This window comes from Populus alba, chromosome 8, assembly GCF_005239225.2.
Source record: "Populus alba chromosome 8, ASM523922v2, whole genome shotgun sequence".
NCBI lineage: Eukaryota > Viridiplantae > Streptophyta > Magnoliopsida > Malpighiales > Salicaceae > Populus > Populus alba.
In genome coordinates, this window is record NC_133291.1 from 9447296 (window position 1) to 9564944 (window position 117649).

Sequence of the window (117649 nt, forward strand, 5' to 3'; positions counted from 1 at the left end):
AAACTATGACAATAAAGTGACCCTGATCAGTGATCACCATAACAAGATTGGGCAAATGCATTCATTAGTGTAACAATAGATTATTGTGCTGAAGACTTTGAAAAACTATGTTTAACGCTTGAACCAGACTAGTTGAGAAGTTAAAGAATGCTAGATATGATGGTTGGTGTTTGTTGTGTGTCTGCAACCATCACTGGTGTTTGGCTTTTGCGCGGAAATACAGTTTGTGGGAAATTACTGAAACATTTTAATTATCTTCCTTGCCTAGAATTATGCAGTCAATTATTTAGGATTGCCACAATATAAGGAAGGGTGCGTGTAATGTTATTTGCTCAGTTAACCTTAATTTTGAATGTTTGCATTGGATCGGCAATTTGTTTGTCCTACGTAGGTGAGTTCACGTTGCCTAAGGTGTTTGCAAAATGTAAGAAGGATCAGTGCCGTGCCATTGCAGAAATGTTGTCTGAAATGGCTGACATTTGAGAATTTATCTGGTTTACGGTGAAGTATTTATTTGATAAATTGGGAATAGTTGAAGATAATTTTGATGATCCCCTTCCGAAACGAGGATCGTTGATGTTGCCGAAGAAGGGGATGAAGTCGAGAAGGAAGTGGATGGTGGGATCTAGATGCTCAGGTATCCATCTACAATGTTCACTGTTCCCTAGTTAGTTGGCAGTTGCTTGTCCGCACGAGAAGTAGAGCAGGGGGGAGTCTAGTTCACGCAGACAGGTGTTTTTTTTTTTTTTCCATCTGGTTTGAGCTATAGATTATTCCTGCTTTTGTTTTTGGATGCATGGAGCAGTGACTTTAGATTGCTGATTGGATTTGTGGTCGGAGCAACATGCCTCGGCCTTTTTAGAGCAGTTACTATTTGGTGCATTACCTGTCAGGATGTCTTCCTGATTGTGATTCTCTCATTTCAAATATGTTAGATTATTCACTTGTATTTGTTTCCTGATGTTTTTCCACAATCATTGGTTGAGAGTAGGTATTACGCGTTACCCTTTAATCATTGAACGGATTCTGGAGAATAGAGTGCAATTTATGTAATTAGATGGGGCAAGCCAGTTTGTGCCTAGACCAGGAAAACGAAACAGGGATCTTTGAGGTTTACTGCCTAGCTAACTATCCTCAGCCAGTTCTATTTGCCTTTGACGTTGATTGTTTCCTCGGGAACAAATCTCCTTGAATGTTCAAAGCTGGAGTTCTGTGAAAATCCTGGAATCTTAAACGGTTTCATTTTCCTCGACTATTGAGCTGGAATTCTCAAGTTATTGTTTATGATCTGTGGAAACCTTGGCCTGACAGTTACCTTTGTTGGAGATAACATGAGTTCTTGGTATAAATTTACCAGGCAAGAGAAGTTGCGTCAAGGGAATATTTGGCTGATGGTGGCTCTCTCTCTAACATCGGTGCTTAAGAGACCGTTTGAAATTCATGATGGCAAATGTAATAATTCAAAAGACATACAATAAAGAGGGGATGCCATTTTACTCTTATCTGCAATCTAAAAGCAGATTGATGATTATTATTAGAGTACAGAAGAAAGTGTGAGTGATTCATAAATCAGTGGCTTGAGAGATGTAAAGCGTTTTGGAATTGAGTGCCTATCTACTTTCCCACAACACGAAGTTAACGAAAAGGTGCTCAGCGGACAAGCAGACCAGACTAATTGGATGAGCGACATCCAAATTCTTCCCATACAAGTTGTCAGTTTTCCGAAGCTTATTACGAGTTGCCTTGATAATTCCACCACTCGTTTTTGGTCAATCCTTGGATGATCCTCTGCTTCCATGGCAAGGGAAGTAGAAAGCTACTTTTGCATTTCTGAGGCTACTTTTTTCATGGAATATAGTACGTGGGGGACATACAAATTACTCGTAGAAGGCGAAGGCAAATGCCTTTTCCATTTGATTGGCCCAGCTTTTGAAGGTATTCACTGCTTTTGAAGTTTTTCTTTTTTTTCTGTATCTATTTGCAATTGCTTTAATGATGTTCTAACTCTAAGTTGGGAACTCGGGACATGGAAATGCAGCTGGGAATATCATCGAAGGGATCCTCTTGTGCCCATCAAATAAGAGACTTCGGTGTTTCTGCTCCCTCCGCTGGTGGGAAATGCCTTTATTGGGTTTTTCTATCAATATGATATTGCATTTTGTTTCTGTAAAACAAAATCTTATTTAATAACAACCCTTTATTTATTAACGCTGTTAGAAATTAATAGTTGATCAGTGAGATTATGACATGTTACTTCAATTATTTTTTACCAGGATTTCTTTTTTGCAAAATACCAAATGATTTTGAAAAATAAATGTACTGTTCTAAAAAATGAAATGTAAATATATGCATAACTTTAGAGAAATTATTAACGTGGATAACAAATATATTGTAAATAAATAAATATTAGTGGCATTGACATGTGATGAATAGTGATATTTTATTTGTACTCCACGGGTCATATAATTTTTTTATCAAAAATATTATATATGTAGGCTTTTTCAATATATTTCTATACATAAAAAATTAAAAATATAAATAAAAAATTTTATGCATACATGTAATAAAATAAATTAAAAATTATGTTTGTTAACAAATAAAAAAAAATTCATTAACTATAAATGAAGACAAAAAAAGTAAGATATATATATATATGTTTGATCTCGCAGCACAGGTTTTTGATCCAGCCGTGTTTAATGACTTTGTTTATTAAAATTAAATTTTTATTTAATCAAATAATAATAAAAATAGATACACATGAAATTGATTAAATAAATAAAATATTATGTAAGGTTATATATATTAAAAATATTATCAAAAATAAATATTTTATATTCTTATAAAACATAAAAGAAAAAAAAATTATAAATGAATTAGAATAATTTATTCAAAAAATTAAATACATATAAAATAATTAATAAATAACAGTTATACGAAAAGTTCTAAATAAGCAAAATAAAAGAAAGAAAGGTTGTTAATTTAAATCTAAATTAAAATATTATTTAAAAAAAAGAAAAAAAAAGAAAAATGCTAAATGTTATTGGACATAGCAAGTCATGCTAGTGCTGACTCATGTGCTTGGACCCTCATATTTGTTTGTTAGCAGGTGTTGTTTGTCCTATATATTTTTTTTTAAAAAAAAAATTTAGATTACATGTTATTTGTTAGTACCCAAATTCCAGTTGTTATGGTGGTTGAAGTGGTAAAATAATCAACGTTTAAAGTTTTTTTATCTTAAAACTTATTTTTTAACTTATTTTTTTTTATCAAAAAGATCATAAAATTTTTATTAAATCAATCTATGAGCTTAAAAATCCTAAAAAACAGGCCCAAAACCTGAAATAAACCAGAAATAAAAAAATCTTTTTAAGCTCAAATATGTTTTTAGATACTTTCAATGTAAAACAACATCTAAGTGAAATTCTCTTCATTATATGAAATCATTTGATACAAAAATCAATGATTTTGGTTGTCAAAATTAATTTTAACATTTTTTTTTACCATCAAAATCCCATGATTTTCTCTCTCATCTTAAATTAATAACAAAAAAAATAAAATTTTAAATCAAAATTGATTTTTTGATAAACTAAAAAAAATTGAAGAGATTCAATTCTTATAATTAATAAAAAAAAAAGAGAACTAAGATGGATATTTTGCAAAAAAAAAAAAAAAACTTCTAGACACCACCCATCTTCCTGCGTGTTTCGTTTTAGGTTCCTTGTCTCTGAATTTTCTCCATTGATTTTAGCTAAACTAGCCTTCAATCAAACCTTCAAAAGACAAGATTAGAAAAAAACAGAAAAAGGATATATAAAAAGAAAAAAGAAAGAAAACCTCATGGTAACAGTGAATCTACGATTCCTACGAGTCTCATTCCAGCGCGTGGGGTTAGAGTCTTTGTAACTATCCTCGTCAACCCACAAGTCAATTGGAGGAAGATGAACCACAAGCACTTGGAAGCGAGTTACCTGCCAAACAATAAAGAGAGCTCAAGCTCACTGCCAGTTTGCTCCGCTTTCCATTTCATTGGCTTAAAGGACAAAAGGTCAAGGTTAAACTTTGACTCGCGTTAGTCTAATACGATTCCGTAACGTGTCACTCTCATGGGTACTTAGGTAAGAAGTTTGTTGGGGCCCACAGGTCGTGCTTATGTAAGCTTCCGTACACAGCAAAAGTTGATGTTAAAGTCTAGAGATAAATTCGAACAGATCCTCCAACTATAATGTTAATTTCAAGTAAAACCCTTAACACCAATTTAAGCAATATTACCCTAAAAGTGCCCTAAATTTATCCATGTTCTCTCCGCCATTAGTTTCAGCTCAAAACTCCATCGAAGAATATTTTTTTTTATCTTGTACATTGTTTTTTTTTTTTTACTTTGGAGATAAAAAATAATCCACAATCTAGGCTAATTAAATAGGATTGATGGAATAGTTTCAAAGATGTTGTGATAGAAACTAATATGTATATGGTGAATAAGATGGAATTAGGGTTTACTCTTTACTTATAAAGTGAAATCATCATAATTCACGAGTCAAAAAAATGTTTTTTTTAATAAATCTTTCAAACTAAAACTGGTGATGAGTCAACATTGATAGATGCAAGATAGTTTTAGAGTAATATTGTTTGAATTGGTAGTGGAGGGATGTCACTGAAAGTGGCGTCATAAATAGGGGGCTTATTTGAAGTTATCCCTTGAATTGTTTCTATTAAAAACAGTCTCTCCTGTATTTCTTGTAGTAAGCAGCCTTGCACTTTCCTTTGTCTGAACTTCTTCGTTTGTATGTAAAATTCCTTTATATATAGCTCTTGAAGGACTCTACTTCCTTTCATAGTGGAGGGCTAGCTGTTGATTTATCATCGTCATCATCTATACAATCTCTTGGTAAGACTCATCATCTTCTGCATGTATAACAAAAGTCTGTTCATTTCTTTAGCTCTCCCAGGTCAGTCCCTGTTCCACAGACAAACACAAAACATTTCTATCTGGTTTTTAAGGTTGTGCTATGCTTGTGTTGTTTTGCTTTCGAACGTGACAAAAGGTTGCATTATTAATCATTTCTTGGATTTTCTCCTGGGCTCTGGCTAGCTGTGTACTTGTGATATCATGTATTCTTCTCTTGACTAGCATTCTCATTTTGTTCAGGAAATTCAGTGTTTAAGCTGCCTCTACCTAAGGAGCACACCCGCTTACCACCTCTCGCCTAATCCTTCGGGTATGTTATGTACGAGTGTGTTTTCTGCTTTCTTTCTTTCTAACTATAGCTGCCTGCATAATGGGTTGTGACAACTGACAAGCTTGCATTGGAGAATTTTCATAGCATTTTGTTTGATGACTTCATTTGCAAGTGAGTGCCAGAAGCAATATAGCTGCTTCTTGGAATTTTGGGCGTTAACTCCTACCTCTTAGGATTGCTGTTATTTTCGAATTACAAGGCTCATGTAGTCATGCGTTGGTTTTTATGTCTTCGTCACAAATCACATGAAAAATCAGGGATTTTGTCTACTTTTCCGATTCTTTATCATCTTCTTAAATTTGTACTGGTGTTAATATATATTCACTTTGATATATTTCTTCTCCATAATTTGGGCTGCCTGGAGAACCCAACATCTCTATTTTCCTACTAAATTACAAACGTCTGAAAGCCAAGCTGCAGCTAATCAGTTGTATCAAACTTTCGAAAACTAATCAACTGTATTCTTAATCCCTATGAAAATCTCTACTTTCCATGGAAAAATCGAAGATTTCATTATATATCCTGACCGTTTATTGCTTTCAATGGTTTCCCTTTATATTATTTTCCTGAAATATTCTGGAAAGAAAAATGTAAACTTAAATATGTCTCGGAAAGTGAATATATTTCCTGTAAATGTAACGTGCAGCTTTTATTGCAGTCATTTTCTTTTTCTGTTGCCTCTCGCTATAAAACATCAAGACTCGATTTTGCAGGTTATATTACTGGCTTGTCCCGGGGAAACAATTTATCGTTGCCATTACATGCATCATACTCAAAGTTTCTAGGTTCTTTTCCTAGGTTGCATTAATAAGACACTGCTTCCATGCCAAAAATTTGCTCTGTCTATTGAATCTCCATTGTCCATACCGTGAGTTAGATGGATCTTCTCTTGTTTGATGACCAGTCCAATAACCTCAAATTTGAAGCACTTTCTAGTCTGAATACTCATTTCAGGAGGCCCATTCATCATTGCCTCACATCCAATGAGAGTCTTGATGGTTGCATGCATGAAATTCTTTAATTAATTGAGACATATTGCATACTCTGTATTTATTCTGTTGCCTCTCATGTCATTTCCTTAAGTATTCACTCCTTTAGCTTGCGAGGAAGTGATTTTTTATCAACCTCGAGGCATGTTTGGAAATTTTCCTTGAATGAAAATCCTCTGAAACTGAGTGTGTTCCAATCAAAATTTTAAATCTACTTCTTTTAAATCTGAGCGTGTTCCAATCAAAATGTGCTGTACGATCATGTGTTACTAATTCTATACTCTATGAAACTGCAGTTAAAGTTGACTGGAAAATAGGAAAGACGATTAGTTTGTATCGTTTTCGTACTGTTGAGCTTTCAGAAGATATACAGGAATTTCTGGAGGAGTACTCTGGCGACGGAAGAGTTGTATCTGTTGATGTTGATCAAACAATAAGTGAGGGGTCCAGAACCAAGGCTAAAGTTCAATTCACAACCAGTGAAGCAGCTAAAAAGGTCAAGCTCAGGTCTTATCTGAAAGTACGGGATATGGATTATGATATTGTTCCAACGCGAATGGCCGCTGAGTGTACCATAGATAACATAACACTGCACTTTGGATGTCAAGTGTCGAAGGATAAATTTTATGCTCTCTGGCATAAGGAAAATGTTTCCGTAAATTTTGGTTTTGTAAACAGGAAAATCTACCTCTTCCTGACGTACCTTTCTACAAAATACAAGCTCGAGCTATCTTACGAAAATATTTGGCAGATTGAGCTGCATCGACCTCGGGGACAAACTAAGAAATTTCTCAATGTCCAGGTTTGATAGTTTAAATTTCTCTCTAGATTCTTTATTGGAAGTTATCAAATGTTGTGTACTTTGAATGGTAGACTGGCAATCACCATGAGAGCCATGATCCACAATACTGCATATTAGGAAGAATTTTGTAACCATCTCACGCATGAATACCTATGCTAGGCATAAGATACATCGAGCTGATGTTTTTCTGAAATATTTGAGTTTTGTTGAATCAATACTGGTTTTTGGCCCAACAAATCTAACTAATCATAACCAGAAATTCTTCTCCATGACAAACGAAAAAGGAAGTGAGCTAATACTAGCTTAGCCAAAAAATGAGGAAAAAACTCTATTATTGAAATTAGAGACTAGCTTTTAACATAAATCTAGTGTTGGTCTCTGGCTATGAAACGACTCCTCCATGGAAGTGTTTGTTCTTCTGTAGCTCAAATTTTGTAAGAGATTCATGTCCTGATTTTGATACTGTGAATCTCGTGACAATTTTGCGAGTTTGTAAATTCCATTTTATGCTGGATAACTGATGAAAGTTCATAGTTCGCAAAATTCTGTTGAATGAATTATGCTATATGCCGATAGTTTCCTGCGTCGTATGAGATATGAAAGTAAACTGTAGAAAGTCCATGCCTTCATTTCTTGAAATAAAACGCTTATTATGTTTAATCTGTGTCATAGTTGAGTAACACCTTCTTCTTTCAATTGATAGATGCTCGGGGGCCCCAAGATTCTTAAGAAAGATACTGATAATCAATGGGTCCGAGATGTTGATTTTTCTCCATCTCACTGCATTGGCCAATCTTCTGCTTTGTGTTTGGAGCTTCCACGCAGCGGCCAACTTCCGAATTTTCAGGAAAACTTTCCCTGTTATAAAGAAGATGAAGGTCGCTTCTTTCTGGAAGTGGGGTCAGCTTTCTGTCGCGTGTCAGATCTTGTTCCCATTTTGAGGGAAGCTCAAGGAATTGAACTGCCATATGACATCGTGTTTAAAGTCAATTCCTTGGTCCAGCATGGCTATCTTCCTGGACCAGCACTTGATGCAAGTTTCTACCGTTTGATCAATCCATCTAGAGTAAACATTGCACACATACAACATGCCCTGGAGAAACTGCATCATTCGATGGAGTGCTGTTATGATCCTGTAAGGTGGCTGCGGGCGGAATATCAGAAATGCATCTCCACTGGCAGACTTCCTCCACCACCTGCAGTTGCCGTAGATGATGGATTGGTGCATGTACGTCGGGTTCAGATAACCCCTACTAAAGTGTACTTCCGCGGTCCAGAGGTGAATCTCTCCAATCGCGTTTTACGCAAATATCCTGATGATATTGATAACTTTCTCCGGGTTTCTTTTGTTGATGAGGATCTAGATAAACTTTTTGCAACAAATATATCTCCACGGACATTTTCTGCAATCGAGGGGAGGCAAACAAAAATTTATCAAAGGATATTGTCGACCCAAAGAAATGGCATAGTTATTGGGTCTAAGAAGTTTGAGTTTCTAGGTTTCTCATCAAGTCAACTACGAGAAAGTTCTCTTTGGATGTTTGCTTCTAGAACTGGGCTTACAGCAGCGGATATTAGAGAATGGATGGGTGATTTTCGTGAGATAAGGAATGTGGCCAAATATGCTGCAAGGCTTGGTCAGTCTTTTGGCTCATCGAGGGAAAGTTTCAATATTGATGTGGAGGACATAGAATCCATTCCGGATATAGAGGTTAGAAGTGGCGGAGTCGACTATGTATTCTCTGATGGTATTGGAAAGATTTCAGCAGAATTGGCAAACAGCATCGCTCGGAAATTTGGCTTTCTAAGTTTTACTCCTTCCGCCTTTCAGATTAGATACGGCGGGTACAAAGGTGTTGTGGCTGTTGATCCCACTTCCTCAAAGAAATTGTCATTGAGGGAAAGCATGTCCAAATACAAGTCAACTAACACTAGCTTAGATATTTTGGGATGGAGCAAGTATCAGGCTTGCTATCTCAATCGTGAAGTGATCACTCTTCTATCCACCCTTGGAGTTAGGGACCACATTTTTCAAAGGAAGCAAAATGAGGCCATAGCTCAACTAAATACTATTTTAACTGATCCGTCAAGTGCACAGGAGGCACTCCAGTTGATGGGTCCAGGAGAGAGCACAAACGTTCTGAAGGAAATGCTTGCATGCGGTTATAAACCGGATGCAGAGCCATTTCTTGCAATGATGCTGCAAACATTCCGGGCATCAAAGTTGCTTGATTTGCGGACAAAATCGCGCATATTTATTCCAAATGGAAGAGCGATGATGGGATGCCTGGACGAAACCAGGACGTTGGGATACGGTCAAGCATTTGTTCAGTTTTCTCGTGCTAGAGGTGGCGAATCAGTGGGAAATACTCAGATTTTGAAGGGAAAGTTAATTGTCGCAAAAAACCCGTGTCTACACCCAGGAGACGTGCGGGTCTTACAGGCTATGAATGTGCCTGCATTGCATCACATGGTGGATTGCATCGTTTTTCCCCAAAAAGGAAAGAGGTAAATTTCTTATTTTCTGTAGTTTTTGGGTTGAAAAAGACATTTTGAAGAATCGATATTGCAGAAATCCTCTTTTGCACGATGAGGTTGCCATTGTCTATCTATAGTTCTGTGTTAGTCAGACTTAACTACAGGCTACAAGATTTATTTATTGCTTCTTGGGAAGGTTCTAGATTTTCTTAATGAAAAATCATTTTACTGTACTGCTGTATCTTCTGTACGAGGCGTTGCTTTTCCACATGAGCATTAAATTTCTTTATGCAAGCATTGTTTTCTGATACTGGTTAAATTTTGATCAGACCACATTCAAATGAATGCTCGGGAAGTGATCTAGATGGAGATGTTTACTTTGTATGTTGGGACCCTGATCTTATTCCTCCTCAGACATTTCCACCCATGGATTATACGGCAGCACCACCTACGATTTTGGATCATGATGTGACAATAGAGGTACCATTCAGTCACTTGGTAGTGTGCTAACGTTTGTCTGAGGCATCTCATTTTTACTCTTTAACAAGCAATCATATTGAATCCTTTCATTCAGATGTTCTTATCATCATTTCAATTTGTCATTTCTAATTTTCTCATAAACTTGCTCAGGAATCGTCTCCTGAACATAAATGTCATTAATTGTTTTATTCCTTGGCATGTTTCCAAATTCTGGCCTTTATATATTAGAATTTCATTTCAACCATTGAAATTTATGTGTAGCTGAAATATATTTCATATTTATTTGGATAGAAAGATGGTTTCATAAACAGAGATGCAATTATCTACTTGCAAGCAGCCATGGTAATGGCATCCTCATTAGTTTAGAGATTTTTCTGCCAGCAGGTGCAGTTTTCTTGATGAAACATGGAGAATGATGTGCAATCCTGCACTTTTTTTCTCTGATAACTAACGTGGGGGTATCAGTAGGATATTAGAACATGGCACTTCTTTGGATCCTGATAAGAAAAAAGACTAAAAATGTCGCTATTGTTAAAGGCAATTTGCCTGCTACTAAGACTTGCCTGGAGTCTGGACAGTGGAGGCAGGAGAATTTCAGTAGCTAGTTATCAGGAAAGAAACTATTAGATGGAAACGTAATTGTGACTTAGACCAAGATATGACTATGAGGGAAGATGTAGTGGTTGAGCCCTTAAACATGGGAAAATCTAGGACTTCGGTTTATTCTAAAGTTAATTTTAATACATCGTATCCAGTGCCATATACCATTACTTACAAATTTGTGTGTTCCACTAGTGAGAATACATTGAGTGATTAATTGTGAAAGCTATAATGTGCTATTACACAGTTTGTTTGGCTAAAGGGACAGATTTTTGTTTTCTGATATTGATATATTGCCCGGGTAGTCTCGATGGTTTGATGTCCAAAAGTTCCGTTGATTTGAATTCCTGGTAATTAATGAAATGTTACATAGTACGGATGTTACAGGAAGTTCATCATTGCTCGGACCTCATATACAAACACATCTCTGATTCATATACTGATAGACCTTTTCCTTTCGAGTTAACTTGTAATTTACTACGTACAATGTCACAGGAAGTTCAAGAGTATTTCACGGATTACCTTCTCAACGACAGCTTAGGGATCATTTGCAATGCTCACACTGTCTTCGCAGACAGGGACCCTCTCATGGCAAGAAGTAAAGAATGTATTGAGCTTGCTCGGCTGTCCTCAATCGCTGTTGACTTCCCTAAAACGGGTGTGCCAGCTAAAATCCCTCAAGAGCTACGTGTCAAAGACTATCCAGATTTCATGGAAAAGGCGGCAGAACGTACCTATGAATCCAAGCGTGTGCTTGGAAAGCTTTTTCGAGATGTAAGAGACTTTGCACCAGACTCGAGTCCCGTAAGATCCTTCACAAAGGAAATGGCAAGGCGGTCTTATGACCCTGACATGGAAGTGGATGGATTTCGGGACCATATCGAGGAGGCTTTGCACTGTAAAAGTGTGTATGATAACAAGTTGGGGAACATGATGGATTATTATGGCATCAAAACTGAGGCCGAAATAATCAGTGGTTGCATCATGAAAGTGGGGAAATCTTTTGACAAGAAAAGGGACTTCGATTCTATTAATTATTCTATAAGGTCCTTGAGGAAGGAAGCTAGAGCCTGGTTTGCCGAGAGCGACAGTAGCCCTGATGATCTTTACGCAAAAGCATCAGCTTGGTACTACGTCACGTATCATCCTAGCCATTGGGGTCGCTACAACGAGGGAATGAACCGAGTTCATTTCCTCAGTTTTCCCTGGTGTGTCTATGACAAGCTTATTGCCATCAAGAAGGGCAAAGCATTGGGCGGTCGAGGGGCTTCGCGGCTGACATCACTGGTGCACCGGTTCAGTCAAGCTTCCATTTAGAGATTGAGGACTAGAAGGCATCCCTTCTCCTGCCTCTCTGAAAAATTTGAAGCGGATGTTTGCGTGATACTACCATGGTTATCCCTACTTGGCTTTGCTTATCGTTATTACTTATTACGTGGTGTATGGAGTCTTGTTGTGAGTGGTTTTTGTCATTAGTTCGGTGGTTGTTATTTATCAGGATTTCTGTAATAGAATAAATGTTTGATTTGCCTCCTTTTCTCCTGGTAGCTCCTTGCAGATATATATAAGATACGATGCTTGTTTTTCAGTAGATATTTACAAACGACAACCTATCATTCAGGCTAGCTTGTTTTTGGATCACTGATGCCATCTCTGCAGCATTACTGTTGAGAGATGTCACATGCGCCCACGTGAGCTGTAGAAAATATCCCATATTAATTAATCCCCGAGTGACTTTTATATAAGAAAGAACCCATAATCCAACGGTCTGGATTCTTTTATTATAGATATTTTTTTTGTGCTGTGATATGATTGTTTTCCAAAATTTATTTTGTTTAAAAATATATTAAAATAATTTTTATTTTTTTAAAATTTATTTTTGATACTCCACTTTAAAACAATCTAAAACTATATAAAAAAAATTAAAAAAAAAAATATTTCTTTTAAATGGAAAAAAAATACGCATGATGCCTATACATATGTGGTTCTGGCTGATTTAAAGCTAATCTAATCGAATCTTGTTGTCGAGATAAGAAATTATCCGTGTCTATTGATTTAAAGCTAATCTAATGATTGCTATTTTTATATTTTAAAAATATTTTTTAAATAAATTAAATTTTTTATTTATTTAAAATTAATATATTTTTTAATATTTTCAGATTGTTTTATTATTTTGATATTAAAAATAATTTTTAAAAATTATTATTTTAATATATTTTTAAATAAAAATATTTTAAAAATTTACTACTATTAAATTGCTAGATACTTGGCGTGAAAGTGATGATAGAAAAATGATGTGATAGTTTAGGATAGAAAAGTAGCTTCGTCTGCGTTCCTCTCTGGCCAGCAATTTGCTCGTATGAGGTCGTCTAACGTAAAATTGATGGATGATATCACGGAGCTACGATCGATTTTTCTTTGGAAAATATGCTAAACTGCTGGCCAGAGAGTAAATTTTTTACAAATGAATTTTTTCTTACAGCTCCACGAACATGAACAGTTTAGAGGGAGATCACAATGGAGGTGAACGGAGACCAAAACTACTCCTCGACATCTATATATTTCAGAGGTGTAACGGCCATTCTTTTAGACCGGACTTTGTCATCGGCAAGCTTCCATCAAAGGTCCGAATTTTACTTTATTTTCATTAAATAAAGTGTATGGTTCATATACAAAAATTGAAATAATTTTCTAAGTATCAAATAAAGTGTACTTGGATCGCAATTCACGGAGCCAACCTCTGCCTATCTTGCTTTTGTTAGCCTTTAGCTTTTACACGAATTGAAATAATTTTGTTAGCTTTTGTTTTTGCATGTGATTGGGTTTTAAGGTTTCAAGTGACAGTTAAATTTGACTATTGTTGGAGAGAATGATATAGGTTATTTTTTAAAAATATTAAAATAATATTTTATTTAAAAATATATATATATTTTATATAATCACATCAAAATAACCAAAAACATAAAAAATTAATTAAAAAATTCAAATTTTAATCAAAAACAAGTTAAATCCACCAGCCAAACACACCCCTTGGCACCGTATGGAATGTCGAAACGTGGAAGTCTCGCGTGACTTCGCGCTTTTCCTTTTTCTTTTTCGATTCTCTGTTCTTTTCTTTTTTCAAAGGTTCTCTAGTCTGCCTACGTGGAACGATAATCTTACCCAACGTCAGCGTCGACGTCACCATGGGATCATTGCCTTGCTTGCTTGTTAAGCAGGCGTCCATCACCGTGCGATCATTGCCTTGCTTGCTTGTTAAGTAGTCGTGCATGATAATAAATAAATAAATAATGATAAGGGCATAGTTATCCTGCGGTAACATAATGGTTAAAAAAGTATTGGAAAAATAATATAATTTTAACATAACTTCTATTAGAAATGGTGTTGTTTTAAAAGTTATTTTTTTATTCAAATTAATTAAAAGATATAAAAGTAAATTTAAAATTTTATAAAAGATTCAATAATGATGAAAATGAGATTAAGATTTAATAATAGAGAGAAAAAAGATAAGATAAAATAAGATAGCGTCACATATAAGAGAAATAGAAAAAAAAAATAAGAGAGAAAGAAAGGGCCATCGAAAACACACCAGAGCTTTATTTTTTACACATTCAATATCGTTAGAAAAATCTTAATGAAACAATGCTAACGACACCTTGAAAAACCATCTAACGAGTTCATAATTAACCTTAACCAATCATGAACTCATTTGGTGGTTGTTAGAATCATATCATTAAAATCTTTATAATGATAACGAATGTGTTAAAAACAGAGTCTCAGTGTGACCTAAATGACCTATTATTTCTTTCCCTTTTTTTCTTCCACATTTCTTTCTCCTCCCACATCATTTTATCTCTTCTCTCTTTCTTAGCCAATCTTGGATCTTCATGAAAATTAGATTTGACTTTTGTTTAGGTTAATTAATTTGGAAAGAACATACATTTTGAAACATGTATTTTAATGAATAGCGATTGTGTACAAAAATAATATTTAAAAACATGATTATGTTTAAACTACTTTATTTTCTAGATATTTTTCAACCTATGTCATTCTCCTAAAAATTTTACGGAACAGAGTTGTTTTTTAAAAATATCATCAAATTGGACATTTTCATGATTTAGGTCGCGTTTGGAATTGTAGCCCAACCACGCCTTTGAAAAAAATTAAGTTTTTTTTAGCTTTAAATTAATTTTTTTGGTGTTTTTAAATCTTTTTAGTGTGTTACTGTCAAAAATAAATTTTTAAAAATAAAAAAATATTATTTTAATATATTTTCAAGCAAAAATTATTTTTACAAATAACCTTTACCATACTCTTAAACATGTCTTCTTTTTTCTTTTCTTTTTTGTATTGGTACTTTTTTAAAAAAATTGTATAGTATTGGTGTTTCAATGATAATAAATTTAAGGTTAAATATTATCTAATAGAACAAATGGCAAAAATTGAAACACTTAATCACCAGTTTTATTACCATTGTAACAAAAACTAAATGACGTGGGGAAATCACTATAAAAAAGAGATCTTTTATTGTGGATTGTAATCGTAGTTTCACTTTCAATTTCTCATCTTTTCACGAGCGAATAAACGTTTCTTTGACTTTCTTTTTCTTCTCATTAATTGCTTCTTCTCTCTCATTTTCTTTTAAATTCTTACAACTCAAATCATGAAGAAAATGAAAGTGAATCAAACAAGAGAAAAGATACTTGGGTTTGGCAACCATATCAAACCCAAGCGACTTAAGTCTAGAAGCCACGTCAAACCTAAGTAGGTGGATTAGAGATGGGTAACATAAAGTTTGGACACCAAATTAATAGGCAGAATAGGAGAACTTTTAGTATGTTGAGTCAACATTTTATTAGAGGACAATAAGTATATCCTTGTATTGTTAACAAGAGAAGCTTGTAAGAGTAATTTTTCTTTGTTCTTGATCAAAGTTTTTTAAAGTTGCAAGAACGCGAGCATGTATCTAACAATTGATATCAACATAATAGAGTTTAGCATAAATTTTACATCTATTTATTGAAATTCAGTAGGTTGTGTTTAGCAAAGGTATTTGTTGCTTTTTTCTTAATAATACATCAGAAATCCACAACGAATTACTAGTTAGATGTCCTGAGACCATTCAACACATTTGCATGAGTATTTTGGTCCTCAACAAAACCATTACCTTTGCATGGCTCATAAAAATTATACAAATCCTAGGCATCAGACCCAAACTACTTGGGTCTGACAATAATTCCAGGTCTAAATGTCTTGGATCTAGCAACCACGTCAGGCTTAAGTGCCTTGGTTGCCAGGCCCAAGTGCCTTGGATGGCAACCATGGGAGGCCCAAGCTACTTGGGTCTAGCAACCATGTTTGAGCCGATATGGTTGCCAAACCCAACCCCTTGGGGCTTGCATGGTTTGTCGGACCGAAGACGCTTGGGTCTAGTAACTCTATGCAAGTGTATTGTAAACCAAGACATAATATATTATAGACTAGCATCGTAGATTTTCTAAGCTTTGAAGGCTTGGGATGAGGCTAATATTGTCTTTTCACATAAAGTTAAATTATCATTTTGCCATTAGGTTAAAAAAATTGAAGCCCTGGTTGTGAGGGGTACTTCAATATTTTTCATAGGCTCACTGGTCATTAAAATTTTGAGTGGGGGGTATTGTAATCTTTTCATATTTATTTGTATAGTAAAACTACTATTCTGCCCTTAAGATTAACAAAATTAAGACCAGTTACCAGGGTTTTTTTTTTTTTTACCTTTCACAAACTATTAAATAGTTCAAATACATCTTTAGCCTTGAAATAGACAAAAAATAAACTTTGCATATATGAGTATTTTTATTCTTTCACTGATTTTTTGTGTAATTTTCCATAATAATAGGGGCATTTTAGTATTTTGATATTGTTTTATTATTTTTAAATTTGAAAGCGTCGGACCCCCGTTTACTTGGATCTAATAAACATGTCGGACCCAACTTACTTGAGTGTCAGACCCAAGTAACATGGGTCTGACATGTTTGCCAATATGAGTCTAGCATGTTTGTCAGACTCAAGACACTTGAGTCTAGCATGACTGCCAAACCTAAGGTGTTTGGATCTGGCATGATTATTGTACCCACGTTGCTTAGATCTGGCAAAGAGTTAAGTGAAAGTTTAAAAATTAATTTACTTGGTTAGCTTTAAAAATATTATTGAAACATTATCTATACTCTTAATATTTTTATATATATTCTAAAAACAATTAATATTGATCCGCTTTAAAACAAAAACAATATACTGGTGTATATTTAAAATGGTCAAAAAAATATATCAATAATGAAAATAAAGATTACGAGAGGACATGGCAGGATAAATATTACAAATACATAAAATAGAAAAATATTAATGGTTTGTTTGGTTTCCTAGTTCAACTTGTATTTTAAAAATGATTTTTAAATTTCTTATTTTAAAAAAATATAAAATTAATGTTTATTTAATTATTTTTTATGATTTAATGTATTAATATAAAGAAATATAAAAGTATTTTTTATTAAAAAATACTTTCATAAAAACAACAACTATATTTTTAATCAAGGAAGAGACTCAGGGAAATAAAAGTCAATAGTAATTTTCTTAAATCCCTGCCAATCTCCTTCATTGTTCTAAACAACAACTCCATAAAAAAACACATATTTTTAGATTGTTGTCAGTGAAATTTATATTAGCATCAACCCTTCTTTCTCTCCCTTTATTTCTTTAAATAGTTTTAAATTTAATTTATATACTTAATGTCTTTAAGAATCCAAATAATTATAGATTTATATTTGTATGATTTAGATTTTATCGTTTTGTTGAGTTTTTCATCCTTAGTCTTGGAGTCTTTTTTATTTATTTTCTATTCATATAGTCTATGTGTTTATTTAAAGATACACGGACTAGAGAATGGATTTACAATTATGTTTATATTTAAAGATGTAGGGTTATCGAATCTCTTACTAAGAAAGTGTTTGTTGGTAACTTCCACGTTTATATTAAACCATAATTTTAAGGTGTTCGGTTAGCTACAAACCATACTTTTTAATTGCTGGGACCCACAATAACCCGTGTTCCAACCACGGGTTACGCAAAAACAACTCAAACTTGCTTTTAGCTTAACATAAAACTTTGGCAACACCAGTTACATAATTTTTAATTTTTTATTGTAAAAAATAACCCTTTGGTCTTCTCCTCTTATCGTTCTTTTACTGCTCTCTATTGTTCTTCCCTCTCATTCCAATCTCTCACAAACCTCACACACTCTTACCTTTTATAGCCAATTGGAGATCCAAATGTTCAAACCTTTAGGAATGTACCGTTGTCTGTCAACAGATCATTTGGGCTAAAGACTACCCATTTCCAACTCAAATCCCCGTCCTAAACTCAAACCATGCACTAGATCTGCTGACTTCTTCAAGTCTTTTCATAGTGATGGTGCTTCTTCATAACCCAGAAATGGTTGAAGACACATTAAAATTGATAATGATGTTCAAGGTAATTTTCTTGAGAATTTATTAAAAAAAACTTCATGTAACACAATTTTTCAATATTTGCAATAATCATTCTCTTCTTCTTTCTTTTTTTTTTCTATTTTTTTTTCATTTTATTTTGTTTCAAGAACCAAAGATCTAACATCTTTGTCTCTTGAAAAGCACAACAAACTCCCAATCTGTGTTGAGGTACATCCAACACTACATGACACGCTAGAATTGATGATGATGTTAAAGGTAATGTTCTTGAGAATATATTTCAACAACTTCATGTTACTAAAATCCCAAATATCATCAAGAATCATTCTCATCTTCTTTATATTATAATTTTTTAGCGTTCTGTTTTCTATTAGGAACCAAAGAGGGCTTAAAAATTTATCTCCTAGAAAGCACAACAAACACCTGCTCTCTATTTTGGTACATCTTACATTACAGGACTCAGTATCTTTGTTTTTGTTTTTTAAGTTACATGTTTTAATGTTTAGATCTAACCGGGAAAAAATTAAAGCCATGTCCTTGCGTATGCATTACCACTATATATGTCAATATTTGTATTTTCTAAGTTACATGTTTTAAGTTTTATATTTTTTTTGTTTGTAATATTATGAATTGTGTGCTACTTTATGTAGGATCAATCAATATCTTATGATTAACTGAACTTAATTATATGCTTTATAATTTGGTTTTCTTATTATGTAACTCTCTTTTCTAAACTTGCACGGGTTTCTTTTAATTGTTGTTTTTAGAAAACTTGGTTCAGTCCATGTCTGTTTTTTTGTTGTTGCATTGAGTGCTATAATATCATTTTATTTATTATTAATGTTAAATTCATATCATCAACTATATCAAACACCTTATGTTGTCAAATAACCATTAGTCATTGCTATTTTCACAAACCAAAACTGATACTCATTATCATAAAAAACTTTTGTATTGTCATCATCTTTTGTTGCATTGTCTTTAAGAAATTAACCTATTAATTGTATGTTAGAAAAAAAAACATTTTAACTGAGTACATGGAAGATTCTCAATCACAAGATAAGGCTTGTTGGACTAGAGAGATGTTGAACACATTTTGTGACATTTATATCAAAGGAATTGAGAAAGGTATGTGACCGAACACATATTTTAACAAAGCTGGATGGAAATATGATATGAATTGCTTTAAGGAGCAAATTGGCCATACATTAATGAAAGCATAATTAAAAAATAAATGGGATGAAATAAAAGAGGATTGGAGAATATGAAAAAAGTTGATTTCTGAATCGGAGTAGGCTGGAGTACTAAACTTGGAACAATTTCGATAACTGACGAGTGATGAAAATATAAAATCAAGGTTTGTTTTTGTTTTAGTATGTGTACAATTACTATAAATTATTTTATTATTTGTTCTTACAATTATTATGATTCATTTATATCTTTATTTTTTGTATGAGATACGAGGAGCTAGAGAGTTTAGGCATTCTAGTATCGATCCTGTATTGTGTTGTAAATATGATATCATATTTACAAACATTATGGCTACAGGTTTGTATGCTTGGGCTCCATCATAGGGTTTGAATTTTGATGATGATGGTTTAGGTGAAAGGAGAAAAAAATGCTACTAATAAGGATCCATATCTAGACGAAGGTAGTGGTGATTCGGAAGAGGATACTTTATCAAAATTTATAAAGGATGTCAATAATATGGTTGATGGTGTAAACTTTATCAATAGTAATAGCAATCTTAGTAGTGGTAGTGGAAAGAAAAAAGGTGTTTAACAATGTACATAAAAGAGTGAAAAAAAAGGGTTAAGGAATGAGAGCGCGACTGTTTTCGTGTTTAGATCAATTGGTTGATAGTGTATCTACTAGGAGTGAATGCACATCAAGTGGTTGGGATAAAAAAAAAAAAAAGATGTAGCATATAAGAGGTCATAAAGGAGTTTCACTCCATTGAGAAAGTGGTTTTCGGTAGTGAGTTTTATTGTTTTGCAACTTAGTTTTTCATGGTTAGAAGCAGGAGGGAAATGTAGGCAGCAATTAGAGATAAGAAAAGAAAATTTCAATGGCTGAAATTAATGTTCGAGAAGAGATCAAATGTAAAACTTAATGCAAGTGTAAATATGATATAATGTACTTACAGTTATCTCTATGCTATTTCTCAGCAATTGAAGTTGATTGTATTGTCATATATGTTTTGCAGTATTATATGAATTTTATATTTGAAGTTAAGAGTTGTTGGATAGGATATTATATTGATTTGGTCATTGTATTTTAATGCTTCATAAACATAATTTTCTTGTTTGAACTGTCGTGAACATATTTTGGTGGTGTGTGTTTTAACAGTTACAAGAGCAAAACTTTGCTTCGATATGTTGATCTGCATGTCAATGTTGTTGTTGTTGTGTTGTTGTTCATTACTGTTTAAATTTAATGTTTGCAACTGAGTATGAGATTCAATGTGCGGGATTATGATTTATTTTTCAAATAACATGTTATAACGTATAATATGTTGATGTATTGCATTTTATTAGTGACTGTTGGATAATGGTTCCTATTGGAAGGTGGAAAATTAGGTGGGAATGCCTCCTGTTACAAGCAGGAATTATAGGTGTTGAATGTGGTTTGAATGACTATTAACATTTGTTCTCTTTCCTGTTGCAATTTGGAATTATATGTTGGGAAGTTAGTTTGAATCGCTGTTAACATGTGGATTGTTTGCTTTTGGAGTTTGGAATTATAGGTGTAAAGTTGGTTTGAATTGCTGTTAAATTTTAGCATGTTTATGTTGATTTCTTTATGTCATTGGTTGCCTATTTAAAGCACACTACCAATTACAACACATTCATTTCAGCTGCCAACATATAACAAGTTTGCACTTGAATTGCATGATTTTAAAAAGGTTAGTTGTTATTTTTCAAGTTATATATAAAATAACTTTTATGTACAATCATGACCTTATGTTTTTCTTTTTTAAATCCTCATTTCATCTCAATTAATTGACCACATTTTCGTAAACTTAACTTTCATAATTGATCTTATATACCATAAGATATGTTCAATTAAACCCATTTATATAATTAAAAGCTCATATATAAGTACTCTTGTTTTGCACACAATATTGTATTAATTAATTATTACTAAACGATCTACGATAATTTAGGAATGCTTCATAATTTCTGTTTTGGTATAAGTTCAGGTTGGCATGAAATTTTAATATTCAAAACAGATTCCTCCATCTAAATGTATTTGTGGCAATTTCACACATGAAAAAAGTTGTTGTGTTTGTAGATATGGATGCAAATTAGTTTAATAATCTATTTGATGATGAGTATGACAATGTTATGAATAATGTTGTTCAATATGTTTCAAATGGTTTTGGTAGTACAAGTACTGGTAGTGTTTTAGATGCAGTAGTAGTGCTGGTAATGACAACAATACAAATGATGATGACAACAATGAAAATAAACACGATGATAAGAGGAAGGAGATTTGTTTTGGCTTATAGAGTGTGATCATAATAAACTATTGTTATGCACGACTGGAGAACTTGCTTTTTATTATAATAATTATATTTATAAAGAACCATGTATGGTTTCATACAACACAAAAATGAGATGGTTGAATGAAATTTTAAATGGTCATTAGATACGTTGTGTTAACATTTTAGGATAGATGCAAACATATTACATAGTCTGTGTGTTGATTTAGAAATGTTGTATGGGCTAAAGCATTCTAAGAGGATGAATGTTATTAAAAAGGTATGCATGTTTCTCTATACTTTAGCTTTAGGAGCTTGAAACAGAGAAGTTCAGGGGAGATTTCAACATTTAGGTGAAACCATAAGCAGATATTTCAACGAAGTTCTCAAGTCGATGTGCTTGCTAGCTGTTGAATTAATCAAACCAGTAGATCCAAAATTCTCCATAACACCAACAAAAATCGTAATGAATCCAAGATATATGTCACATTTCAAGATGAAAAATAATTTTTCTAAGTTATTAAATAATTGAAAAGGTTACAAAGAAATATTTTAACTACATTTCAATTGATTGGTAAACTTTTTTTTTATTTTTTATGTAGAATTGTATTAGAGTGATTGATGGAACACATTTACGTGCTTATGTATCACAAGAAAATCAAATATCATTTATTAGCAGAAAAGGTGTACCCACTCAAAATATAATGGCAGCATGTAGCTTTGACATGTAATTTATATTTATTTAGGCTGGGTAGGAAGGTAGTGCACACGATACAAGAATATTTCTTGAGGTGATTGACAATCCAAATATAAGATTTCTTAAGCCACCAAAAGGTATTGAGAAATAAAAACATGAGGGTGTTATTAAATTTGAATAATTTTCTTTTCGGTCTGTAATAGGAATTAAGTTTTGAACGAATATTATCTTGATGCGGGGAAGTATTATCTTGTTAATTTGGGATATCCAGATGAGTATGGTTATTTGGAGCCATATAAAGGTGAGATATATTATCTGCCAGAATCTAATCGACAAGGAAAACTGTAAAGTCGGGAAGAAATATTCAATCGTGTCCATTCATTCTTGTGATGTGTAATAAAACATACTTTTGGAGTTTGGAAGAAAATGTGGAGAATCTTGCCAAACATGCTTGTGTTTCCTTATAAAACATAAGTTCAAATTGTTGTCATATCAATGACATTATACAACTACATACGAAGGAAGTCAATCCAATATATTGCATTTAATGAGTTTAATCATCATTCTGATTTTGTTTCTAATTATATTTTAATAACCAATGTGGTTCTACGATCATAAACACGTTAGCACCAGAGGGTTTCATGTATGGATTATATTCGTGATGTCATAGCAACAAGTTTGATGAGGCAATAATGTTTTCTTTTTTAAAAAATGATTAGTTTCTTTTTATGCCGATTAATTTATGTTTTTTTTAGTCATTTTATGTATAACATCAATCCCAACCATAATTTTAACCAAATATATTATGATATGATTTTGGAAAAAAAAAGTCAAACCACACTTTTAATTAAATACACATTTTATATAAACCAACAACAACAAAAGTGATTTTTTTCAAAATTACTTTTATCAAACCACAATCACAATAATTACCACAGAAACAAACACTCTCTAGGTAGTGACTTTGGAATATGACTATAGTCTTAGTTTTTTTTTTTGGTTAACAGGGTCTAGTAATGCAACATGTTCTAAAATTGAGATAAATAAAAAAAAATTAATTGATGACGACATTTTACTTGTAATTTTGACTATCACTTTTTTATTTATTGAGTATATTTTTTATTATATTAGATTTAATTTTTATATTTGTTATTTTTTTTCTGGGTCTTATGAAAATTGCAATGCTCATTAATATAAATAACAATTTAACCCAAATATAATCCCAAACTTAATGGATATTTATATGAAGAGAATATGATTATTTTTAGATAGTTATCATATTTCATAATTAATAATAAATATGACATGAATATTGTCAGATTAATTAAATTTCTCGACTCAACACACACACACATGTGTGTGTGTATATATTATTTTACATTGAATAGCAAACAATATAGTGTTGGATATGCAGGATCCAATAAATAACATATATAATAAATAATAAGTAAACTATAAATACAATAAAAAATAAATTTTTAAAGTTTGTTTGTTTATGTGATTGTGTTTTGTTCCAATCATATATTCAATCCAATTTGTTTAATAAAAAAAGCTTTATAATTTTACATGCTCATACCAGGAAATTTTTTTTAGGCCTTGAAAAGGTACAATATATACATGTAATTCTTTTATTTTACATTGAATAATAAATAATATGTAAATATTTTTATATATAATAAATAAATTATAAGTTTAATAAAAAAAATAAATCTTTAAGGTTTGTTTGTATATATAGTTGTATTTTATTCCAACCACATATTCAATGTAGGCCGATTAATAAAATAACTTTATAATTTTAAATATTTATACCTTAAATATTTTTTTAGACCTTGAAAAATTATATATTTATTTATTTAAAATGCTTAATCATCGTTACGAATGAAAATAATGTTTGAAATTATAATATTAAATGTCTAATAAAATATTTTTGATTAGAAAATAAATAAAAATAATATTTTTATTTATTTTTCTATTTTTAACTATAAAAAAACTAAAAAAAGTCTGACTGCACTCTTAAACAGTGCCGAAATCACATTTTCTTATAAAAAAATGAAGAGAGTGAGAGAAGGAATTGACTTAGCATTGACTGATCAACAGACCTCAGAGAGACCTGATTCTCATCTTTCTCTGTTTTCTTTTCCTTTCTTGAATGCATGCCAGTGAGTGAAGTGAGTGAAGCTATTCCGTGGGATTTTCATTTTGGGTGCTGGGTTGTTTCTACTTTCTCTAGTGAGTCTCTCTTTCTCCCTCATTTGCAGTCTTCCCTTTCCCTTTTCTTTTTGTTTGCTTGATCCTTTGCTTGCTGTTTGGTTGGGTCTTTTTAAGATGTTGTATAGATAAGCGATACCTATCGCGCGATAACTGTTGTAAACCTTCAGATTTGTGCGTCCGAGTTTTGTTTTCTTGCCTCTACATTATTGTCTGTATTTTCCATGCTGATCATCTTCTTTTTCATCTATTTTACTTGGGTGTCGTCGGATTTTTTTCTCTTGTTGTTATGTGATTTTATCTGTAAAATCTTGAGTGTAACTTCTTTGCTCTTTTGGCACTTCTGGCTCTTACCTTATCAACTATAAAGTCACGATTTGTATCGAGAGAGAATGTTTGTGTGGACAGTGATCCAGTACTTGATTAAGATTTTATGTGAATTGTAGAGATGGCATTGCCATAATGGTAAGTGAGTGAGGGTTATCTGACAAGGATGCATGGACAGAATATAATTCTTTAAGATGAAGGAAATTCTAAGAAACTGAAACGTTTAATTTTTCTTACTTAATTCAGTGGATTGTTGTTATATTCCCTCATGGCTCAAGCATTTTTGATGACTTTGGAAAGAAAATCTCAATTTTGCTTCCCTATGTTGCTTCCGTAGGGGGTCTATAGTATCCAAAAATGATTTCACTTTGAGAATGTACTAGTAATTACAGGTCCTTTTTCTGAAGGATGTGGGTCTGCTTGGATTCTTGACATATTTTCCATGGTACATAGGAACATTTCAGATGTCTTGCACTAAATTTTGTTTGTGATTGCATGATAATGCCTGTAACAAAAGGATTTATTGAGCCTTTTTTAGCTTTTGCTGTGAAGAAGAATCTTCCCTTACAAATCTGAAACCAGTATATTTTGTTGTTTAGGTGGACTTCATAGTTACTTGGATGAGTAAGACAGTTCAAGTTTCTGGGTTCCCTTCTTGCACTACGGCAGGAGTAGTGCAGGTGTTTTTGGAATCACATACTGGTGGTGGAACTGTTGAAGCAGTTAAGATCAGGGAAACAAGAACGCGAGGTGCAAGGAAATACGCTATTGTCCAATTCACAACCACAAGAGCTGCTGAACAGATTATCTCCTTAGCTAATCAACGCCTGTGGTATGGTCATTCATATCTTAATGCTCGGCCAATGGATCGTGATATAATACCACAGCCCAGATCCTTTTTGCATACCGTGGAAAGTGTGACACTTCACTTTGGCTATCAGACTTCTAAAGAGAAGTTTTCTGCTCTCTGGAGCGGGAACAATGTTTCTGTGAATTTTGGACTGGGAATGAGGAAGTTACATTTTTTCCTGTCACATAATCTAGCTGAATACAAGCTTAACCTTCTCTTTGAGAACATTTGGCAGATTGAACTGCATCGCCCTCGTGGCCAAACTGTGAAGTATCTTCTAATTCAGGTTGTATTTAAATACCCTTGTTATTGTTGAAAATGCGTTGTTATTTTCTGTTAACGTTTTGCTGCTAGAGAAAATTGGTTTTCCTTTGACATCCATACCTGTTAGACAATGGTTATCGAGGAAGGGTGAAATCCCTATTCTCTCTGGTTCTTGATTTATCTGATTGTTGGAACAGGATGACAAAATTAAACTGTTCAAAAGAGAATCCAGTTTAATCTGTTAGATTTCAGAAAAATATTGTGCATATGTTCTTAAAGAATTTATACTGATTGGCATGTGGGGCAGCACAATTATTCATGGAGTGGAAATTGTAGTTAGAAAGGAATTATTATGAATTTTGTGGGGGGGGGGGGGGGTTTGTTTGGCAGCAGAGTCAGATTATCCCTTCTCCGTTTCCTTTCTAATGGTTTCCACTCCATTTAAGTTGTGATTTTTTTTTAAGTTTGTAGATATTTTTCACCTTTGCATTTAGCTTTTCATGTATTTATCTTTCTTGGTGTTTTGCATTCATCATTTTTGTGTATATGAGCTGCAAATTCTTTGAGGGGATAAAAAAAATTAAATGTTCTTGATATATACACTTGGAATATTTTTTTTTTTCCATGAAATTTTGAAGTGATTTATCTAGGTTACTTCTTCAGCTGAGGTGCTGACCCCAGTTTTTTCTGTTAATGTGATTTTGTTGAGTTGAGTTATGTGTGTTGTTAAAGTTGCTTTGAGAGAAACTGTTAGTCAGGCTAAATGCGATGCATGTGTTAATTGAACAATTTATGCTGTTAGTGCCTGTTGCTTGCAAGAATTTATATGGGAATTATGGTTTCAATGCTATGAAAATTTGAGCTGTTTGCTGATGTGTACAATTACATCTAGTAGATTAGGTCATGTTAGTTGTTGCTTTACAATGCATTTCCTCATTTGGTCCATTCATGAAATTGACAAAGAAATGTTTATATTTTTTTTTTGTTTCTTTTCATCTTATAGTTATATGGCGCACCTCGGATTTATGAGAGAGAGGTACCCTCTTCGTCGAATGTATTTGAGGATCCACTTCTCAATTATTTTAGGGATGTTCCTGATGAACAGTGGGTCAGGACAACTGATTTTACTCCATCATGCTGCATTGGGCATTCATCTTCATTATGTTTGGAACTTCCTAGTCATCTACAACTTCCAAATTTCAACGAGAACTTTTTCTACTATAAAGAAAATGAAGGAACATTTGTTTTGGAGAGTGGTTCGACCTTTTCTCGCAATCTGGATCTAGTCCCCATTGTTGGCCCATCCTCAGGTGTTAATTTGCCTTATAACATCTTATTTAGGGTTAATTTGTTGGTTCAGAATGGGTGCCTTGCAGGGTCAATGCTCGATGATATTTTTTACAGGTTGGTTGATCCAAATAGAATGCCTGTCCGTTGCATAGAGTATGCCCTTGAGAAGCTATATCACCTGAAAGAATGTTGTTATGAACCTTCCAAGTGGTTCAATGAACAGTACAAAAAGTATCTTACCTCAGGAAACCCTCCAAGGTCACCTGTACTATCCTTAGATGCTGGTTTGGTATATGTTTACAAGGTTCAAATAACTCCTTGTAAAGTGTTTTTCTTTGGTCCAGAGGTTAATGTCTCAAATCGTGTACTTCGCGAATATCCAGAAGACATTGATAACTTTCTTCGTGTTTCTTTTGTTGATGAGGAGTTAGAGAAAATTCACTCAACAGATGTATCTCCGCGAACATCTTCTAGAAATGAGCTTAGGAGAACTGCGATATACAACAGGATTCTTTCCACTCTGCAAAATGGTATAGTTATTGGTGATAAGAAGTTTGAGTTCCTTGCCTTTTCATCCAGTCAATTGCGAGAGAATTCATGCTGGATGTTTGCTTCAAGACTCGGGCTCACTGCTGCAGATATAAGGGGATGGATGGGCAGTTTTCATCAGATTAGAAATGTGGCTAGGTATGCTGCCAGACTGGGTCAATCCTTCAGTTCATCCACTGAAACTCTGAGTGTTCGCAGGCATGAAATTAAGATTATTCCGGACATAGAAGTTTCAAGGGAGGGAACTAGATATTTGTTCTCTGATGGTATTGGCAAAATATCTGCTGAATTTGCAAGGAAAGTGGCCATAAAATGTGGCTGCAAAGGTTTCACTCCATCTGCATTTCAGATTCGATATGCTGGCTATAAAGGTGTAGTGGCAGTTGATCCAACTTCAACAAAAAAATTATCATTGAGGAGGAGTATGTTAAAATATGAGTCTGAAAACACAAAACTGGATGTTCTAGCACATAGCAAATATCAGCCTTGTTTTCTGAATCGCCAACTCATTACTCTTCTTTCTACTCTTGGAGTTCCAGATCATCATTTTGAGAGAAAGCAGAGAGAAGCTGTAGATCAACTTGATGCTATCTTGACAGATCCATTAAGGGCACAGGAGGCACTGGAGTTGATGTCTCCAGGAGAGAATACCAACATTCTCAAGGAAATGCTTTTGTGTGGTTATCAGCCTGATGCTGAACCATTCCTTTCGATGATGCTCCAAACATTCCGGGCATCGAAGTTGCTGGAATTACGGACAAAAACAAGGATATTTATTCCAAATGGAAGATCAATGATGGGATGTCTAGATGAAACTATAACCTTGGAATATGGGCAGGTATTTGTACAATTTTCTGGCTCTAGATTTCAGAACTTGTATGATAGTTCTGACATGTTCAGTGAAAGAGGACGAGGACAGTGTTATCTGATTGAGGGAAGTGTAGTGGTGGCCAAAAACCCTTGCTTGCACCCAGGTGATGTGCGCATTTTAAAGGCAGTGGATGTGCCAGCTTTGCACCATATGGTTGATTGTGTTGTTTTTCCGCAGAAAGGTCCAAGGTAAATCCTGCTACTTGTTTCCTTTTGCAACAATACACCCCAGATCACTTTTTGGGAAGATGTCAGTTTAGTTTGAGTTTCAGTTGTGCATGTTGTAGCTTTCACTATTTCTTATGACTCTTGAGACCATAAGTTTTCTGGTAAAGCACCTATCCAAAATTTCTCAGCATCATAACATATTCTGCAGAGAGCCATAAAATAAACACAGGTACTTGTGCGCACACACAAACATGGGAAATTCGGTGGGAAAAGTTTGTGCTTCCTTCCATATTTTATGCGAGTCTTGTGATGGGAGAGTTGGTGATTTCTTCTTTGCTAACTGGCATTAACAGTTCATCACTGCAGTCGTAACTTTTTCTTGTCTATTTCATAGAGCTCTTTTGTCTTTTAAGCTGTAACTGTGTTGCAACTTTTCTTCTAAATTTGCAAGACAGACAACCGAAGGGGTACCCTTTTTAGTATGCTAGTTTTGTGGTAAACTCGCAGAAAAAGTATGCCTACCCTTAGTATATAGACTAATTGTGCTACACTTGATAACTCTTCTATAAAGCTTTTATGTGTAGAAATTTCTATTGACATCAATGTCTATAATCCTAGACCTCACCCAAATGAATGCTCTGGAAGTGATTTGGATGGAGATATATATTTTGTCTGTTGGGATCCGGAGTTGATTCCTAGTCAGCAAATCTCACCAATGGACTATACCCCAGAGCCCACTCTGCAGCTGGATCATGATGTTACTATTGAGGTATTTCTCCATATGTGAGGTGTTTTGAGAAATTATCTGTTATAGAATAGCATATTTCTCAATTTATTTCCTATTAAGATTTCTAAGCATTTCAATTTGTGTGCTACAATCCATCTTTTCAAATTTGGATTATCTTATGTTTGGAAGGGAACATGATTGATCATGTTACAAATCCCACCACTAATTTTGAATTGCATGATCTAGAATAGGTGAGGAAAAAAAAGGAGTTAAAGTTGTTGCCATTTTTAAGTTTTGACAACCACTAAAATCATGTCCATTCATTTTGAATTTAGATTTAAATTCAAGTAACATGACAGAATATAAATATGAGAGGATCCCAATTCCATCTTTCTGCAGTATTTTACACGGACCACACCCCAGAAGCCAGTTTGTGAATTAACTATCACTCTTCAAACTCAGCATGTTCGTTTGCTCAAGATGTGTTCGTAGTTATGTCATGTCCAGCAAAGTCCATGTGAGACCAATGATAACAAGTTACACATTAAACTATTTGTCAAACTATCATCTTCAGATTGGAGAGTTCCATATTGATGTATTCTCACATTAGTCCTATATATACAAAGGGAATTAATTCAACAGAGACATGAAAGTTTATTTTTCTTACATGATGTAGTGGTTTAAACAATTTAGTAGAGAGACAATAGAAAAGTTCAAGGGGAGTTGTTGTTTTAACCGTTTCTTGAATCAGAGGAAAGCCACAGACAGGGTTTTGACATGTGCGATTTGGCATTTGTTATCTAACACTTTTGTCTTAATTTGGTTTGAGATAAACGGGAGCTACACCAAACTTCTAGCTGTTATGTGATAAGAAGAAAAGGAGAACACAGGAGTAACTAAATCCAATAGCTGCAAAGAATAGTGTAAATTTGCTAATAGTTTCACAGCCCGCTCTATATTGCATTTGACCAATAAAAGATATAAGCATATGCCACTCTTGGAAGTCCTTTAGAATGACGAGTTGTTGAGTTGCACAACTGTCGTGCTTTTCAGCTTTCCATTGGAATTTTCTTGTGCTGTTGCTATAAACTTGCGTTTCTCTTTTGCTTAGAGATCTACATTTTGTTGGTTCAGGAAGTCGAGGAGTATTTCACAAACTACATAGTTAATGACAGCTTGGGAATAATTGCAAATGCTCACACTGCCTTTGCTGATAAAGAAGCTCTCAAAGCAATGAGTGAACCATGCGTAGAGCTTGCACGTAAATTTTCAATTGCGGTTGACTTTCCAAAGACTGGAGTACCAGCTGAAATACCTTCTAATCTTCGTCCAAGAGAATATCCTGACTTTATGGAAAAGCCTGACAAACCCTCCTATGAATCACGTAATGTGATTGGAAAGCTTTTCCGAGAAGTGAAAGACATTGCGCCACGTACAAGCTCTATTAGGTCATTTACATCAGATGTGGCGAGGCGGTGTTATGACCCTGATATGGAAGTTGATGGCTTTGAGGATTACATAGATGATGCCTTTTATTACAAAAGCAATTATGATTACAAGCTGGGCAATCTTATGGAGTATTATGGCATCAAAACTGAGGCAGAACTTCTTAGTGGAAGTTTCATGAAAATGTCAAAATCTTTCACGAAGAAAAGGGATGCAGAGGCGATTGGAATGGCAGTAAGGTCTTTGAGAAAAGAGGCTAGGTCCTGGTTCAATGAAAAGGGAAGCGGGTTAGATTCTCAAGCTGATGATGTAGACGCAAAAGCCTCAGCCTGGTACCATGTCACATATCATCATAATTATTGGGGTTGCTACAACGAGGGAATGAATCGAGACCATTTTCTTAGTTTTCCATGGTGTGTCTATGATAAGCTGATCCAGATCAAGAGGAATAGTTCAAGAATTAGAAGATCTCTAAATTTGCCTTCTGTCGAACGTCAATTCAGTCGCGGATTACATTTGAGTTAAGAAGACTGCTTGAAACAGGTGAAATATATGTCCAGCTTGTGTCTTCTAGTTAATGACATACCATGCGTGCGTGCGTGTGTATATATGTGTGTGTGTGTGTTTGTGTGCGCGCATAGGATATCCGAGTGAGAATTTCCACTTTGAGTTTGCTATATTATCTGATGTAAAACTTTGGAAAGTCCATGGTCATGCATGGGATGAATGTTGCTTATCTGTTATTTAATGACCGGGGACGTTATTACAAGTGACAGTTAACCGTTGTTCTGAAACGCCGATGACAGCCAATCCGTACATATGAATGTTGCTTTCTCGAATAGGAACCTCATAATCACCACTGAAAAGCTGCAGCATTTCCTTGAACAAAGGCCATGAGGCAGCAACTTCGAAGTCCCTCTAGCAGCATTAATAAAAAAAACCATGCAATCTAACTCCAATTCAATTTGTTTATACCCATGATGCAAGCTAATCTCAACCCAAGGATAGCAGCCCATAACACGGCCTTCATGAACTAAGAATGGCCCAACTTGTCTAGAAACCAAGATTAAACTAGTTCGAAGATCAAGCCTCTAATGACATGTAATTAATACATGTTACTTTGCACATGATTAAACTAGTTGTGATATTTGACAACTCAGTTTTGGAGATAATTGAAAACTCCTTTGAAAGAAGATCAGATCATGAGCTAGCTTCTATATGATTTATTTCTTTTTAGACTAGAAACTTTAGAAACCATATGTATATAGTGTTCAGAATAATAAAGATGTGTTAGAAAGCTATCCTTTTGTTGCTATGTATAAAGCATGAACCATGCTTCGATTAGAATATTCTTTAATTCTTGATGACTATAATAGTAACTTTACTACCTTCTTAATTCCTTTTCCTTCTATACAGTAAATTATTACCTATTCCAATTTGTATTGACTTCTCTTTAATTATTTTTTTAACTTAATGACTATAACAGTACGTAGTTTTCCGTATATAGATAACTTTTATTAACTTAATTAGTATTTTCCGTATATAGATAATTAATTATTAGCTTTCGCAAAAATAAAAAATAAAAAATTATGTTAGGAAGCTTATTTTATTTATTTGGCAAGATTCTAAGGTAGGTCCAATCATTTTAATCCATGAAAGAACCATAACTTCCTTACAATTGCCACTTAATTTGCTGGGGCTAATTATATATCTAGGAGTCTTGAAAACAGCTTCTAGAAACAAATGTACAAAGAATATTTATGACAAAATAGAAAGAAGCACTGTACTGTTAAAGAAGAGATTTATTTATACAAATCAAGCAGCAGACAATCAAAACAAAATCGAGCATCCTAGAAACTCCTTGCTTGACAAGACATCAGCAACACAAATGGCTTAATTTCCTAACAAATGAATGATTAATTTTCACACAAGATAAAAGACAAGAGAGATCATCAAAGAGCATAATTAAATTCATGCAAGAGTCTCCGAGGCCTTGCATCCTTTTTCAAAAGCCACAGCTTACAGCATTAATTATAAAGAGAATCAGATTTCACTTCTATATACAGAGCAAGCAACGTCCCAGCATAGATCAAATCAAGCTTTCCTGATAGCAAAAAGCTCACCCAGATAGCAATCCATTTCTCTCCTATACATAAGCTGAAAACATACGTGAAATAATGCTTAGATGATTTCTCAAAGCACCCCCAACTCCCAGCAGGACCAGGCTTACCGAACAAAGAGCCATCATATATAGAGAGTTTCACTTGAGCTAGCCATTTAAAAGAGGATGGAGAACAATTATAAACGAGAAAGTATTCGAGGAATGCTTCATTTCCTTCTTTAGATCCTTATTATTCTTGTTAAATGAAGGATACATACGATCGCTCCTTCCCAATTAAACACCCTTAGCTTCTCCATCTTTCTCCCAATTGCTTCTGATAAATACAGTTTTAGTTTCTTTCATTAGGTAATTCGTTTACGTCATACCAGTACTTACTATCAGGAAGGAGGAAATAACAAGATACCAAAAAAAAAAAAAAAAAACAAGATAGTAAAAGCTGAGAGAATTAATAAATACCAATCAATTCAGGAATTAATTAAAAATTATAGTTTAGACCAAACTAAAATTAAAATTACAGAAAGTAGACAACATTGCTGGAAAATTCACTCACAAAACACGATAACTTTGGTTCGATATTTGGTATACTTCTAAAATCTTGTCATATCAAAAATATTAAAAAAAAATTATTTGAAACAAAAAAATTTATTGCAAAAAAAACAAAACAAATAATACCAAAATCTTCATGTTGCACATACCATGTTTTATGTTTTATATAATTAATGTGGTGCATGGAAGTGCTATAACATGACCATTGATCCCCACTCTACTCTATAGCTAGGTAGGTAGGTTCTACATACATAGGCCTATTTATATGTGACGGATTGGGGGGACTGCATGTGCTGAAATGTGAAAATTACAAGACTCCTTGATCCCGACAAATGCAGAAGACATGTGAGTCATTTACCTTCAGGAATTCTGTGCTTTCTCATCAAAGGTTGCTGCTAGCTACAGCTAGGGTGGTCCAGGATTTTCATTTCTTCATTGATTCCCAACTTACCAACAAAATGAAATTTATTTAAAGCTGTTGAGTCAGGGTGACCTAGGAACTTAAAATAGGCTGCATTTTTTTTATATATAAAAAAATTTGTCCGAGCTAGCTATCGAATATCAACAAGTCCGATGACAGCATTTTGAGTCTGGTCTCGGATAGTGGGGATTAAATATTTGATTATATGTGTATGTATATATTTCACAGGATTGAAATGCATGCCTGTTGACTTTAAGGAAACAGCTGATAAATTGAAAAAAAAAAAAAAATATATATATATATATATATATATATATATAATATATATATATATATATATATATATATATATATATTTACACGCAAAAACACAGCGGTCATTTCTTTTATGACATGCATGGGATCAATTCTCAACCTATAGCTATTGATTGCAATCTGATGAATTCCATGTTTTACGATCAAGATAAATTTTCCAAGTTATAAAAATTAGTGCTCCCCTCACAGCACCAAGGAGACATGTGAGGCTACAGACGGGGGGGCTCCTGTTGATTGAACCCCACTCTACTGCTTACCTAGAACCCTAAAACCACCTAACATGTGTATATATATAGGTATTTTGCCCACTGTAAATGTAATTGAAGTGTGTGTTCCGCATGTGCTTCAACGTGAACGGTAGGACTGCAATTCAGACCGCAGCATCGCTACCCTGGAACGGTATCGAAGTACAGTGCCTGTGGAACTTAAAAACTCTTTTAATTAGTGTCTATCGGAACTCGCTCAAGACCGCAATTATCATAACGTTAATATATATACGTATCACTTAATTTGATTCCCACTCCACTAAACGAGGAACAGAGCGGACAAATTAAAGGGAGGGAAAGACTTCAAAAAATGTTAATTGCGGAAGAAGTGCAACTAAATCTGTAATGCAAGAAAGGGTGCTTAAAAAAGTCTACATATGGAAATACAAATGAGAAGAAGAGAATTTTGCTAGAAAACCAGAAACCAGTGCGGTTCCACCCTATAATAACACATCAGTTTTAAAGTTGAAAAACAAAAGTAGAAAGACTTATAATAACCACCCTGTAGTCTGAATAGGGTCATGAGGCTTTTTGTTAGTGAAATCAGGGAAAGACCAAGATCATCCATGTATATAATAACTCTGAGGACATGTTCCACTTGCACCTAGCTTTCTTTCTGTAGTCTCCAAGATGAACTAAGTGTATCGGAGAATTCTTGAATGTAGAGAATTAACACGAAAAATGAGAAAAGCTAAGTTCACTGCTCAGAAAAGCTAGTTTCCTATACTACCGTATAACTATAAAATAATTGAGTTTAATATTATCCTAAATTCTTTAATGATGTGCCTCTAAGATTGAAGAGTAAGCTGACTCTGGGCCATGAAAATGTTGCATCCAGAAAGTGGACAAGGATATACAGAAAGGCTGGTTTCAGAAGTACAAAAAAATAATAATCAATCATTGAAATTTTATGGCGTCATGGATGATGTAAAATGTAAGGGCAACCTGTGAAAATGAGAGCAGAAAACCGACAAGGTCCCCATCTAGAGCTAGTTTAATGCAAGCACCGAGACTGCATATTAAAAACATTTGTTCAAACAATTGGTTTACTTTTATAATCGAATGTATTAATATATAAAAAATTAGATTTTAATTTGATCGGAAATCAAGCATATGCAGTGATTAGAACACTCCAACAAGATCCAGGCCAATTATTGACCAAATGCTTGGACCCCATGAACACAATTATCTTATAATTGTTAAGGGTAGAGACCAGGTTGCTATGTTTGCTTGTATATGTATTTTAAATTTGAACACTTAGATATTATTACTGAAAGAAAAAAATGAAAGAAATGTTTAAATCAATTCGTAACTAGCACTGTATATATCCAACACAAAAAGGAAAAAAAAAAAAAAAGATAAATAGAAATTTGAAGGGATAAAAAAAAAAAAAAAAGGAGAAGACTCCTTTCAACTTACATAGGAAACCGGTAACGTAAATTCTATTCACAATTAAAGGCATAATAATTCAAATTGAACGAAAGAGAATTTAAGCTATTTATACACTACTAAAATGAAGGTGATCGTCGACAAAAAACACCGATTAAATACTCTCTTACGGAACATTATGAAACCACCAATAGAATACCCCTATCTATATTTGTATCCTTTAAGAATTGAATCTCCTAAAATTAAACACCCTCCAAAATTATAATTTTGTATAAAAGATTATTTGATTTGTAAAATTATTAAAAAATAATATAAATTTATTCTAAAACTTCATCTAAATAGATATTAAGATGATTTTTTAGACACTTATTAGAGTTCTAATGACCAACTTATTAGAGTTTGAATCTCATTAATTTTATTTTTCTAATTAAATTTATAAAAATTAAATCCATGATAGCGGTGAATTTTATATAAATTCCAAGTTCAAAGAGCTTTTACTTAAAAAAAAACTTTTTATGAAAAATAATATCAAATAATTTTATTGAAATGGTTCTTTAACATGTTAGAGTCATCAATTTCACATTGAATAACTAGATATATAATATAATAGTAATATATAAACTTTTTTTTATTCATGATAAAGAATAATATGAAATTATTATTAGGATTTCACTTAATAATTTAAACTATGAGGTTGGGATAATTTGTTGATATGTTATCATAATCTTATTGATTAAATAATTATAAGTTCAAATCTCATCACCCGAAATAATTCTTTAACAATTTATAATACAAATTTGTTTTGATGTTGATAGAACAGGTTTGATTTAGATGAAAAACTTATATATATAGCTGAAAAATAAATTACCATAAATGAAGTGGGATTAGATAAAAAAAAGTTTGGTAAAAATATATGAAGTCAAATATGAAAAGATATATGTGTAACAACACAACAATAATACTGAACACCATTAGATTCACACATCAACATTTACCAACTTCAGAACAACAGATCTTACATGAATTTCTTACATGAGCATACGAATGAAACTAGGCCATCCACATTGGCCATTTGGTCTAATTTCACTTATGTTTAAGTACAGATGCATTAAATTTGAGCGCACTCATAAAACACCAGGATATACTGCACTAATTTAACAGAATCAAATCATACGCATTATTATGAAAAATCTAATTCAACATGGAATCACATGCGTTGTAGCACATAGAATGCTTGAATTTTGTCCTTGTAGGCTGATTCCATCTCCACAGAAATCTCTGAAAGTTTTACCTCTAAACGCTCGAACATTTCGTTAACAATGTCCCTTGCAAAGTGTTTGTTGAACATTCCTTCCATGGCAGCTCTTATATGGTTTACAAATTCATTCATATCAACGTGTACATCATCTGTTAGCCATGGCGATGGATTTGATTCTCCCATTGTCACAATATTGAAGCATTCATTATTTTCCACCACAGACACGAACTCTCCAGGAGAGGCAGCATATGTTGGCAAGTTGAAGGCATCGACTTGTTCTTCACTTATTAACCCCTGCAATAATTAATAAGAGTAATTAGGCAAATGGCCAAGTTGGATCAACTTTCTCTTCCATCGTATCAACTTGAATTTATGCACATCTACACCGAAAACTAAACAAATATCTTTCTTTTTTGAGATAAATCGGGAATTTATTAAAAACCAGGGGTACAAGAAGCAGCCCAGGTGAGACAGAAAAAAACAATGAATAGATCATTATATGGTTTTATGTGTTGCTACCCAATTTTTGACCCATGTTTTTTATATATTTTCAAAAAATCCAAAAATAGAGAAAAACAAAGAAAATCCAAAAAATATGTTTTTTAATATATTTTCGTCATTTTAGCATTTTCAACGTCGTCTAAAAAGAATTTAATTTTTCCAAGGATTTTCAAACGCGTTCGACTTTTCACGCGTCGTTTTTAAAATCATTGATTTTCCGTATTTGAGTCGACGTTGATATTGCTCGTTTTCAAAAAAATACAAAAAAACAAGAAAAATCAAATTTTACAAAAAAAGAAAATTAAGGGACCAATTTTGAGGCCGAAACAATATTTTTGCTTATGTATAGGGAATTTTGAATTATGGAAGAAGGGGCAACCTAAGAATTTTTTTTTCTTCACCCGAAACTAGCCGTTCCCCCTGGCCCAAGACCATTATTTAATCCCTCTCTTTCGGCTAAAAATTAGGAATTCAGCCCCCACCCAGGTTTTTTTTTTTCCTTGTTTCCAGCCGACCACATACGCTCCCCCTCACTATCTGCCCACTCTCCCTGACCCTATGCAAAACGAAGACAGCCCCTTTGTAATTAATTTTCTTCTCTTTCCCCTCATAAAAACCAGCCACACACTCTCCCCGGGCTAGGGGGCTCTGCCCCCCCGATCTGTCCTCCTTTCTCTCCTGAACCGGCCGGTCACTACTTCCTTCTCCTCCAATAAAAAACCCGAACAGCTCCCCTCAGCCACAGCCTCTCTCTGGGCGGACTCTCCCTCTGAAACCGAAAGTCTCAGCCACGACCTCACCAGTTCCTTCCTTCATCTCCCCTGCTCACGCCCCGAAGCCATCACCATTTTTCCCTATTTTTGCTCATTTTCAAAGCAACCACGGTGGCCTCCCTTCTCCTCCAACAAAAAGAAGGAACCGGCCAGCTTCCCCTTTCTTTGAAAACAAACTCCACCTCCCTCAGCTTTGGTTCTTCTCCTTTTCCAGCAGCCGCCAGCCCCTCCTTGGTTTTAATTTTTCCCAGCCGTCGGCCACAAACACAAGCCAAAACAGCTGCTCCCTACCCGGTCTTGATTTTCTTTCTTCAGAACCAGCCCCTTTCCCCTTCTTTTCTTCTCATTTTTCCCCGCCGCTCCTTCATCCCTCTCTTCCTCCGATCTGCCTCACAACAACCACGATCCAGCACCCCTCAACTCTCACTCGCGGCGTTTCCTCCTTTCACCGAACAGACCCGACGGCCTCAGTTCCAACTGAGCATCGGCTGCACGCCCAGATCAGTCCGCTGCTCCTTCGCCTCACAGTAGCTCTCGCCGGCCAGCCTTCCACAGCAGCACTCGATCTCCTCAGCACCGCCACCGATCTCCCCACAACTGAAGAACCCAGCAACGCCAACAGCGCCGCCCGATCTACGGACGACAGCAGCAGCGACCACAGCCGCGACCACCTTTACAACCACCAGATCGACAGCCAGCCGAGAAGAAGAAAGAAGACAGCGGTTCACAGATCTAAAAAAGAAAAAATCCGAGAATGGATCTGGACTAAAACAGACTTGCTGGTTGCGTTTTTTATTGTTTTTTTTTCAGGTCAACACCTGCGAGGAAAGGGCGAAGGGAAGGAGTCGATCTAGGCTACCCCTCGTTGCTGTTTTTTTTAGGCGGCGCGTGAACCCACGCGCCGCCAGTGACGGTGGCGCGTGGGGAGACGCGCCGCCGGTGCTCTGCTGTCCTTTGCCTTCACAGAAGTGGTTCCAGCACTGTTAAGGAATTTTTGAAATGGCTGTTTTGTAGTTTTAGAATTGTTTAATGTAATTTTTGCTTAATGTAATTTTTGTTAGTTTTGAGTTTTTGTACTTTGTAAATGATGTAAAAGAAAAGAAAAGAAAAGAAAAGAAAAAGAAAAAGAGAAAGTGATAATAAAAAAAAAAGAAAAAAAAGAAATGCTTGTGTGTGCTTGTATGTTTGTTTTTTATTTATTTATGTTATTGAATTAAAAATTAAAAAAGGATAAAAAAAGAATTATTTGTTAATTTAAATATGGTTAAATATCTCAAGGACAAATAAAATCAAGTTGTATTTTCCATGGAAATATGAGGACAAGTTTCTACATATATTCGGGGATTTAATAACTGATTTATTCAAGCCTAAGAATTTAATTAATATTTTAAATTTTCAAATCACATCAGAACACGAAGCAGCTTATCTCAGGTAGGGTGTGTTAGGGGTGCTAATACCTTCCCTAACCACAACCAGTCCCTTACCCATGATCTCTGACAAGACCAGTACATCAGGTTTCCTAGTAGCCCTCAATAAATTACTAGGTGGCGACTCCCACGAACGAATTCAAAGCAAACGCAACAAACGATGAAAAATCGCCAGCCGACGCCGCGCGCCAGGAAGGATTTTTTTTTGGGGTGCGACAGAATGGCGACTCCACTGGGGAAAGGTATTGTTTTCAACTTTATCGGACTAAGCTTTGTGTTTTGATGTGTTCAATTTTATTTTTTTCTTTTGTGCTTTGTTTTATTTATTTGTGTTTTATTCATGCATTGTATATAATTCTCTCATGCATCACAAGTTTTAATTTTTTTGAAAGCACACACAAGCTTTAGGTTAGGTGGGGGACTAGCAGCTTACCTTACGACTTGAGTCAAGGTTGAAGTTTGTGTAAACCCCAACTCTTTGTTGAGTGCTTAGACTGGTAATAGTTGGACACGTGCCAACCAATTACCTGCTGGGCCCCTATATTGCCTTTACGAGGGCAATCACTGGGACAACAAGAGACCCTTTTAGAGACCAAGTAGCAAACCTACCCTGTCTCACGTAAAATAAATAGAACTTGTCCTTAAGTTGTATGTGCTATCGTTGTTTGCATCTGGGCAAAATCACGATTCTTGTTCCATCATACAAGAGTTACGATTATATTGTCACCCCTCGAAGGGCGAGTTCGTCATATAGATTACATATTCATACATTTATCATGCATGTACCGGGTTGAAAAGTAGGTTCCCCCGCACAAGCTGTGCTGCACGTGATTGAAGAAAGATGATGAAAGTGAAGAAATGTGTCAGATAGAGGCTCATTATCAGATTAAGGTTGAGAGCATCGAAGGTGAAGTAGCTGGACTCAGATCTGCTCGAACAAGTGTTGAGCATCAAATGGAAAGAGAATGTCTGCATAGTCTTCTATAGGAACACTGCTTGTCCACGTTCAATTGAAGCTGCCTCTCCTTTTCAGTCATGAACAACAGCAACAATGCCTTCAGTCATCAACTAATGACAACTCTGGTTCTTGCTTTGTTGCACTCTTAAGTGTTCATTGCCTCCACATCATCTAATGGAACCAAATGACTACTAGCCTCTTGTACATGGTGCATTAGTCTTCTTTGAAGCTACCCCAATTATGAGCTCAATTCCATTTCAGCAGCACAAGATGTTGGTCTGAAAAACCATGATTAGACACTGAACTTCTACGTGGCAGAGCTCTCTCTACAAAAATCCATTTATGGCTCTGCAAATTGGGAATGCAAGAGGGGATTTATAAGTTGCATATGCTACAAATGTTTCTCTCATCAGTTTCAGCACGAAGATGTCTTAGTAGGTTGAAGAGCCAGACCTGGTCTGGAAAATATGAGCAGACTTCAAACTTCAACGTAGCAGAGCTCTCTCGGCAGGAATCTGTTTGTGGATCCGCAAGTGGGAAATCCAAGAAGGAATACAGTAGTTTCAGATCATCTATGATTTCTCTCCAACAATGTCAGTATTAAAACACAAAAGTAGAGAGAAGAGACATGCCTAGACTAACAAACATGAAGAATACTGAAACTTCAACAGAGCAGGACTTCCTCTATTGGTGCTTGTTTGCTGCACCGTTTGAGAGGAATCAAAGAAGAAATAGAGGAGATTCATGTCCATCATTTTCTCCCATAAAAGAGATAAGACATGATTCCACACGTCGGTAGTGGCGATACTACAAGTTTCTGGGCGCTGCCAAGATTACCAAGCTGTTGGAAAGTTTTCTAAACAATCCTCAACCAACCACAACAACATTGGAAGATTGACATGATGTTGTGAAGATCATCGAAAGAATTGAGCGAGCTATGAAGAAGTGAAGGATTGAAGGTTGTTATGGATTCTAGAACCGTGAAGAGAGTTGAATCAGAAGATGACTCTCGATTGAGAAACCTCAATTATTTTGCCTAGTCAAGTCTCGCTCAAGCATCAATTGCTCAAATGTCTTTGCCAAGATTGACATTCCTCTGCCACTTATGTTTGTCGGCCAGTATCTGCCAGATTCCAGAATTTTTACCTGACTCCGACAAATCCCATGCAACCACCAATTTCTAGTTGGTATAATCCAAATAAGAGATGTGATGTCATGGTGCGGTCCTCAACCATTTCAAGTGAACAGTTTCAAGAATTGCAAGAATTGAGTCTGAAAGTTGGTGAGCAAGAGACAAGTGGAGTCAGTGAAGGAGGGTGTCATTGGCTATATTGTCCCCCGAACATCTTCAGAATGACATGTTGATCGAAAGTGCTTGGCAAAACGCAAATATTGCCAGAAAAGCTGATTCAAGAATGGTGATGAACAATCAATCATATTGTTTTGGAATTCTGCATTTTGTTTTGGGATCACATCTCATCCTTCAACGAAACATGCCTTGCTTGTTTCTTTTTGTTGTTTTGAAATCAATAGATGTTTAACGTTTTATTCTGACAAAATATTTTGATCAAACTCCAACATGCGATAAAGGTTAATCAATCTGGAAGATTAAAAGTGTTTTGATTACAGAAATGACTCGATGTTTGAAAATGACATGAGGTGACTAAACAATTTTGAACTCATACCTCTTGAAACTGAACCACACATCATATAGCTAAGTTTTAACAGTATGCATAATGACATGTAGTGGATTCGGTAGTTATGGACTCGTGAATCATGATTCTTACAAGTCCCAATCATTACATTGGATGAGATCAAAATTTATCGGTTCTAACCGACGTTGCTTGAAATGAGAAAAGGCCATCTTTGATATTCCCTTCACTTTCTAAAGATTATATCCCTTGTAGTCCCATTTTGAGCTGGATAAAATATCTTTTCATGAAAACCCTGACTAGGATCACACCCCACACTAGGGGCAAATGATAGATATGTTGGAGACATTGATATGATTAATGGATAAAGGGGAAGGCTTAGAACAAAAGTCCAATGATTGAGAGAGAGCTAAAAGTAAACACATAGACTGGGGGCATATAAGGAAGTTTTGAGGAAGGCTATGAAAAAAAAGAGAACGAAAAAAAAAGGGGAAGTTGAAATTACCTTCACTTAAATACAAGTCAAAGGTAAAGGAAGGAGAACGCCTATCAAGTCTATGAAGAGCAAAAGAAATTTCAATCAAGGAAAGGCACAACAAAAGTCAATACCAGAAAAAAAGACTAAGCTATAAACGTGACTTTTGGTGTCCATTATAAAGCCTCTGATGTTATCAGATGATTAAGGTTGGTTATTCATCAAGGAAATGTGGATTTGCATTATGACTTATGTTAAGAAAAGTCTAAACTTTGAGGTTAACAAGGTTATATGTCGTTTCCTCTACAAAGACAACAATAGAAAAGAGTTGATGAATAGTTGATGTTGATCCTAGGTCTTTGAAACCCTCAAACACCTTTTGAGCCTGTGAAATTCCTTTCTTTCATAGCCATGAACCATAGCCTGCATTACGTGCTTTTAAAAGCCCTTTTTAATCAAGCAAGAAATTTGAACCGATAAATGGCGCTCTCAAAACTTAAAGAGCTTTTCCATAAAGGTCGTGACTTCATGAATTAAGCTACTGGTTATTATGCATGCTGATAAAATAAATGCTAAGAAAAGAAACAACTTTTCTTGATAAAGCCTCAGCATCTTGTTTTTGAAATTCATAAAAATGTCACCTCATCACAAACCATCAAATGATATATCCAATATCAAGGATTCAAATTGATACAAAGAACCATGGAAAAAGCCATTTTTATCCTACAACGGGTCGATTTCTGTTTTCAAAATACAAGACAATCAAAGGACTGTGTATTTCGAATAACGTGTGTTGGGTCTTTGATCAAAAAGCTTGATTTTCAAAAGATTTCCAAAAAAGGACATCTCTGATTTCATTTCAACAAACTAGACTTTGAATAGACATGATCTTTGAAATATGAGAGTTGATTCCAGAACAAGGAAGATTATCAAACACAGAAGAACATTGATTGAGTATGCAAAATCGTTGATAGAAATGACATTGAAGTCCTCGACACTCCTTGAAAAGTTGAGCAGCTGGGGGCAATACAGTGGACCTTAAGAAGGAAAACAAACAGTATCCAGATCAACTGGGGGCAAAGAAAGAATCACATGATGAGTCATCAAAGTCCATCCAAGTCATTCCTGGCATTCACAAAAGCCATTTGGTTGTAAACAGAAGAATGAGCATGTTCAGATCAACTAGGGGCAATGTTGTTCAAAGACAATCCATGATTTAGTGAACTTCAGCAGCAATTGATGAGCAACACTGCACTTGAAGGATATTTTCATATCTTCATCTTGGGTCACCCTCTGAAACATGGCTATGACTCCTGACAGATGTTATCGGGTGAGTGCATTTGAATGAACATCGAACATATGCACACCACCAAGACTGACTGTGGAACAATGCTGCACTTGAAGGACAATCTCATATTGTCATCCTTTGAAACATGGTTATCGACAGACGTTACCACGCAACTGCATTGAATGAATGTCAGAAAGGCACCCACCCCGAAGACTGACTGTGTGGGACAATTTGTTTTAAGCCAGATGAGCACTTCACCGCATGAGTATGGGTGATAGAAGTAGCATCATTAATGAGGCCGAGGCATTTCTTTTCACAATCTGATTAGAAGAGTTGAAAGGAGTCCATGAGAAGAGCACTGAGCATACAACCATGAGCCTTTGTACTGCAAGCTATGAGATGCATGATTGGATGACTGAATGAGTTCCAAGAAGGCTGATGATAACATGTACTTGAAGAGTATTGTTTCAAATAGAGGCAAGTTCATGACTGATTAACAATTTTGATGGGTATTGACATGATGCACACAATCAATCAGAGGATAATTCTCAGAAGAAGCCAGAAGAAAATCCTTCATGATGAATCAAGCAATACCACACTTGGGGGCAGGGTCAAGCTTGATGAACGATGCAAGCAGTAATTGTCGAAGACAGCCCGGGTTGGGCACTACATTTACAGCTGAGTGGATGGCTTGCACATGAATGAGCCAATGCATCGAAAGAGCAAGGAAAGCTTTGGAATGAAAACAAAGGCACCCTATGACGATGGAGCATCAAAGAGGGGGGGACCTATATTTCAAATCAGGTAAGGATGCATGCATATCATCTAACCTAAAAAAAAAAAATTTTTGCACATATTTTTGAATTGTTACAGGAAAATCCTTAAGGAGGTCCAGCAAGATGGTGGAAAAAGAAAGAAGCATGGTGGTGATGATAATAAAGAATCGGTTTTGATCATGGAATAAAAGGACGATGGGATGAACCCTACCATTAGGAAAATCCCAAAGAAATGAAAAGATCAACCTTGCAATCAGGAAGCCTCGAGTTTTCAACCCTTGCAGTCAGGAAACACCGAGTTTTCAAATCCTATGATCGGGACTTATCAGGAAGCACCAAGTTTTCCAGCCCTTCTTCTGTCATCCCCTCAGGACTTCGCCAGGTAAGTCCTATTTTTCACACTTGTCATATCACATTTTTTCCATCTGGGTAGGTCGCCCATCATAATAAGACCGTTCATCATATTTTTTCCATCCGGGTAGGTCACCCATGACAATGAGACCGCAATTTTCCACATTTTTTCCATCTGGGTAGGTCACCCATTACAATGAGACCGCATTTCATATTCTTTCTATTTGGGTAGGTCGCCCATCACAACGAGACCACTTCATCATATTTTTTCCATCTGGGTAGGTCACCCATTACAATGAGACCACACTTCATATTTTTTCCATTTTTTTGGGTAGGTCGCCCATTACAATGAGACCACACCTCACATTCTTTCTATCTGGGTAGGTCACCCATTACAATGAGACCACACTTCATATTTTTTCCACGTGGGTAGGTCACCCATTACAATGAGACCGCACTTCACAGCATTTTTTTAGGGTTCGTCACCCGTACAATGAGACCAGCATCTTTCTAGGGTTCGTCACCAGTACAATGAGACCACCATTTTTCTAGGGTTCGTCACCCGTACAATGAGACCACCATTTTTTCTAGGGTTCGTCACCCGTACAATGAGACCAGCATTTTTCTAGGGTTCGTCACCCGTACAATGAGACCAGCACTTGTCTAGGGTTCGTCACCCGTACAATGAGACCAGCAGCACCAGGGTTCGTCACCCGTACAATGAGACCAGCACTTGTCTAGGGTTCGTCACCCGTACAATGAGACCAGCAGCACCAGGGTTCGTCACCCGTACAATGAGACCAGCTTTTTTCTAGGGTTAGTCACCCGTACAATGAGACCATTTTTTACACATTCTTTTGTTTTGGTTAAATGAGGTCGCCAGATGGGATCTCATGTAACTTTGGTTAAAGGGAATCGCCAGATGGGATTTCAAGTTAACCGAGTTACACAGTTTAGTTCCAGTTGAATGAGGTCGCCAGATGGGATCTCATGTAGCTTTGGTTAAAGGGAATCGCCAGATGGGATTTCAGGTTAACCGAGTTACGCAATATTTTCGTTCCAGTTGAATGAGGTCGCCAGATGGGATCTCAGGTAAACCCAATGTGTGGGCAGGTCGCCTGTGAAAATAGACTATTGGGAGAGTGTGGGTCGGTCGCCCGTGAAAATAGACTAGGGTGAGTATGTGTGGGCAGGTCGCCCAAGATAATGAAATCATTTTCCTTTTGTTTTCTTTACAAAGCTTACTATGCAAAATTTTGAGGATTTTCGCTTCGTAAGCATTGTAAAGAGGGGGCATCTGTTGCTACCCAATTTTTGACCCATGTTTTTTATATATTTTCAAAAAATCCAAAAATAGAGAAAAACAAAGAAAATCCAAAAAATATGTTTTTTAATATATTTTCGTCATTTTAGCATTTTCAACGTCGTCTAAAAAGAATTTAATTTTTCCAAGGATTTTCAAACGCGTTCGACTTTTCACGCGTCGTTTTTAAAATCATTGATTTTCCGTATTTGAGTCGACGTTGATATTGCTCGTTTTCAAAAAAAATACAAAAAAACAAGAAAAATCAAATTTTACAAAAAAAGAAAATTAAGGGACCAATTTTGAGGCCGAAACAATATTTTTGCTTATGTATAGGGAATTTTGAATTATGGAAGAAGGGGCAACCTAAGAATTTTTTTTTTCTTCACCCGAAACTAGCCGTTCCCCCTGGCCCAAGACCATTATTTAATCCCTCTCTTTCGGCTAAAAATTAGGAATTCAGCCCCCACCCAGGTTTTTTTTTTTTCCTTGTTTCCAGCCGACCACATACGCTCCCCTCACTATCTGCCCACTCTCCCTGACCCTATGCAAAACGAAGACAGCCCCTTTGTAATTAATTTTCTTCTCTTTCCCCTCATAAAAACCAGCCACACACTCTCCCCGGGCTAGGGGGCTCTGCCCCCCCGATCTGTCCTCCTTTCTCTCCTGAACCGGCCGGTCACTACTTCCTTCTCCTCCAATAAAAAACCCGAACAGCTCCCCTCAGCCACAGCCTCTCTCTGGGCGGACTCTCCCTCTGAAACCGAAAGTCTCAGCCACGACCTCACCAGTTCCTTCCTTCATCTCCCCTGCTCACGCCCCGAAGCCATCACCATTTTTCCCTATTTTTGCTCATTTTCAAAGCAACCACGGTGGCCTCCCTTCTCCTCCAACAAAAAGAAGGAACCGGCCAGCTTCCCCTTTCTTTGAAAACAAACTCCACCTCCCTCAGCTTTGGTTCTTCTCCTTTTCCAGCAGCCGCCAGCCCCTCCTTGGTTTTAATTTTTCCCAGCCGTCGGCCACAAACACAAGCCAAAACAGCTGCTCCCTACCCGGTCTTGATTTTCTTTCTTCAGAACCAGCCCCTTTCCCCTTCTTTTCTTCTCATTTTTCCCCGCCGCTCCTTCATCCCTCTCTTCCTCCGATCTGCCTCACAACAACCACGATCCAGCACCCCTCAACTCTCACTCGCGGCGTTTCCTCCTTTCACCGAACAGACCCGACGGCCTCAGTTCCAACTGAGCATCGGCTGCACGCCCAGATCAGTCCGCTGCTCCTTCGCCTCACAGTAGCTCTCGCCGGCCAGCCTTCCACAGCAGCACTCGATCTCCTCAGCACCGCCACCGATCTCCCCACAACTGAAGAACCCAGCAACGCCAACAGCGCCGCCCGATCTACGGACGACAGCAGCAGCGACCACAGCCGCGACCACCTTTACAACCACCAGATCGACAGCCAGCCGAGAAGAAGAAAGAAGACAGCGGTTCACAGATCTAAAAAAGAAAAAATCCGAGAATGGATCTGGACTAAAACAGACTTGCTGGTTGCGTTTTTTATTGTTTTTTTTTTCAGGTCAACACCTGCGAGGAAAGGGCGAAGGGAAGGAGTCGATCTAGGCTACCCCTCGTTGCTGTTTTTTTTAGGCGGCGCGTGAACCCACGCGCCGCCAGTGACGGTGGCGCGTGGGGAGACGCGCCGCCGGTGCTCTGCTGTCCTTTGCCTTCACAGAAGTGGTTCCAGCACTGTTAAGGAATTTTTGAAATGGCTGTTTTGTAGTTTTAGAATTTGTTTAATGTAATTTTTGCTTAATGTAATTTTTTGTTAGTTTTGAGTTTTTGTACTTTGTAAATGATGTAAAAGAAAAGAAAAGAAAAGAAAAGAAAAAGAAAAAGAGAAAGTGATAATAAAAAAAAAAAAAAAAAAGAAATGCTTGTGTGTGCTTGTATGTTTGTTTTTTTATTTATTTATGTTATTGAATTAAAAATTAAAAAAGGATAAAAAAAGAATTATTTGTTAATTTAAATATGGTTAAATATCTCAAGGACAAATAAAATCAAGTTGTATTTTCCATGGAAATATGAGGACAAGTTTCTACATATATTCGGGGATTTAATAACTGATTTATTCAAGCCTAAGAATTTAATTAATATTTTAAATTTTCAAATCACATCAGAACACGAAGCAGCTTATCTCAGGTAGGGTGTGTTAGGGGTGCTAATACCTTCCCTAACCACAACCAGTCCCTTACCCATGATCTCTGACAAGACCAGTACATCAGGTTTCCTAGTAGCCCTCAATAAATTACTAGGTGGCGACTCCCACGAACGAATTCAAAGCAAACGCAACAAACGATGAAAAATCGCCAGCCGACGCCGCGCGCCAGGAAGGATTTTTTTTTGGGGTGCGACATTATGCATAACGTGATTTGCTTATCATTCATTATTGCTTCGACTTTTCAGATTTTTTTTTTATGAATGAAAAAAACGTAAGCCTGGATCATTAATTATGTACTGTTTAGGTTCTATTTGCATCTGTTTAGTTTTTTTCCTTTTATGAGTCTTTTCTTTCTCTGTAAGACCAGGTTCATTGGTCTTACAGAGAATATAAAAGAATAGTAATGAGAAACAATGAACCACCTACCTTTGAATTAAAATAGTTTTCTGAAATAGTATATATATATAAAAACAAATTAAAAGCCTTAAAGGCTTAGTAAAGGGAGCTTGAATCACTTCGGTTCAAAGTGAGTTATAAGGAGGAATATTAGAACCATCAACCTCATATTAAATAAATATAAAATAACTTAAAAAATTGATAATAAAGCACCCATCTTTTTAGCCTTTTGAATAAAAATTAAACTCAACGATTAAATTTAATATATTTTAATGCAAGTTTGGTTGATGGAAGAAAATAAAACAAGAGGTAATTGAATTGACTTACTCTTTTTGCAATATCAAGGAGGATGGATGCCATGCAATTGTACATCATGCCATTTGCAAGCTCAGAATATTCCATCCCATCTGGGATACTATGCGTGACAATCACAATGATCCCTCCTGGCACAATCTCTCGAGCTCTAGCATTCAAGAAGTTACTCAGGTCATTAGCCCATTGTACTGCATATGCTCTTCGTACTTCTTCGGCGGCGCTGGCATGGTGAATCCTCCCTTTGTTCCATGCAGGAGAGTTCTTGTCTTCTAAACCCTCCGGCACCTTAGAGAGCCAGTGGAGTGAATAAGAGGAATACACGACATGGAGGGAGGAATCAGGGAATAATCGTCCGTAAAAAGAACCCGGCACACCGGCTGCGAAGTACTCTCTTTTGGGCGGTATAGACTTGAAGAGGGTATTGAAATCATTTGCTGGTTGATCATTGAAAAACACTTGGAATTCGGGCATTGGAGAAGTAGGGAGGTGGGTTTGGCACTTCACCTTAATTACATCTATGATATTTTGCATAGCATCGAAGGTATTCGGACCAACAGCACATCCTAAATCGGCAAGTCGAATTGTTTTTGAAGAGGACAACAGGGATTTTACATCTAGCTTCTGGGCAATCGCTTCATCAATCATGTCTTTTGCAACATTTGCGGCTATTTTCTGTCAAAACAAGGCGTTCACTTTGCTCATAAAAAAAAAAAAAAACAAAATTATCTCAATTAAAGAAATACATCATCGTGAGATGTTGTGATAACGGTCGTCTCAACATCTTAATGACTATGTTTATCGAATCAGTTGCTAATATTTTGGTCAAATGTAAAATAAACGAGAGATTATAAATATGTAAATTTCTGCAAGACAATGAATTGTCACTAGCTCTACTAAACTCTCTCTCTCTCTCTCTCTTTCTCTCTCTCTCAAAATTATCAAATTCAAACCTCTCCTTATCGGTCACCCTTCTTAGATGGAAAAAAAAAAACGAGAGATTATAAATATATAATTAATTTCGCATGTAGTTTTCTGAGTATCGACAATACCGACAATGACGTTTAGAGCCGTAGATATATATCTGGTCCAGTAGTTGATTAATGAAGATCTCGGGTCCATGATTAATTGTCGTTTTTGTTGTCAATTTGCATCTATCATTTTTTTTTATCATTTTATTTCTTTGAAAAAACAAGTGTCGCCCTTCAATTAAACTTATCAAGTTATATATATATATATATATATCCCCTTAATTCCTCTTCCAATATTTTTTTTTTGAATTAATAAAAATAATCGAAACTCTGAATTAAATGGTTTGAGCATTCGGGAGTTCAGCCATATTATTCTATTCTTTTAATTGAATATTTAAGAAACTGCTTTCCAAGAAATTTTATTTATTAATGTTGTTAATTAGAACTTATATTATTAACAACTGGGTGTCATCTAATTGATTTTTAAAGTAGAATCGCATCTATCAAAATAAAAAATAAAAAGAAATGACAAGACAGGAACCTGAGTTTTCTAATTTTATTTTTTTTCCGATCACGAAAATGTTTATGCTTTAGTTTGAAAACAGCATTGTAAAATGCGAAAAACTAAATATAAAAAGAAAAGGTTAGCTATAAGTTGCTGCACAGTTAAGCTCATTTACCATGTTAGGTGTAATTTCTTCTTCCCGTCCGATCATAAACAACTTTTTTTTTTTTTTGGAAAATCAAATCATAAACAACTTTAAATTTTCTATAAAAAAAAAAAAAGGAAAAAGAAGAGAGGAGGAAAAAAAAAAAACAAACAATAAAAGGTTGCCGGAGCTGGGGAATGATTCCTCTATAATTTCCACTACACAGATGGGTTCAACTCTCGAACCCGAGAGGAGGGGATGGTATTTATATCGGTATAGCAGGCTTTAATTTTGCAACTAAAATAAATCAAAGCATTAGTTAAGCTCCAAATCACGAGCATTACCCCTCCGGCCTCCACGCATATTGTGGTGAAAGATTTTATTGCCTCTTTTTTAACAGAAACATGAGACCACATGAGTTGAGATGAGCCAAAGTCAACTCACGTATATCAAAGGCATACAACCTGTACGAATCTAGACTGGGTTAGTTAATTTGCTATAGATCTATATACCGGCTCAAAATTTGTTATCTGTGTTTTATTTCTATATATATGTGTGTGTGCCTTTTGAAAGAAGGTCAAGGGCAGAAAGAGAGAAGAAAAATTAGGGTTTCCTCCATGTAAGTCCAACTAGAGATACGAGGGACCATATCAGTATTTTCGTAAAATATTTATTTTTCTTATTCTTCCTCAAGTTGTTTCATTTGAGTTGGAATGAGAATCTCTTGCAAAATGACTAGCTAGGGCACCAAACGTTCGACAACTGACAGTCATGCTGTAATTGAAGCCATATAATGCAGCCCATGAGGCGGCAGTTTTTGGGAGAGCCACAAATTTATGAGTGTAGAGAAGTTAACCTTGAATGTCTTAAGACTAAATGCTTCTTAATATTACTGATCAAAATTCAAAAAAAAAATAAAATAAAATGTAGCATATTCCTTTAGTTTTTGTATTTTTTAAGCAACCTGTTTAATTTTCGAATCTGTATATATTTCATAATTACAAAAAGAGCCGTCTCTTCTTATACTATAGAAGTATCCCAATACATCCACCGGTAATTACTGAAACACCAAAAGCCGGAGTGCTCTTCGGACAAATTCAATCACATTAACCCAACTAGCTACTTATTCCACTGATTAAATTAGATTCCAGAAGATGAAGATATGCAAGAGATTATATTTTTTTTAAGGAAAAAAAAAGCTGAGAGACTGTAAGATTAGGCTTTCAGTATCCGTGCATGTCGATGATTAATTATGGATGATCACCGATTGTCTATGGAGAAGTTAAAGAAGTAAACCTGAAAAAACGAGTGGTTGTAGTAGCTGTCAGTGCCTAATCCACCGCTCACCGGGACGGGGCCAGCCGCATCGTTCTTCAGGATTGAATCATTCACCAATGTTGCCATGTCTCAGATTGTCGGTTGTGTTGTGTGTGTTTTATAAACGATGGGGCAATTAAGTTTTGGTTATAGCGATGCCCTTTGGCATCTCATTTGCCTTTATATAGCACAGAGGAGGTAAACATGCACGTAGAGTGGTACCACAATTAATTGATGAGCGAACATGTTTTTATGATTAATAATTAGTTAAATTTATATATAAATCCAGGGTTCATTGTTACAGAAAGAGACATATATAGGGGTAGCTAGCTAGGGTTAATCTCAATTAATTCAGCTCTTTTTTGGAGCTTGATTATTTTTGTATTTTAAATTTATTTATGAAAAAATTTAAATTTTTAAATTTTTTATTTTAAATTAAAATTTTTATTATTTTCATATCGTTTTGATATATTGATATAAAAAATAAATCTTAAAAAATTAAAAAAAAAATTATTTATATACATTTATAAATAAAAAATATTTTAAAAAATAATTACCATTATAATACCAAACATGTTATTAATTAAAATTTAAATAGATAGTAATGAAATTAAGAAAAAGAATATATATGTACAGTAGAATGTAATTAAGGATCATACTTAATAATAACCCGTTTTCATCCCAAAAAAATAAATGAGCAGATCCAGAATAGCTAGAAAAGCTTCAAGGACTTATTAACACTATAAAGGGGCAGATCCAGAATAATCCCTGCAGTCTTTTACTTTTTATTATCGAATATCAACAAATATAATTTAATTAATTAATTCTTCATAAATAATGCAAAGATTCTGAAGAAGTTTCAACCGCATAAGAAGAACACAAGATTAACATCACCAGCTAGTCTTTTCCATCGTATATTAAGTCAAATTTCACTTGTATTTATTAATTCCGCAACTTGGAGAGCGTGATACATGGCCATATATACACCAGGAATTCTAGATGCATATACAGTGCTGTCTTCCTAATAAACAAGACCCAAGTGGAAACAGGCATATAATTCCTGGAGCCCAACAATATTACTCTTGACAAGGAAAACTTTTTTTTCCTAAATAATTTTTGTGCTCATGAGGTAAATATTTTAAGTATTATGGACAATATAGATTCCTCATGTGATCAGTGCATGTATAGGAGGAATATATTCATGTAAACAACCTCTATATATTTTTCTTTGATGGAAACCTATATATATTCTTCCTGGGATATATAAAGAATAATGTAAGTTTCCTTTTGGAGTTCATTAGAGGTGATATTCTAAAAACAAAATGATATATGAATAAAATTATATTAAAATAGAAAAACTCAATTTCAGAAGAAGAAAAAAAAAAAGATGTCGTAGTATATATTCTCTCCGCAATAAAAACCAAGAGTGTATAGTATTAAGACACGATTACATGTCTATTACCACCAAAACTAAATTTCTGGAATATAGTATATATGTCTTCTTTTAGAAAATTCCCGATCACCAAATATTTAAAATGACCCTTCACTAAGCACATAGCACAGAAAGAAGAAGAGACCTTCATGGTTTAGCTTTTGAAAGGAAAAAAAAAAAAACAGGCGGATATATAGAATTAAGAAGAGGTAAGGAAAAAAGAAATAAAATCAAAAGGATACACACACACACACACACAAGCACATGAAGGCAGACTCCTTGTATATTTATAGTTTCATCAGGGTTTATAATTAGGTTCGACTTATTAGCTTTTTTCTTTTTCTTGAAAGTGATCTTAATTAATTAACTTACCCGGCCCTATCTAGTTAGCTAGCTAGCTAGTATACACGTTGGATATTCAAAAAGGTTTCCCATTATCTCTTTAATAAAATAAAAAAATAAGAACCAATGTTATACGCTGCATAAATATTTGTGTAGTGCCAAACTGACTATAATATACGGGATTTTATATATTACATACTTTGATTGTGCGCGTAAGCAAGTAGATTTTCTCTTTGGAGGTACTCCTGATGACTGATGATAGGATTATTTTTTAGTTTTTATATATATATAGTTTATATAAATGATGTCAAATGCTTTCATCACAGACCAATGATTGAGTAGACTATATCAAGCAGGAATCAAATTGAGATTCAGTAAATGCAGCAAACTTAATTAGGTGATCTCTTGATCCGCAAGGTAATTTTGTTGTCTTGGTTCGGAAATTATGTTGGCTTTATCTACTAATTTTTGTATAAAAGATACCGTGTTGATTTCAACCTCTTCATAAATTGCATTGTAAGGTGATCTAGTTAATTATTTAATTACTTGTTTCGTATAAATACATTTTGTTTTTACTGTTTGATTATAATTCTGTTTTTATTTTGACACCAAATTAAACACATGGTTTTTAAAAAACAAAGCAAGGTACCGATGCAATGATATTATATTTATATTAAAGCATATTTATAATTACCAAATACTTATAGGTTGGCAAACTCTAATTTGTGAGAGGTATTTGAGGGTTTTAAAATATTTTTTGTTTGGAAAATGTATTAAAATAATATTTTTTTTATTTTTTAAAATTTATTTTTAATAATAATACATAACAAAACGATCTAAAAATCTAAAATAAAAAAATTCAATTTTTTTTCTAAAATAAAAAAAATAAAAGATGAAAAGATAAGATGTTTACAGTTCTGGCACCAAAACAACCATGGAGCTATGAATAATTATCATAGCAGGACGTGAGAGAGAGGGGAGGTGTGATAATTGACGGGGAATATAAAATTTGTCCAACAAGCTTTGCCTTTAGTATATTTTAGGTTGGGCCTCTGCAGTCGTACGGGTTAGTGATCCAACTTTCCGTACCACAAGGCAGAAAAGCTCAAATGGGCTTCGAGGTATACAAACAAGGGGCTCATCCAAATACGGTGATCGTGGACGATTAATTGTTCCCTTTGTCCAAAAACATTAGCTTTGTTCTTTTCCTAATCGACTGCAATATGCTCACTCTGTGCTAGTGTATTGTGGCATGGGCTTTGATCCTTCGGGAAATGTATATTTAAAATTATATTTTTCATAAAAAAACGAGATGGAAAAATATAAATAAAAGACTGGTCTAAATCCTTCGGGATTTGATGATGGGTTTTGCTCGGTTACAAGATTTGAGCAACACGAAGATTGGTTTAGATATGTAGCAGGATTTAGTATTCATGCTTTGTCTCTGTGATACATCAGAGAAATTGCGTTACTGAAATGACGACAGTGCTGAAGAATTCCTCCATTGTATCTCTCTCTAACTCATTGACGCTTTAAAACAACTAAAAGAAGAGTTTTTTCCCTGTATTTTAACTCCAGCTCATCAGAAACCTTGCTAAGCTTTTTCGTTAAGCGATCGAAGAATTCATCCAGGACTTCTCCTCCAAAATGTTGTCTGAATGATTCCTCCATTGCAGCTCTTACATGCACTACCCATTCAGGTATATTAATCCGTCTTTTCAGCCATGCTGCTTTGTCATTCAATTCCATTCTCTCAACGTTGAAAAATCCATTTCTTTCCACAATTTCTGTCATCTCCTCTGGAGAAGCAGCATAAAATGGCAAGTTGAAGGAGTCCACTTGAGCTTCAGAGACTACTCCCTGTCATAAAAATTATTGGTCATTTATCAAATTAATGTAAAATTTTATGGGCATACATAATCCTGGAAGGAATACTCATTGGCTTACTTACCTTTCACCATATCCGTAAGGCTCAGTGACATACACTCAAACATAACGCCATTTTGGAGCTCAGAATAAAGCATCCCATTAGGGATACCTTGTCTGATTATCACAATCATCCCTCCAGACACAAGCTCTTTAGATCTTGCATTCAAAAAGTTCTCCATGTCCTTGGCAAATTGAGAGGCATATGCGTTGACAACCTCATTTGGTGCATTTGTGTAGTGAATTCTTCCTGTATTCCATGCAGGAGAATTCTTGTCCAACAATTGTTCTGGCAGCTTAGACAGCTAATGAAGTGAAATAGAGCAGTGCACAAAGTGGAGAAAGGACTCGGGAAATAATCCATCGTAGAAAGAGCCTGGCACACCAGCTGCAAAGTATTGTCTTTCTTGTGGGAGATTGTTGAAGAGGGTATTAAAGTCGTTCATTGGTTGATCATTGAAGAAAACTTGAAATTCTGGAATTTGGGAAGTGTGGAATTGCATTTCATACTTTTGCTTGATAGCTTCTAGCAAATCTTGGACATGGAAAAAGGTGCTTGGTCCTACTGAACATCCTAAATCTGCAAGACGGAATGTGCTGGAAGCAATTGGAAGATTATGGAAGTCCAATTTCTTAGCAATCTCCTCTTCAATTTTTTCTTTAACTACATTTGCACTTCTTCTCTGAAAAAAAAAAAAAAAGTGTCAAGTAATTAACTCATGCTCAGATTCATGTTGCCATAGACATGAGATAACTAGGCATTGCCTACCATCATGTAATTCGTTCTAGTAGATAAATCTTGCAGGATAAGGCCATATGTTTTCGGAAGATGCAAGATGTTGAACATCACAAGTCTTTAGATGCATCATAAAACACCTTGGAAATATATAATAGGTGTTAATAAGTAAAAGAAATATGATGAAAGTAAATACATGGGTTAATCAGCAACTTAACACAATACCTGCAAGTAGGAGTTCTTGCAATAGCTGCAAGTGCCATCTCCACCAACCATAGGAGGCGCATCATCTGTCTCTGATTTTGACATTTTAATCTGTGCGAGTGTTTATCAGCCTGCCTTGTCTGTGCAATATGTGGAGCAAGAATATAAGCAACGGTTCTTTGCGTTATATTGATAAATCATGTCAGCACATGAACATGCAGGTGATAATTGCCGTTTGCTCTAGCTCAAGATTTGTCAGAATCATTATTGATATTGCTCAATCCACCTGATGTGAAAAGATGCCTGCCATTTTTGGTTCGTCGATCGGATTTTATAGCATTTATACATGCTTCTCGGTCTTATTCCAAAGCAATCCTTTCGAAGGTACGTGTTTTAGAAGACGAGGGAACTTCGCGGGTATGAGTGGATCGGTGACAATAATCATTAGTTCTCCCCCCCCCTTTCCTTCAGTGTATCACAGAGTAATTTATTCAAAAGGAGCTTAAACAGTCTCCAGTATGCACACAATCCAATATATATGCCCGTCTAAAATGAACCAAGAAGATCTCAATATTAATGTTATATGTCAAGAACATTAATCTTATATTCTTACGTAAGCAGTGACGCCATTGCTACTTATTTTTTCTTGGAGTTTGAGTTAATAATATTGAAGTGAAAAGTCCTGACATTAACAACATTTATAGTCGTTGGACCATTGACATGAAGGGAGTTTGGCAGAACCTAGTCGGCGCTTCTATCAGTTAAAATATTCCAAACTCCGACACTGAAATGTGATCCGAACCAGCCCATATGTAGCGGTGGGCCTTTTCACATACGTCGAACTCCCAGGAAAAAACACACATACACACACAGAGGAGAAAAGAGAGAGGAGAATCAAATAGTTAAGAAGCTGTTTTTAAGATTCGAGGCTGGCCTAAAAAATTAATGTCGATACTTCAGATTACATAATTAGATGTAGTCCCTCGTATTGCTGCGTAGAATACACTTATTAAGGTAACGAGTGGATTTGATGTGGGGCGCCCAGGAAAGAGACATGCTTGCCTTCATCTCTGTTTGATAGAAGAGGATAAGATAAAATCAAATGCAAAAGAGATCTTATTTAACTTTATGTTTTCTTTTATTTCTTTATCTTATGCATATTTTAGTAACAAGTCTTTTTAGAAAAAAATAACAATAGCAATCCATCTAATTAATGTTACACCTATCCATCGTAATCTCATGAGTGTAACAGTCACCAATTCTTAAGCTGTACAGGATGCTTTGGTTTCTGATTTTTAGAGTTACAAAAGAAAACACGCGATAGGAAAAGTGTCATGACTTCTTGGCTGCACCTTGTTTTTTTCATGGATAGATGTTTAGTAAGGAGAACTTAACCTGCAAGCTTATTTTCCCTTTATCCAAGTCCAACCTAGCCCCTGTTACTAGCCAATGTCCAGGGCTGTCCTGTGGCCCTCTACACAAATGTGATATATCTACGAACTTCAAAAGCTTTTGTGTTTGCACTGGTACTGGAGGCCCTGATGGAAACACACTGGAATCCACCACCACAGGCTCAGGTTTCTCTCTCCCAGGATTGCCGGTGACCGACGTGCTTATGGCAGAGAAGAGGCCAGACCTTTGTGAAAATCCTGCAGAGCCTTGTGCCCAGCTTGACTGGACTATAAGAGAATGTGAAACCTTGGAGAACAGTAGCCGAAGATGTAGAACCCTCTTTGAGTTGTGATTCTTTATCTGAAGTTTGGCTCCTGTTACAATGTAGGCTCCATCTTCTCTAGTACTCCATCTGGGGTCATATTTTACTGGTGCTGTGCATACATGGGAAAACTTTTTTCGATGTATGGCTTCAAAGTATCCTTCATTGTCGGTTTCATCGGTTCCTCGCCATAATTGAATACTGTCATCTATCTTGTTTGCAAGAAATGATGGAGTATTTGCGAGGTGTTGGAGGTGTATGGCTAACCTGGAAAAGGGACAGGGCTGATTAATGCTAATCATCAGGAATATAAGATCAAAGAAATCCAACTGGCCGAGATAAATGACGGCTAAGCAAATTCTTAAATTTTGAGATGATTATTTTAAAAAATCTTAGAAGCTTTTGACCGTTACCTGTTGCATTTCATGCCTTCAAGATAAAATCTCATTCCAGTTACTGGTCTCTTTCCAACCGTAACCTGTACAGTCAGGGCATGGTTTAGTAAGAAAACAGGCAAAAAATTATAAGAAAATTCGTAATAGGAAATGACAGGTTTAACCATTTAGGTACCACCTGAGAAGTGTTCACATATAATTTAGGGCCCAGCAAGTTGAAGTGAAGAGCTGAAGATGAACTGGCCAAATTTGTGGAAGGCCCTAATGGGAGGTCGTTGTGAACAGGGGCCCAAATCTTGAGAGATTGGAAGTTGAGAAAATATTGCAGATCAGATATAGGAGGCTTATCTTCACATAAACAAAAGGACGACCAGTTTCACCAGAGTGTGGATTCAACAAATGCAACATAAAATTCTACTCTTTTGCTCATTATAATATAGCATTGCAGTAAGAGAGACAAGAAATGGTACTTACATCTAAGATAGAGATTGATAGCATGAGACAAGAAACCTATTCCAGGAACTTCTTTAAGGAGAGAAGTTATGGGTATGAGGCTAAACTGAATTGCATCTGGCATGGAAAGAACTGTCGGAAGCCACTCACAGTGACTACTTACTGATGTATCACCTCCCTTCTTGACACATAGAACAGTGATCCCCTGCAAAAATCAAGCCCCTACCTCACTGTGAGTTAGTATAATTTACTAGGATCCATACCTCATTGCAATTTTTTTTCCCCATTCACTCCGTTAACTGAATTGTCTAGTCTATTTTTTTAGATGATTTATTTCCAGAAGTTGTTAGAATGTTGGAAAATTATATAGAAAAAACTCGATGGTAATCTTATTTAGATCTTGCATATGCATATTGTGATAATATAAGCTTTGATAGTAAATGTGCGCTTGGGACAAGATGTTAGTCCTCTGGGCTATGAATCATGATGAATGTCATATTACAGCTACCCATTTCCTGTTATTTCCAACCGGTGTCAGTAGTGTGGTGTCATGACCGCATTGGCATTTCTCCAGGCATTTAAAACGATTATTTGCAACAGTGGAACTTACGTCTTTTGTTCTCCTGACGGATGAGAAGCTATCGAAGGCAACAGGTTGCGGATCAAAGACATTGAAAGCCTGCGGTGTCTGCAATTGATAGCCCATTTGAATTATTAGGATAATGTTAGGATAGAAAAATCTAAATAAACAAACAAAAAAGGTGCTTGATGGGGACGGGATTAACAACCTTAGACTTTTGATCTCTAGCTTTTGCAGTAAAATTGCATACCCCTGTAAACAGTTGATCGCCAAGGTCATCTAAATGTCTCTTCAGCTCTGATGGACCCAGATTGGAAGAGTTATCCTGCCTGACCAGAACCACATCTTGGCCACCTATGCTTAACCCCACAATAATATGGGTACCGTACTTTTCAATGAACCTGTCAAACATCAAAATCTTGACGGATTCAAATTTGGCTCGGAGGTGGAACGGGTTCGGTTTATGTTATAAGTTTGTTTACCAAACCAGTCAATGTACATTGAACCAGACCAGATTTTTGAGTTAAACCAAGACTTGGAAAATGACCAGGAAATGCGCTCAAATGTCATAATTAGCTTATTTTTCTAGTGTTAGGTCACATGCATGTTTCTTCAGCTCTCATGAACCTAGATTGTCACACGTCTCTGTGAAGTTTAAGGAGTTTTGATGACTCAGAACTATAATGAGCAATATAGAATATTTATGCCAACAAAATGTTGATATCGGTTAAATCAAAAGGGAATTGTATGCTAAAACTATCCAGCAAAAGGAAATTAAATAGCAAAGGGTGATCTAAGCAAATTTATATATATATATATAAAAGGCAAAGTCTAATTGACCAAATTAAATAATTAACAAGTGCATATGGGTAGATTTAGGGATGTGGCCCAGAATAATTCATCAAAAGAAATGACAAATAAATGAATTAAATGGCAAGGAAAATAGTCTTTCTATCTTGTTCGACGAATTCAACTTTAATACTGGAGCAGGAAAAATAAAAAAAAAAATAAAACAGAGCCGGCGTTTTCTTTCCAAGCTAAAGTTCAAAGGTTCATCTTTGAACTGAATATTGGATCGGATTGTATATTCATACTATTGTTTTCCTAAGGATTGTAACTCGACACTAAACTAAAGATGAATTATTGGCATTTCTATTCATTTTGACAGATGAATTGAGGGCTTAAGGTTTGCCTGCCCGTTCTATCTATAATTATATGTGCTGCTTTTGAGCATGAATATGTCCATTATTTGCTCATGAAATGATAAAAAGAGATTACCTTGCTAGAGCACATGGATCCCAAGACGATGGAACTGCTTTTCTGACTTCATCACGGAGAACAAGCGGATACCGATCAATACGAAAACTGCATAGATATATGAAGTATCCGTCAAGTCCCAAACATTTGGTGTTAGCTGCATCAGCTGCCCAGGTACAACCTTCAAATCCAAACATGGAGTTAAACAGCCCTGATGGGATTTTCCCTGGCGCAGATGCTTTTTGGTTGAACAACTCTGACATCTGCACTATTTCACTACTCGTAAATTTATAACCCCATGTACCAACATCAGTAACAGGAATTAAGAACAAAAATCTTCTTGAAGACTCATAAAATACCTGATGGAACTCAAGGATGTCTGATTGATATCGAATACGATCACCTTTGTCACACTTTATGTCAGCAGAAACATCTTTGATGACCCCAAAGCCGGGTACCTTGAGCTCTTTTTTCTCTGCTTCATTGAGGAAAACCAGTCTTTTTTCTCCTTTGCAGAACTTGAGTCTGAAATCTGATGTTAAGTCAAATCCCCTTCCAAGGCTCTTTTCAGCCCTCTCCATTATTCCATTGCTCATCATTCTCCCCAACTTGGCTAGCTCCCTCACTTTCGTTTTTCTGTTAAGTAAGTACTTTCTTATTGCAGAGATTTACAGGTGAAGAACGTAATAAATAGTAAGCTTGAATAATAGAGAATGGCACTATATATATATAAAGATATGCATGATGTTTAAGAAACCGTGAACTATAGTGATGGTTGGAATCAGGGGCGGAGCGAGAGGTGTAGTTTACAGGGGAGGTCAAAATTAATATAATAATATATATTATTAAAAAAGTTTATTTATTTAAATTTAAAAATATTAAATAAATAAAAAATTTAAAATGTTTTGCAGGGGCCCGGCCCTGCTTGCCGCCCCTGGTCCGCCCCTGGTTGGAATGGGAGAATTAGCCATGTTGTATTCAATACATAATCTGTTACCTGTTCTAGCTGCAAGCCTGCAAGTGACTTCAAATTCTGATCACACACTCGCAAACAAACACCCGACGTTTCTTTGCGTACAGTATTTATTAGAATGTTTAATCACTTTCATCAATACCTTATCTATCAGGGCAACTTGCAGGCCACAAGAATATTGGAAATTACTAGGGAATATGTTGACGAGGTATGGTCACAGATCTTACACATGTTGTGCCCTCATGTAAGTTTCCCTGAAATCCTCGTAACTGTTGAACATTGATTTATCAAAGCCTAATTATTCCTTAATCTCCTCCCCGTGTTGAATGTGAAATAAAGTTTTGAATATATTCCATATGCCCTCATCGGACTTTCCATAATTGATGAAGGGACAATTTTTATCCACTTGAACAGCGGTTAAAATGAAATCTAAAGGGTTATAGTATGATTAGGTGTTGGTGCAGCTCATATTAGCTAGGGTACGTACTAGGTTTATCATAATTTTTGTTTTGCTTTTATAAGCTTCATCTTAATTAATCATTAATGACTTGAACTAAAGCTAGACAAATTAACGGTTAATTCTGTGGTTAAAAAGGAAAACTCCTTCTGATAAGTCAACGTGAAGACTTGAACCTTGGAAGTATATCTTACTCTGGTTGAGTGATATATGCTCCGCTCACAACTAGACGGCCTAGAAAATATGGAGTGGTGGGCTAGCTTATTCTAAAACTACTATCATAGTGTTAATGAATATATCTCATATGTAATGAATAAATAAATAAATAAATAAAATCATATTAAAATTGAAAGCTAAGAATTGGCTACCCGCCACATAATTTTAAGTTTTTAAATAGAATTTTTTATTCAAAATATCAAATTGAATATAATAACGAGTAAAAAAAACCTGAAGATCAAGATGGGTTAGCTGCCTATTATTATTAAAGAATTCAACTTTTTAAGGAGAAATTATTCTAAATAACGGGTATGTTTAAGTTGTTTTTCATGCATAGCCCCATTTAATTAAAAACACAATTTATATATTCAAAATATCAAATAAGGGTATGTTTTTATAATAAAGTTATTATAAAAACACAAACCATAACCCATTTTTCATTTTAGCAACTAGGGTTTGTTTAAGCTTTTTTCATGCAGTCTTTTTAAATTAAATACTTATTTCTGAACTAGTGCGTCTTCATAAAAATGTTATTTTCTTACTATCTCTTTGTGGAAAATCCTGGCCATGCATACTAGATTTTCAAGGGTTAGCCACAAATAATAATTAAAAAAAGAAGAAGAAGAAGAAGAAGAAGAAGGTAGAATTGGGTTACGTATAATTTTCAAGGGTTGCGTATAATTTTCAAAAAATCATAGAGAAACCAACATCTCTATATATGATGCGTGCAAATCAAGATGTACTCCTGCCATTTTCCTTGACATTCTCGAGATTATTATACAAGGAAAAGGTTTTGACTTCTATCATGTTCAAAAAAAATATAAAATTATACGTAACTAACACTCAACTAGGCCATACATTTTTTTCTCAACGAGCATCATTCCACATTTTGTCCATTAGCATATATTCTCCGAGATACATCGCCAGTTACAGATCTCCAGCCACTAACGAGACACTAGTTACTCAGGAAAGCAACCCCTAACCAGTAAATTATGTTCCAAATGATAAAAACAAACACTGAAAGACAAGGTAAATCAACTGTTTAACTGATAATATGATCCAGCATCGGATGGATGATATATCTAGAAGGACGATTACATAGCAGCAAAAGGAATTTGGTCGGAGCCGGAATGACAAAACGACAGAATGAGGAACGGATTGAAGGACAGCGCATCTGTGTGCCTGTATGGAGATATGGAAAACTTAAAATGTTTGCAAGACATAGACAAGTCAAATGAACAAGAGAGCAGTCAAGATATAAATGTATAGTGCACTGGAAGCCTTACAGACCACTGCACAGAAGCGATTCATAGCGTTGGATATCAGAATGCCAGAATCTGCAGACTGCCAAACTCACCCAGGAGAAAGAGCCCGGAGACAAGCACATTGGACAGACAAATCACATCAGAAAAGGTTAAATTCCACAATATAATTAGCCTTTTTTTTCTGTATTACGGGGCCAGATGAGTTTATCCTTGGAATATCCGCAGGAAGAAACAGTCCTCTTCTCGCCTTGCTTTGGCATGCACTTACCATGGCGGCATGGATGAATGCCTACCGTCTTAGCAAATAAGATTGGTGGCCTGCATACAGCCTCATGGAGACAGGTTTTCTTGCACTCGTGCGTGTTAACCACCGTTCATTTTATGGGAGAAAATGCACCGAATCAACAAAATATATTTAATTAAAACTGTTTTATGATGATTTTTTAAATTAAAATATATAAAATATAGGTTTTCACAATAAAAACAGCTTATTTCATCTATTACAAAATCAAGATTTATATAATAAAAAAAATAATAACCCGATTAAAAAAAAATATATATATATATATTATATATAATATATATATATAAATATATCTAGCTTAAAAAAAAAAATTGCCAAAAAAATACATCTCAATCGGGTTTTCCACCAGGTCAAGCCAATCTGGATTTAAATAGCTATGATATAAAACTCTACACGGTTTAAATGTAAAAAATTATCAAAATTTTCAAATAAATATAATCATCTTCTATTCTAAATTTCTTCTTTATAAACTCTAATCCTAGTCTTCCAAATTAAAGGGAATTTGACGCAGGCAGTCAGCACAAAAACTAACTATCGACAGATTGATGGCAGGAACATATATTTACAACTTCCACTAGTCTGAGATCAAAGACGAAAGAGTTTCGGTTGCACATCTTTCTCTCAAATAACGACTGATAATGTTCACATCAAAGAAAGCTAGAAATACAGGGCTCAAACCTAATCACGTAGAACAAAGAGAGCTCGCCTTTCACTATGTCTACTCTGTGAGAGTCTGTTCTGAAACAGAGGGCCAATGCCCTTCTGCATTCAAACCTAACAATTCTATGCGTGTGATCATCGCAGTCGCGCTGTAAATATTTTTTAGCCTTACTGGCGCGTTTTTTTGAACCTCGAAACCATGTTACAAAGCAAACATCGGCATTTTTTGACTTGTCGCAAATTGATTGGAGGCTTGTAACAAATAATCAGAAGTCGTATTTACCTCACAGATTCGTCAATCAGACCTACATCTCGCATCAACCGAGTGCATGCAATGAAAAACAACAAATCCGGTGAGCATTCTCATTCTTCTTGCATGGACTCGGAGAGTAGGCGTTTGGCTACAAAGTCCCTTTTGGCTTTTTTGACACCCTAAAACAGAACAAGCAGCCTTTTAGGGCGAAAATCTTCTAAGATCATGACAGCTTCTCGATCGAAAGCTTGTAATCTTTGAATTACGTGAAATGCTGTTTAGTGTGAGAATGTTGCCTCCCAAGCGTAAAAAGAGGCAGAAAATATCTAAATATTGTTCACAAGATAAGTCACCAAATTCCAAGTAAAAATTAGAGAGAAGAATGCCTGTGCAAGCTGTGAACCTAAGCTTAAAATTAAAGCATTCTTTCTTCCATTTCTTATGCACCCTGCGCATCTAGAAAGAAGTGCCCTAACGGCCAACATGGTGGAGAGTAAAATATTGTATCGGCACAGATAACAAGCTATGAACTAACGACCGATATATTCCGATAAATACCTAACCCCACATGGTTTCAGCCTTTTCTGCTTTTATTATTTAAATTTTAATCCGGTACCTTTCCTAGTTTTCTTTCATTTGATGTATCAATCATTAATTAGCAAATTATGCAACACCAAGTAGATGTTCTCTCAATGAGATAGTACAGATTTACTGTCAAAATGATAATTCTTCCACCCCTCATCAGTGAAAATGCAACACGATCAATCTAAAATAGGCCCAAAATTCAAGGCAGAGTGAGAAGTGTTGATGGAATGCATGCTCAAGGGTTTCTTTTCATTATTATCACTACCACCAGCAGTACCAAAGCTTGTCAAGAGGTTTAATTGCAAATTAAGCCAACCACTCCCGTAGAATTTCTACCAAATATCTCTAAGGATTTAGCTGACATGATATCAGTTCAAAGGCAAGCCCACAAGATGTAAATCCAGGCAACAAAATGAAACAGAGAAGACAACATAACAAAAGGATATATAATGCAAACCTGAGGTTTAACCTCCACTATGTTCAGCCCGCTCTTGACTGTAACAGGTTCATTGGCTAGAACACTTTCAAGATGATCAAGAAGTTCTTTCGCTTGGCATGACCCAAAGTCTGGATCTGCATCCTCATAACACCCATACTAGTGCACCTTGTCCTCAACAGTAGACCCATCTGTCGTTTCAGTGTAGAGCTGCATCACAGGCTCCGCAATTTGCTTCCAAGTGGTATCTGCTACAGGAACGCATGTCTCCCACTCTGCATCTCGCATTAGCCTGCAACCACATCATCATCGTCAATTTCCTACTGGACCACCTCCAAACCTAGTATTTGGAATTAGTTTAAAAACTGCACCAATTTACCTAAGAAAGTAGCCATGTTCTGCAGCTAGTCCCAGTCTCACACACTGAGAGAACCATTCTGCAACCTTCTTGCGGCTTCGAGCACTAACAAGGAAAACCATGTTGTTCTTATCTCTGCACAAGCTGTTTATGATGCCAATGGAATTCGAGGATGGGCTCTTATCAATAGAAGCCTGAGGCATTAGTGTTCCATCGTAATCCAGAAGAATTGCCCTAGTTGTGGTCCTCTTGTAAGCTGACACAATGCGCTCCATTGAGAGCTTCTTGAAGTTTGGATCGAGCGCCACAACTCTGAAGCTCAATCCAAATCCAATACCCCAGCATCTCCTCCTTGAATGATTGCGACATGTCCTCTCCAAATCCTGAAAGAAACTGCGTGCCCAATACCCAACATCATGGGTACTGACGTATCTATAATGCTTCTCATGTCTGAGTTGCTTTTCAGGGTCAGCCATTTCCAGGGCATAGTCCATTGCATCTGCCACTGCATCGATATTCCAAGGGTTCACGCGAATTGCTCCACTCAAGGAGGGCGAGCAGCCAATAAATTCTGAGATGACCAACATGCTCTTCTTAGGGGTAGAAGGTTCTTGTCCCAACAACTTATTCAATTGATCATTTCCTTGGCGACTGATTATGTATTCATAGGGTATGAGATTCATTCCATCCCTTACAGCAGTGACCAAGCAACACTCTGCCACAACATAATAGGCCACCTTCTCATAAAACTTCAATGGTGCATCAATCAAGACAATGGGATCATATCCAGGCTTCCCAAATCTTTCATTGATCCGCTTCACAAAAGCATGTGTCTCACATTGAACTTCTTTCACATCTTTTCCTTTACCCCTTGCAGGATTCGCTATCTGCACCAATACTATCTTCCCTTGCCACTCTGGATGCTGCTCAAGCAACTGTTCCATTGCCAGCAACTTCAAACTTATCCCCTTAAAAATGTCCATGTCATCCACCCCCAGCAACATTATCCTATCTTGATCACAAAACTGCTTAATGAGCTCCTTTACCTTTTCTTCGGTCTCTGGAAGGCTCAACACCGACTGAAGCTGACCCATATCTATACCAACAGGAAGAATTTTGATGCTTACAGTCCTACCACAGTACTCAATGCCCATGTACCCTCTCTTGGATTCATAGGAAAGACCAAGCATTCTACTGCAACAAGACAAGAAATGTCTTGCATAGTCAAAGTAATGGAACCCAAATTAAAATCAGAATTCAGCAGGGCTCGCAAAAGCTCTTCCCTAATAGGCAATGTCTTATAAATCTCAGACGAAGGGAAAGGACTATGAAGGAAAAACCCAAGTTTCACCTTATTACACCTCTTCCTCAAGAAAGTAGGCAACACCATTAGATGATAGTCATGAACCCATACGAAATCATCCTCCGGGTTAATCACCTCCATAATCCTATCAGCAAATATCTTATTTACCGACACATATGCTTGCCCAACAGTGACCGATTAAACCGCCCCTAGGTCCGGTGACAAGGGCAACATGTAATGAAACAAAGGCCACAACTGTTGTTTACAAAACCCATGATAATACCTGCTAAAAAGATCCGGCGGGAGAAATGTTGGCACACATTTGAAGGTCTCCAAAAGTATTTGGGAGACCTCTTCTTGTTCACTAAGGTGAACTTCTTCCTTCAAACAACCAACATAAATAACCTCAATTTCATCATCCCCCAGACCATCTTTCAGCTGCTTCAGCAGTGAATTCTCATCCCAGCTGAAAATCCAAGACTTACTGCCATCCGATTTTCGCTGTGCCCTTATTGGCAGCTGATTGGCAACAATAATGATTCGATACATCTGCCCTGAAGAGGATGATGGATCGGAGCAGACACTCTCTGATGGATCATCGTCTATGTCGGACATGATGCCCGCCACCGTCATAATCCGTGGAATTCGCCGGTTCATGCGCTCAAAAGATGGAGACTCGCCAGAGGCAAGCTCCAAGAGATTGGAGTATGATCTTGACACCATCTCTTTAGCTAATTTATACTGTTTTCTTTCACTGTGGCCAAGAAAAAACTCTCATTTAAGCAAAAATGTTTCAAAGTGAAAGATACCCTTTTCAAGACTCTAGCAGATAAGTTACCAGTGACTTCTTGTAAACCAGGACGTTAATTAGACAACAATTAAGAAGAATTACAAATTTGGAAGATACCCTTTTCAAGATTCACTGAATACTAAGAGTATAAATTACTGAAAAGCAAGGTCTGAAATAACTTTGAAATCTGAAGTAGCACTTGAGCAAGAGAGATGCAGAAACTACTAAGACCAACCACCACACCACCACTTCATTGAGCAAGGAGAAAGCTGTGTGAAAATGAAGGGAATTTTTCAAGGAAGGGGAAATAGGAAAGATTGAATAAATAAATTGAAAGCAAGTTTCTCAGCTACCCATCCAGGTAAAAAATGGAGAGAGGAAGAAAGAAACAAAAAAATGGAATAGATTCAAGATTATGGATGGAGCTAAGGAAAATATACTGCTGCAACTATCAGATATTATCCCACTAGAGATTGTTACAGGACTTTCGTTTTTTTTTTCTTTTTTCACTTGCCCACTTATTTGAACTTTCGAGCTTCGAACACCCACCACCTAAAAAAAATAAAAAAAAACAAACCAGGAACGGTTCAAGAAAATTACCAAGTTTCTTTCTTCAAAATAGAAATTTTCCTTCCATGAGTCCAAGAATAGATAATAAAAATAAATAAGTTCTGAGCCCTAAACTCCGTTTTTTAGAGAGAGAATAAGTTTTTTTTGTGTGGCATCCTTGAAGAGCTCTCTATCTCTCTAATAGTGATGGGAAATATGACTGATGAGTGTTTTTAAAATTAATAATTTTTTTAAAAAATAATATTTTATTTATAATTTTAAATTATTTTTATATTTATAAATAAAAAATATTTTAAAAAAATAACCCAACAGCCCAACCAAGAACCAAGAACGAAGTAAGTCGTCTCTTAATTGATCTTGCCCCCTTGCAACACCAAGGGTTAGAGAGAAAAGTAATAAGTTAAAATAACAATATAAAATCCAACTTCGCTTTTCATGTTAATCTGGTTATAGTTGGTCACTATGGTTAAATAAAACTATAAATTAATCCACATGGGTGGTTTAATTATCTAAATACATAATTATAAAAATCATGTATTTAATCTCTATTTTCTTTCAATCTGTTTATAGTTTATTCCATTTGTTAATCTCTTTTTTATTTTGTTTAATATTTTAGAAAATTAGAATCAGCGAATAAAAGTTTATAGCTCAGAAGAAATTTGAAAAAGGAAGAACACGTCTCTAGAAAAATGGACTGACAAGAATAGGAGGAATTTTCTAACTATATTTTAATACCATCGGGACTAATTGATCAGTTGTAATAACAACAAGGACTGATTCGTAATCAGCTCTTCGTATTTTAACGTGCCAAGATAAAACATCCCAGGATACGTGTGGAAAGTGAGAAGCTATAACAGTCGTTAGATGGGTACAAAGAAATGTTGATCCAACGGTAGGAATCGGGGTAAAATATAGATAGTGGAAGAGGGTCTCTCGTAGATGGTTCTTATCCTTTTGTTTTTAGGTGAGTCCGCCACAATGGTGCTGGGCTCTGGGACCGCCCACGGAAGAGGAGTGTTGGTGCCTTGGTGGTGGTGTTTATTATTATTATTATTATTATTTATTATTATCTCTGAAACGAAAAGGAGCTGTCTTGGTGATGAGTACCGCGTGGCCTATTACGACTACAACTTGCTTTTGCAAGTTTTCAGTCAAATTATCCAGAACTCCGTTGACAGGATGCTCGGAGATCCGCGTCTCGGTTATTTACCGATTTATCGGATGTTTCCCGAGGGGGAAAATAAATATCTGGTGTTTTTTTTTAAGGTATACGATGATGAAATTCGCTGCTGTTTGGGTTCCAATTGTTGTTTTGTTATGAGAAATTAATGTGGTTGATATTTATTGACTGCTTATAAAGGAATCGAGTACAGCTTGGAACTTGCTGTTTCTTTTGCCTTTTCTCTCTCTGTGTTCTTGAGGATATGCCCTCGTAAAACATTAATGTGTTTGTCTCCTTGTCTTGTAAGAAAATAAGCTTGTTCCGAAAATAGAAGAACACCAGGTAATTTCCAGATAAAATTTTAACTTTTTTACTATAATATTAATGATTACTTTGTTAATTATTATATATTAACCTTAATATATAATTTTTTTAGAGATGTGATCATGAGCACTCAATAAAATAAAATATTTACTTTTTGTAATAATAATTTTTATAACATCGATTATTATTTATGTAATTAGTTTTAAATTATTGAATCATGATTTTTTTTTCATATTATCTATTAAAATTTGATTTTTGAATCAAGATAAAATTTTATTCAAAACAATGTTTTTGATAAAAAAAAAATATTTCTAAAACAATGAGAATACATGAATAAGAAGAGAGAAATCTTATACAAGAGATACATTTTTTTCCTTGGATGATCGAGGATGTTTTTTAATATTTATCTAGCCTCTATTTTAAAAAACATGCTAACAGTCTAAAGTAAAAACAAGGCGTGATAATCAAGGGTTTCTTGGTATATTAAATATATATTTTTAATCAAAAGAGACAATTTTAGATAAAATCAAAATCATATGTAATAATCTCAATGTATGTTTATTATCATCAATGAACTCCCTCGCGTTAAAGCATGAACTGTCACTTGTCAGTACCGAAGAGCACCTAATCCTCTGGGCGCATCGAGAGCGAGCAAGCTGGAGGATGGCACGGGTCTGGGCAAGCTGTATCATTCAAGTTGGAGGATGACCGAAATATTATTTCGTATCAAATCAAAAAATAAAATAAAACGAAATAATTTTATTTTACTTTAAATCTTGAAACAGTATGTCGAAATATTTTAAAACCAGAACATTTTATTCTAATTAAAAGGTAAATTTGATGACATCCCGTCTCGCATCAAATCAGCTGAAAACTAATGCTATCACCACTGTGAAGGGAGGGTGGGGGCTGGGTCGGGATCTCCTGGAAGTGGATCGTCGCAAATCGCCATCGCTGCTACAACTCCCAACAACAATAGCTGGACGTCACACTGTCTTATCCACCACGTCATCAAATGGGACCCACGCCTGAGAAGTTAAGCAAAGTAAAAAATGCAAGCGATTACTAAAAAATTGATATAAGTGGATAAGCACGAATAAGTACAGGGGCAAGACGACACGTGTCACATGAATGCCATTTTTTGTTTGAATTTGCATGGAAACCACAAGCAAAACCGGCGACGCCATTGCGCATTTCCTCTCCGAGAGCGGATGGTATTAAACTATTTTACCAGCCGCAGGCTGCGGCACCTTGGAATACAACCGTGTTCCTTTAATTTTTTAAAAACAATTATTTTAAATTTTTATAAAATTAATATTTTTTATTTTTTATATTATTTTTGATATATTAACATCAAAAATAATTTTAAAAAAAACCAAAAAAATATTATTTTAATATATTTTCAAGTAAAAAAAATAAAAAATAACCGTAAACACACTCCCGAACATCCTCGCAATAAAATTGTTTTTTGTTGTTAAATTTGGGTTTTTAGATTTTTTATATGAAAAAAATGTTAAATTATTATTTTTTTTAACTATTTTATAGTCTTGATGTGATATTAAAGATAAAAAAGTAAAAAAATATTATAATAAATATTTAATTAAAAACCACACTCTAGATTGAGATAAGAAAATGGTTAGGACAGTAGAGAAGGGATAACATCAAGCATCTTTGCTGGGTACAAGGTAGTGCCATGTACGAGAGGAATAAATAGTTTGTTATCGCTGTCATTTTTTTTAATGTTAAACTCTTCCGCTGTTATAATACTGTTTTTAGTTATATACAATCTCACACACACACACACACACAAGTGGAATTAATAAAAAAGAAGCCAGATACATGTATCTTTCAAGTGAAATTAAAATGAAAGCAGGTGGAAAACTGTTAAACAAGAAAAGTCAGCTAATATTTTTTTTTTTCTATAAGTACAGTGATTGATGGTTGCAATTAGTTAGAATTTGAGCTCTGCAACATCTTTCAGATCGATGGACCACAAACATGAGACGCCTTGCGTGTTTTTTTTAGACACTAGTCGTGGATTGATAGAGCATGAAAATTCCAGCATGTGACCCTGCTGAATATATAAAGAAGTTCATTGGTTGATTTCAAGTTTTTGTCTATGAAGGCGTTGCATTTATTGTATATTTTTATTTTTTAAAATCTAATTTTATTCTTGGAGGCCAGGCCAGGATTTTAGGAAAAATTATTAATCTTCTGGTTCGTGTAATTTGGTCCATATATTATTAATTGAGAAATGACTGATGAATTATGTTTCATGCCTATAAAAAATCTTTTTCCTGGAATATAAAAACTCTATGGTAATTAAGTTAGAGAAAACATAGTTATATTTTATAAGAAATCCTAGAAGTAGATATACATCTTTCCTAGCAAAAAAAAAATCCAACTTGTCTCGTGTCTCGTGGGGTTACCTTCGAGGTCCCTTGTTTTCATCAAGGGAGAAAAGGTTGACATATGAGTTAAATATATATATATATATCTTGTTAGGATAAAATATTTTTTACTTGTAAAAATAAAATATTTCTAATCAAGCTTAAAATTAAGCTAGACTCACAAATGTCTATGCTTAATATTTAACTAAGTCTGAAAATAATAGATATGTTGGCTCGTTGAACCTGTACAAATTTGGATTAAGTATTTGGTTGAGTTAAGAGGTTATCAAACTTGTATATATTAGAGCTCAGCACTTGACAGAGCATGAAAATAATGAATTATTATTCTAAATTTTGTTTATTAGGGAGGACTTGGGAAAAACAAGAAAAATATATCAAACCATCAATTTTCAAAGAACGTTTCAAACTAGCTTATATATCAATTCAATCCAACTATTCTTCGTGAGGATTTTAACGCTACAAAAACTATTCTTTCTTAATATTTTCCGCTATTTAATTAAATAAATAAAAAGCAATGAAATTTAAGAAAAAATGAACGCTTTAAGCATCAAGTTTTAGTTGAAATAATCTTGATTAACATTTTTACTAGTAGAATATAATTATTTTTATATCAAATATAATAAGAACGTGGGCCATATGATCTATCGTAAAATTCATTATGAGTATAGAATGAAAATAAAGATTAATTGAAGTGTAAATGACGTTACCTTCGTACACAGCAGGTTGATATGTGACCGACGCATGGGAAGCAACGCACTGGTTCGTTGATGGTGATGCCTGGAAACGGACACGGAAGAATTATTTGCGTCAAATAATCCAAGGAATAATCACAAAAACTCCTGTATATTCTGAGTTTTATTTCTTTTTTTATATTTTTATAAATTTTATTTTTTATTATTTAATTTATATTTTTAACAAAAATTTATATCCCCAACAATATTTGATTTTTTTTCCCATGAAGATGTAAAATGTAATTTATAAAAGTATAAGGAAAAAAAATAAAATTTACATCAAATTACAGAAGAATCCTTGTAATTATCCCATAATTAAACTAAGAAGCTCAATTAGCAGGTGATAAATCTTCAGCCCTTCCTCAAGAAGGTTTTTTTTTTTAAAAAAAAAAAAAAAAAACTAAGGAGAACTAAGGAGTTCATTATCTTCAGTCCTTCATCAAAAAGTATATAAAAAAATCAAATCAAATTATGTAATTTTTTTTTATAATTATCCCATGATTAAACCAAGGAGCTCCAATTAGCATGTGATAAATCTTCAGCCCCTGTTCTTTTTCGTTTTTTTTTTTAGCCAGATGAGGATTTCCAATAACTAAATGGACATCGGAAATTGTGATTGTATTATCACGATAATAATTGGGTTATATATATATATATCAACTAATCTTATAAATAATATATTTTATAAATATATATTTTAATTGAACAGCTGCTAGTATTTGTTAGGTTAAATATTTATATATGGAGTTAGTTTATGTGTATATCGACTTATCTCCATGAATAATATATTTATTTTATAAATATGTATTTTAATTGAATTTGTTGGGTTAAATATTGAATATAAAATTATAAAAACAAGGACAACGATAACCAAATGAAAACTACAACAGCAGTATGATGAAAGTCTTACGGACCAAACGTATATTTCAATCAGTGCTCGTTGTATTAGTGGCTATCACTGGAAACCTTGGCTTTGTCAAAACTCAAATCTCCAATTGAAACCTTTCATTCCATGGAAAAAAAGGAGCCGAAAAGAAGTGCGTGTGCTCATCGCACACGTAATACACCACTTGTTTTCCAACACTGTTCCACTCGAGCACCCTTGCCGTCTCTCTTTATTACTGTTTGGTTTGAAATGGTAGAAAGCTACAAGGATATTAATTAATCATAACATCTCCTCATTGACACGACGGAGCATTCACGTTTTTTAAGCGATTCAAATGCGCCCCCGTCACAAATCTCGCCGCTGCAAAATAGCATCACAGCTTCATTAAATATTCCCAAAAAAGTCCTCCCTGCGAAAAACATCTCAGAAGAGAGAGCTCATCGCATGTGAAAACCCAGATTTCAATGCACCCAGACAGTACTCCTACACAGGGACCATCAAGAAATCTACCTGACGCGGGATGGTGAACAAACCTAGACATCAATCACCTGTACTCGACAGTACTAGGAGTCGAAAATGTTTACAGGCGCCTAAGATTACATAGATTGATTAATTCTACTACTTGGAAATGAGATGCGTTATACTGCTGTTTATATATATATATATATATATATATAATATATATATATATATATATATATATATATATATATATATATAGTTTCAGGATTTAAATTACAGAGTTCTTTTCTTATTGAAGTTATCGTTCTAAAGCCAGGCGTGATCAACGACGTTGTGGGCGTGGAATAAGAATAAAGTGGACATACATCTAGCAAGTTGACTTTCCTGAGGATAATGTAAATTATGCAATCAGTTAAACTTGACTTGCCATTTTTTCTTTTATAAAATATGGCTAGTAATCAGCCGTTCGTAGAATGAGGGGGGTCTTTTTGACCTTCAATGATAAGATTTCTTAAGGGGTAAATTATCTGTCGGTGCTTAATCATTAGTCTTCTTTTTAAAAAAAAAAAAAAAACACTTGCTTAGTTACTGCTCGAGTCCAGCAGCACCGGTGCTTCAGAGATGTCTGGCTCTTGTGATGTCAATTATTTTTTATTTTTTTTTGGAATTATTGTGGGGGTGATAAATGAGGTTTGCTTTAATTTTGATTAACGTATAAATTGATTTAAATATATATATTATTTAAAATAAAATAAAAAGTACAGCGAGGCCTGCTGTTCGTGGGCTAAGGATCTATTTATGATCGAGCTGGCGCTTTTTCCTTTGCGCACTCCTGCTGCCACAGTCTGCAGTTGATAAAAGGAAACATCTTTCTTTAAAGCTAGCGTGAAAATCTTTTACAATAAAGATTCAGCATCATATCAGTCAGTGGGAGATCGGCAACGCGGTGCGGAAAGTTAAAAATAAAAAAAATGTTAATTTAATTTTTTTCAATGCTTGTCTTACATGGTATAAAGCGAGTGCTAAATAAAATAAGAAAATATATATTTACACTATTTAAAATGCTATTTTATCATTGTAACTCTTCTTTAAAATAGCATCTACCTCGCTGATCTCCTCTTTGAGAAGCAATACGCCATTCCAAAAGGCATCTACTAGCTAACCAATCTAGTAGAAACCTTTATTTTATGCATAAAGAAGGAGATCATGCCTGTCCTGGCATCTGGGAAGGAAGCACAAACTGCGACGTTTTTGTGGCTAAGAGATTCCCTTATCATATGCACAAAGAGAGAAGAAAAAATAAAGATCATGCCTCGACTGGGCATCTGGGAAGGCAGAGCGAACTCGTACATGATATCAAGATCTTCACCTGATTGAGATGACACGAAACTGGAACACTCAGCTAATCTTAACTCGGCTTCTTAACAAATAAGATTTGAACTTTTCTAAATCTCTGAGGTGATGAAACGAAGACTTTTGAATCATAACAAAATCGTCTCAATTGAATGATTTTTTATTGGTAGTGGGGCCTGCTCACTCTGATTTTAGATTTCCTCTTCTTTTTTTCTAGTATTTTTAGTATTAGATTGAAAATTAAGTCATGGAGATGAATGCGCAATAGTTTAAGCTAGTTTTTTTTAATGTGGTATTATATTTTGATGATGAAATGATTATAAATTTAAATTTTATTTAAAAATATTATAAATGATGATTATCTAAAAAATAAGTGGTGAATAACAATTCTTTTATATTAAAAAATTAAAATTAAAAATAAATAAGCGTGTAAAAAAGAAAATATCAAAAAAAGGCTGAATTTCCTTTAATATCAGTGAAAACCATATTTTAATTTTTTTTTTTCGCTAGTATTTTGAATCTTTTTTAATGCATTTATCTCAAAAATAATTTTTTTAAAAATAAAAAAAAAATATTATTTTAATTCATTTTAGTACAAAAATCACTTTAAAAAATAACAAACCTAACTCCCAAACTCCACCTTAATCGCTTTCTTTAATAAAATATCTTCAACAGATCAAATATCACTCTTGATTTAAGTCGTTTTGTGTCCCTCTTGACCCAAATAAAAGTGTAGAGCACTAAAAACTTTTGGGTTCGCCCTTTGAGCAAAATAAAATATTTTACTTTTTAATTTTATTTTTAACTCAGGATTCATTGATGAATGCAAAAAACAGGCGACGTTCACTTGTTCTAGAAGAATTCTACGATGAATTGAAATTTTTTTACACAAAAGCATCCTCATTACTTTGTAATGAATAACATTACGTAATTATTAAGGTGTCCCACAAGATGTAATGAACTTGTTTTTTCGACAACAAAATTGAAGTGCAAGCCCAGCCCGGTGCTTGCTGATTTTTTGTATTTGATACATTGAAATGAAAGAGTAATAAAAAAATGAAAAACAAACTTTTTTTTGCTATTTAAACAACAAGGGATAACATTGTTCCTCAAAAGAAAATTACAAGGGTAATATTGAGTAATTTTAAACTATAGTGGTACAGTGGATCATTTATATATCTTTTGGGATTAAAAAGAAGTTTACCCAAAAAGTATATATATCATTTCTACGAGAAGTTGCCAATGATTCAATTTGCGAGACGCGGGTGCACCTTGTGCATGATGGTTGGCAGGCTAGAGCTCAAATTAGTTAAGGGATAAAATCTATCTATTATTTGCACCTTATATATATATATATATATATATATATATATATCACCAATTCATAAAAAAAGAAGCATATATACTGTAAATTCAGTCAAATAAATACCCGTATTTTTTAATTTCAACCAATTGAGTATAATTACGAAATTATTTAACAAGGGCGTTGGGTTGGGAGATGATATTAATAATGACTCATGTTGTGAAGAAAAATACTTAATTGGTGGAGATAAAATTTCAATTTTGAAAAATCACATTTGATTGACTGAAATTGAAAATACACGTGATTGACTGATCTATAAATATAAAAATGTATAGACAGTTTATGCCTTGTGGCTTGACAGTTCCTTACCATCAAACTCGTCATACAAAATAGAAGAGACCGCTGCATTAAACCACAGAGACAAAGGATTGAGTTCCTCAACATCCCTCTGCCTTCAGATTGGGCTTACCTAATTGAAAAATTGGGGCTACCGTACACATAATGGGCCCCCGGTGTGGGTTTCTTATCATCACTTTAAATATCCACGAGTGTATATCAAAATGAATTGGGTTAATCAAGAAGCTCCCTTTTTAACTTCATACTGGGCTTTCATTGGGCCCTTCTGCTCGGCCTTTAGCTTAGCAAATTGTGCTTGACTAACTAGAGTAGCAGAAGTGTCCGATTGCATATTAAATTACTCCTCGTATATCCTGGCTAAAATATCAAACCGAGAGCCCCTCTTCTTCTTCTTCTTTTCCTCTTTTTTTTTCACCCCTTCCCTTTTCTGACCAGTGGTATTCTCCCCAAATCCCTCCATTCGAGATCTCGCATCAATCTAGGACTAGGTTGAGCATGAATCTAAACCCCAAATTCGCCACCTCCATCCAATCCCGCCTTCCTGTCAGAGTTTCTGGTCACCACCCTAACATCAGCATCTGCAGCAGGCAATACCATCAGAATTGTCCATCTCACCCTTGGGATTGGCTTTGAAACATATCTTGGAAAACAAAAAACTTCTAAATTCAGTCACGTCAATAGAAAATTTAAGCTTGACAACGAACTATGAAATTAAACTGCTATAAGAATACATAATTTATTTGTTCTGCTCCCATAAAATAGTTTTACAGAACGTGCTAACATTATTAGGGATAAGTGGGTTCCCCTGAGGAAAAAAAAAAAAAAACAAAGAGAGAGATCTCAAATCTGCATGGGGTAAATGTTTAGCAAAGGCGCCTGCATAGTGTAACGCCATCACCGATGGAAATTTGTGAAATCTCCACGCGGGGATCAGAGCTCAGAAGTTTATTGAACTCCATTATGACTGTCCTGACCATCCTCAAAGGCTCTGGCACCTCATCATCTACTTCTTTTGCAACTAAGCCATACCATAACGTATTATCATAAGCAATAATCCCTCCAATCTTAACTAATTTCAATAATTGCTCGTGATAGTGCTTGTAGCTTGACTTGTCGGCATCAACGAACGCAAAGTCGAATTCTGGCTGCTTGTCCTGAAACAAATGCAAAGATAATCATAAAACTAGCACATCAGCAAAGATATTAAAGAAAGAAAGGATGAGAAGCCTACATTGCAGAGCATTTCGTTTAGAATTGGGGTGGCTTCTGATTGGATAAAATTTATTTTATCCTCCACGCCAGCCTTTTGAATGAATGGCAATCCAATTTCAAAAGCTTCTCGATGCTTGTCTATAGCTGTTACCTATAGGCACAAACTGGGCACTCTTAAAGACATGATCGCCAGTTCTCATCACAGAGAAAATAACTCAGTGCAGATATAACTACTGTTGAATACGTTGTTGAACATACCTCAAAAAATGAAAAAAAAAAAACAAGGATTATGGTTCTTAAGTAGATTGTATTATTGGTCATTTAATTAGTCGCAAAAATCAAGCATGAACGCCGTTGTGTATCTTAAAGCCAATTGTTGCTTTCTTCACATGTTAATAACCTACCTGGCCATCCTCGGGCAAGGCGAGTGCTGTGGAAAGGAGAGAGTAGCCTGTAAAAACACCAACCTCCAGTGTTCTCTTGGCATTCATTAATTTCAAAAGCATTGACAGGAAACGCCCTTCATCAACTGGCACAGACATCCCACTTCTGCAATGGAGATTTCAAAGGAAAAGGATTCAGTTCACAAGCCGCAGAGATGCATAATCAAAATAGAAAGAACCCCAGAAATACTTGATTATTATTGTTCACGTCTTTTTCGTGCCTTGGAATTCGTAACTTACTCAATTTCAAATCACTTGAACGTTTTTTTATGTAATTTTCTTGCTTGCACTTGTAACTCGTAGTGAGTCTAAATATTTGACTAGAAATAGGAAAAAAAGGAAATTATTTTCTTTTATGAAATTGCACCGACACTTACAAGCTGCCATATTTCTTAGCCGTTGCTTCTCGTAGCTCCTTGAGCTGTTCATGCTCCCCAGGATATGCACTAGTTTCGTATATATACTATATATTTATTCAGAAATTAAGAGAAATATTAGAACAAAGGAGCTTACACTCAAAATAAACAACTCTTACAAGCAGGTAGATCATGCGCATGTTTTATACTGAGCGATCAATATGAACATAATCAAATTAATGCAGAAAAGGTAAAATTGCAAAACATCAATTGAATTTTTTTTAGAAAAACAAAGTACAGTGCATGGAAGATTTGAAAACGAGTATTTATTTTATTGTTCTGAGCTGGTTAGGGGAGTGATAGTGATTATAGAAGAACTTAGCACGTATTATTATAAACACAGTGAGAGAGAAAAGAGAAAAGAGAAAAGAGAAAAGAGAAAAGAGGGAGACCTGTTTTAGAGCCTCGCTTTGGAGGATTCCTTTAGCAGGTAAAACGAAAGCCATTTTTGGCTTGGTTTCTTCAGCCTAGGGCTCAAGGGACTCCGACTTAGATCATCAGCTCGGTCTCCCTTGTTAGCTGTATGGATCAATTTAAAGAACAAACTCCGTGTGCTAATTGTTCAAAAGATTCCTTTTCTTTATCACTCAATCACTTCACCACCAGTGTGAGATGGTAGCTGGAACCGATAATTTTACGTTTCTTTATTGGTGTCTGTTAAAGTGATACCTTACTTTTTATATCTATAATTTATTTTTTAAATTGTTTTATATTTAAAAATATATTAGATTGATATTTTTCTTTAAATATTTTTTTACATGATATGTTAAAATAAAAAAACTCAATAAAACGCTCTCCAAACGTACTATTAGAAGAGACCATATGGGTATTTGTTTTTTAAATTGTTTTTTATTTAAAAATATTAAATTAATATTCTTAAATGTTTGTCAATAATTTTAACATAGTAATATCAAGAATAAAAAATAATTTAATAAAAATAATAATTTAATTAAAAATCTTTTAAAAATACGCTACACTACACGTTATCGAATACAAAAGCTATCCAAAAGTAAAATGCCCGCATGCTAAGAACATGTTCCAAAGTTGTAACAAGATCATATTCCAAAGTTCAAATCTGGATGAAAGTTCAAATTATTATTATTATTATTATTATTTTTGTTAAGGGAAGCATTATCTCTCTGTCTTTCCTTTATTTATTTGGAATATTTAGTAGTATGATAAATATATTTTTTAAAAGTATTTTTTAGTTAAAAATATATTAAAATAATATTTTTTTAAAAACAAAATTATTTTTAACTTCAATACCTAAAAACAATACAAATTCTTTTTTAAAAATAAATTTCAACAAAAAAATATACTCAACCACAATTTCAAACAAATAATTTCTATCATGTCACTCTCTCCCTCTCCCATGGTGTCGGTAGCAGGATATAAGAAAAAAAGGGATAAATTCTTTCTTATATATATGCGAAGCATAGGAGAAACAAAACAAAATAGCCTTGATCAATGACAAAGAGACACTGGCAGACAGATATAGCAGAGATCACGACGAAGACTATTCGAACACAACACAGCAGATGGCTTAGAGACTCAAACGAACATGATGGGCGCGGAACACTGGCAGAATTGCCGATCCACAGAACCTGCAACTTAGGTCGATGCCGTAATGGCCATCGACCAAAGAAACCATGACTATTAATCAACCCGCAACAGCATCAAACAACCGACCCGGATCTGCTTGAGATAAATTTTCAGTAAAGTCGCCTGCAAAATGTAACGCCATCACCAATGGAAACTTGAGAAATCTCCACACGGCGGTCGGAACTTAGCTGTTTATTGAATTCCTTGATATCCGTCGTGGAATTCTTCATACGCTCTGGCTCCCCATGCTCTTTTTTTGCAACGAAGCCAAACCACAACGTGCTGTCATAAACAACAACCCCTCCAATTCTAACCAGTTTCAGTAATTGCTCATGATAATTCTTGTAGATGTTGTTGGGATTTGCCTGGGAATAAATGTGCAACCTACCCTAAGAAGTAGGGTTATCATTTGTCAAATGGTAATTGCTTTCATCATTGACAAATATATCAACCCATGTGCAGCCATTATTGAGGAGCTGTCATTGAAACCAATAAATAGGCATTAAAAGAAAGAGCAAAGAGAGAGAGATTGTGAGAAATGTAGAGAGATAATGAGAGGAAGTGAAGGGCTGCAATGGCAGCAGCCTTGGACCTGTCAGCATCAACGATTGCAGAGTCAAATTCTGGCTGCTTGTTTGTCCTGAAATAAAAGTGAAAATTAGTTAAACTAGCCCATGAATTAGAAAAAAGAAAGAAAAGTTAAAAAGCTTGCCTTGGTGAGCATTTCACTTGAAACTGAGGTGGCATCTGATTGAATGAATTTAATTTTATCTTCCACTCCAGCCTTTTGAATGAATGGCAATCCAAATTCAAAAGCTTCTCGATTTGTGTCTATTGCTGTTATCTATAGCACAAACTATAATCACTCTAAAATATATATTAATACTCTCATCGTAATGAAGATTAGTGTATAACTAATTGTTACATTTGCATACGATGATCTTACCTCGAAAATAAAAGGATGTTATACTTTGGTTTTTGTTTTTTTTAGATTATATTTATTCTTCAATCAATGGCACAGATCAATCAAGCTTGAATGCAACGTAGAGCTGCCTACCTGGCCATCCTTAGGCAAGGCGAGTGCTGTGGAAAGAAGAGAGAATAGCCTGTGAAAGCACCAATCTCTAGTGTCCTGTTGGGATTCATGACTTTCAAAAGCATCGATAGGAACAGACATCTCACTTCTGCGATGAAAATTCAAAGAACAATCAAGGATACACTTCACAACCACTCTAATTCGTAAACGTACTTAAAATAAATAATAACCCTAGCTAATAAGTTGATTGTGATCAGTGTTCATGTGTTTTTCTTGATTTGGAATTCGTAGCCTGTATATATATTCATGTTTTCAGATCACTCGAATATTTCTTTAATCTAATTTTTTGCTTGCATTACAACTCGTAGCTTATTAACTCTCAATGTTAGACTAAAATATATAAAAAAAAACGATCAGGTTTTAATGAAATTTCACCCAGACTTATTACTTACAAGCTGCTATATTTCTTAGCTGTTGCTTCTCGTAGCTCCTTGAGGTGGTGTTCATGCTCTCCAGGAAAGGCACTAGTTTCATATATATACCATATATTTTTCAGTCATTGAGAGAAATATTATAGCAAAGAGGATTCCAAACAAAATAAATTACTCTTACAAGCAAGAAGATGACGAATCTCTTTCGAAAAAACATGTTTTACACTGATCGACCACCAACGTTGTGGCCAGCCGCCGGTCCTGTTTGATGATGAAGTTGAAATTTTTTCAAGAGAATTATAAGCCTTTCCATGTATGATTACTGGCTTTGCAATTGAGTTATTAAAGGTTCCTGAATTTCGGCCTTTCGAGTATCTATGAAACAAGTTTTTTTACAGGTTCAAAAAACTTTACGATGTTTAAATTAAGAACTAATGGAGATGGGGAACCTACGAGGCTGTATATGTTTCTGTAAGGAAGTTACAAGAGATGATGAGAGTTTGAAGGGAAGAATGTAAGCTCTCCTTGTTTATGTCTCCTAAGACCTAATCTGAGCCCATACCAAATGAATAGTGGGCTTAGGCAAGCCCTAACCAAACCCAGCAAGGTCATAATGAGTTTGGATTGGAGCCCACCCGTTTTAGCTAGCGGCCTTTGATAAAAGATTAATCACCGTTGAGTTAGGTTTAGCTCCCTAAAGTTTCTGTGCTCATGAGTCATGATGACACCAATACTTAAAGTAGCATCCAAAAGAGACGCCCCTCAAAGGAGCAATATATAAAATACTTTACCTCGTCTATATTATTATTTTTGTGCTAAGGAGATAGAATGGGTTAAGATTTTTAAATCATATGTGCAATTATTAAGATACTCTCTGGCACTTACACGTGTTTGAAAATATCAATGAATACATATTTTTCAATGTTTATCCTTATATGTCATTGCTTAAATATATTTGTTTTACTCAACACAATATATAATCAAACAATTTTGCGATTTTTATATAAGTGTTTTTTTTATATATATATATAAATCCTAATGATTTTTTTATATAATAATAATATTTGTTTTATCTTGTAATTCTCAAACAGTGTATTTGTTTTATACATCAATGTTAACATTAATTTTATATTTATAACTCAATATTATTAAAGAGTGTTTAAAAATTATAGCTATTATTTTTTAAGATATTTTTCCATTTAAAATGCAAACATTAACTAGACACGAACTCAGAACTATCTCACTGCAGACGAGCCCTGGGCCCCCAACCGTAGGACAGAAAACCTCCCCAAAACTTGTCAAGACAGACAAGAAGCGCGCTACAGAATCCTATCGGAATCCCCCACTCCGTACAACCATCCATATAATATTCCCTTCATACCCTTGCTGTCTTTGCCTTCTCATCCCCTGGAGTGGACTCGGGTCTCAGATAGATAGATTATATATATATATATCTTGACTTCTCCATCCAAAGAGAAGAGGAAGTCTTCTGCAGAACCCAACAAGAGTAAATCTGTTGGTGTTTTTCAGTAATGGTGAAATCAAGCGATAGTGGGGTGGCTCCTTTCTTGAAGAAATGCTATGAAATGGTAGGTGATGAGTCAACAAATTCGATAATCTCATGGAGCCAAACCAATGACAGCTTTGTCATATGGGACATGACTGAATTCTGTGTCCACTTGTTGCCCAAGTACTTCAAGCACAGCAATTCTTCCAGTTTTGTCAGACAGCTCAATATCTATGCAAGTTCTCTCTTATCTTTCTCTCTTGCTCTCTTTCGTTGTATTCTTTAATGGACTGCTTTTCTCTCGCTTGGTTCTTTCTTGTTTAGACTCTGTCATTGGATTTTAATTGTGGGGTTTTGATTGATTGATTGATTGATTCTAAGTGGATGTTGGAAATTTCTTGAATATAAAAAAAATAATTTGAAGACTATTTTCAGATTCCGGGTTAATTTCTCGTCGGTGACATGAAGAATCGTTTGATTTTTCAAAGCAGTGTGAACTTGTTACAAACGATAGTTTCTGTTCTATGTTGCATTTTGATCTTTGAATTGAAAGTAGATGATATTCTTGTATGTGTATTTCTAGATTGTTGAAATGCAATGTGAAATTGTCCGTTGCAACACCTTAGATTCTTAATAATGGTAAATAGTACCAAGATATAGTTTCTTAATTGCTATTAGCTTGCTGGTTCTTTGGTTGAAGACTGTCTTCCTAGAACATTGACATTCATCTACATAGAGGGAGGATAAAACTAAGGCTGTCCCCATGTGGCAGTGAAGCAATTCCAGTGATGTGTGGTCAATAAGATCGATAAAGATCTTACACATTGCTTGTTGCATGCCATCTATCCTGAAAGATAGCCGTCACAAATTTCATAGCCTGCCCTTTGTGTTTTTCCTGATACATTACTCATCATATGTTTTTTATGAAGGTCGTCCTTTACAAGCAATTCTTTTTGTGTTTTCTTTTTTCTTTCTCATGTGCTTGGGCGGGCATCCAGTGTTGGAGGAAATGATGCGATGGAAAAAACAGGAGCCAGTTAACTCCTCACCAGTTAGAATTTCAGTGTATAGACTCATTAACCTGAGTTATAAATGTCCAAGTGGCGATAGATTAAAGTTACGACTTAAGACTGATATTGTTACAGCTATCACCATTCCGTAGGTGTCCTCTGGGCATCTTTAAAGCAGCGATTTGGTGGCAAACTGTGCACATGTAAAAGAGGAATGATTCCATTTGATTGCTGTTCTTCCCACATAAATGCGTACCATTTCCCCTTTCTTGAGTACAAAATTGTGACAATTCTACTTCCATTTTCTTTGGGTTCAAATCTGACCAAGCTAAGAAACAAAGAGAGTGGACACAAAGGTTCAGAATTACATAGTTGCTAATTTGTTCTTTGAATGAATTATTTGAAAATGAATCTTGCTAAAATATTGTATTGCATTATCTTTTCATATGTAACAGTTATGCTTGTAAACCGATTTAAAATATGCTAACTAGCCTTCATCTGCTCCTGTGAGAATGAAAAAAATTAAACTTACGTTTCTACAGAAGTTTTTATCCAATCGATTTCATAACAATCTAGAACTATATGAAACAGGAAGTAAAGCAAAAATTGGCCAATATTCCCAGAGTTTTTCCTTGTTCATCCATCTTGTTTGATATTTGTAAGAAGTTAGGATATTTTTGGGCCTTTGGCCTTGTAAAATGGTTTCTGAAAATTTCTCTTTGAGGAATCATTGTGCATAACGTGTATAAGAAGCTTGAGGGTGTTTAGAAATTGTGTGTAACTTTGGGATATCATTTCTTGTGACAAAATTGTGCAGTGCAACCAATGTTTATGGTAGAGAATAGCGTAGTTCAGTTGCTATACATGTAAATCCTGCCCCCATCCTCCATCCTCCCGTGCCCCGTGGTGGGTGCATGTGCATGCGTTAAATCCAAAATAACATGCTTTATTCAAGAATTTAATAATTATGAACTTCTTTCAGGGATTTAGAAAGATCGATACAGATCACTGGGAATTTGCAAATGATGGATTTATCAGAGGGCAGAAACATTTGTTAAAGAATATCAGCAGGAGGAAAAATTCACAGGGCACAGACAATCGAAAATTAGTGCAGCAGCAGGACAACTCTGTTGAACACCATGAAAGCGTTGAAAATGCGGGTCTCTGGAAGGAAGTTGAGAACCTAAAGACAGGTAAAATTGCACTGACGCAGGAGTTGGTTAAGCTCAGCCAGCACCAGGAAACTGCAGACAATAAGTTGCTCCTTTTGAGGGATCGGCTTCAGGGAATGGAAAAGAATCAGCAGCAGATGCTTTCTTTCTTGGTGATGGCAATGCAAAAAAGCCCAGGGTTTCTAGCTCAGCTACTACACAAAAAGGAAAATAATTGGCGGATGGCTGAGCCAGGAAGCATCGTGGAACAGGTTGCAGATGATGCTGAGCCATTGTCTTCTGAGGGGATGATAGTAAGGTACCAGCCACCAGTGGATGGGACATTTGAGCTCATGCATGCACCACCAATTGGTCCAGAAAATCCACGAGAATCTAACCCATCTTCTGATGGGATGAAAGATTTTTTTTTGAGTTCAGAATTCACGGAGCTGCTTATGGATGAAAATTTGGGTTTTGAAAATCACGCCCCATTCGTTCTACCAGAATTAGCAGATGATGGTGCTTGGGAGCAGCTGCTTTTAGCCAATCCTTTTGTTGCAAACATTAAAGATTCCAAAACAGATTATGAAGAGCCCACTGATGCTGAAACTGATACAGGAACAGCAGTTCCAGGAACACAGCTGGACAGATCTCAAGATTTTGAAGATTTAATTGAACAAATGGAGAAGTACCATAACTTGGAAAACCAAGCTACTGATGAAGGCCCTCACTTCGAGAAGCCTCAGAACTTGGAAATTCTAACTAAGCAGATGGGTCTTTTGGCTTCTGAGACAAACCACTAACATACCGTACAATGGAAAACTACATAGAAAGTTACATGGATATTGGATGGATAATTTTAACTAGACAAAGTAAGTTGGTTCTCCCTAGCCTCTTCTTCTTCAGAATGCATTTCTTAAAAAAAAAAGAAGGTTATTTACAATACATGCCATTTTTATTACTTGAGATTGCATTGTCTTTCAAAGTATTTAAGATTGTCATGTTCATATCAGCAATGTCAATGTTTAATTCCTATATGCTGATTCCTCTTTATTTGTTCATTGACAGATTTGTGGCGCCGTGTTTTGTTCCATTGAAAATGACGCCATACATTATATATTGTAAACTTCAACAATGCTATACAGTCGATGCATATTGTTACCTAATAGAACGGTATTCTAAGATGATATAAGCATTCGATCATATATAAATATACAGGCATTGCCGCACTGATACGCGGAGCCATGTGTAGGTTGGTACTGTGATTGAGCCATCCTTTTGGTTATATATTGTAATCCAAATGAGTTTGCTTCATTTTTCATCGTACGTGATGATCCCAAAACACCATCGGCCTGTTAACGATGCTTCACAGATCCTGTCCATACAGAGGATATCCTAGCAAATCAAAACTCGTATTACTTGGCTAAAGTCTCACCGGCAAATGATGTGGTATATCAGGGTATAAGAATGGACATTGGGGTAGGAGTAATGGTTGTTTTTTGATGGAGCAACGAGGTTTGAATGTTAGGGAGAACAAGGGGCAAACGAGCATTTCCAAGATTTTGACGAAACAAGACACATCTCAGGCAGAGCTCGACTCCGATAACAAGAAGGATTTTTGGATGCATAAAGAAGCAACTCAATTGTGAGCAAAAACTTGCCAAAGCTAACAAGATATTGAAACAGATTCAAACATCTTAGGCAGGGGAAAAAACTGCTGCAATTATTTGAATTGTTGGGATTACATGATAGGAACTAGGAGAATTATGGGTGGACAATCTTAGCCATACCAAATGCTGTAACAAAGGGGCCCTTAGATTTAAGCCCCTAGAGAGGAGTATTGAGGTGGCGCCGCTTCCATCCTGCTAGCGTCTCACGGCTGCTGGATTTCCCGCCTTCCCTCCTTTCGCCGATTCCTTGGATTACTTCCTTCGAGGCGCGCGTGAGGGTCGAATATGAGACTAGCCCGATATTAGCATTTTAATTAATGCAAAAAGAAACGAACACCAAGCAAGCGGTGACCAACAATATCAACTTTTATTTCAGAAAGAATTATTACATGGATGAGCTGACCTCCCAGAGCCACTGCTCCAGAACTAGCTAGCAAAGGCACCGTGAATAGATGATAATCAAATCCTAATATCAAAATGTATGGATTAGCCATAGCATTATACAGACAGCGGATACAATCTTATGTTTTGAACCTAGTTGTTAAGAAAATATAAAGGGTCCTTTACATGAGAAGCAAAGATGGAAGAAACAAAACAATCGGTGGTGCTCGTACATAAATCACTCTTTCTAATTATGTGATAATAGATAAATATACAGCCAGCACATTTTCCCTAATCCAAAGAAAAAGCGCCACCACAATACCTGCATATATCACAAATAAATAAATACCACAGAAAAATCTGAAATTTAGAAACAGGTGAAATAAATCTGCAAAACATCAGCTAATAAATAAAGATAAATCTATTATCCAACTATGTTCTTCCTGACATAGAAAAGGAAAGGGAAAGTCAATTATTTAGCCAAGGATAGATGGTTAAACATTAAGAGCATGTATGAACAGAACTGCTACTATTTAGCCAGAGGATAGATTCAGTATATCAAGTCAAGTTGTGAGACATTAATTGGACTCCAAACTAGTCCACAATACTACTTCTTTCAACATTTATTTTTAATTTTTAGTGTTTTGCTTTGGTCCTCAAAGTTATATAGTGAAAAAGGAAAACACTAACGATGGTAAGCTGGGAGTTATAAGCTCATCAGACTAGTTCCAGTGCTAAAGGTGATGTTGAGAAAAAATATAAATGATGATGATAATGCAATCACTTTAAAAAATGGGCTACCTGTCGCTGAACCTCTCAAAGGCATCAGAAGCATAAAGAAGTGTTTCATTGGCCCTTTCCAGAACCATATAAAGCTCCTTCCCTCTAGTAGTACGAGCAATAACCCAAGCATTGTTTTTCGCTCTAATGCATATTTCCAAATCTTTGTCACGATCTGCATTATCCCATTTTGATCTACTCTTCTCCAAATCTACCTCTTCTCTAAGCTTACTCATGGCAAGCAACGATTCCTGTGATAATACAACATGAAAAAAAAATTCAACATCAACAGCTCCCTCAATTAATAAAACAATGTCAAACTTCTAAATAAAGCCACCAAGTGCCACGACTTAGCATTCTTTTGATTGACCAACCAAAGTTTGAAGACAGATATCTCATATATGATTAATGTTGTGTAAGGAACTAGAAGTAACTCTCAATTGGCATTAAGCACTATTAGTTAACCGTTGACTTGACATACTATCCAGTTAACATTATTAATTTCAGTTAGTTTTAAGCTATTAGCTCAGATCTGATTCTATCAAGATATTCACCAATTCGTTTTTCATTTCTTTGGTTTATTTTTCTTGGTTCTGCTTCTGTACTACTCCAATAAGATATGAAGTTTTTAAAAACAAGGTCTGTAGCTATGGGACAGATACAACTTTACTATATGAGCAGAAACACTGCAGGGCAATGCAGATACTACTGCTACTAGCTTCAGGCAGACAATTACTTGACAACTTGATTTGCTCATCTTTTCGTTTTTCACTTATTTGATTAATTGGGATATTGACCAGAGACTCAAACGATCCCAGCTTATTCATCTGTTTACCAGTCAGAAATGCAAGTGGTAAAAAAAACAAATCCTGCTGCACAACCCATATACAAAAAAACAATTCACAATAATATATTTTCTGCTTGAACCCAGACATTGGACATTGGACATGTTGAGCATGTTATTTGTCAGTGTTCAGCCTTTTGACAACAATGAAGCCTTAATCCCAAGATTATAGCAATATTAGATAGCCAGTATTATCCTTCATATAAATAAGCCCAGCCTACATGCAGAGACATCAATCAACTAAGTGCATCAAAATTTACTCATTCTTGAATTCATTGAACAACACAATACTCTTTTTTAGAGTAATCAGCCTTCTGTTATGCACATTTTGGTACACACTGTTCCGCCTTTAAAACCTAGGCACCAAAGTTTCACATGTTTGCTTTATCACTATAATGGTACCTCAAAAGGCAAGTAGTTAAAAATCGAGCAGAGTAAGTTGACATGTCCAGCTCATGCAAACCAGATAAGTACTATTCAATGAAGGTAAAACAAAGGGTTCTTTACCTTTGCTAGGGTTGTGACTTTCGCTGGAGGAGAAGCCCTGGATACATTTCTATCATCATCAATGAGTAGATAACGGTACCCACTGACATGATAAGCATTCTCACCACCCCATCCTTTTGATAGTTTCTCTTCAACTTTTAAAATCTTAAGTGATGCCTGCACATTCAGCAAGAAATAATATGACATTTTGTAAATGCATATGATATAACTCCAAAACATCAATGTCATTTTTCAATGAGAAGGCTAAAATTGAGAGCATTAAGTAGAATTTCAATCAAACCCAGCAGGAGATCCTGACACTTGAAACAAAATTTCATGCAAGCTCAAATAAAATGTGAGGACAGTAATAAAAGCATAAACAATGAACAAATTAGAGTGAATGAGAAGGATTCCACATGACCGTCAACTATTTCATTAAGTGAGAGCTTAGAAAAGGTGCTATACTAAAATCAAGTGTTAGTTCACCAACATCATCCAACGGGATTTGAGCAACAATATTTGTGATTAAAATTAACCAGAACATAGTAGATATTTTTGTTTCAGCTCTTGGAGGGGTATGAGGCAGACATTCTTTCTTCTTTCTCGATATAATGCCAACATCCCAGTAAGTTACTAACAAATTGACTCTTCTAAGTCTTTTCAGAATATTTTCAACATGATTTTCAGCATCAAGACACACAAGCATCAAGTTCTTTCTCAAACTGAGGTCACTTGGGGTCTTGGGCATATTGAGCTAAGGCTTGGTTGTGGGTGGTGAATCCTCTATAAATCAGTGCTTCTGTGGCATTCATTTCAACAGATGTGATGAACAAATGCAATGAAATGAAACTAGCAGGATATTTGTATATTATGTTTGCAAGACCCTCTGTGTAGTAGGACGAGTAATTTTCCACAGAAATCACATGCATAGGGAAAACACCCTCAATTCTCACTTATTACACATTTTAGTTTCCAGCTAAGACAGGATATTTGCATGATAGAACACCAAGCACTCCTATTCAAATTATGGCACCTACACAATTGCTACATAAAAGAATAGGAAAAAAATGTTATGCATCTATGCACAGCAGACTCAAACAGTTCTTTCTCCTGTATTAAAAGAACATGTTTCCTGCACATTTACAGTTAAATTGATACTCATGTAGTGTCTTCACAAAATAATTTTGTTCCTCCGATTTCACAAAATTGTGCAACATAAGCCTATTCTCAGATGTGATATGAGCAGCAAGAACGAATGAAACAACTCTTGTTAATCACATTGTAAAGCAACTTTTGGTTATGTGCACCACTAAACCTTCGCACATAAAACAGAATGAGATGAGATCTGTAGAATCTATGCATTTGTTTGTTGAGCATGTAGCAGATAAGAATAATCTATGGCAACAGATATAGTTACATGGACAAAACCATATTATACAAACTGCTGACATTCTCTACCTGCTAAAAACCTATCAGGATTGGTGAAGTGCAACATACAAACAAAATGAAAAATAATGATGACAGGAGAAAATAGACAGAAGAAGATCAATAGCAATAACACAATTCAATTACTATGTAGTCACTTACATTTTCAAGAACCTGCTGCTTGACCAGGGAGACGCCTTGCTCCCCATTAAGAATGGAGGACAAAGGAACCAGGAGGATTAAGGTAAGGCTTTTATACTGGTAAGCACAGAGATACATTCTTTCCCCGGTCTGCTGAAGCCAAATTGTTGGGGTGGAAGGAATCAAACTACCAGTCTCCGTTCCCCAAATATCAGTGACCAGAAAACCATCCTTCCCTTTAGACCACCTGTTGTGCTGTAAGGGCCTTTTAACATGATAACTGTTATCTTGACTAGGAGAAGTAGCATGCAATTGATGGAATTGATCAGAAACAGAGACAGTGGCAAAGGTAGGCCCTACAGCAACATGAGAAGGAGTACTTCCTCTGCGTAGATAGGACCATGAACTTACTCCAGGTGACAAAGCACGAGGTGACAACCTTTGAACTGCATACGCAAATAAATTTATGGTGTCATCCTGGCAAAAACGTGATGAAGGTTGTCAGCATTTGATCAAAATCATCATCAGAATTCTGTCACTGAAATTTATTTAATTCTTGAAAACCACATGAGGTTTGAAGAGTATAAATAGCAGCATGTAGTATAAATTAAGAGGCTAGAAAGATCAAATGGGCCTTGGAGATTAAACCATACAGGTGAAAGCGTCGTGGACACAAGCAAGTCTTGAAACAAGATCAGTGAGTAGCAATGCGTGGCCCCAGCACCAGACTCTAGTACCCTCACAAGTGACTGCCAATATGAGAGGATTTCATCAGAGTTCATACCGCAAACATCATTCAACAGAGAGGCCAACAATGATGTGTTTCTCAACCTATCAAGTAATGGAGGGGTTGGAAGCATAAAGGCACGCTTGATTCTAAAGTTTACTCAATACTTGTTGGGTATGCACGTCTACATGTGCTAAACATTTGTCACCCCTAGAACCTTGGATCTGCACGAACAATGACAAATATCGCAAATGTATTTTTTTTCAGAATAAAGAAAAGGCTCGATTAAATATTTGAACACATGTTTATTATACTTCGAAATTGTCATGATTTTGATACACAAACAACACTTATTCCCCCTTATTAAGTAAGTGTAGCTTTACTTGAACTTCTCACAAATAAAAGTCGAACGGTCAGAAACATGAAAATTGTAATATCCTGCTGTATTCTGATGTTTTCATGACAGAAAGTTCCAGTTTGAAGCATATAATTAAATAAGGGTAGAGCAAACAGAAAGCGATACACATAGAACGAACAGTGGAACTACCATGGACACTTGCAACAAAAAGCAGATAGAGAGGAAAGCGTTGGTACTAGTTAGTGTTATATGTAAAATACAATAGGGAAACAGCTGATCACAGCATTTTCTATGACGAGGTTTGATCTATTTTTATACACGGCTACAATAGCATGTTAGATCCCACTAGGTCAAAGCGCATTTGTGGAAAAATGTCAAGGAGATTCATGTTTATGATCGCCTGAAAGTATTTGTAGAGACAAACCTGAACCTCAATAGCTGCCTCCCTCCCGACAGTCAGCATCTGTACAGTTCCACATTCCTTCAAACAATCACGAAATGATGGTAATTGAATTTTCTTCCCAACAAGGAAATCTGTCCCAAAGATAAAAGTTACATGTAAGGTATGAGATACGGCAACTTCAGCAATACTTTGGTAGCTCAAATCCAATGGAAGCCTTTTGAAACAGCAACTTTAGCATTTACCCCAGCAGCAATAATCCAATGGAGACCGCTTTTGACATGCTGACAATTAGTGACTTACAATGAAATATTTTTCACCCAACCACAATTAAAAAAAGAAAAAAACAAAAGTTGGATCTACTGCAATTCCAGCCAACACAATAGCACAGTGCCTTACCACTTAGATAATCCATGAAAAAAGGGTAGAGATGAGCTCGAATCTGTCCTCCACTAGGATCTTTCTCAAGCATTTCTCTTACAGGTCCATAAAACATCATAAAAAGAGAATGAATTTCCTTGAGAACTTCTCGTAATGCCTCGACCCGCCATATTGCTTCTGCTTCCTTACTTTTCTCCACTACCTACAGCAAGGTTAGGCACCCAAGTGAAGTGATTAAGCAAAATGCATTCAAACATGAAAACAACCCATGTTTTTAGAGAACAACCCATGATTGCACAGACCATGACCATCCAGATATCGGGTTCTGCCTCGTAAAAAACATGAGAATGCCTCTCTGCTTCTATCACCTCACAAGCTGCCTCTGGAGAGAAAATTCTGCATAATAATTCTTGATGAGCTATCTATTTATTGTAATTGATGAGATTTTTAGTCTGCCTCTAGAGGGAAGCGGGCGTAATTAATTAGTAAGAAACCTAACCTGGTAAAAGTGATGAGTCCTTCACTGAGTCCGATGACAGAGAGTTGGGTTGAAAAGGGTAAATCAGCAGGAAAGAAGAACAAGATCTTGTCTAGTTCCTGCCCTTCTTGCTGTCCTCTTCTCAAATCAAATATGCACAATTCCATCCCTTCGCTTCCTCCGCTGTTTGCCGATGCCATTCCCATTAGTTTCTTTCTAATACACTACTCAACTCACTGCCTTTTGCTTGCCTTAGGTTGGGACGAATCATATGGGATTTTAATATTGATTTTTTCTCTGAATTCATCAAATTAACAAGTACAAATTTCGAATGGTAGATTGGTAGGTGAAGGTATACTTTTTTTAGTAAACCACAATTTAGTCCCTGTATCTTTGTCAAACAGATTATTGATCCCTTTAGTCCCCAAAGTTTCATTCCCACTTATAATTACTCTCTGTGCGGATTCTCCATTACTCTGATCCCAGGATGCACCTTCTCCTAATCAAATGTTTCAATTCTCCCATGTTATAATCCTTTTCTTTTCTTTATCTTGGCCATGAGAGTTGCTTGAAGCTAGCGTGTTGTTTTAACAAATTTAGCAATCAAAACATGTCATAATCTATGCTAAAAGTTTAGCAATCTAAGAGCATAAAAGTCCATACGTAGATGTTGATTTACAAAATATTTTAAAAATATATTAAAATAATACTTTAAAAATATATATTTTTGATATCAAATTATTAAAAAAATATAAAACAAAAACAAAATTAAATTTTTTTAAAAAATACAATTGGATTTTAATACAAAAACTAAAATGAAAATTAAGTGTGAAAAAATTATTATCAAAAAATAATAAATCATTCGAAAACATTATCGGTAATTTGCAATCCTTAATACGAGTCCTGTATCATTATCCAAGTACTTGAATCTAAAAACCAGGCTAGTCTCTTTAGCGAATTTTAAACCTCAATCCAACAATAAAAAAATACATACATACCTGATGAACTCAAATCCAGGTTCGATTAACCTAAACATACTCAGTACTTATATACAGCCCTAAAATTTTTTAAATGAACAATTCAGTCTTAAATAATGTTCAAAATCAAGCACAGTATTCATAAAAAAAATTCATAGAACATGATGATAACATTAATAGTATCTTTTAAAGCTCTAAAAAAAATCTTTATCACGTCATAATAAAAGGGGCTTGTTTAACATTCTAGGATGTTTGAAAATATAATTATAATTGTTTTTTGAAATGTTTTTTACTTGAAAATATAATAAATTTTTTTATAAAAAAACTTATTTTTGATATCGATAAATCAAAATGATATAAAAATATCAAAAAAATATTAATCTGATATAAAAAATAAATAATTTTTTTTATTTTTTTAAAAATATTTTTAAAACACAAAAACAAACATGTTCTTATTATAAAAAAAAAAACTTAGTTTTCATACATAAAAGTTGATTCAAACCAATGATATTTTTATAATAATACTTTAATATATAATCATACAAGATGAAATAATAAAATATTTTAAATAGTCGTACAGATTTATATAGTTGTTTTATACTTAAATATATTAATAAGAACGAGAATATATATAAAAAAATCACCGTTTATTTTTAACATAACTATTGAGCATGAAGAATTGTAAAATATAAAGGAATTATATGTGTTTGTTCTGGTTAGGTTCAATTTAATTAACTTAGATTCACAAGTTTACAGGATTGGTGCAAACCGACCTCTTTACAAGTTATAGATCTCCTGAGACGTGGGCTCAGCCATGAGCGAAAGACCTGGTTACGTGTGAACAGCCAATTAAGTTGGACCCACCCTACCATGCATATGTGAACGGTCCTGATCAATCCTCATCAGAAAGAGAACCGCGATCTGATCGGGCACCATGAACCTGCGCTTAGCTGTGGGCCCACAGTAAAAAGGCTCTACTCCAACGCACCCCATCACCAACGTCCATAACCGCCTTCCTCAACTCCTCAGTCTCCCCTGCCGTACCTATAACAAACTCTCACTCTCTCCTTCTCAATTCTCGTTTTTAGCATCCAATAATAACAGAATTTGAAAAGAACAAACTCTCTCGCGCCATTCATTTTTTTTTTTAAATGAAGCTCAAACAGAGCAGCAGCAGAGCGAATCAAAATATCGAACGAGAACCACCGTGCATCATGAAGAAGCAGCGAGGCAAACGTCAATTCCAAGTCCGCTCTCAGATCTCACCAATTTTACTCTCTGATAATCCCACTCGCAATAAGAACTCTTGTGGTTTCAACCTCTTGCTTTCACTTATGCGATGAAGTTTCTCACGCTTCAAACAGAGTTGTAGTTGAATAGAATCTGATCAGGAAGAGAAAGCTCGAAGGCTCACCGTTTCGGAGGATCACAAGACCATACTTCAAGCACAAAGAGAGAGAGAGGAGAGCATGTGAAGTAGAAGTGAGCGGGTCTTCCTGTGTGAAGGAGTCTAACAATAGTATCAAAGAAATTCAAGTCAATTACGCCTCTAACTGTTCCTCTCCTCACCAAAATTTAAATTCGAGGAAAATCTCCTTGGAGACCAAATAAGAAGACGCCGTTTCTGTGGCTTCAGGTGTGGAGTCTTGCTTATCACATTAACCGACGACTAACAGAGAGACAGAGCTCTGTGAGATTTCCAAAAACGATGCAGTGTCTGTCAATGAGTGTGTTGTAGAGCAGCAGAAGAATCCAAACTGCTTGGGAGGAGTCTGGGAAAATGATGACCTGGCTTGTAAGGAGGAGTTGTACATGGACGACATCATTTCGGATTGCTCGTCTTGTCAGGAAACGGCGTTCTCGGAGCTGCAACCTGAGGTATTCCCGGAGAAGTATTAGTCTGACGACCTCGATTTCTCCGATTATTATACACCGTCGATTTTCTTCGAACCTGGAAGTGATTTTTCTGATCAGAAGTCCGTTGGCGATTCAGTTCCTTCACAGATTTCCTCTCTGTTGCTCCAGCTTGGGCAGCATTTCTCGCTGTTGAGTTTACTTCTAGAAACTCGAAAATCATCAGCACTCCTCGAATCATATCAAGAGAAGCCCATTGTAAGTTTTTGAATTAACAATTACTATATATTGTTTTCGCTAAATTTTGCTGTGTTTTAGCGCGCTTTGTTTTTTAATTTGTTTTTTTTTGGACTTTCAATTTGTTTTTATCAAGTTGGCGAGATTGGAAGATGAGGAACACGAGGAGAGCTACAAGTGATGGAGAGGTGAGAGAAGGCATATGTTTTTGCACGACTACCCTGAACTGTACTGTGCCACCACGGAGCACGGCGATCTCATCCTCCAGCAGCGGTCGCAGATTGTACACTGGATTATTGAGGTAAGTTTTATAGTTTATCGCCGTAGTGCGGCGATTTTGCGACAGTTCGCTGTTTTTTTTTTTTTTTTAGGCAAGTTTTTTATAGTTAATCGCCATAGTGCCTAATGCTCCTCGAATTAAATGGTAATCACTGTAAATGATATACACAATCCAACAAATACAAGCTGATCTGTTTAGCTTGTAAACCGGCAACAAGAATTCAAAAGAGTATCTCATCTTTTATCCTTAGCTGATGCAACAAACTTTCCGTAGCTGATGCAACAAAACTCTGTAATCTGCAGTTAATGCAAACCGTATACTATGTATTTAAACAGCACCAAGAATACAGAATAAAGTATCAAATTCTATTATCTCAATTGATCTACTTCTTTATGGTATCAGAGCCTTTGCTCTAACGAGATTAATTCTATTCCTTTTCTTTCATCACCTTTCTTCTTTTTTTTCATTTTTTTTTTCTCCATGGCTGAACCCAACAATTTCACAACAGCAACCCCTACGCTTACCACTTCACTCCCTGATTCTCCCACTCCTCTTATTTCTCTTACCAGTGGTCAACTCCCTCTTAAACTTACTCATTTGAACTATCCTTCATGGCGTGCTCAATTTAATTCTCTTCTTTTCGGATATGATCTGCAAGGCTTTCTTGATGGAACCAATCCTTGTCCTGATCGCACCTCTGCCATCTTTTCACCATGGATGCGTCAAGATCAACTTTTACTACATGCTATCCGTATTTCAGTCTCTGACTCTATTGCTCCTCTTATTGCATCAGCTAAAGCCTCAAAAGAGGCATGGGACAAGCTTACTCGTCTTTATGCCAGCCGCTCCAGATCACGTGTCATGAGCCTTAAAGAACGACTTGTTCGTCCTCGTGATTCAAGTTCTCTCAATGAATATCTCCTTTCCATTAAAACTGTTGCTGATGAATTAGCCCTCATTGACACCCCTATATCAGATGATGATATTACAATTGCTATACTCAATGGTGTTGGTCCTGAATTCAAAGAACTCACAGCAGGTATTTGTGCTCGGGAACACCCTATCTCCTATGAAGAACTTCATGATAAATTAATTGATTATGAGGCATATCTTAAAAGAAAGGATTTAAGATCCACCCCATCAGTGTTGTCAGCTAACTCTACTCAGCGTTTTAATTCTAATCGTGGTTATCAGTCCACATGGTCTTCAAATCGCAAAGCTCCACAACGCTTTAATTCTCAATCCTCGTGGTCCACTCCACGTCAGTTTCATTCTCCCAATCAGGCTTCTCCCTGGCAATCTCATCACAACACCTATCAGCGCCGTGGCTACAAAGGAATTTGCCAATTCTGTGACCAACAAGGTCATAGTGCGAAACAATGTCCCCGAACCAAGGGTCTCCTTGGTCCCTCACCTGCTGTTCACTGCACCACCACAAACACTACCACTAGACAACCTTGGCTACTGGACTCTGCTGCCACCAACCATGTCACTGCTGATCTTCAAAATCTATCCCTCCAATCGCCTTATAATGGCCCTGATTCTATTCTCATTGGTGACGGTACAGGTTTGAGTATTACTCATTCTGGTTCCACTCAGATTAATCCCTTCACTATCTCAAATGTTCTCTGTGTTCCTTCAATACAGAAAAATCTAGTGTCTGTGTCTCAATTTTGCAAACAACATCTGACTTCTATTGAATTTTTTTCTTCTCATTTTTCTGTGAAGGACCTCCGCACAGGGCAGATTCTTCTTCAAGGCCCGAATAAGAATGATGTTTATGAATGGCCTCAAACTCTGCATGTGCAACCGTCTGCTATGGTTGGTGTTAAAACATCAGTGAGTGAGTGGCATAAAAGGCTTGGTCACCCATCTTCTCGTACTCTTCAATCTTTACTTCAGCAATTTTCCTTACCAATTTCATCCAAAAAAAATATGTGCTCCACGTTATGTTCCTCTTGTCAATGCAATAAAAGTCACAAGCTTCCCTTTACAGTGTCATCTCTAAAAAGTCATGGTCCTCTTGAAATTATTTATACTGATGTATGGGGTCCTGCCTCTGTTGACTCAATTGATCAAAACAAATATTTCATTATTTTTGTCGATCATTTCACTAAATACATTTGGCTTTATCCAATTAAATACAAATCTGATGTCTATACTATTTTTCCAACATTCAAAAATCTTGTTGAAAACTATTTCAAAGCCAAAATCATTTCCATTTATTCTGACGGCGGGGGTGAGTTTCAAAAACTCAAACCTATTTTCGCAAAATATGGCATCTCTCATCTCATGACACCACCTCATACACCTCAACACAATGGTATTGCCGAACAGCGACATCGTCATATTGTTGAGACAGGTCTAACTCTTCTTCATCAGTCAAATCTTCCTCTTAAATTCTGGTCTCATGCCTTCCAAACAGCTACATACCTTATCAATCGCCTTCCCACACCTATTTTAAATAATCGATCCCCGTTTCACGCTCTTTTTAGTGAAATTCCAAACTATTCCAAGCTTCGAATTTTTGGTTGTCTATGTTATCCTTGGTTACGTCCATATAACAATCACAAGCTTGAACCTCGTTCTCGACCTTGTATTTTTCTCGGTTATTCCCTCAACCAAAGTGCATACAAATGCTTTGACCCATCAACAAATCGTATTTTTATATCGCGTCATGTGGTCTTCGATGAAACTGTTTTTCCATACCTCTCCTCCAATCAACAACCCACTTCCACAACACAAAATTCTTCTCCTCCGTCAGATAATTTATCTCCAATTCTTGTCCCGCTCCTTACTGGTTCCATGCAGCACCAACCATCGCAGCTTCCAACAATAATACCATGCACAGTTCCAAGGTCTCTAGACATATCTTCTTCTTCGGGCACTGAAGATACTGCCCCAGCGGTCTCTCACAATCCTCCGTCCCCACCTGCTCCTTTTACTGCCCCATCATCTCACCCCCACAGAGCACATCCCATGGTAACCCGTTCCCAACATGGCATTGTTAAACCAAACCGTAACCTTAATGCCACCACCAGACATACCCTCCCTACCACAGACAAACCCTCATGTGCATCACAAGCTCTTCGTGACCCGAAATGGCGTGCTGCCATGTCAGATGAATTCAATGCCTTACTACGTAATGGCACATGGGACCTTGTTCCTCCATCTTCCTCAATCAACTTGGTTGGCTGTAAGTGGGTGTTCAGAATCAAAAGAAACTCAGATGGCACAGTAAGTCGTTACAAGGCACGTTTGGTTGCAAAGGGGTTTCACCAGCGGCCGGGCATTGATTATACCGAAACTTTCAGTCATGTCATCAAGCCCACGACTATCCGAATTGTTCTTAGCCTTGCTGTTACCAATGGCTGGCCACTTCGTCAACTGGATATTAATAACGCTTTTCTTCATGGAACGTTGTCTGAAGCAGTGTATATGTCTCAGCCTCCAGGATTTATTGATTCCCAGTTTCCGACTCATATCTGTCAACTTCGTAAAGCACTCTATGGTCTTCGACAAGCCCCCAGGGCCTGGTATCATGAACTTCGATCCTTCTTGCTGTCTTATGGTTTTACAAATGCTGTCTCAGATCCTTCTCTGTTTATATATCATCATCATGCACAGCTCATATATTTTCTGGTATATGTTGATGACTTAATTGTAACTGGCAATGATTCCTCTTTTGTCAAAAGCTTCATCACAGCTCTGTCAACAAAATTCTCAGTTAAGGATCTCGGCTTACTCCACTACTTCCTAGGTGTTGCAGTGCTGCCTACCACCTCAGGTCTGTTTCTTTCACAACATAAATATATACATGACCTATTGGTTCGCACGGGCATGGAAGGGGCCAAAGAAGTTGGCACTCCCCTAATTACCACTGGCTCTCTTGTCCTTAAAGATGGATCACCACTTGCCAATGCCAGTGAATATAGGAGTGTCATTGGGGCATTGCAATATTTAAACCTCACTCGCCCAGATATATCATTTGCTGTAAACAAGCTTTCTCAATTCATGCATTGCCCCACTGAAAACCACTGGACAACCACCAAACGTCTGCTGCGATATCTTAAAGGCACCATCTTTCACGGTCTCCATCTTCGCAGGCATCGCACTCCTTCATTGCATGCCTTTTCTGATGCTGATTGGGCTGGCAACGTAGATGACCGAACCTCAACAACAGCTTATGTAATATTTCTTGGTGGTAATCCTGTCTCATGGAGTTCAAGGAAACAAAAATCGGTTGCAAGATCTTCAACAGAAGCTGAGTACAGAGCCATTGCTACCACTGCTGCAGAACTTGCATGGATACAATCTCTCCTGGCAGAACTCCATTTTACTGTCTCATGCACACCAGTAATATATTGTGATAATATCGGTGCTAATTATGTTTGTGCTAATCCGGTATTTCACTCTCGCATGAAGCATAATGCCATTGATTTCCACTTTGTCCGTGACAAAGTAGCTACTGGCTCTCTACGTGTATCTCATGTTGCCACAGCTGATCAGCTAGCCGATGCCTTGACTAAGCCTCTGTCCAGACAACGCCTCTCTCTTTTATTGTCCAAGATTGGTATCTCCGATGGGAGCACCATCTTGCGGGGGTGTGTAAATGATATACACAATCCAACAAATACAAGCTGATCTGTTTAGCTTGTAAACCGGCAACAAGAATTCAAAAGAGTATCTCATCTTTTATCCTTAGCTGATGCAACAAACTTTCCGTAGCTGATGCAACAAAACTCTGTAATCTGCAGTTAATGCAAACCGTATACTATGTATTTAAACAGCACCAAGAATACAGAATAAAGTATCAAATTCTATTATCTCAATTGATCTACTTCTTTAATCACTAAGGTTAAAAAGGAAAAATGGAGACCACTTGTTAATTAGTGTCTGTTGCTTTGATTGAGCAGCAATTGACAAAAAAAGAGTTCGAGCTGGAGACTGTCTCTTGGAGTTAGCCTTCAGGACCGTTTCCTAACAAAAGGGTTCTTCAAGAACAAAAGACACCTTCGAATTTTCGGTATAGGTTGTCTTTCATTGGCCACCAGAATTGAAGAAAATCAGCCCTATAACTGTTAAATATCCCTGCCTCGATCACTAGATTGGTCAAGGAGTAAATTAAGAAACGTGCCTTTCTTAGATGCATAATCCTTTCCTTTCAGTATTTTACACAATGGTTTGCATTTACATGGAATTGTTAAACAGTGACTGGGAGCCTGAATAAAAATTAGTAGAGGACAACTTGTTAATCATGGTATAAAACAGATTACAAGTCAACGCTGTGTGGTTATTGTTGATGGACTCTTGAGCTAACGGAAAAGAAAACTGCTGTCAACTTGCCGCTCCCATATCGAGGCTAAAATTAACTTCAACACACTGGTTGAACTAATTTGATGGACTCAAATTGTTCATAATACCAGAAATTTTGCAAGTACTAGCCCTTTCCTATAGCACTCTCCGGTTCGTTCTTTTTCATGGTCACATAATCTGTCTTATTGTCAAAGCTAGCTGTCTATCACTTCAAAACTGAAGATAATATTATATCTAGCCGAAGGTCCCTGTGCAGGTCGACGAGAGTTCCACTGACGTTTAATTATGGGAATTTCAGTGTCAGGCAAGAGATTTCTACATTGGGAACAACATGTACAGAAAATGCAAAGTGGTGCATTGCCATGGAATGGTTGGTGCAGGAGGCCCTTACCTTCCAATTTTTCTTGCCCACCATCCACAACTTCATGTGGAAACTCCTTTCCCTTCTTCGCATGCTTTGTACTTGATGGTAGTAAGATTCGTATATTGTCTTGGACATGAGCAGGGAGCCCAATTAGTTTTCCTTCATATCACCTGTAGTTTAGGATGTCTGATACAATTTTGTCCTTTTCCCATGCTGAATATTAGGTTCTACATGAAAGCTATTAAAGAGGGCCAGATACTTGGCGGTGTTGGCGCTGTCAGACCATGAGCAACTTAGGCATTGGCCCTCAACAGCTACGTTGTCATTCTCGCTTCTCTAGAAAGCAATGAAATTGTATCCTACGGACGAGTTATTGAGGTATAAATATTTGCAATACAAACTTACTGTGCCCGATTAGAAAAATAGAACGATTTGGGCTGTTAATGTACTGTTGCATATTTCACTTTATATATATTTTGGACATGATTGGTGATATGATATAATTCAGTGAAATATCTGAAAAACTATGTTGCTTCGGACCTTTTGTTTTGCCTTAGAGTACCCTGTGTCCGACGTTGGACACTTGAGCATGGGTTTGACAGTTGGACACTCCAATTACATGGAAAAATGAAAGATGATTTATAAAAAAATAGGCGAGTGACATGGGAATGCAAGTTGTACACCGTACCCGTGTGGGATGTGGATTCCGAATTCAAGTAACATACCTGAAAACTGCAAATAATATACTCTTAGATTCTGATTAGTGAATTCGATTTTACAGGTTCATGTTGGAACAAACGAAAATGACCTACACGAGTGCATAAAGGTATGGAAGTAAAGATTTTTCCTAAAACAGTGATTCTTTTCTAGGAAGGTGCTGCTGTTCTTTCTGATAATGATTCATTTACGTTTGTGTTTCTAAAAGCTACTGCCCTTTGTGTTGATTTTGATTATCTTGTTAATTTAGTTCGAATTATTTGACAATGGTAGTAACAGGGACTGGAGTGGTTGCTGCAGTATATGAGCTAGCAGTCTAGCAGGAGAAGGAATGCGTAAGATACCCTTTTGTACACTGACATTCTTTTCTCACACGCATCGTTGGGAACTGTAGATGAATATCTTTATAAAGCCTGATAATAATAGGTGACAGGTTCTGCATTCAAGGAGCTGCCTCGTATAAATTCAAAGACATAATATTCCATGCATTTTTCTGTTTGTTCTATTCAAAGCAATGATAGGATTATTCAGACAGTAGCTTGTTATTTCCAATGCCATTTTGTTGTCTTGGCAGGCAACTCTGTGCCATATATTTGTTCCTGTACCTAGCAGTACTATAACAGTGAAAAAACTTGTCTCGGAATCCCATGGATGCAAGTCAACGTATGTTATTACCCTATCTACCTTAATTTGACCAGGAAATGCAAGAACGCCATTCACGGATTACAGATCGGTGGAACATGTATGAAGAAATTTTGTATTGCAAGGTTTTTTTGCGCCTTCTACGGAAATCATAGACGTATTAAGACTACGCATGATGATAGTTCTTTGAAACTTTTCAAAGAGAAAGAAAACACATCCATCTACTAAAGATGTGTTGCATCACCTCATCTTGTCTTGTGATATCAGTAACCTGAGGCTTCACTTTCAAAACCACATTTCAGTGGTGTGGAAGGGGAAAGTGAAACTGAACAGAAAGTGGATTGATTTTGGTCAGGAACCAATTGATCCAAACATTTATCACCTATGACTTCAAAGAAATTACCCAGTGAAAAAGGAAGGGGGAACAAAAATTATCCGTCCAGGACCGACTCGCAGAGCTGGTTTGGCAGCGGTGTCCTTGTGTGATCTTGTAATTCTTTGATCAAACGGGAAAAGGTTTTCGACTTCAGATAAAATGTCAAGGCTTCCTTGAAAAGTTCAAAATACCCTACTCTTCGAAGCTCTACAGGACTGTTCTTCTGATGTTTCTTGGTCTAGAATTAGCTCTAGATAAATGGTCTAGAAGGAGGATTTCAAACCCGAGATGAGCTTCCGGAGGCAAGAATCCATTACTTGTAAGCTATACCTTTATTTTTGCGCAACTTGTTGATCTATGGTTCTGTCCCCCTACCTCGAGGCTCGTTTTAGCATCTACACGTTTTGTCATCCTCTGAAACACAAAAAATAGATCCCCTCTGGCTTCATTTGCGAATGACACAAGAAAAATAAAACATCGAAAGCAACAATTTCAAACAAAATGCCAACGAAATTTGTGCAGGTGCAGTATCGCATAGGAACGGAGTCCGAGATTTACACAAATGGAAAACTACGGGTAATACATACAGAAAGATGCCCATATCACTCTATATTTGCTACCTGCTGGATCGATTGGAACCCTCGGAGGCTCTCCTGCTGGAGACTCACCATGATGGACCTGTGCTGAGTTCCCGTCGCTGACAGGAATTTCCATTTTTTCCTCTTCAGCTTTTTCAACATGTTACATTCATCTGAGATTTCGAATGGTTTGGTTTGTGTCAAAGTGTCGCTCCAAGTCACACTGACACACTCATATGCCAAGAAGGGCAAAATCATAAATTTGAAAAATCCTGCTCCCTCTCACACTACGCTTGGGAGGAAAAAATTGGGCCAAGAAAGAAAGGGTGCTGAAGATGTTTGTTTTTTAATCCGCTTATTTGGACGATGGTGGGGAATGAAAGCAAGAAGAAAAGAAAACATAAATAGAAAAACAAAATAGTAGAAAATAATTGTTAAAAAATAATATTACCATTATATCCTTGTTTTAAAGCTAAAATTACATTTATAGATGATAAGTTTGTCATTTTATTAAGTTTTCCTTCCCACTTTCTCTCTCCAAATTGAAAAGAATGATTTACGTGGTCTATGAGAGATTCTCTCTCGTCATTTTCCTCTTTTTTCATGGATGGGTACATTCCATTAAAAAAAAGAGAGGAAGGAAACACCAAATCACAAATAAACCTCACCTTTTGCTTACATGATCGGTTCGTTTGGGATTGCATATCAAAAAATATTTTTTAAAAAAATTTAAAATTATTTTTTGATATATTTAAATCATTTTAATTTATTCATATAAAATATTTTCTTTTAATATATTTTTAAATAAAAAATATTTTACAAAACAAAACACTAAAAAAACCATAACAAGAAAGAGAAACAAAAGGTCGGTCGGTCACTCCACCTCACCCTCATTATGACCAAAACACCACTTCGTAACCAACAAACTCTCCCTCGTCACAAAGGGCTATCACAGTCATATCACCATTCAAGAATCAAAACCGCCTCTCCTCCAGGAACCCACCCAAAATCCATTTTCCTCGAACACAAAACACAACCTCTCCCTCTCTCCCTCCCAAACAAAACAAATGGCCATCACAACCACCATATTTGAAGCTTGCAGCAAGAAACGAAAAGGAAGCCCTCTTATTTCCACTTTCAACAACTCTAGTAGTCCTCCTCGTCCACCACCACCACCCATGCCCCTTCATTCCGGTCCTTTCAGAGATAACATTAGAGAATTCCTCAAACATTGCGCTGAGATTGAAGACTATACTGTTTGTCACAATCCCGTTTGGTGTGCTTTGCTCTTGAGTGACTCCACCGGCGTCGTTTTCCCTCTCTACGTTCTTGAAGAGAACATTCACTCTTCTCACCCTCGCCCACTTTGTGATCGCTGCAGATGCATTGGTATATAGTAAACTGCTTCTTCTTCTTCTTTTAATATTCTAAATTTGGGTTTTGAATTAAGTTCTTTAGTTCTTCTCTGATATGTTTCTTCTTAAAAAAAAAATGGAGTAGTATCATGTGGTCTGATTAATTAATTAATTTTCTATATTTTGTTTTTTTGGTTTTTATTTTTTAAGGTTGGAGTCACCATTTTGTGTCAAAAAGAAGGTACCATCTGATAATTCCAAAGGATGATCAATGGAACAAACCTCTAAACAAAGAATCTCTTGATAAAAATAATCATCTCTTGCATGGTCTCATTCACTGCAATGGCTATGGTCATCTCCTATGCATCAATGGAATTGAAGCCAACTCTAAATTCCTACATGGGAAAGAACTCATGAATCTCTGGGATCATCTCTGCTCAATTCTCCAAACCCGGTATCTAATCTAACATGACATTTTCGAGTTCTATTTTATTTGCCTTCTATTTTCTTTTTTTCCGTTTTCAATTTTTTTTTGGTTCTTGTTCAGTGAAATTTCAGTGGAAGACCTGTCAAAGAAAGCCGGAAGCATGGACCTTAGGTTGCTTCATGGAGTTGCTTATGGGCGTACATGGTTTGGAAAATGGGGTTACAATTTCAGCCGTGGAAGCTTTGGGGTTACACAGCAGAAATATGAGAGAGCTATTCAAATCCTCAGCTCACTAGACGTCAGTAAGATTATTCATGACTTCATCAACAAAAGGCAAGGAGAATTGGTTAAAAGAATCATTAATATTTATAGGGATGCTAGTGAGATACGGTTGGTTACCATTAGTGATTTGTTTCAATTCATGCTTGCTCTGAACTCCACTCCCCTAATCCGAAGGAAAATAGCCTTGACATTGGCTGCTATTCCATCAAAATCATCAACACACACAGCCCGACAACCAGAAACTTGTTTATTTAAGGATCCAAACCACCACAGTTCCTTTTCTTTTATTGCTAAATTCGATGAGAGTAGATGGCCTGCGAGAAGATTGGATGATGTAGTCAGAGTGGTACTCACTACTTTGGAAGCTAATGGGTCCAAAATGGATCGGCAAACCTTGCGTGATGCTGTTAGACAGCACATTGGTGACACTGGTTTGATTGACTTTGTTATAAAAAACATCGATAAGGTTGTGGTGGAAAATCAATTCATTCATCGTGTTGTCAACCCAGTTACCAGAAAGTTAGTAATTTCACTTCAAGATGTTGTCCATGAAGGGAACAGTGAAAAGAAAATGGAGTCCCAGGCTGATATTCCAGCTCTAGAACCAGGATTAGATGTTAACAAGGATTTGCATTTTTTGTACAATTATGTTTTATTGGGCTACCCTGATTCTCATTCAGTTACCCTAGCAATCAGAGCAATATTGGATAGCAAGCATTTTGCCAAACAGTGGCAATTTAAGGGCAATAATGATCAGGATTCATTTCTAGGGCTTGTTCTCCGGTTTAGGCCAAGTTACAATGAATTGGTGAAAGAGTTGACACGGCCATTGCCGCCAGGTGAACTTCTGGTGGTCCCACAGTATGCTACTGTTGATGAGCTCAAATTGATGGTGCAGTGTCTCTTAAGGGATACATATTATGTAATGGACAAGTTTGTTGTGAAGGATATACAGATAGGTAAAATAGAGGAGAAGGAGTACCAGGATGGGGTAATGTGCGAAGTGGAGCAAGGTGTGCAGGTTTGGGTTAGGGGGTGTGGGCTAGACTTGGATACAAAACTGAGGTATCAAGGTGGTGCTGATGATTGGACAGTGGATTGTGGGTGTGGGGCTAAAGATGATGATGGGGAGAGGATGGTGGCCTGTGATCTTTGCCATGTGTGGCAACATACAAGGTGCAACAGCATTAAGGATAATGAAGCTGCCCTTCGTATGTTTGTATGTTGTAGGTGCATGAGTGGGAGGAAGAAGTATTGACTTGGTTTTCCATTTCCAGTTTTGATGAGTATTTGTGAGTCTAAAACTGTAAAGGAATGGGAGAACAGGCTGACACTTGATATTATAGCTCAGTGAAAGGTTTTTATTTTTTTATTTTATTTTTTGTCGTGAAAAAATGATATAGAGAAGCTGTGCATCTGAAAAAGGCAATGCTTCCGGTATAAATTCCTCTTGATTTTTGTGTAAATATCAACTCTTGGCACTGATGATAAGAAACGTTTGTTATAAGCATTTTCAACATACCAATTTATCTTCTCTTGTTCTTTTTTTCTTCTTTTTTTTGTTATAAAGAGAGTCAAATTCGAGAGCTTTGGAGATGGGAGATATCAGTGCCTTAGTGCGACTGAGCGAGGCACACTGCCATCAGTGATTATTGATGTCAAGTTATCAGTAAGAAGTTACCGGATCAGATGACAACAAAACAAAAGAGAGAGATGATTACCCGCCTGGTCTCGGATCTCGGGTCAAGTCCACGTCAGAGCTCAATGGATCAAAACGACCATCCAACATTTTCTTCTCTGTATATATATTAGAACAACAAATATAAGAGAGATCCTTGAAAAAAAGAAATAAATAAAGATTAGGAGTATCAATGGATGCACAAACCCAGAGATAAATCAATGCCCCAGCTGCTTAGAAAGACCATTTTAGCTCCTTTCTCCCTTGAAGCCAATTTTTTCTCTCGAGCGCACGCACAGACGGGTAGACGCTATTTTTTGGTCAGTTGGACGAGAAGCTAAGACTAAGGGTATTTACATATCCTTCCCTCCGATTCCAAGGAGCAGCGCCGTCATGCCCTTTCATCTGGTTACTGCTGCTACAAAGAGTGCACGGTGTCGTGGCAGACGCGAGCAAGAAAGAATTCGTTTTTAAAAATTCTACTTGGTGAGTAGAAAGAATTCCTTCAAGATTCTGATGATCACCAACGCCATATGGGTTAATAGAATCGGATTTACTTGCCCTTACGGCATACGTAGCAAGTGAGAGAAGTTTTTCTTTATTAATCTTAGTAATTAGGATTTAATTAACATTGTGAGATTAACATGGTAGCTAGGAGCATCCAGCAATGGGCTCGATGACAACTAACGGGTTGAAGCCTCCGAATCCCGACAATGGGTTCACCACCTGAAAGTGAACTGGAAAGCCTTTGGTTTGGTATGAGGATATACTATACCGCTCGTACATTGGTATGAGATACAGATACGATATAAAATAAAAAACTGGACGGCATTTTTTAAAATTATTCTGTTTGGATTGGAAAAACTTTCACAATGTATTATTTTCAAACAAACAACAAAACAAATTGATTTAAAAAATTTGAAGAAAAAGAAAACGAAATTAATGACACTCCCAGAAGTATCGCTCTTGCACTTTACATTGAGGCTCCTGCCACCCTGATTTAGAAAGAGTTCATAATGATGAATGTACGCATCCTCTAACAATGTACCAGTTCGTGATCTATAAACACTTCCATTTTTTCCGGCCAGAACCTAAAACCCTATACATTGCCGCCGGTCAAAAGAAACCACGGTATTTGTTTTCATGACACCCAGGAACAAAAGACGGTCATTGCACTCACGACTAGGAAGGACAAAAACTACCAGTCTCAGTGGACACTTCATTTCTCTTCAAACTTCAAAAGCTCGTCACAGTAAACTCTCCAAGATGACACCCTATTTTTTTTTTTTTTTTAACAAGCTGAACACAAAGCCCATTGCTTTTCTACAACAAGCTGCATAGAAAATCCATGAGTACGGCATGGAGGCACAGTGAAATGCCTGCCCAAGAAAAAACGGGAAAACCATCCATGTGCAACATGCTCATAGATGTAGCTATTTAGTTATTTCATGGCAGTCACTGATTATGAACTATTCTGGCGGCCCTTTTTGTCTGCCACCTTCCATAAGATAACAGCATTTAACAAAACATTGTTCCCATGATGTAAGGAGAGGGCCCCAGCTGGACAAATTGGACAGCAACTAAAGACCAAGCTGCAAACTCCATATTTACCAATTTCGACAGGGATTGAGACAACCCTCTCGATATATGACGGGCTAAAACATTAGAGAAAAAGAGAAGAAAAAGCAAACACATGCATGCCAACCAATTTAGAAACATTCCCATAAAAAACAGAGTCCCCAAGTGGAATCAAATCATAATCACGCATTCATACAGCTAAATGTTTACCACTCTTGCGATGAGGAATATCCCATTTTACATAGAATTAAAAATACTACCGGCATAAATAACAACACGACTACAAGTCCTACTGAAACCATTTAGACTCTTCAGCATAGATTCAGATGCAAAGCTCATCGTCTCCATTATTATTTATTTCTATATACCACGCACACAAACAAGCTATACAGCCTCGAGTGGTTTTTTTCTTGTTGTGGGCTCTCCATCTCAACTAACCCACCTTTTATCTCCGAATGGGGGCCACCTAGGAGTGATATGTTCTTAAAGGCTATTTGTGGATTATTATTATTATTATTAAGTACCTTAATATGAACCATAAATGTATCATATATATATATATATAAAAAAAAAATCTGGGAAAGAAGAAAAAGAAAAGAACATGGTTATTGTTTTGACTAACATAGTGGCGCCCTCCGAGGGACCCCTTTTCTCTTGTGCAATTGTCTTCTTGGTTTCAAAGCTGAATTCATCCAGCCTTGAGTATCCTCAGACATATCAGTCAAGGAAAGTGACGATTCGTTCTCACTTGAGTGCTTTTCTGCATTGGGGTTTTCCTTCCAGGAAAGGCTGGTAAATTCCTGAATTGATAAGGAGATGATTTCATGGCTTTGATCTTTAAGCTCCACTGAACCAGCTGAAACCTGAAAATACAATCAGAAATCACCGTGAGGGGTATTTCTTTGCGATCCTGAGCAAGCAAGGCGCCAGCCCTTCGATTCGAATGAAAACATTGTTGGAATAGAAGAAACATAAAGCAATAAAATGATCCCGATACTATAAAGTTAATCCTGGTTACCTTGCATGCAATGGAGCAGAAACGATTGGGAACATCTTGCAGATATCTTGCACATGCTTCACAAGAAGCACCGAACTTTGCTTTCGTGGATGGTCTTGCATCTTTAGGCTGAGGCCGTGGTTTCAGATGAATCGCCTTTTCACCGTTGATCTTATAGGTCTGCCGAATCAAATTAGTTTTCCTTCAGAAACCATAATCAGACATTTGCAAATAAAATTCTATCAAAAGGGAGAATGAAAGAATGACAGGATTGAGAGATAAAGAAAAACAGAAAAATATTAACAATCTGATAAATTTAATCCCATTAAAGACTTCTATATCAGAAATCTTTACTCTCTAACTCTTTATCAAGAAAGATACATAATTCAATCACAACTATTAATAAATAAATAAATAAACCTGAATTTTAGAGCAATCTAGATGTTTTTGAATCTCTTGAAGGCGAACAACATCGTGGTAAACATATTTGCAGATCTGGAGTTGTCTATGAAGGCAATGAGACTCCATACAATGTCGACAACACTCAACACTGCAATCAATACAGAACACGTTTCTCTCGTTCTTTCTACGTTCTTGATGGTTGCTGCAGGAATCAAAGAAATCGCTATGGAGAAGAGTAGTGAGCCAATCTGTGTTTTTTAAATAAATTTTGCAGCCTACCTGCAACAATAAAGAGCATCAAAGATTATTTATTGTAATTCAATTCAACAACGGAGTAATCCCAATAATTCAAATCACAAATTGATAAGATAAAAAAAGATGTCAATTAAATCAAATTGCCTGAAATTAATTCCAATCAACAAAAACAGACATCCGACTTTCTCAAATTTCTCTCTACTGAGAAACAAGCAAACAGTCCAAGAGTCTAAAATTGCTGAAAAACCAATCAAACTGAGTGAAAGAAGTAGCAAAAATTAAAATTGATCCAAGACAAAGAACTCATACCATTTCTTATGGTTTGAGATAGAACTGTACTGTTGTTAATAGGCAGTTCAATTCAGTGAAAACCAAGAATTTTGCAAACAGAGGCTGTGAAAAAGAAAAGAGCAAAAGAGAGAAGGGAAAGCATAAGGAATATCAAAAGGTTTATGTTGATACAAGGCATGCACAAGATAAATTAAGAAAGAAAAGAGAGAGAGAGAGAGAGCATAAAAGGAAAGAGAAATCGTAGTGAATGTTGTTTACTGCTCTACTCAGCACAGCAGTGGCCTACCAGCGGCGGGAATGTAATGTACAATATCTCTCTATTATGGAAAATACTAAAAAAAAAAAAAAAAAAAACATAGAATTTTCTACAGACGGAACTATAAAAGAACAAAAGTTAACTCTGTTGTGGAGTCCTGAGCTTGCCCATGCCCATTTATTCTTGCCCTAGAAAATAAAATAAAATAAAATGATACAAAACAGTGTAGTGTATTATGCTTTCATAATCCTTTCACTGTCCCATTTATTTAATGCTAGGCTCTCTGAATTGGAGAGAGTTTAATTCTCTTCTTAATGTAATCAGAACAGTCAATTTTCTTCAATATTAGTCTATTCTTAGTGAATCTTTCATCTTCCCTGCCAAATTCATCGACACGGAATATTTTCAAATTTTTGTACCAATGAAAACTGATTATATATTTTTATTATTATTATTAATGTAGGTGTCCGAGTCAGCTTATATGTACCTCAATTAATTCCACGGGCCTTGAAGTTAATGACCACATAAACCTCTAGTAGCTTTCATATTAATAATTATAGGGTTCGAACCTAGATCATAAGGGAGCAAATCCATTGATCCTATACAAAAAATATATGAAACAGAGTATATCTTATTCCTTGTACTTTTTTTATTATTAATTAAAATTATTTTTTATAACACACAAGTTAAGTAGTTTATAACTGAGTTTTAACATGGTGATGTTAAAAATATTTTTTAAAAAATAAAAAATATTATTTTAAAATATTTATAAGTTAAAAATATTTTAAGAAAGAATATTAAAGTTTTGATATTTTTTAAAAAAATATATAATTTGTGAAAAAACCACCATCACGTCTTTGTTTATTTGTTTGTTTGTTTTTTATTATTATTAATGTTAGGAGTTTTCTCTACTCGTGAAAAGATAGTCATGAGGTGGAAAAGAAATCTTGGGGATTTGACAAAAAGAGATTTGGTTTTATTGAGCCTCACTTTTATCCAATAAGTCAGCCTTTTCAAAATTGCAGGTCATAATTTATCCTCAATCATGGAAATGCGAATGCCTATATTGTCCTTTGAACTGTGGCAGAAAAGAGTCAATAAACTATAGAGACAGCCTTGACTTATTGGGCCAAAACGAGGGTCTTTATATGTAAAGGTAATTAAATGAAAAAGGTACAGAGAAAGGAATTCCTGTATTCGCTCCGAAATTTGTTAAACATACACAGCCTGTTTAGCACTGTGTTTTTTTTTTTTAATGTTTTATGTTAGAAGATATATTAATATAGCTTTTTTTTATTTTCTTTTTTTTTAATATGAGTAAATAAAAAATATTAATTTGATATTTTTAGTTGTAAAAATGTTTTAAAAAACCATCAAAATAAAAGCTACCACAATAAAGTCGGTTGATAATAGGGATGAGAAAAAAACGATTAAACGAGAAAATATCAAACCATAAAAAAAAATCGATTAAAATTCAAAAAAACCCAACCGATTGAGTTTCAGTTTTATAAGCTTGAAACCAAATCCAAACAAAAAAAAACTGAGTCAAACTGAGCCAAACTAGTTTGAGCTGGTTTTGTCCTAAAAACCAAACCGAAATTTGTCAGTTTGAACCAATTTTAATTTTTTTTAAAAAGAATTAGTTTGATTTTTTTTTTAATAAAAATTAAATCGAACCAAAAATAATTACTTTAATTGATAATAATAAGCGAAAGGAAATAATAATAATAAAAAAAATTGATGGTTATCGATTTGTTAAGGTTTTCTTTCTTTTTAATCGAAAAGGCAGCTGGCAGCTTCAATTTATCATTATCGTTTTTTCACTCAAATTTATCACCATGCATTCCTTCAAGGAAATCACATTGTTTTTCAAGAAAATCTCCGTTGTATATTTCTTTCTTTTTTTCTTCTTGAAAAGTTTTATATATATATATATATATATATATATATATATATATATATATATATATATATAAGTGGTTAGATGTATAATAGTTATCCCAACACTTTTTTTTTTATTTTTATTCTTCATATTTGTTCAAGAATCCAATTACTCACTGATCTGATAATAAAAAATATATAAAAAAAGTAAAATCATCGGTGATGCGCACTCCTAGTCGTCTAGACTTATTTTATTTGCATGTGCTGCCTAGAAAAAGTAAAATCCACCGTCTCCAACCCAAACCACCACCCGAGTAATCTTGACCTCTCCAGGATCAAAACTCCGTCTCCATTCCTGGGCATCCAAGGACCTCCAATTAGAACAGTACTATAATATGAAGCTTTACAAGGTAGAAATCATTCCCCAGATCAGTCAAGACAGAGACTGCCAGGCAGCCCTTCGGAACACTTGAAGAAGATGGTGGTAGCTGAAGGGTTTGCTTAGCACATACAACAGCAGACAAACGAAATCCCCTTTCCGGTTAGAATGTTACCTTATCCTGATTTAATCGGAAATCGGGTTTTATACAGAGCAGGGGAGGAGTTTCAGATTTAAACCTGTCTGCCATTGATTTGGTCTCCACTGAGCTTTGGCTCGACAACAAGGTATCTCCATGGATGATCCTATATGTCATTTCTCATTGGATTTTTCATTCAAATAGAGATTTCGAAATGGATCGATTCTGCATGAACTCGATGAAAGGCCTGGACAATCCGGGACTTGGTTCCCTTATCTTTCTACTCCTGGCAAATTTACTGCACTGAAATTTCAAATAAAATATTTCTTAACTTTAATATTCTACAGGAGCTCATAATTGGTACATACATTAATTATATACCACTCTTGAAAAACAATTATCAAAGATATATCAGTTCAACCGGCGATTCACTTGCTGGTTAAATCAATGACAAAGAATTATCAGTTGAGCCGATGAATCGGAACCTTTACACTTCCCTTTTCGTTCGCTTTTGATAGTTAATTATGCTCTGATGTCAGTGTTATCGGATGGAGAGGAAAAGTTTTGGTCAAAATGGGATTTATACCCTATTAACCACGTAACGCTGAAGCCGAAAAGCCTTTAGTTGTTGCAGTAATTTTTTTAAAGTATTTTTTAAATTATTTTAATATGTTGGTATTAAA

At 35.7% G+C, this 117649-nt stretch overlaps 9 protein-coding genes, 2 long non-coding RNA genes and 2 pseudogenes across 13 annotated transcripts; 5 read left to right on the forward strand and 8 right to left on the reverse strand.

The window, feature by feature from the left end:
* The first annotated feature begins 4709 nt into the window (after positions 1-4709).
* On the forward strand, positions 4710-6592 carry LOC140955896 (uncharacterized). The gene is made up of 3 exons (XR_012170620.1): positions 4710-4885; positions 5147-5216; positions 6523-6592. It is a non-coding gene; the product is annotated as an uncharacterized lncRNA (long non-coding RNA).
* Positions 6593-6611: 19 nt separating this feature from the next.
* LOC118053858 (probable RNA-dependent RNA polymerase 1) lies at positions 6612-12174 on the forward strand. Its single transcript, XM_035065259.2, has 4 exons — positions 6612-7028; positions 7732-9536; positions 9836-9986; positions 11082-12174. Exons 1-4 carry the CDS (start codon positions 6756-6758, stop codon positions 11901-11903), a joined length of 3051 nt encoding a protein of 1016 aa, XP_034921150.2. The 5' UTR covers positions 6612-6755; the 3' UTR covers positions 11904-12174.
* A 12140-nt stretch (positions 12175-24314) lies between these two features.
* LOC118054358 (RNA-dependent RNA polymerase 1) lies at positions 24315-31722 on the forward strand. The gene is made up of 5 exons (XM_035065921.2): positions 24315-24477; positions 25383-25919; positions 26901-28795; positions 29393-29543; positions 30636-31722. The coding sequence occupies exons 2-5, from the start codon at positions 25404-25406 to the stop codon at positions 31470-31472; spliced, it is 3399 nt and encodes a 1132-aa protein (XP_034921812.1). The 5' UTR covers positions 24315-24477; positions 25383-25403; the 3' UTR covers positions 31473-31722.
* A 5224-nt stretch (positions 31723-36946) lies between these two features.
* Positions 36947-52819, reverse strand: LOC118054371 (probable S-adenosylmethionine-dependent methyltransferase At5g37970). Its single transcript, XM_035065931.2, has 3 exons — positions 52608-52819; positions 49706-50365; positions 36947-37558 (listed from the first exon to the last, which is right to left on the reverse strand). Exons 1-3 carry the CDS (start codon positions 52713-52715, stop codon positions 37214-37216), a joined length of 1113 nt encoding a protein of 370 aa, XP_034921822.1. The 5' UTR covers positions 52716-52819; the 3' UTR covers positions 36947-37213.
* A 2855-nt stretch (positions 52820-55674) lies between these two features.
* On the reverse strand, positions 55675-57745 carry LOC118054378 (loganic acid O-methyltransferase-like; annotated as a pseudogene).
* An 824-nt stretch (positions 57746-58569) lies between these two features.
* Positions 58570-62752, reverse strand: LOC118054389 (MACPF domain-containing protein At1g14780). The gene is made up of 9 exons (XM_035065955.2): positions 62665-62752; positions 62027-62303; positions 61689-61930; positions 60619-60811; positions 60441-60518; positions 59852-60035; positions 59556-59725; positions 59396-59460; positions 58570-59249 (listed from the first exon to the last, which is right to left on the reverse strand). Exons 2-9 carry the CDS (start codon positions 62264-62266, stop codon positions 58631-58633), a joined length of 1791 nt encoding a protein of 596 aa, XP_034921846.1. The 5' UTR covers positions 62267-62303; positions 62665-62752; the 3' UTR covers positions 58570-58630.
* Positions 62753-66321: 3569 nt separating this feature from the next.
* LOC118054404 (alpha,alpha-trehalose-phosphate synthase [UDP-forming] 6-like) lies at positions 66322-69448 on the reverse strand (annotated as a pseudogene).
* A 10063-nt stretch (positions 69449-79511) lies between these two features.
* On the reverse strand, positions 79512-81513 carry LOC118054411 (caffeoyl-CoA O-methyltransferase). Its single transcript, XM_035065986.2, has 5 exons — positions 81290-81513; positions 80859-80944; positions 80443-80587; positions 80058-80189; positions 79512-79980 (listed from the first exon to the last, which is right to left on the reverse strand). The coding sequence occupies exons 1-5, from the start codon at positions 81341-81343 to the stop codon at positions 79690-79692; spliced, it is 708 nt and encodes a 235-aa protein (XP_034921877.1). The 5' UTR covers positions 81344-81513; the 3' UTR covers positions 79512-79689.
* A 776-nt stretch (positions 81514-82289) lies between these two features.
* LOC118054420 (uncharacterized) lies at positions 82290-84478 on the reverse strand. Of its 2 annotated transcripts, XR_012170641.1 has the most exons (5): positions 84148-84478; positions 83988-84059; positions 83557-83683; positions 83212-83343; positions 82290-83139 (listed from the first exon to the last, which is right to left on the reverse strand). It is a non-coding gene; the product is annotated as an uncharacterized lncRNA (long non-coding RNA). The 2 variants fall into 2 exon arrangements; XR_012170640.1 differs by having other exon boundaries at positions 83988-84478.
* Positions 84479-85196: 718 nt separating this feature from the next.
* LOC118054431 (heat stress transcription factor A-8) lies at positions 85197-88921 on the forward strand. Its single transcript, XM_035066027.2, has 3 exons — positions 85197-85708; positions 87466-88506; positions 88703-88921. Exons 1-2 carry the CDS (start codon positions 85499-85501, stop codon positions 88435-88437), a joined length of 1182 nt encoding a protein of 393 aa, XP_034921918.1. The 5' UTR covers positions 85197-85498; the 3' UTR covers positions 88438-88506; positions 88703-88921.
* Positions 88922-89652: 731 nt separating this feature from the next.
* LOC118054421 (vacuolar fusion protein CCZ1 homolog B) lies at positions 89653-96203 on the reverse strand. 2 transcript variants are annotated; one of them, XM_035066007.2, is made up of 10 exons: positions 95727-96203; positions 95530-95623; positions 95246-95429; positions 95092-95130; positions 94871-94980; positions 94015-94110; positions 93383-93838; positions 91817-91972; positions 90487-90716; positions 89653-90007 (listed from the first exon to the last, which is right to left on the reverse strand). In XM_035066007.2, the coding sequence occupies exons 1-10, from the start codon at positions 95909-95911 to the stop codon at positions 89977-89979; spliced, it is 1581 nt and encodes a 526-aa protein (XP_034921898.1). In that variant the 5' UTR covers positions 95912-96203; the 3' UTR covers positions 89653-89976. The 2 variants fall into 2 exon arrangements, with proteins under 2 accessions (XP_034921898.1, XP_034921905.1); XM_035066014.2 differs by lacking the exon at positions 95092-95130 and having other exon boundaries at positions 95727-96197.
* An 11843-nt stretch (positions 96204-108046) lies between these two features.
* On the forward strand, positions 108047-110480 carry LOC118054441 (PHD finger protein At2g01810). Its single transcript, XM_035066038.2, has 3 exons — positions 108047-108435; positions 108612-108855; positions 108949-110480. Exons 1-3 carry the CDS (start codon positions 108114-108116, stop codon positions 110366-110368), a joined length of 1986 nt encoding a protein of 661 aa, XP_034921929.1. The 5' UTR covers positions 108047-108113; the 3' UTR covers positions 110369-110480.
* Positions 110481-112532: 2052 nt separating this feature from the next.
* On the reverse strand, positions 112533-114577 carry LOC118054450 (protein RGF1 INDUCIBLE TRANSCRIPTION FACTOR 1). Its single transcript, XM_035066049.2, has 4 exons — positions 114330-114577; positions 113784-114044; positions 113385-113543; positions 112533-113229 (listed from the first exon to the last, which is right to left on the reverse strand). The coding sequence occupies exons 1-4, from the start codon at positions 114330-114332 to the stop codon at positions 112984-112986; spliced, it is 669 nt and encodes a 222-aa protein (XP_034921940.1). The 5' UTR covers positions 114333-114577; the 3' UTR covers positions 112533-112983.
* Positions 114578-117649: the final 3072 nt, after the last annotated feature.

Coding starts and splice junctions, on each gene's coding strand:
- LOC118053858 (XM_035065259.2), top strand. CDS start 6,756: ATGGATTATGATATTGTTCCAACGCGAATGGCCGCTGAGTGTACCATA. Junction 7,029..7,731: donor AGAAATTTCTCAATGTCCAG/GTTTGATAGTTT, acceptor TTCAATTGATAG/ATGCTCGGGGGCCCCAAGAT. Junction 9,537..9,835: donor TTTCCCCAAAAAGGAAAGAG/GTAAATTTCTTA, acceptor AATTTTGATCAG/ACCACATTCAAATGAATGCT.
- LOC118054358 (XM_035065921.2), top strand. CDS start 25,404: ATGAGTAAGACAGTTCAAGTTTCTGGGTTCCCTTCTTGCACTACGGCA. Junction 28,796..29,392: donor TTTCCGCAGAAAGGTCCAAG/GTAAATCCTGCT, acceptor CTATAATCCTAG/ACCTCACCCAAATGAATGCT. Junction 29,544..30,635: donor ATCATGATGTTACTATTGAG/GTATTTCTCCAT, acceptor TTGTTGGTTCAG/GAAGTCGAGGAGTATTTCAC.
- LOC118054371 (XM_035065931.2), bottom strand. CDS start 52,715: ATGGCAACATTGGTGAATGATTCAATCCTGAAGAACGATGCGGCTGGC. Junction 50,366..52,607: donor ACAACCACTCGTTTTTTCAG/GTTTACTTCTTT, acceptor TTGTTTTGACAG/AAAATAGCCGCAAATGTTGC. Junction 37,559..49,705: donor TCCTTGATATTGCAAAAAGA/GTAAGTCAATTC, acceptor TAATTATTGCAG/GGGTTAATAAGTGAAGAACA.
- LOC118054389 (XM_035065955.2), bottom strand. CDS start 62,266: ATGATGAGCAATGGAATAATGGAGAGGGCTGAAAAGAGCCTTGGAAGG. Junction 61,931..62,026: donor ACATCCTTGAGTTCCATCAG/GTATTTTATGAG, acceptor GAAATAGTGCAG/ATGTCAGAGTTGTTCAACCA. Junction 59,250..59,395: donor GAAGGCATGAAATGCAACAG/GTAACGGTCAAA, acceptor TCCCTTTTCCAG/GTTAGCCATACACCTCCAAC.
- LOC118054411 (XM_035065986.2), bottom strand. CDS start 81,343: ATGGCTTTCGTTTTACCTGCTAAAGGAATCCTCCAAAGCGAGGCTCTA. Junction 80,945..81,289: donor AAAGCGAGGCTCTAAAACAG/GTCTCCCTCTTT, acceptor ATAAATATATAG/TATATATACGAAACTAGTGC. Junction 80,588..80,858: donor GCTAAGAAATATGGCAGCTT/GTAAGTGTCGGT, acceptor TCTCCATTGCAG/AAGTGGGATGTCTGTGCCAG.
- LOC118054431 (XM_035066027.2), top strand. CDS start 85,499: ATGGTGAAATCAAGCGATAGTGGGGTGGCTCCTTTCTTGAAGAAATGC. Junction 85,709..87,465: donor TCAGACAGCTCAATATCTAT/GCAAGTTCTCTC, acceptor AACTTCTTTCAG/GGATTTAGAAAGATCGATAC.
- LOC118054421 (XM_035066007.2), bottom strand. CDS start 95,911: ATGGGAATGGCATCGGCAAACAGCGGAGGAAGCGAAGGGATGGAATTG. Junction 95,624..95,726: donor GGACTCATCACTTTTACCAG/GTTAGGTTTCTT, acceptor ATTATTATGCAG/AATTTTCTCTCCAGAGGCAG. Junction 94,111..94,870: donor AGGCAGCTATTGAGGTTCAG/GTTTGTCTCTAC, acceptor TCATATTGGCAG/TCACTTGTGAGGGTACTAGA.
- LOC118054441 (XM_035066038.2), top strand. CDS start 108,114: ATGGCCATCACAACCACCATATTTGAAGCTTGCAGCAAGAAACGAAAA. Junction 108,436..108,611: donor TGATCGCTGCAGATGCATTG/GTATATAGTAAA, acceptor TTATTTTTTAAG/GTTGGAGTCACCATTTTGTG. Junction 108,856..108,948: donor TGCTCAATTCTCCAAACCCG/GTATCTAATCTA, acceptor GTTCTTGTTCAG/TGAAATTTCAGTGGAAGACC.
- LOC118054450 (XM_035066049.2), bottom strand. Junction 113,544..113,783: donor TAGATTGCTCTAAAATTCAG/GTTTATTTATTT, acceptor TTGATTCGGCAG/ACCTATAAGATCAACGGTGA. Junction 113,230..113,384: donor TCTGCTCCATTGCATGCAAG/GTAACCAGGATT, acceptor TTGTATTTTCAG/GTTTCAGCTGGTTCAGTGGA.